Source organism: Triturus cristatus, chromosome 3_2 (genome assembly GCF_964204655.1).
Source record: "Triturus cristatus chromosome 3_2, aTriCri1.1, whole genome shotgun sequence".
In the NCBI taxonomy this organism is placed as follows: domain Eukaryota; kingdom Metazoa; phylum Chordata; class Amphibia; order Caudata; family Salamandridae; genus Triturus; species Triturus cristatus.
Window position 1 is genome coordinate 318,864,765 of NC_140584.1, and position 144,179 is coordinate 319,008,943.

Sequence of the window (144,179 nt, forward strand, 5' to 3'; positions counted from 1 at the left end):
TACATAAGACAGAGGCCTACAAGGAGTAGGAGTCACATTTCATCCATACTTGTAGGCAGTGTAGTTTAAGAGTACTTGGTCTAGAAAAGCACACATTCAGAATTTAAAATGTAACACCATTGTTAGGGTTTTTTGTTTAATAATAAAAATTGATTTCTAATATATAGCTCTAATATTTTCATTGCAGATTGCATGCAGCCCTTTGGTGGCAGTTAATAGTTCACTGCTCTATATTAGGATTTTAACTTTTAAACTGCAAGTAACAAAAGGATCTCTGACAAAAGCGGTAACCCATTGACCTATTTATATTAGATGCAAGTTGTGATGTAAATGGGACACTTTCTTTGTAGCAAGCAAATTAACCCTCTGTGCTATGATGAGTCAAAACTTTCACTTGACAAAGCTCCGGTATCTCTCCAGGAAGAACATTAATCACACGAGTTGTCATTTTTATTGATGCCTGAAAATTTCTGGGACAATGTACGCGGCATCAGGTGCTTTTAAAAGGATGAACGTGGCGCCCCCACCCCAAGTCAGCACCCGGTGCGGTGGCACCGATCGCACCGCCCTAGAGCCGGCCCTGCCTTTGTGCCTAGCTCTTCTAGAGCGGGCCTCCTGTGGCAATGGCACACTCCCTGACCCTGCCATAGCTGCGAAGGCGTGATGGTTAACAATAAACAACCCAAAAACAGACAGGGGGAGAAAAATAAAAATAAAAGCACAGTGGCATGGAAAGGAGACAAAAAAGTGACAGTAGGGAGGAGGAGCCTAGCGCGCAACCAAGATGGCCGCGTAGGTGCGAGGCTCCCGAGGACCTCCGCAACCTCCTACGTTTATCCTGTCTTCATCCTGCATCGGTTGAGGGGACTGTGTCGGTGAGCCTGAGCCGAGGTGGTACATGTTTCCCGTTTTCGAATCGGACCTCGGGTGCCGGAGTGAGCACCGATTGAAGTTTGCGGCCTACTTCTCTCCTGACCCCGGACTTGCGCTGGGGGGCGACCCAGTGGCAAAGTGAACAACAACGGCGGGCTGGGCCTGGCGGGTCGCGTACCCCGCACTTTCACTTTCACTTTCGCACCCCCTTGCCGTCTCTGCAAGTGAGATCGCGGAACTCTTTGTGTCGGGGTGACCTCGCTGGGAGACCCTGCCTGTCTGCTTGCTGTGGCCTGCTCCGCCGTCCTGGGGTGGCCCCCCGGAGCTTGTGGCCTTGATTGCTTGCTTTTTACGGCGTGGCTTGTGCGGGTGTGAGACCCGCGACGATGGCCACGAAACAAGATGGAGATCGGTCGAAGGCCAAGTCAACCCGGCGTGGCGCCGTACATCAGGCCAACATCATGGACCGCTACACCCTCCAGAAGGGATCTCCCGGCGGACCGCACAAGTCCTCTGAGTGCCCCCCGGATGCCCCGGACTTGCCCACGGATCTAACTCTGCAAGACGTCATGGGCGCCATTGCTGAGATGAAGGCCTCTGTGGGCCAGCGGTTCGACACCTTGGCGCATAAGATCGACGCGGTCCTCGTTGATGTTAGCCTGGTGAGGGCTGATCTCTCCAAGACCAACGACCGGGTCGACTCTTTGGCCCACACCGCGTCGAGCCTCACGATTGAGGTGGCGGCCCTCCAAACGGAGGTGCACCGACTTCGTCAGGCGAGTGCGCTCACGGATCGGCGCCTGGAGGACTCCGAGAGTCGGGCCCGGAGGAATAACATCCGCATCATTGGAGTGCCCGAGGGACAGGAGGAGGCGGCGGCGGATCTCTTTGTGGAGGACCTGATCAATACCCATCTCCAGCCTCGGGGACTGAGTAAATTCTTTGCCGTGGAGAGGGCTCATAGAGTTCCCGGGGGAAGGTCGAAGGTCGGAGCCCCTCCGCGGCCTCTCATTGCCCGTATTTTTAATTTTCGGGACAGGGACGTGATTCTGCAAGCCTCTAGACTGCAAGGGCCGATTAAACTGGATAACATGGAGGTGAACTTTTATCCGGACTTCACCCAAGCGGTCCAGAAGCAGAGACTGAGTTTCCTGGGCGTCAAGCGGCGGCTTCGGGACATGAACTTAAAATACGCCATGCTCTTCCCGGCCAGGCTGCGGATAGAGGTGGATGGTCGCACGCACTTTTTTGATCGTCCTGAAGCGGCCGGGGACTGGCTTGACACTCTGTCTGGGGGTCGTGATCGGGATGGCGGGGGGGGGGCGGCGGGAGGAGACGGCCCACTGGACCGGGACTGAGGTGTTGACACTGGGCCTCACTCTGGACGGATATGGTGCCACTTTCGGCCAGGCTTAGGGTCTTTCGTTCTGCTGTATTCGTTTTTTCCCTCCTTTGGAGGTGGTGCGGGGTCTAGAAGGGGTACTCTTTCCTCCTCTAGGGGGTCTAGTTAGTTTCACTATCTAGGGGCGACAGGCACACTGCAAGTTGGGGGGGCTGTCTGGGCTCATGCAGGGGTGCAGGGAGGGGGGAGTTTTGTTGGGATGGGGTGGGGTGTTGTTTGTTTACTTCACAAGGCAAAACCATCGTTGTGCTGTTTCTAAAGTGCTCTCTGGGGGACGAATGATTGCTTTTGTTTATGATGGGGGGTAGGGGACTGAGTCTTTTGTCCTGGAATGTTAATGGACTGGGGACAGGATAAAACGAGGTGTGGTCCTGCAGTTCCTGAAACGAATTTCACCCGATATAGTTTTTCTGCAGGAGACACACCTCATTGGCAACTCCTTTTGTGCTATGAATCGACGGGGCTACCGCCTTGTGGCCCACTCGGGCTTCACGTCTGGTTCAAGGGGTGTGGGCATCATGGTCAAGAACTCGCTCCCGTTAGAAATTGATGAGGTGCTCCATGATGACAGGGGACGTTACACGGTTTTGGTGGGTAGAATGGAGGGCAGAGTGGTCGTTTTTGTGTCTGTCTATGTCCCGCCAGGGTTGCAGACGACCACCTTTGCGGATCTGGGGTGCCTCCTCCTTGGCCTTCCGGAGGGGATTCTGGTGGTTGGGGGGGATTTTAACGCTGTGGTTTCCGGAACTGAGGATCGTCACCCCCCTAGGGATCTCCCCCGTGCCCAGGCGTGGTTGTCTGGCCTCTTTGATACCTTGGGGCTGGTGGATTGTTGGCGTTTGAAACATCCCACGCAGCAACAGTACACCTTTCATTCTGGGGCCCATGGTAGTCTTTCAAGGCTAGATTATGTCCTGGTGCCGGCGGCGCATGCGGGGAGGATAGGGGAGGTGCGCCATTTGGCGCGAGGTATTTCAGACCACTCCCCGCTCTTGTTGCACTTTGATATTCTCCCGAGGGGAGAGGGTAGGGTGGTCCCGATTAATCCCTGGTACCTGCGTGACCCCACCATTCGCGCAGAATTGGTTAAATCCCTTAAGCGATACTTTGACGATAATGTGGGGTCTGTGTCATCGGCGCTTTCTCTGTGGGAGGCGTTCAAGACGGTACTCCGGGGGGAGGCCCTGTCCCTTATTTCCCATTCCCGGAGGCGCGTGCGGGAGGAGGTGACCCGTGTTGAAACTGAGATAACCGAGTTGGAGAGTGATCTAGAATGTAGGGTGACGGATGACAAATTACATGTTCTCCGACTCAAGCAAGCGGCCTATAAGGCCCTCGTCACGGAGGCGGCCAGGGGCCTCAGTAGAGAGCAACAGGGGAGACTGTATGATGTGGGTGATAAGGCTGGTAAATTGATTGCGTGGCTGGACAAAAAGGAGAGAGCGAGTCGAGTTGTCCCAACGATTGAGAAACAGGATGGTGTGTGTGTCACTGAGCCGGAAGAAATTGTTGACTGCTTTGCAGAATATTTCCGTGGGGTGTATTCCCCGGTGTCTTTCCGCTCGGAAGAAGATTCCCATGCCCTGCTCAGGGACATCGCGCTGCCTTCCCTCTCGGAGGAGGACAGAGTGTCGTTGGATGCCGCCCCTACATCTGAGGAAATTGCCCTCGCCATACGTTCGGTCACTTCCGGCAAGGCCATGGGTCCTAATGGTCTTCCCATTGAGTTGTACAAGCTGCGACCGGATACGCTGGCGCCGCATCTCCGTGCTATGTTTCTCGAGGCCCACTCGGCGGGTTCCCTCCCGCCTGACCAGCGTCTGGCCACTATCGTGGTTATTCATAAGGAGGGGAGACCACGGGACCGGGTCACATCCTATCGGCCAATTTCGCTGTTGAATGCGGAGCACAAAATTCTTGCCAAGGTGTTGGCTAATCGGCTGGTTGGCGTGGTGTGCGACTTGATTCACCAGGATCAGTCCGGCTTTATCCCTCATCGCAATACTGCGCTTAACCTGCGGCGTCTGCATGGGGTGCTCGCACGTGTCCCGTTCATACGGGAGCCGGCCATTTTGGCGTCCTTGGACGCCACTATGGCGTTTGATACACTTGAGTGGCCATATATTTGGGCGACACTCGCGAAGTTTGGGTTTGGCCCAGGATTCATCGGTTGGGTAAAATTGTTATATTCTGGACCGCTGGCGCAGGTGGTTGTGAACGGTAGAGTGTCGGCTCCGTTCGAGCTGGGCAGGGGCACGCGGCAGGGCTGCCCGTTATTGCCGCTCCTTTTTGCGCTTGCTTTGGAGCCCCTGGCGGAGTGGCTGCGGTGGCATCCTTCTATCCGTGGTCTCCGCTGGACCCCTGAGTATGAGGACCGCGTATCTCTATACGCTGACGACATTCTTTTGTACCTGGCTTCCCCACGTAAATCATTGATAGTACTGGTCGATGTGTTGCACTCATTTGGCCTCAACTCCGGCCTTGTCATCAACTGGGCTAAATCGTGTGTGTATGTTCTCTCTGGGGAGGATCCTATCCTTCCGCGGGGTTGTCCTATCCAGATCGCCCCGCGGGGCTTTAGGTACCTGGGTGTCTTCATTACTCTGGACGCGGAGGCCCGCTATAGTCAGAATTTGCTTCCCCCCCTCCATCGCCTGAAGGAGGACGTCGCGCGTTGGATGCGTTTGCCGCTCTCGCCGCTCGGCCGGGCGGCATTGTTTAAGATGATGTCGCTGCCACGTTTCCTGTACGCTTTACAGAACACAATGGACGTCGTCCCGGCGCGCTACTTTCGCGAGGTGGAGAGTCTGCAGCGCCGACTGTTTTGGGAGGGTAGACCGCGTATCGCCCTTGCGGAGCTGACGCTCCCTTGGTACGATGGGGGGGTTGCCATCCCGGATATCAAGCGATATTATTGGGCCTCCCAGCTGGCTGCGATCAATCACGGCCTGTACGGGCCCGCTCTAAACCCTGCCTTTGAAATGGATAAAATGTTACTGCCGGGTGGTGATTATAATCGGGCGCTTTACTCTAACTCGCTCGACGCGCGTCTGACGGGCCCCACGCGGGTCATGGTACGAGTGTGGCACGCGGCTAATGCGGCGATGGGGTGGAGGGACCGCTTGACCCGGGCGACGCCACTATACGCATCTGAGCGGCTGGGCTCCCTGTGGACCTCGAAGGTTTTTGAGAAGTGGGACATGATAGGCATTAGCCGGGTGGGTGATCTCTGGACGAGGGGGGGATTCAAGACGTTCGATGTGCTGCAGACAGAATTCCAGCTGCATGATAGGGAGTATTTTCGATATCTGCAGATTCGTCACGCGTTGTGCTCCGTCTTCCCGGACGTCGCCTCCATCCCGGAGTACTCCCCTCTGGAAGATAGAGTGCTGGATGGGCACGTACCGGACGGCACGATCTCGTTAATTTATAAAAAACTTATTAATGACCGTTCGGGACTGCTGACTGGCCTTCGGGAGGCATGGGTTGCTGATGGATTGGAGCTGGATGACGAGGACTGGGTGTCTGCGGTGGCCTCCCCGAAAGAGGTGGCCATACCGGCCCGCCTTCGCTTCGTCCAGCTCAAGATACTCCATCGGGTCTATGTTACGGGGCCGAGGCTGATGCGTATGGGCTATGCTGTGGATGGGTTGTGTAAGCGTGGGTGTGGTTCTTTGGGGACCTTTCTCCATATTTTGTGGGAATGCCCGGAGGTGGCGCGATTCTGGCGTGGTGTGCATGAGGTCTTGCGGGTAGTCACGCGTGTGCCGCTGCTGCCCGAGGCGAGGAGATGTCTTCTGAATGTGTGGGAGCCAACCGACTATTCGGTGCCGCAGACGTGGTGGGTGACTCTGGGATATATGGGGGCCAAACGTGACGTTGCTCAACTGTGGGGTTCACAGAGGTCGCCGACTGTCTCGGCGTGGAAGGATAACATGGATTGGTGCATGTTTCGGGAAAAGGTGGTGTATGTTGCGAGAGGTAAGCCTGGTACGTGGGTGAAAGTATGGGGCCCCTGGAACGCCCACCGTGGGGGAATCTGTACCCCGCCGTTATTGCCCAACCCGTCACCGGCCCCGTCTCCTTAGCCAGTTTGTCCTCCCGGTTCTGGGCAATGAGTCTAATTAGTCCCCGTCCTGACCTTTTCCCCCCCTCGCTACTCCTATGGATTTGTGGGGTCCCCCTCTTAGGGGAGCACGTGCTGCTGTTTTCGATTGTGGGTTGCCTTGTGGATTTGTTTTTGTTGTTATTTATATTAAAAAGAAACCGTTATGTGGGGTCCGGATGGTGTGGCTGCCAACGCTTCTTCCAACTCCTGTGAATTTCCTTCTGCCGCAGCATGCATGCTATTGTTTGTATCACATGCTCCTTCTGCTTGCTAGCGGCCGGCCTGAAGGTTGTAGGCCCATCTTTGTATATTTTTTGGATTCTGTAATAAACGGTTTCACAAAAAAAAAAAAAAGTGACAGTATAGTTGAAAATGGGTAAGATGGGCCAAAGTGAGCTAGATTAAGGAATACAGCTAAGGAAGAACAATAGCAGGATAGAGTTGGTGAAACTTCCTGTTCAAAATGGCTGTGCATAATTCCGTTTTGAGCTTTTCTGTAATACAAAATGCACCTTTGTGTTATTTTTGTGCGTGAGATGTACTTATGTGCAATTTCTCATAATTCATTTGAAATGTCATGTTATTACGCTACCGTAAATTATGTACATTTTGCACATCCCTAGAGAATATAAGATGATTGTTTATCTGCCTGTTTACCTTTTACAAAGCTTTTCTATTCACAATGACAAATGTTTGCAGATTGCTTTCTTTGCATGTTTATCATTCGCAGAGATTTTATGTGCACAATATTATTTTACAAATATAAACATTGCAAATTGTGGGGACTGAAAACAGACCAAAGTGTGGGAATAAACTGAGGAACTGTACTGAAACAGCAATTCCACTGACTATGCCCCATTTCTCATAGAACTCCGAATGGCTATGTAGTTCTGAATTTCCATGGTACCAGTATTTTCAGGGATGAAAATATCAATATGCTTACCTTGTGAGTGTTTGGCCTTGATTACAAGTTGTGTGGAATAGGGCGGCATATTTGCTACACCCGGTAAAAACAAGTACCCTAGGTTGAGGTACTCTTTGGGTGAGGCATGCAGCTACAGCGCCAGTGTAGAATGAGCCAAAGCACTGTGGGCAAAGACATCTTCAAATCAGCCCTAAGACAATATCACTAACAGATCTGGAACACCAAGCTTATAGCATTCGCAGAGTGTATCAACACCAGCACTAACAACAGCAAAGACATCTTCTCGATCATCAAAGACTTCTCAATGCCCACAACCACCTCCAGCAGCATCACCCCTCACCCCCTGTACAACAAGCTCTCGGAATACTTCTGCAACAAGATCAGCTCCATATACTGTAACTTTGAACCTCAACCGGACCTCATCCTCCTTTGCACTTGACTTCCCATCTCCTCTGAAGAATGGACCCTGGCCAAATGGCTCATAGTCACCACCACTGAGACCGTCTCCACCATGAGATCAATCCCCTTCAGGGCCCCATCATACCCATGGCCCCACCAAAGTATTCCTTCTAATCAGCAAAGCTCTCAAACCCATCTTCAACACCTCCATTGACTCAGCCATCTTCCAGAACACCTGGAAATGCTGCAGAATCAAGCCACTGCTCACAAAAAGTGAACCTACCAACGCCGGCCAACTACAGACCAATCTTCCTCATACATTACCTGGTGAAGGTCTTTAGAGAAGCTCATAAGCAAATGCCTCACTAATCACCTCATTAACCACCAGCTCCTTAGTGCTATGTCGTGCGGTATCAGGCCCAACCACAGAGACACGGTGGCCCTATTCTTTTTGGACCTCTGCAGTTTCTGACATGGTCTCACACCCTCTCCCCATAAAATGCCTTGAAAAGATTGGTATCTGTTGGATCTGCTCCTTTTTAATTCAAAGAACATGATCTGTCAGCCTGGCAATCACACCACATCTCAGGGAGCTCCACTGGCTCCCAGGACACAAACGCGCTCAGTCCAAGCTGTTCACACATTCAAGGCACTGCACATCATAGGTCACGCCAACCTAAACAATTGCACCTCCTTCCACCAACCACACAAATACCTCTGCTCTACTGGACTGTTACTCACACATGTCCCACACATACACAGACACAGATCCGGAGGCCAAGCATTCTTGTACACTGCGCACAAAGCATGGACCGGCCTATCACTGCACATCAGAGCCTCCTTCACTCTTCCTAAATTCTGCAAGAAACTGAAGAACAGTTTTTCCAAATAAATCCTGTGCTATGATAGGCTCGGCACACACACCTACCTCTGTCAGGGTACAGAATAGTGCCTTTACAAATATAGAAGCAAAAACATAGTATAAACTCTTAATCCAAGTTCCCTATTTTGATATGAGTTATAACATGCAGAATCTGTATTAAACACACCAAATTCCATTTGTGCCTTTTTCCTGGGCCTTTTCCACCCATTTTGACAAGGTTCATTCTAAAGAATCAATCAGGGAATACTGCAAGTGTGTGACAATTATAACATTTCATTAAGCTTATTTTCGGTTAAAAACCATAAAAGCATTCCAGCAAAATGACACTTGTTTTAAACCAAAATCAATATAATTCGAGGGAAGAGGTGTGGCGCCGCTGCCAGGGTGACTGACTCCGGAATCTGGGGATCACGGTTCGATCCCCGGTGCTGGCGGCAGATTAGCCCAGCACCATGTGACTCTGGGCAATAGCTTGCTTAATCTTCCCAACGGCCCCCAGCGCCTAGAGACCCTTACGGGTGATTGTTCGCGCTTTACAAATGTGGATTATTATTATTATAAATACATAACCTAACCAATTAAAAGCAAGCTAGATGTATCATAATCATCTTACTCTCCTCAATAGGCATCGACGTATACAAACCAGGTTATGCAAATCTATAGTCAAAAGCAAATAAAACTAATGAACATTTGTTTTAAAACAAGTCATAGATAAATGGAAGATATTCGGTGCCAGTATTCATTATTTGACTTAATCTAAAATATATCAATAATTCAATACATAATTACTACGTTAAAATAGTTGGGTTCTTCCCCTTCCACATGATTAACACTATAAACAATATATGAGGGCAGATGCTAGGTTACTACATTTGAATAGTTAGGTTGTACGCCTTCCACATGATAAACACTACAGGCAATTATGCCTAGGCAATTGGCTGAGCTGTATAATGTGTGGTAGTTGTAACATTAACTTATGCTTGTGCTTATACATATCTATATTGGGCTGTTCGCAGGTTTTGGGTTTCAATTATTATGAAGTGCCTTTGCCCTCAATAACCACATCCAGCCCAAATGCTTAGCCACTAGTACAGCAATGGTTAGACAAGAGTCAGATCTTTAAATTCTAAGTGCATTAGTACTGCTTCTGGTTCCCACATTTGCACACATTGGCTTAAGCCATTTTAGCTGGGGAGACTCATAGCAGGGGCAGGCAAACAGGACAGGGGCAACTGTTCCTGATTGAGCCTGAGAGGCGAGACACTGGGCGCACCCACCAACAGCCCAAGAACTTGTAAAAGCTCTCAGGGGCAAAGTACCAACCCTTAATTGAAAGTACAACTTCCTGTCTAGAGGTACCGTGATGGTATCCCAGTATGGTTCCAGGAGGCTGTAACATCTAAAATCAGTAAACCTGTCCGTCAAAGACATACTGTGTACCACACGTGCCTCACTTCTGAAAATTCATGACCTATAATTTGACTTGATTTCGTCTGGTGATGGTATAGGTCTAGCAGCTTGAATACTGGATTATCCCAAAGCCCCATCAAATCTATATCAGTTAGCAATGCTTTCACCTGGCATAACCATGTTATCTTATGGAACTGGTCTACCACTAGACCGTCTCTCAATGCCACAGCATAGTGCTCTAATTCAGGGGAAGACAAAACCGTCTCCAATATAGATGTGGGTGCATTCTTACTTTGGGTGTAATTTCACTTCTGCCCAGGTCTAATTTATTAACGGCAGCTTTAGCAGGGTACTAATGGGCAGACTAGTTATGGTTCTTAAAAACTTGTTCTCCGGGATGATTAGTGCTGTAATATTGGAAACGCCCCATAGTTCTGAGCTATACATGGCAGAGCCTAAGGCCTTTGCATCATATATTTGTAAAACTGGGCCTATTGCATGAGTGACAAAGCTACTATTTTCCTTCAGAATTGTGATAAATATTAGGCCGGGGCAACATTTAAATTCCACTGCCATAAATTGTGTAATTTCAGGAGTTTTGCATTATGCTTGCTATGCAAAATGTCCAAAATTATTCCATTATGCCACTTTGTGTAATTATCTATCATTCACAATAAATATTTACAGGATATTCAGAGTAAAAAGCAGTGGAACAGAAAACGAGTGGATGTTGTTCATGGTGCTATTGTTTAAATGCATCCTCACTCCCAAAATTGATGTAACGACACATTTCGGGCTTTATTGTAGAGCGAAATGATGGATTTGCATTTCACGTAATTCCGTGCAACAAATTTTGCGTATTTATGCAAAAGTAAATTCTGTTCACCCCTAATAATTATCAGACAACTTGTAAATCCAGTCCCTGTGCAAACTCTCCTGTTTACACATTGGGTTACTACCTAGCCAGTTGTTGCCTGTGTGGCCTATTTTTTTAAGTGGTTGGTAAAATTATTGGGGAAAGCAGTGAACTTTGGTATTTTGCTTCCTTTCTGAAACATAAACCTAATACTGCCAACTCATAAAGAAATGTTTTACAAAAGTATTTGAGCACTATCTAAATTTATTCAGAATTCATACCAGAGCAAAAAGAGGGATAATTGTCACGATAAAAAATAATTCTGACAATTTAACACAGATTCTTTTTCATCTACCAGCACTTGGCTGTTCTAGAATAACACAACACAAAAAATTACCAGTATTTCTTTCTAAGAAAAGTGGCAACTCTATTTGTAAAGGGATCCACATTTTGCCATGAACTTGTAATCAAGGCCTAGGAATGAGGGCATAGTTACAGAAAAGTATATCTTATGAAGATTTTGTTATATTAAATAAGCAAATGTACAACATATATTTTTGCAAAAATCACACATTTTATACAGACATGGCAAAGCAAGAAAATGTCACAACCTTTGTGGATTTGTGAGGCGCTTCTAAACCTTCACGAAAAAATTAAAAACAAAAAAGATTTAAAAGAAACACGCCGCCATGGAGTGGCACAGCTACGACCACATGACGAAAACTACAAATTGGATGTGACAGAGTCGGGTGCGGTCAGCCTGGAGGTTTCATTCACACTGAGGCCTGAGCGGGTTTAAAGGGATTGAAATGAGTGTCTCGGCTTTAGCTGCAGGTCACAGCTGCTCTGAGGCGTGCGGGAGCCGGCGAGGGTCGATGACGGGATTAAGGGGGCCTTCCCCGGGATTCCCTCACTTTCTTCAATCTCTGCTTCTCAGGTGTCAGGCAGCGTGAGCCACCGGGACTAGAAATACAGGCTCCGTGCCCAGGGGCGGTAGGAAAGAGGTGAATCCGGCCCCAGCTTGCAGGCCAGGCACACTCCTCGAGCGAATCAAGGTTAGTTACCAGCGGGAGCTCGCGGCACTCGGGGGCGCGTGAAGGAGGGTTTAAGCAGTGTTGCTCAGGGGGTAGTCAGGGCTGGAGAAGGTGGGCCGGTGATACCACTCCGTTTGCAGCGGATGTCCAGGGAGGGGTCGGAGGGGAGTGCGGAGGGGTGTGCAGTGTGTGCCCAGAGTATATTGCGAGGTTGCAGGCGCTCCAGAGAGATGTCAGGGGCTGTCGATGGAAGGTAGCGGGTGTGCATGAGATGCACGGACTATATTGCGAAGATGCAAGGGGTGTGGAAAAGGTGCAGGGACTGGAATAGACAGGAAGGGAGCTCTCCTCCCCACGGACAGGCACTGGTCCAAACTATGTCAAATACATTAATCCGTATCATAATCAGAAGAGATGAAAGGAGGTTGAGAGGATATTAAAATCCATCTGGAAAGCCACACGGGCCTGTGACAGCTGCCCTGTGTTCAAGTTCAGTTCAAGTGTATTGGTATGGTTTCATTCAAAACTATAATAAATATGTATAAACTAAACTACTATGCTACACTTAAAAATTCAACGTTAACAGTCCATTTTGATTGCGGCAGGACAAGTTATTTATAAGCATTTGCAATGCAATAGGTCTTGCATCTGCAAGAGTTTGAGCTATTGGCATTGACAATGCCTTTTATGTGTTTTGAAAACCTGCAAGTGGTGCATAAACATGCACTTTGTACTTGTAGTCCTTGCTTACGAAAAGCAAGGCTGGCAGTAAAAGAGGCGGAGTGACTGCCAGCCTTGCTTGGATGGCAGGATGCTTAAAAAATACAGTAGAACGTGGTGGTCCGGACCCAAGCCTGAACCTCCTATCCCGGGTGCTACTGCGTCTGCCCATGGGGGTGGGGGTGGTCCAGTGCTTAATTTGTAAAAAATAAAGTCCAGGTGCTCAAATGTTTGTCGGAGGCCACATCTACTTTCCCCGGCTCCACCCACTTCTTCCACTGGCTCCACCCACTTACTCTCTTGGTTCCACCCACATCCTCAACTGGCACTGCAAAAAGTCATATGTAACAGCCTACGCCTACTCATAACTGTAAGGTAAGTTAGAGCTAAAACTATTGATTTGTTTGGATAGCATTGCATTAATTCTCAGCCATATAAATTGGAAAATCTGCAACAAGCTAGCCTTTTCCCTCCTCCTTCATCACTTTGGATCTGCATCCCCTGGTCCATGCCCTGGCCACAGTCACTATAATCTTTTACGAAAGCATGGCCACCAGAAGGCTCAGCCATTTCCGCACCTTCGTGGCATAAGAAGTGTCAGTAATTTTTCACATCCTGTTTCCTGCCTAACTATGCCTACAACTTCCCAGATTGTGCCAGTGTGTAATTTCCAAAGAGACCCACTTCATGTGGATAAAATAATAATTAAAACATGTGAAAAACAAATATCTGGAAGTGGGGTTTTGAGCCTTAATGAAAATGCTAAGTTATCTATTTACCACATTACCAAACTAGTTACTGTTTTCACGAATTGGCTTTATGTCCTTTCAGGATATTGATATTGCATCCCTTGCTGGACAATGTGCACATCGACAACTCTTGTGTGCCCCCAGGTCCCACAGCACCGCAAACAAAGTATTTGGACACCACAGTACTACCACTATCTGCTAACTCTGCACAGGCTATGAACCTGATCAAATATCGTCTCGAGTTACATGTGTATGAAGTGAACTTTAGACACTTCAAACACAAGAAAGGCCTTTGATGTGGGTTGATGTAGTATCTTGCACTTGTCATGGTGTCAGACAGTACCTTTGAGCAGGGCCGGACTGGGAACAGAAATCGGCCCTGGCAAACTGCTCAGCCGGCCCCCCCTGGGGTGAGGGGGAGTGCAGGCGAGCAGTTTGCGAGGGCCGGTTTCCGCCGAATTTTGTTACCGGGGGCTTATATTGCCGACCCCCGGTAACAAAAATACGGCCCCCCAGGGGCCCAAAACCGGCCTCCCACCCTAGCAGCCTACCGGGGAAACGCCCGGTGCCCACTATGGCCAGTCCGCCCCTGCCTTTGAGCTGCAGTGACTTGCACCAGTGGATGTAACACAGAGTACAAACATGTAGAGGTCTAGGGTTGTATGGCCTTTGATGTGGGTCGAGGTAGTAGTGCCTTGGACTTGTCATGGTGCCAGGCTGTGCACGTGTGAGGTTCAGTGACATGCCCCAGTGGGATATAAGACAGAGCACACACAGAGGACAGGGGTGAAGGGAACCCTGGATTTGAGGCTTGGAGTACCTCAGGCTGCCTTTCATATGGCTAAAAAGAGGGATCCTTCCGAACAACCCCTTAACGAAAACATGAGAGTGCAAGGTAATCAAATTTAAACCGGAAAAGTGAAATCTCCTGCCTGAAGCATTCGTGCTACATCCTCTAAGAGATGCTTCTTTGATTATCTCCGAGTAGCAGAGAACTGAGAAGCAGCTTCCAGGCAGGCTGTGACTTCCTGGACAAGAGCCAGCCTTGCCCAGTTGGGCAGAGGTGAGTGAGTGCGGAGAGAGTGCTGGCAGGTCAGACACACACCTACTTCTGGTAAGGCAGGGCAGCCAGAGTGTTGCAAACCATTTCACTTTCTCAGGTGCTAGGAATGGTAAGCTTCCTATTGGGTTGTCAATCGAGAGCGGGCACCTCTCCGGTCTGCATGTGCATGTTGAGCTTCTAAAGAGAGCTGTCTCACGGGGGGAGTCGGGAGGGGGGAAGCTCTCCAGTCCACAGGCCTGAACTCTGCTTGTGTACGCCAGGCTTCGAAAGAGGGCTGTTTCACGAGAGGGGACAGTGTTGGCTCTCGGGGAAGGATGGTGTCGGCACCCACCTACAGTGGTGTGTAATTCTGGGAGGGAGCGGGTGTCTTCCTTTTCCTTGTCAGGTTGAGGGGTCTCTCTTCCCTCTGGTAGTGTGGATTAATGGGGGGGTCTCCATTTCCCTTGGCTAGTGTTTAGTCCTGCAAGGAGCCAGCTCTCCCGGCCCGTTGTTAAGTGGGTTCCTGCTGGAAGGACTGGCTCCCTTCCTCTTGGCTATTACAGGGCGGGGATGGAGTGCAGTGTCTGCAGTCCAGAACCCCTCTTTAAAACTGCCACAAGCATTTCTCTTGGACTCTCAGCAGAGATTTTCGGAGCCGAATGATGTCCTGTCAAAGTTCCCCCTCAGCCCCCCTCCCCCCGGGCGTGGTGAGCTTCTGGGTGGCGGATCCCTCAGGGACACTCCACACAGAGGTGAGCAGAGTCCGTTTCGGGGACGGAGAACCACAGATTCCTGCATACAGACTGAGACTGATGGAACCATGAGTGAGGGTCCAAATACGAGACATATGTGAACGTGGAGTAAGCCTGGAGGAAGGGGAGCCTCGAGGCGCTACGCTTCACACTGCTTCCTGCTGGAGGGTGCGCTGTGGGGCCGGGTGGCTGGAGCAGATGACTGCCGGGGTGTAAAGCCTGGTCTTCAATAAATAACAGGGAGACACCTGTTATTTGCATACCTGCGTTTTCTTAATTTAGTAATACAACTCTTAAGGGGACTATTTGTCAATGTCACAAGGCTGCTACGTAAATGTAGCCACGGCTCTGTGTGCGTGGGGTTATAATGCCATGTAAAGTTGGTGAAAGTTCCACATGTTGTGGTGAGTCCACACGACCACGATTAGCAGCAAGCAGTTTAAAGGTAGAGGCTAACCTTTCTCTGGCCTTACTCCACCGTCAGCAAAATGTGGACAAGGCTGAGCGCTTCGATGACATGCAGGTGCGAACAGTGCGCTCTATGAATCTTATGGCATTCATTGTACTTAATTGCAGCCTTGCACATGGTGCCCAGCGCCGGAGGAGGCATGATTGCTCAGCCTCATGGCAGGCCTGAGGCCTCGGACTCGTCACTCGGTCGGTCTATTTACTCATAAAGCTGTTATTATAGCCAGCCACCACAGTGACCCGCCGTCACAATGGCACGCTCGAGGAGAAAGCATCGTTTTGATTGGGCTACTTACAGTTACTGGTGGTGGTGGGCACTGGGCGGCACTGCCTTGATTAGTAGGCCTGCCGCTGCCTGCCCCAAACTCGATGATGTTCATCATGTCCAACTGCTGGTGATTACTCGTGGGGTACGGGTGTGCCGGGGCGTGGCATTTTGAAAACAAATCTACGTAGTACGCACGCTGCCGCAGCACAGCCCCTACCCCCACAGAACCAAATTCAGCCCAATCCGTGACCCACCCACCAGCAACACTGAAATAAGGGCCGCAGCTGCCTAAGGCAAGTTCGGATATATGTTGGATTCTGGAATGAATTACTGATATTTTCTTTTTATTATTGGCTCTCACAGTCAATCTTCACGACTGCCGGGGACTCGGGAGACAAACAGCACTGTCTGCAACGGTGAGTCAGTGAGTAAGGTAATTATATCACTGACTTTGCCACAATGCCATATGACGTGCAGACGCATGGTGTAGACCCGGCCCCAATAAATAAGTGCCGGTGCTAAGCACCGGAAAGCACCGGCACAAATTAAGCACTGGGGTGGTCCCCTTGGACATACAAACGGAGCGCCAGTTTTGGAACAGAGTAGCTAGGCGAGTGCAGGTGCGGACCCCATATGCGCCTGAGATCGCGTTGATTGTTTGTGAGGCACTGCCCCATGGAGGGGACTGAAACAGGTTGCGGTTATGGAATGAGGCCGGTATCTCCACTGTAGGGGATTTATTCGAAGACAATACCTATCTCTCTTTTAATGATCTTCGGGAGCGGTACGACCTCCCCAGAGGTGATTTCCTCTTACATGCCGATCTGACGGCAGCTATCCGAAAACATTGGCGAGATGGGCTGGTGGAACCTCAGACCTTCCTGGCCTGTTAATATATGGTGATGGAGGCTGGTACTATCAAGGTGGTCACATACCTCTACAGGCGTATCACACAGGGAATGCATCAACTCCTAACAGCTCTGCACCTCAAATGGGAAGAGGACCTGGTTGAGGCCATCAATGAGAAACCATGGGGGGAAATTGTGGGAAGGGCCTGGAAGAGCTCTAGGAATGCCCGCTTCCAGTTGATTCACTTCCATGTTCTGCACAGGGCGTACCTTACCCCAAGCAAGATTAATGAATACTTCGGGGCCCGGACTGCGTGCCCGAGATGTAATTTAGAGGGTGCGGGGTTCCTCCTCATGTTCTGGGATTGTCCACATCTGGGAGAGTTCTAGAGGACGGTGACAACTGGGCTGGCAGCCGTGACGGAGAGAGACATAGCATTGACGCCAGGTTGTTGTTTGCTTCACTGGTTCCCCCACAATGCTAGGAATAAAGTTACTAGTAAGTTCATAGATCTGGGGTTGGTGTTGGCTAAAAGGGAACTCACTAGTCATTGGTAAACGGAAAACGGCCCAAGTGTGACATGCTGGACTCGGGAGATGGTGAAGTGGACGGATTGCGAGGGGACCTTCTGACTGCAGATGGCCAACTGCACTGGTAATGAGAGAACGCTGGAGATGGCACGGGCATGGGTGGCATTGGTAGACCTGTTGAAACACCCGACTGACGACAATGTCGACGACCCAGGGAAGGTGGACCTTTTAGCAGAGGAATGATCCCGGGATTACCTTGTTGCCCTGCGGCTCTCCATGCCACTGGAATCAAGCTATCCCGAAACCGGTCCTAGGATGCTTTTTTCCGGTCCAGGGAGGACCTGGCTTGGCAATTCAGGCTGGACTGTTCCCATGAGGCACAGGGTCAAGACTGATTTGCATATGGCCAGGTCTAAACTGGGGTGGCATGATGAGCAAAAAAACGATGGATTTAGGCCCAGATCTCTGTACTGGGGTGAATGTATGACATTGTTCTGCATTCTGTCCATCAACTGTTGTTTTTGCATTTGTCACCCCGACTGGGATGGGTATGCTCAGACGTGAGTCCCGTGCTCTCCATGCCACTGGAATCAAGGTATCCTGGCTGAAGAGGGGTGAAACCCCGAAACCGGTCGTAGGATGCTTGTTTCTGCTCCAGGGAGGACCTGGCTTGGCAATTCCGGCTGGACTGTTCCCATGAGGCACAGGGTCAAGACTGATTTGCATATGGCCAGGTCTAAACTGGGGTGGCATGGTGAGCAAAAAAACGATGGATTTAGGCCCAGATCTCTGTACTGGGGTGAATGTATGACATTGTTCTGCATTCTGTCCATCAACTGTTGTCTTTGCATTTGTCACCCCGAGTGGGACGGGTATGCTCAGACGTGAGTCCCGTGCTCTCCATGCCACTGGAATCAAGCTATCCTGGCTGAAGAGGGGTGAAACCCCGAAACCGGTCCTAGGATGCTTGTTTCCGGTCCAGGGAGGACCTGGCTTGGCAATTCAGGCTGGACTGTTCCCATGAGGCACAGGGTCAAGACTGATTTGCATATGGCCAGGTCTAAACTGGGGTGGCATGGTGAGTAAAAAAACGATGGATTTAGGACCAGATCTCTGTGCTGGGGTGAATGTATGACATTGTTCTGCATTCTGTCCATCAACTGTTGTGTTTGCATTTGTTGCCCTGCGAGCGTCTCTGGGCCAGGCTGACATGCTAACCATCCCATCTAATGGTGCCACTAACCTGAGACATGGGACGTAGCACCCCAACACATGACTGAATTGACCAATGTCTGAGTACAGATGTTTTGACGTATTGGCAACATGCCTAGAGGGTGGGGAGGGAGTTTGAAGGGAGTTGGGAGGGCGGGAGAAGGGTTACAGAGTGCACTAACAAGCACTACAGGATCCCGAGCAGCAGGCGGGCATTGGCCTCAGATGTGCATTCCCATACTTCCCCAACAGGTAAACTGATAATCGATCCTGAAGGATTATTTCGCACTTTTGTATCCCACTGTGTTGAATCTTGAAATGGAAGTCATGCCTTCCGCAACGCCCTGTGGGCTGTTTTCATTGTTTTATTGCAAATCAATAAAATTTGTTTACAAAAAAAAAATCATTTACAATCAGCCGCTGCCCGTGCAGGTATCAGCGGTGGGGCGGGGAGCTGGGTGGGGGGATTCCGACAGACGATGCCGAGGGAAAATGTATTATTTATTTAATTTTCCCTCTGCATCGTCCCTCGAAATCCCCCCTCCCACCCCACCGCTGTTACCTGCACAGACAGCGGCTGTTTACAATATCAGTAGGTCAAACTCTCGCAAATGCGAAACCTATTGCATTGCTAATGCTTGTTGAGCTGCTTGTTGAGCTCTGAGACAGAGGAGGCAGCAGCCATAGCAAGGCAGGGACCGTGACGCCAGGCCGTGCACTTCAAAAGCAGGAGGGAGGAGGAGCTGTAGCCAAAACAGACCTCTGTCTTTGAATGCACAGTAAATGTGGTAAGATATGAGCAAGATTTACAGCCTTGTTTACAACAGAGCTCTGTAAACCACGAGCACTGGTCTCCAGTGGGAAACATTGTTTAGAACGCGGGGATTACATCGCGATGCCATTACATCGCGCTTTTTACAACGCAAGTCGTTACAACGACTTGCGCTAGATGGCGCTCTAGGACAAGGAACAGTATAATTTATTATCCAACACCTTCCCTACTGTACGTAGACTGGAGTTGGAATAGTAAATTATACTACTCCTAAGTCTAGCACCCTCCAACGCAAGTCGTTGTAACGACTTGCGTTGTCAAAACCGTGATGTAATGTACCGCGATGTAAATGTATGCGTTGTAACGTCATACATCCGTCTCCAGTGCTCCAGCTTAAAGAAAGAAATAGTGCTCACAAGCTCTGAGTAACAACAGATGCAACAGGGGTAGTCCTTGAAAATGGGCAGAGATTTTTAAAGCTCTTTTTCTGAATACAGCATTGCAGAAACAGCGCAAGCGCAGCCAGGGCGAGACCTAAAACAAAATGTTGAATATGGGGACTGTGGCTCAAAAAATAGTAATTTAAAGTGGTCACAGAGTCCCTAACTTCATTCTACCTTTTAATTAAACCAACGTTTCATAGTAGGTCAAACAAAGTTCAAGCCCCCCTCTCTCATTCCATATTAACACACACATTTATCTCCGGAGGTAAGTGGAGCTCTCACAAAACATGTTCTTAGAACTGCAATCATCCCAGGCTGAAGTGAAAGTGCCTCCGTGGATGTAGCTACACTTGCACAGACATGATTATCTGTGGTTTGAAAGTATCCTCATATATGGTGGCTGCAAACCGACAGAAAATTGAGTGCAACCATACGCGCAACTCATTAACACTCCTAATAGTGGCCTCACGACGGATGTTCTCCTCTATTTATTTCACCCAAATATCGCCTCTTAATTCACCGTTAAGGCGAGCAGAGTACACTTCTTTATTTGCTCAATTTAAAGTTGCATATCCCAATCTAACACCATTTAATTTTCTCATTGAAATCTATAGATTTTAAAAAGTTGAGCTTTCCTTGGGCAATTTTGGTGCAATCTCAGGGTATTGGCTCTTCTAGACAGATGTTAAAAATTTACAACAAATAGGTCATGCCCTCTAACTACGATAAACGTGTAAAACCCACTTCTAGTCGGAGCAAATTTTACAAAATCCAATAACTCAAGATAAACGCTTAAAAAAATACAACTACACGGAACAATATACATTAATTGCGCCCCAAATAGCTATGTGGAATAACCTCATTCTGTGCAGTCGGATGAAGGTTGGCTTTAATTAATTTTAAAAAATGGACAGCAGTCAGACTAGGAAGGCCCCTATATAGCATTTGTTAGCTTTAGTTTAAACATATCGCCTCCAGGTTATACTTCAAACCCAAAGATAGTTCTAACATGCTACCTGCTCGACGTTATCTAGGACTTATTTTGGGGTTTCAAAGGCACACAAGGTCGACTTGCACAATACTGTCAATTGGGTCCTTGGTCCACTGATGTCGCGGGGCCTGTCCTAGTGTTGGACCAATAACTGAGCACCAAGTACACCACTTTAACAGCTGATTCGTAGGGGTAGTGAAGTGGAGTGCTCCAAGCATTACTCAAGGAGTTGCTGTGGGGTAAGAAACTCAGAATTCAGTGTAGTGCTAATATCGTAATAAATCAGTGTTCAACCACTGAGTTGTCTTCAAAAGAGAAAGTACTTTATTCTACTAACTGAACAATACTATGCATTCTATATCACAGTAAGGTATCTGCACAATTCGCTTAGAGTAATCAGAGAGAAGTCTGTGGCTGGTAGTAGTGTTTGATTCCAGTGTTATCTAACGTCCCTGGCTTGGTTCTCCAGACGCACTGCCACGGTATGTTCTAACTCATATGCAGAGCGACCCCTGTTGCATTCTATGACTTCTAATACAATTCATTTTCCATGGTGGTTGGAGCTCAACTGTACTTACGACCACCTTTGAAGGTTAGACTTCTCCTGTGTGCTTTTAGTTCTTGAGTATCGAGTGTCTGACGGTTAACAGACTTTTGAGTGTTTTACTAAGTATGTTGGCCTGTGCGTATCTGGGCAAGCTTATATGGCAGCTGACTTCGCTGCAAGCTTGTGCATGTGTGCAAACTTTGACCTTTCCACTGAGGTCCTTGCTGGGGAGCAGAAGCTGTCGGGTTGTTGCTGTGGCTGGGGACAAATGCTGGTTGGCCCATAGCCCTCACAAGGTGCTGGCATCAGTGTCAATCCCTGGTAGGTGCAAACAGGTGTATTTAACACCCTCACCCAAATGGAAATCAGTGATCCCAACCATTTTAGGTTGGAAGTGAAGTCCCTGACAGGTATGTTTCATGGAGTATGAGGGGGGCTTCTGATGGCATTTGGTGCCCGTACACCAGAGTACTCGAGCAGGTCTGATGAGGCAAAGATTTTTATACCACTTCTAGGTCTTAGCACAGGTTTATATTGGCAATGTTGCCATTCACTTTCAGACCCCAAGGTCATGATACTAAGCAAAGTTCATCTCACGGGAATCAGTAGCGCCTACACCTGAACTTGTTCAGTGGCAATCTATTCTCCAGTCTCAAATTACCCAGAAATAGTCCTCAAGCCTACCAAGGGACATGGCTGGACAAGGCAGTCAGACACCCATCAGCTATCCACATCCCTGAGCAATATAGTAATTTCCCCTACCCCTTGCTCAATTCCTTGCACTTCTGGATTCTGTCTTTCACTCTGTATGTATACCTCTAGTGTCCCGTTCTCTTGGGTGACAGCTCCTTCCTTCAAGCCTCCCTCCATAGCGCTTGTTGCAAAATGGTAATGAAGCAGCAGGTCTAGCCCTTACCTCAGAGAAGGATGATGTCCTTAGACTCACTCCCTGGAGCTCGAAGATATTCTTCAGTTCAGTTTTGTGGGCTATTGGATACCTGTCAGCAAGATACCCACAAACGCGGATCTCTGGTTACCACCCTATTTTCTTAAAAAGCTAGTAGTCTGGAAATGAGTTTCCCCAGTCTGATCTTTTATCTGAGTCTGGTTTCAAGGAAGTGGGTTCCTTCTCACACCGACCTATCTAGCCACAAGTCCTTGTTCTGTAATGATGCAGGTAGGAGGGTAGAGCCTGGTATTCCCTGCTCGAGATTTGCAACATAAATAGAAGCAGGAAAGCCGGGCTTCTCTTACCAGACTGAAGCATAACACCTGTCTTTGCACACTACTGTGGAAGAATGGTACAGGAAAGGAGCAGATATTGGTCTTACATTTAAAAGAATTTCCAGTTTACCTCCTTTTTGCCAGCAGAGCCTGGTCCACTACAGATGCAGTCAGGAATTTGTTCTAGGGAATACCTTCACCCAGCACCCTCTTTCTGGCAGGCCCTCTTCATCCTTCATTTTGTGAACCACTTTTATGCTGGAAGGATTTGCATTAAGGAACTGGCAGAATCCTTCTTCTATCAGAGCCAATAGGTCATTCTCTAGGAGTAGGCAAGAGAAAAAAAACATCTACACCCTTTAATAGAATCATCTGCTGCCACCACTGTCAGTATTTTCCAGTCCCTTAAGAGGACAGGAAGGGAGGCCCAGAGTAGGTCTCGCATCGTATCATAGGCCTTCCACATACACACATGATTCTTGTGTGTGCTGAGGCAGAGAAAAGTGTACAACACACAGAGACTTGCAAAGGGGAAGTCGGAAAAGGATTTCATGCGAATCTGAGCAAAGCAGAAGACAGTTCCATCCAAACAGACCCACAAAAGCAAATGAAAAGCTTTCATGCACTTTCTAAGGATCATCATTTTTTGGTCTGTTTGACTTATGATGAAATCATGTTTGGCATTTCAAGCTCTTAGATCTTATAGCAGGTGGGCAGGATCCATTTTTGTATGATACAACGTAACAACGTCATCACTGCACATGATTGCTTTTATCAGGCAGGTTCAGGAGAAACATTGTTATGCTATCCATTGCTTCAGATAAATGGGTGATATAAAGATTAAACATCAAGCATGCTAAAGTGTCCATGTTATAACTTGTTAGTGGTGATCTCTGCTGACAAATTCGTACTGTTACCTACTTTTAATTGAACCCAGGTTCCTGAGTATAGTGATATGATTGTCTTTATGAACCCTTTGTTGATGACCAACTTAGGGAGTTTAAACCATAACCCATTACAATTCACATGATCGAAAGCTGATATTTGATTGATTACGCAAACAGGTAGTGGGAGTTGTTGAACTTGAGAGACATATAAAGTCGTTGACCAACTCTGCCGAAAGCCAGCAAGTGTGCCACGGAGCAGACCTGCCGTCTTGGCATAGATCTTGCCCTAGACATCAAGTAATGCAATCAATCAGCAATTCCCCGGTGTAAGTCTCTCTCCTTTTTTCTACATAAGGCATAACTTAGATCCTCACTAAGAACTGGCAGTTATAATACTGGATATTGCCCATTTGAATGAACGGGTCTGAAAGTGACCCCAAAAAGATGGATTAGATTTTAAGATGTTTATCAGAATCTCATTTGGGCATGGGGATCTGAATGCCTTTTACCTCTAATCTCGTTTTCGATCACCATCTTTTGAGGAGAACCTCAGCTGATTCACTGGCCAGGAGATCACACATCCCCCGTCAATAGATTGTAGTTAGCGATCGTAGGATGTTTTATATTTCCTACCCATTAATAATTACCCTTAACTTCTTAGTATTGTTTTTCTTAGATGTCTCATAAATATCTATGCATCTTGTGTTTTTTTTTATAAGCATCATTTGTTTCCCAAATCAGTTTAGCATTGGCTATTTTCATTGCAATAATTTTCCAACTGATTTCTTGAGTTTGAGGAGACCTGTTCATCAGTCATATTCACGTTATTCATTTTATTCTCCTTTTCCACTATTTCACTACTTCTGTTGTATCTGTATTTACTTGGTAATTGCTTACCCATATCCTGTTATCTATGTCTGGCCCCCAGGTTGAGTAGCTCACATAGCCACAGGAAATACGTAGCCCTGCTACCCCGCAGATAGAGAGACGGTTAGGCAGATTGTGCTGGGATGGGATGTCCATGTGCCAACACCGTAGCAGGCAGTCTCTGCTGATAGGGGCAGAAGAGTACTGTCAGCCCCTGTTAGAAGGGCACAACATACTTTTTCAGAGGAACCCTTAGCACATGGTCTTTGTACATCTGTCAGGTTGCCCAAGACCATGAAGCGGTGTCTTTTATTAGAATTTCTAAACTGGTGATGGACCAGAACACCTGCTTTGAAGAACCAGCACAGACAAAGTCAGCACTTACATTGAGCTGGTGGTTGGAGGTGAGGCCCACTGTCACTCATTTTTGGGGACCAGCGCTCATTTATTCTCATCAGGCTTTGGCCGAGTGCAAGAGAGAGAAAAACACAAAAGGGAGAGAGGAGGAGGAGGAGGAAGAGACGGAAGGAAATAGTGAAAAATTGAGAAAGCAGAGCCGAAAAAGTAGCTTAAGGAGTGAGCTAAGTAAGCAGGGAGTGAATGGTTGTGGATGAAAGGGCACAAGATGGAATCCAAACTACCCAGTTTTGGAATTTTCAACACTTGACATTCGGTAGAGCTGGCTGTTAATTTACGAGCAAAATGTTGGGCTCCGGCACTTACTATTTTGCAAATGAAGCACTGGGCATAGAGTATTATAAAGGCCACAAGTTTGTCACAGACACACAGACAATCTCTCCCTCAGATTATACACTTACAGGTTCCAGGTTAAGACAGGACAATTTGTTAGGCTACACTGTTCGTATAGAAGCAACCATTGATAGGAGAGCTATGTCTGAGGTTAAACGGATCTGATAGACACATGCCTTAGACATCAGCCATATCCGTCTTGCTAATAAAATCTGATAGTGACCGATAGTGTTAGATAGCAGTGCAACAGTTAGCCTAAAATACCTCTTAGTCTATGGCTATATAGAAATCAATTCCCAATATAGATATACGTACAGGCAGCTCTGCTGTACCTCAGCCTTGACACATATCCTGTTTTCAGACCTCCGAAAGCAGAGCTATCCCTTGGCCCATTCAACTCTTGTATGCTCTTGCCTTGGGCATCAGCCGGGTCGGACTGGCTCATAGGGCAATCAGGCAGTTCCTGATGGGTTGGTCTAACCGATCTGTGTAGGGGACTTTTAGAAGGATGTGGGCCTGTTTTATAGCCAGGTGGGCAGGTTTTAACTATTGATTTCCCTGATATCATAAGCATTGCCTGTTGCGAACACAAATTCATGCAGTCTTCCATACCTTGCAAAACAGCTATTCAGTGTTCCTTTTGCAAGTTCACAACAAGCCTGATTTACAAATGTGGGCCACTTTTTTAGCTATCTGGTTCACTAATGGGGGACACTTTTATTTTGTTGCCTGGGCCTATTTTTTGTCCCATACATCAGACCTATCCCTCAGGGTAAGAAGATCTTGAGATAGCTGATCCAGACAACTGTGCTACCATTCATGTTAAATTCTTTGCAGCCTCCTCTAGTTTTAGATAGCACAATTAACCTGCAAGGTATATACATCTTACATGCTAAAGACTCTGGCAGTTCAGTGATCCTCCAATCTACGCATATCTCACATGCTCAGGTTACAGACAACAGAGCTGTACTTTCAGTTCTCACCTCCTGCTGTAGGCTTATAACTTGAAATCAGACCTATCCCTCAGTGAATGTGATTCCAAGATTGCTGCTTTAGAGAACAGTGCCTCTACTTGGGTGAAAGAGACATAGACTATAGCTTTACATAGCACAACTACTGATCAGATTACAAATGTCCTACACAAGCAAGCCTCAGGTAGCTCAGGTAATCCAATCTCTACCCACTCTGGCCAGATCTACCATAGAGCTTAAAAGCTCAGGCCTTAGAGCAGAGGATTTCAAACTGTGGGGCATGCCCCCCTGGTTGGCCATGGCTGTATTCCCAGTGTGGTGCAAATGCCTCAGTAGGATCGTGTAAATGAAAATGGCCTGGAAGCACAAGTCTTGTTTATTCACCACATTTCTAGGCTGTCTTCATTTACATGCAGCCGCTGAAGTGCATGGCAGGGTCAAAGACATGATTAAAAAATATATATATATTCTGTAAATATTTTGTTCAATTTTTCACCTTCAGGTTAACTGCAGATAAAATAACGCACCCATAAAATGAAAATGTATTTCAAGCCAATACTTATGAAACCTAAGTTGGTTAACACAATCACTGCAGATGTCCGCGTGTGAGACCAAAGAGTCACAGAACGGAATCCTTTAGGGCGCTGTGTTGAAAAGCGGCGTATGTAAGTATAGTGCTATGAGGTCCTGGCCTGTAGCAGAAAAAGCATGGTGAATGTGTAAATTATTATTTTAAAACTGTAGTACACACAGTATAAGATAGGCTGCTGCAGAAGGGTTTAGTCAGGGACACTGGAATTATGCGACAGGGAAGCGGCAACCTATGCCGCAGAGTTAACGAAATTATGGAAAAAAAGGCAAATTATACAGCATAACACGGCACATTTTTTGATAAAATTACTTTTTTTTAAATCGTTTTACACATGGTAATACTGTTTTGGCAAACATTTCACCTTATTAGTACCAGTTTAACAGCCAAATACAGAAATAAGCAAATGAAAGGTGACCAGTTAACATTTGTGATGGGCCTTCCACTGTGTGTGAACACATTTTAGTAACATTTGATCCATTTGAGCTAGAAACATTTTTTTCCTAAAATCTGCAGTTTATGCACCCGATGATGGATTATGTGGCAGATCCATAATTATGCAAAAAAAGCCATAGAATCACATATTTCCAGTGGCTCTGGGTTTAGTGTTAAAGATAAAAACAAGTGCTTTCAATGCATATATTTAGTAATAGGTAATCAGACTGTACCTAGTGCAAGCATTTTTATAAGTATCCATTAAAAGAACACTTTTCAGAACTCAACACCCATATGTCACTTGTCATCATGAAACTTCAAGTGACTCCATCAATTAAGCCTTATACTGGGTCCCAAGCAGCCCTTAACTTTAGTGAATAACCAAATGCACACATTTACCTTTCTTTCAGGTAGCAGGCACCTTTGGTGAGAAGGCCTATTTGTTCTTTAATTCTCTGTCAAAACACATGAGAGCCCCATCCCCTCCCCTTTTCCTTCCACCCAGGCACTGCAAGGTCTACATTAACAGTTGAGGGAAGAGTGTTCCTTTTATGTTTAACAAAAAGAATTGGAACTGCTTTTGTGAAATTAAAACATAGGCACATTGGTACCCACAGATCCTGCCCACTTTGACATGCTGATGTCCTTTCAGGTAGTTGAAGGGCAGCCAGCAGGGTGGCATTCAGAAGCAGAACCCTGATCATCTGGACCGCTGGGGCTTCAGAGTAACGTCTTAAGAAAAAGAGGAAAATAGCAAGATCCATGGATAATGGAAAAGAAGCGGCCCGGGGGTGCTATCTGGGGGCTAAATTTTCAGTCTACAAATAGACAGACACAGCTCTTTCTTAGAGAGATGTCCTGGGAAAGGAGGCAACCTATAGGGGATGTTCGTTTAATAAAAAGGACAGCACTACCAATAATGTAGCAGGTGCAGTGGCACAGGGACCAAGGGTGAGAGGTGGCCATTGCACCCCAAATATGACTGTCTTGCTAGCAAAAAATTGAAGTGGAGGCCAATTTTCCTTGCTAGCATTAGGGCCCAGATCCCCCTTGTTGCACACGGAATAGGGCCCCAGCACTGGGGAAACGGGGTGAGTTCTGGAGCTTTGTTCCCCTTTTTATTACATAAAGGGGCAGACAGCTTACTTTGAGCCTCTGGCTTAGGAGTAATAGCTCAGTGTAGTGGGCAAAGGATGAAGCCTGTTTTGTAGGGCTGAGGGTATCATTGGCATGGCAGGTGCAGTGGCACTGAGGCCCTGTCGTGTGAGGGGCCAACTAAACCCCAATTATGGCTTTTGTACTATAATTCCTTGTTTGCATTAGAACCCAGTGCACTCTTGCTGCACAAGTGTTGCATTTGGCCTCATACCAAGGGCCAAAGGGAGGTGAATATTGAAGTAGAGGAAACAGCTTAGCTTGGGCCTTAGAGCGATGACAGAAGGGGTATGTTGCAAGATCAGAGCCCATGTTTTTAACAAAGAGCAGAGGAGATTGCCTGTTTTGCAAGAAAGTGGCTATCATTAGTGAAGGAAGTAAAATGGCGCTAGATCCCACAGGGCTGAAGGGTCCTCTGCATCAGAATCATGACTGTCTTACATTCCAAAAGAGGCATAAGGGCTTGCTAGGATTAGAGCTGAGGAAACCATTGCTGCACAGTGGGTTCAACAGGTGGGATATTAGTCAAGACAAAGAGTCTATTGCAGGAGTGCAGTGATGACCAGGCATGGTGGTTAAGGCTGAGGCAGAGAGGCCGTCTGCTACTCAGGGATGCAGCTGTTATTAGTACAGCTTGTGCAGTCGCATTGGAGCCCAGGAGTGTGAGCTCACAGCACCCTAAATATATGGGGTAGAGTTTTTTGCACAATTTTTATTTTTGTGTGACGTATTTGCTCTTTTATAATCAGACCTGCCATCTAATGAAACATTTCAACGTGTGGAGGGGGCATGGCCATGAAAGTGGCGGTTCCTCATGCTGAGGACTGCTTCTGTGAGAAGTGCTTCTGACCCATCACCATCGATTATGCCTACTCCAAAAAACAGACAAAAAAAGACAAAAAGCTTGCAGAGGCTACTGCCTGGGGTGTTTCACACTCCGTAATTGATATTGGTTACTCAGAGCCTCCAAAAACAGCTGAAAAAACACTATTCTATTGCACAGTGGTTTCAAGCTGTTTCCCCCTCCCATTGTGTGATATCAGCTACTCACCAGGTGATTGTGTGACATGAGCCAATATCGTGTGACCCACGGTGGCACCGTGTAAGTTGGCAGGTGTGTTTAATGCTCACATTTAATGCAGATGCTACAGAAAAGTGCCCCTGAAATTATCTCCTACTCCCAGCCTCCTGTGTTCAGCCTTACTACTCCCGCTCCCCCAAGACTTGCCATAAAGTTTTGGAAGGAGGCCCAACTAACACATTTTCTTTGGGGGCTCTGAGCCAAAAAATGTGAAGACTTATGCCTTAGTGGGTTAGACTGGTCACCAAATGCCTATTTGAGTAAGGTGCTCTGAAGACTTGGAGCACGTACTGAGAAAGTGTGGCTCAGGATTTTTGTACTCTGCAGAAAGGAATACTCAAGATGTGAATCTGACTGGCGGCATGGTCTGTGCAAAGTCTGTAGCATCCAGAAATAATAAGGGCTTCATTTGAAATGCCTACAAAACTAAAGCACATCCACCCCATTCTGTGGCTTTGTGTCACAAAACGGTGGCCTTGTCCCAACCTTAGCTGGCACCCTGTTTTTAAAGAATTGATGGCTTGCTTCACTCTTTCTCCTCCTCTTTTCTGTTGCCGTGTGCGTGGCGGGTGTCCGTCCTAGCAATGTACAAAAAACACACACTCGAGCAGGGCTTAGTTTTCATGCAGTTTAAAAAAATGTTATCGCAAAAGTGCCAAAGGTATTCTTGTTAAACTTCTGAGGGAATTCCATCCTTTCACATTTATATGTATTGCAAATCCTGGATACTGCTTGCTGTGAAACAAACATCAGAACAGGGGACGAGAAAGATGCAGAGTGAGTGTGAGATGCAGGGTGCTTTTTATCTTTCTTTTGTACTGGAAGTATTTTTCTGGGGCTAGGATAGAGTGATGTTTTGTTTTGTTGGCTGGGGTCTATTGTGATGTGATCTGAGAGTACGGGAGAGCTTCTGAATTGAAAAGTGGGCAAGTACATTTACGAATGGAGGAATAAACTGTGAAGCGTTGTTGCCACTTTTTTTTTTTTTAAATCATATTACCCATATACCTTTATCACAATCCTGTCTGTACCAGCGCTCTGATCACCATGGTGCTATTGGGCAGCACCAATTGCATTCAGGGAAAATAAAATGCAGAAAGCTATAATAAATAGAAGACATCCTGTATCTAGAGCGTACTGGAGATCACTACCATTAGTTCTAGAGTAGAAGGAAGTAGGGGTAGATTGGGTTGAGTGGTGTTTGGACTGCATTAGGTTCCTCACCAAATTCATGACATAATAATGGATTGCCTCCATAGACTATTGGAAGCCCCTCTCTTCCCTCTAGAAGTCCTTCTTTTATTTTCCTACTTGTTGATGCTGGCTCTCCTGCTCCTTTCTGCCATAAATGGTAGCCAATCCATAATTATATCTTGCTGATACCATGAAACATGCATAACCTCCCCAGGCAGAGAGAAGGAAGGCACTCATCTGGCAAGGAATCCAAGACTAGGCCTAATGAGGATTACAGAATGTAATCCAACTATGTTATGTTATGTTAGATATTTTTGTATAGCACATGGCTGCCCCAACACCGGGGCATCCCAGCACTGGCGGACGGAAGGCCAGGGAAGGTGACGCTAGACAGATGGAAAGACGACCAGGTATAATCAGTTTCTGAATGCTCAAGGGACATGTGCACACCATGTGCGCACACCGTGGAGCTAGATGGACAAAAATATCCAAGTTTTGATTTGTTTTCTAAATGCCTAATGATCTTGTGTGCTACGAGCGGCGAGAGGAATGGAGTTCCATAGGGCAGGGGCCAAGGCCCTAAATGAGCGCCCCCCAGCTCTGCTCCTACGCACCCAAGGAGTGCAGGCCAGGTACAGATATACTGGAATGTCTTAACTTTCATCACTATGCTCATGGTATATTGAGGATATACCCAAGAAAACAATTCTACGGTTGTGGATTAACAAACATCGATAAAAAATAAACATCTAACAAGATTAAAAAACATATGTGAAAGTTTAATGTAGCAACATAGTAAAAAAAAAAACTTTGCATAGAAGGCACAGAATCAGACAGTATGGCTGACCAACTGCTGGTGAATCTGATTCAACCACTTGTAAGCGGTCAATATGTTACAAAAGTGGATGGGGTGGCCAAGTTGCAGCACTACACACATCTAGGACAGGAATATATTTGAAGCTCAAAAAGCTACAGCCCCCATGTAGAACAACCCTACATCATGGGAGGTAAAACAACACCCTTCAATTCATAGGCCTTGAAAATTAAAGTATTGACTTAACAGCTCATAGTTGTAGCGGCCAGGCCCTTCCAAGCTTGATGCAGATTTTCTGTAAATTCCTCTGCCAGATGCACAAATCCTTTAAGGAGTGAAACACACAAATGTAGTGATCTAGTCTTGTATTCCTCCTGCTCCTTGGAAGATACAAGGTCAGGGAGAGATTCACTCTTCCACCCTATCATCTGTCATCAGGAGCATAGTGACTTCAGACCTCTTATAGTGCGGTTTCAGGTGGTTAACATAGAGTACACTTAAGGGGTTCCTGGGGGTCCTGAGGTCTACCAGGTAGGGTGACCTTTCTCTTTCTCTCCTTTACTTCATAAGACTCAGATAAGCAGTCTTGTAGGGCCCCGGGCTCCACTGGCTCTATCATCCACACTTTTTGGCCAAGTCTGAAATTCGACCAGAGCGGCCTTCTGGCTTGCCTCCAGGATCTCAGAAGCCTTCTTCCAGAAACAGTACATCCAGGGGAAGAGCTTTTTGGGAGCTTGCTCCCACCCATCCTCCACCAGAATGAGAGGTGCCATAGCAGGGTGGCCAAACTGGAGCTCCATGGGGCTGAATCCAAATCCCTTTTGTGGCACCTCCCTATAAGTCTGGGTGTGATAGGATTGGAGAATTGGTAAGTTATTGCACACACATCACACATTGACTTCATGTAAGCAGACATGTAGTGTTTGCCCCTGTCAGTCACTACTTTTTGGGGGAACCCCACCTGGGAAAAAATCCCCATCAAAGGCCTAGCCACTGCAAGTGCAATTACAGTCCTCCGAGGTCTGACCTCTAGTTATCTAGTGGCATGGTCCTCCAAGATCAGGATACACATGTTGGCTAAGGCAGTCTTGGGAGACCAATAATGTTGATGTCCACACTGTCCAAGGGTGTGCCAATGGCAGGTAAGAGAACCAGGAGAGCCTTTATCTTTTTTACCTGACTTCCCACTGGCCTGGCAAGTGGGACATGACTTGTCGAATGCATGTGAGGCTGCCTTTATCCAGGGGCAATAAAAGTGGGTGACAAGCCTTGCAAAGGTCTTGTCCTGCCCTAGATGTCTTTCCAGGTGTATGTATGAGCCAGACATAGGAGAAAGCCTCTGTAACACTGGTGGACCACAAACTCACAAGTTGCCTCAGGCTCAGGAACCTTAGGCTCACTATATAGGAGGTAATTCTCCTAATAGGTTAGGTGATCTTCAGAGGTGCCACCAGTTGCCTGGGTCTCAGCTTGCTGTCTGAAGCCCTCAACACTGGGGCACTCCTTTGGAGCTCTGTAGAACTTCTCCCTGGTTGGCCCACTTCTGCTTGCCATCCAACCAGCTTAGGCAGGTTTCCCAGGTCAGCAATGTCTTCCACTTTAGGTTCAGGGTCTTTGCTCTTAGGCTCAACCTCCTTCCAGACCTTGGGAGTGTTAGGGGTTTTTCCCCACACCCCTTGCACTTCTGGTTTTTTTGGCAGCTACCTGCACCATTTTGCAAGGCTCCATGTCTCCTAGACTACCCACTCAGACTGCTATAAACTTTGTGGTCAGGCGCACCCACTTAGGCACCCTAACATATCCAAGTGAAATTGGTGCGCTCCCTTCTTCCAGATTGTGAGCTCCAAGTTATTCCCCAAAAAGATAATCTACAGGCCTGGCACGACTACCAGCTACTTTTAGGGAATGTGAGCACCCCCCATTCAAAGGGAACCAGAAACGCAAGGTAGTGACTCTTACAGTTGTCTGCTACTGCAACCTGGTGGAAGGTATTGGGGATTATCTGCTCTTAGGACACCAGATGACTCTTTTCAGTAGTCATATTGGCTCCTGTGTCCCTTAGAGCTCCACCCCCTACCCATTGATGGTGACCCTCTGCCTGTACTTAGAAGTATTTGTAGGCACGTAGGCTATGGGCACCATCTCTTTGTCACCGGGTACACAAATCTCCTGCCCAAGTGCTACACTGGCCAACCCTGGTGTCAGCCCGCCAGTGGAGGCTGTGCCCTCTTGGAATACTTACCATTCCCCTTCACGCGCCATGCCTATTGCACTCCTAGAAATTGGGGACAAGCTTCCCTTACTTCTTATCAATAAATCCCTTCTTTTTCTGGTAATGACATAACATACTTAAAATAACGTTTATTTGTAACTTCACCCAGTAGGGTATCTTGGTGCTGAATAACAGATGTTTATTGTTAGCCAACTCAATGGTACTCTTTTTATCAGCCACAGAAAGATGAACGGCTGAGTGGACCTGCCGGGATTTGAACTTGTGACCATGAGGTCGAACACAGGTCCCTACAGCGGATGCATTTCTCCACTAAGCCTCCAGACTAGACATGGTCAGGATGGGCTGGTTATCCTTCCCCTCCTCCCTAACAAATATAGAGTAGCGTGAAGCTGCCTAAGCACCACAAGCGCAGATCAAGAGGGTAGGCCCTGCCCAGCCTCGGTCTGATGTGGACGGGCGCAGAAGGCCCCGCCCTTGGGCCAGGCCCAGCCGCGCATGCCCCACGTTGCAGGAGAGCAGAGACGTCTTTGTAGTGCCGGGAGGGCTGGCTCTGCCTCCCACGCCAAAGAGATAATGCTGGATGACCGAGTCCCCACACAGCTGACTGGAGCAAGGAGTGGTGGTGCACGGGCCTCTGATGTCCCTTCAGTTTGGTCCTGCGCTGCGGGACAGTAGAGATGCCTTTGTGGTGCCGGGAGGGATGGCTCCGCCTCCCGTCTTGAACAGAAAATGCTGGGGGACTGAGTCCCACCCCAGCCGGCTTCAGCAAGGATTGGTGGTGCACGGACCTCGGACGGCCCTTCTGTTTGTTCCCACGCTGCGGGAGAGTGGAGATGCCTTTGTGGCACCGGGAGGGCTGGCTCCGCCACTCGCGCCGAGGAGAAGTGCTGGGGGACCAAGTCCCACCCCAGCCGACTGCAGCAAGGATTGGTGGTGCACGGGCCTCGGGCGGCCCTTCTGTCTGTTTTGGCTTCGAGCTTGTCCTAGACATCAAATAAGGCAATCAATCAGCAATTCTCTGGTGTATGTCTGTCCCCTTTTTCCTACATAAGGCATAAGTTAGATCCTCACTACTTAGAAGTATTTGCTGGCATGTAGGGTTTGGGCACCAACTCTTTGTCACTGGGTACACAAATCTCCTCCCCAAGTGCTACACTGGCCAACCCTGGTGTCAGCCCAGCAGTGGAAGCCGTGCCCTCTTGGAATACTTACCATCCCCCTTCACGTGCCATGCCTATTGCACTCCTAGAAATTGGGGACAAGCTTCCCTGACTTCTTATCAATAAATCCCTTCTTTTTCTGGTAATGACAAAACATACTTAAAAAAATGTAGGGTATCTTGGTGCTGAATAACAGATGTTTATTGTTACCCAACTCAATGGTACTCTTTTTATCAGCCTCAGAAAGATGAACAGCTGAGTGGACCTGCCGGGATTTGAACTTGTGACCATGAGGTCAAACAAAGGTCCCTATAGCGGATGCATTACTCCACTAAGCCTCCAGACTAGACCTGGTCAGAATGGCTGGTTATCCTTCCCCTGTAAACTGTTTTTGGGGCCTTTGGTGAACTCTATACCTTTGTTTTGGTCTCCCCCTCTTTCTTCTGTTGGGGACCCTGACCACCCTTTTGGGGACCCCCCAAATACCTTTATGGACACCCTGGTGCTGACCCAGAAGTCCACCTGCTTTGCAAGCTCCCTGTGGTCAGTAAGCTTACTATCAATTTAGTGTTGGCGCAACTTTGCAAAGCAAGTACTAAACATGTGCTTGCTCAGAATGAGGTCCTACAGCACATTAAAATCACTTTCTTTACTGCCCCCTACCCAACCACTCAATGCATTTTTGGAGAAGTCTCAGAAATCCACCCAAGACTGGGTTGGCGTCTTCTGTCTATCTCTGAACCTTATACTATATTTCTCTGGGGTGAGCCCAACCTTCATGAGTAGTATGACTATCATAAGAGCATTCCTTAGTTGGTCCCCTACCACTAGTGAAAGAAGAGTGTCCCTACCAACTGTAGGCATGTTTTTCCAAAACCTCCCCTCCTCCCTCAACAAGTCCTCCACTGGGACCCTATGCATCCTCAGTGCTATCTCATAGGCAGAAAACCATTTATCAATATCATCCACCACCACATAACTTCTCTCAGAACAGTCTGTGGAAAGACAGTCAAAAAAGCAGAATGTGATTGAGGTCCTATATCCAATTATGGGGAAAAAGCAAGGGGTAGTCAGGATCAACGAGAAAGAAAATAGAAGAAGAGCTTCTGGTCTGTGAAAGAAACACATTTCTCACTATGTCATGAATCTAGCAAGGAAAGTGAAGATGTGGTAGAAAGGTCTGACACAGTGTTAGAAGAACAGATAGGAAATTATATTTTAAGAAAAATTAGTGAAAGCATACATGACTTTGAAAGCGAACTCTTCCTATTCACATTGTGATGTGTGATCATAGAAAGAGATAAATATCAAACCAAAAGCAGCGGTAGTGAAAGGTGGAGTACTATATCTATGGGGAGCTGATCCAACCACCCATGAAGTAGGTGGTAGGAATACACAGAAGACATTTTGCTTGCAGGAGATTTAACTTGAATGGCGACTTAACGCACCATTGAGGAGAAAACATGTCTTCATGTGGTGGATATCATTAAAGAATGACACTTTCAGAAACAATTGTACATTATCTGTGCACCAGTGGATAAAGGTGCATGTGGCCATCAGGGGAGCAGAATTTAATAAAATATCTACTTGTCTATGGGACAGGTTGCTTCATAAATCTACTTGTCTTTTTCAAAATCCACTTTTCCCTTTGGTGCCAAGTAGTGTGACGACAAATTATGGCAGCAATCTCATTATATAACAGCTCTGATGATAGCCTCTCTGATTATGCTAGAGCTTATACCATAGTAGTGTTTGAATAGTAGCAATTCTCTTATTTTACCACTTTTCCACAGATGTAAATACTGATGGAGGTAGCTGTAAGCAATAGTTCCCCATGGTTGGAATGACCTTCTAAGTCTATGCAAACCTACAAACTTGCATATTTTATGGGCTTGCATCAGCTCTTCTGTAATATTTTTCCATACAGTGAAAGGTTGGAAATTTCCTCCTGACAAGGGAAGAAGTAAACTTCATCCAAGGTTGGGGAAAATAAGTGGTTACTGGAAAAGTGAACTTAAACAGATTTTTGCATGGGTAAATTTATACATGAATATTTGCTCGTGCTAAAATTTAGTTCACAGATATTTTTTAGGAGTATGATTTCCTAACCTATTTCTGTAAATTCTTGTGAATTCATGAAAGCTGTAAATCTGCACTAATGCAAGGCTATACTATGGGTGCACTTTTGTGACTTTCTTTAAGAATTAGGCCCCTATTTAGGTCTCATGTTAACCAAGACCTTTTGTTTTTATTAAAATTCTATCCCTCTCTATCAACTGTCTGACTTCGCTGCGAGTGGCAACATTCTGCTCTTTCAGAAGGGGCATATTGTCACTCAAAGCAGTTTTGTTCAGTGCCGGGAACTACTGTGGCAATGTGTGGTTTTTGAGACCAAAAATATTTTTGCTTTTGCGAATGTTTGTTCTAATGATGAGGGCCTGACAGCTCCCACAAAAATAAGGTTTTACAAAAACCATGTCAAAACAAGACACGCATTAACAAAACCATAAGGCTGACCACCAATATCAGACCTATTAGCTTTGCTGATGCTTGTTTATTTTCATGTTAGCCATATAATTATGTTGAAACTGGTTTCACTCATTTACCATTATGAATATTTTAGGAAAATACTAGCATGCATCAACACATTTTACTAAATGATGTTTAAAGAAATGGCACCTAAAACTTCACTGTAGTTAAGCAAACCTTTTTTTTGTAATAAACATTTTATTTTGAAAGCAAAGAATCATCAATCTTGCTTTCAAGCTTTTGCATATATCTGCGTCTAATCTGAGGACATCCGGGAAGCATTATATGAAGCATTATACTGTGGTAAATAATTTTCCTTTACCGGGACTGAATTTGATACAGGAACATAATAAAATAGCTCAGTAAAATGAGAGGCAGAATCCGTGGTATTAGAGGTTCGGAATGGGCTTTATTCCAATACTCGATTATAATCGGTTGCTCCAATGTTCCGTCACCACGAAGGTTCAGGAAGTGAAGCACACACATTATTGATATGAAATGACTTTTATAATACATACATTACAATGAAGCGAATGCAATAGGCGTAACAATTGATAAGGAAAATGACGAATTGTCTGCGTAACCGAAAATGGGTGGAACAAGGAGTAAAAAGGAACATAATTGGTTGTGATGTCACCTATAGGTGGATCTATAAGATAATACTTGGCATAGATGCGCGCGCAGCAGCATGACGTGTAATTGACGTGTAACTAGGGGGTGAAGGGGACATGACATTTAGCTCTACATGTGGAGACAAGAAGTCTGAGGGGTCAAGTCAACCTAATCCCAAATCATATCTAACATCCTATGTTTAAAGAACTATGTTATCCACAAAGGAAGGACTCTCGGACAGAATCTATTCTATACTGACTGTGCGTGCGTGTACAAGCGTCTAAGTGTCTACACTAAATGCGAGGGCAGGAATCTTCCATAGTAACAGGACTATGAATTACTTGCATGAGGGCAGAGAAGCCGGGCCCTTTGCTTGGTAACTGGAAGAATGTTTACTTAAACTACTAGGCAGGAATGCATCGGCTGAGGGGGAAGCAGATAACTCGAAGGTGAAATACAGTTCTTGGCAGAGAATAGGCTGATGTCAGGCTTCGTGAGCCGCGCAGAGAATGAGACAAAGTTCATGGTCACAGATGCAGGCTCAGACTGGAGCTTTCAGAGGCAGAAGGCAAGAGGAGTTTTGATGACAGAATCAGGGCCTACTTGCCTGGACTGTAAAATGGCATAAGTGAGCCATATAAAGCCGGTGGCCTTTTGTACTTAGGAATGGAATATCCGGCCTATTCATGGCGGATCTGACAGAGGACATGTTGACGGTGGACGCACATGTATTTGCGTCTTCATAACTGGAACTGGAGGGAACATACATGTACTTGTGACATGCACATAGAACCGTTGGGGTCCAAGATAGGGGACATAACTGACCAGAAAAATCCATATTTCCACATTCCCTCCTTGTCCCCTACTTGCCCTTCAAGAGATATCAATCTTCATTAATCCATTGATCTGTTCATATAGCATCATTTGTTCTTCTTTCTTCTTCCGGGATCTTGAATGAAATCTTGGTGGTGGAATACACGATGTGGCACACAGACCACAAATCGCTGGTCCACATTGTAGACATAGACAGCAACTGAATAGTATGAGAAGGCCAATACCTAGGAAGGATAGAACTCTCCATCCCCAGGCTGATATCACACTCCAAAACCAACTGGACCAAGTCCAGGTGCCTGGATTCTGGTGTATCTGGCTTACAATCTTGTGAAGGCGAGTTATAGCTTTATATACAGATGGCGAATTCTCTGGTATGAATACGCAGCAGCTTGATCCGATGACCCTACAAGCTCCGCCTCTATCAGCCAAGATAGTTAATCTACGTATCAGCTTACTATTGGTAACTGTACCTATATAGGGAAAGATGCCTTTATTGAAATCCACATACTTGTCCCATGCCGTCTCAGTATAATCGACAATTGGGAGATCTCTCCGCTCTCTATTGTGTACTAAATGAATATTTCTATAATAATCAGGAGGAGCTAGGAAAACAGGTGGCAAAAGGAATGCAATGTAGCAGGTACCATCCCAGTCTAGAGGTAGACGCATATATGCAGTCTGACCACATATAAAGTAGGAGTGGCGATAAGCTCTGAATGAAGATTTGCCTTGATCACTGAATTCTACTGTAGTAGTGCACTTACTATGGCCCATATGTATGGAACCAACCTTTCTTACACACAATTCACCTTTTGCTGGGAATACTGACATGGTGGGTAAGACTAGTTCAACTTCGGATACGACATTTAGAATCATGAGATTAGGTGTAAAGTTACCTAATTCATATACTTCATTTTCTAGATCAGTTCCTGTTCTTTTGGGGCGTCCCTCCTTGTCAGGATAGCAGACCTTGAGTAAAACTAGGTTCAGGTTTCCCCATACCCACTGATCTTGGTAAACTGCTGTGTCTGAGTCTATGGAATTGATTAAACTAAACCATGCTCCACAGGAGCCATTATGTGTAAATGGGTGTGGAAAGAAAGGCAAGACTCCTTCATAATTCTGATAGGGAGGGAGCCGGCCACACACCCAACAATTAGTGGCATTACTAGTCTGATGGGAATGATGTAACATACTAATGAAAGTGTTATTGCGCAGCGCAAGTCTATAAGACAATTCATGCGGAGGTAAGTCACTAAAAGAATGTTCTGCAATAACATTGTGAACATTTCTGGCAATAGGGTAATATATGTGCAACAACATACTTGTAATAATTATTAAAAGACTTAAGGAAAACAAAATTAATAATGTCACTATACAATGGCTACGCAGTGATTTACAATACGCCTGTCGTTTCATCATTTTTCGCGACTGTCCATGATTCAGGTCTAGAGGATACATGTCAGAGACAGATTCAACCGCTTCACCTAGGAGAGGACTTAAACAATCAAACCGTCTGACGTTCTAGGCCTCAACTTAACTTTGTAGAGTTCGCTTTCAGTTTTTTCCACCAAAGGAAGTTTTGAATCAGTCTGTGAGGGAGTGCAGGGCACAATGTCTATATCCGAGGATTGTCCATGAAATTTCTTGATATGACGTGAATGAATCCAACCCTTGCGGCCCTCGATCTTCACGGCTGTTCTTGTGGTCAGCAGAACCAACTTGGGTGTCTTCCACCTGGGCTCCAGCTGAGTCTTTCGGTCGAAATTTTTCACAAATACAATATCACCCGGAACTACGTCATGGGGTTTCACCTCAGTGTTGTCGGGAAATGCTGCAGCAACCTGTGAACGACAAGATTGTAGTGCAGACATCAAGGAAGCCAAGTAATCTGTCAGCATATTACAGTCAATATCAGTTATTTTGCGTGGTATAGGCGTCCCCCACATATTTGGTGGTCTGCCGAAGATCACCTCATACGGGGATAGCCCTGTTCTAGAGTGTGCTACCATTCTCATGTAAAAAAGTGCAACTGGTAATGCTACTATCCAGTCGACCCCTTTCTCTCTGCATATTTTGGACAGTCTGATTTTCAGTATCTGATTATGTCTTTCTACGAGACCTGCTGCCTCGGGGTGTCGAACACAGTGGAATTTCCACTGATATCCTAGCAGAAGTGAAACATGTTTCATTAATTCGGATGAGAACGGCTGGCCGTTATCTGAGTAGACAACACGTGGTAAACCGTATCGTGGGAAGAATTCTCGAACTAACTGTTTGGCAGTAGTCGGGGCAGTGTAATCTGAAACTGGGTATGCCTCCGTCCAACGGGACAGAGCGCAGACAACTACGAGAACATATTTGAATCCTCGACATCGTTCCATCTGGATATAATCCATCTGGAGGACTTCAAAAGGGTGATCAGGAGGATGAAATCCACCCTGTTCTACGGGAACACCTTTTCCTGGGTTGAACTGGCAACAGATCATACAGGTACGGACTTTTTGTTTGGCTGCTGCTCGTAAATGTTTATTGAACCAAATGTGTTGAATGCTGTCTAGCATAGCTTTTTCTCCTAGATGTGCTGGACTATGTATAGTGTTAATAATAACTTGGACCATTGAATCAGGAAGGAACCATACAGACTTTTCTTTCATCATCCATCCTTGGTCCGTTTGGATCCCTCCTAATTCAGTCCATTTCTTTATTTCGTCTGGTGTAGCATGTGTCTGTATGTCAATTACGTCAAGAGTAGGATCTTTAACTGTCATACAATGTGTCGGCATCTGGACTATTGTCTTTGTCATGTCGGATGTTTGAGTTTGAGCAGTCTGTTTAGCTGTTCTGTTGGCTAAATCATTGCCTTGAGAAATGATATCAGTAACTTTCGTATGAGCTTTACATTTCATAATTGATATTGCAGTAGGTAGATGTATTGCATCTAATAAGGCATGAATGAGGGGTCCGTGCTGAATGTGGGCACCGTGGGAAGTTAAATAACCTCTCTCTCGCCAAAATAAGCACATGGTTTGTGTGCTCCTGCTTGTTCCTGTGTGAGTACTGACAAAGCAGTACCTCCGCGTTCTGTAACAAAGAGTGTAAACTGTTTTCTGTAACATGGCGTTGCTAAAACAGGTGCTTGACATAAAGCTTTCTTTAAGCTTTCAAAAGCTTGTGTATGTTCCTGAATCCAAGGGAGAACAGTCGATGTGGCTGTCTCCTGGGTTGTCAACTGAATGAGTGGTTTTGCTAGAAATGCATATTGCGGGATCCACTGTCTACAGTATGAAGTGAGGCCTATGAAAGCCCGCACCTCCTTTTGTGTCTTGGGTATTGGCATGTTAGCTATTAACTGAATGCGGTCTGGTGTAAGCTGCCTTCCCTCCTTGGACAGCGAGTGTCCAAGATAACAACTCGCTGGACACAGAATTGCAGCTTAGAAGGGGACACCTTGTGTCCCTTTTCGGCTAGAAATTTTAAAACTGTCAGTGATGCTTTTTCACATTCTGGTTCGCTTCTTGCGGTGATCAGCAAATCATCGACGTATTGGAGCAGAGCAGTGTTAACTGGCATGTGGATACTATCTAGTTCTCGTTTCAGTGCTTGGCTATAGATGCTGGGGCTTTCTGTAAATCCTTGAGGTGCGCGTGAGAATTTAAAGCTACGTCCATTTAAACTAAATCCGAATAAATATTGGCTTTCCGGATCTATTGGGATGCTGAAAAAGGCATTCTTGAGATCGATTACAGTAAAGAATGTCGCTTCGGAATCAATAGCTGTCAGTAATGACGAGATATCTGGGACCACAGGGAATTGTGGCACAATGCATTTGTTTAACTCGCGCAGATCAATAACCAATCGATAGACTGGCGGGGCCTTTGGATCTGTTCGTTTAAGAATCAGGATTATTGGTGAATTACATACATTGGAGTCTGTTTCTACAACTACTCCCTGGGCAATGAGCTCGTCAATGATTTGCAGTAAAGCCACTACAGCATCTGGTGGTAACTTGTATTGTCGCATTCGTGGTAGTACCACTCCTGCCTTTAATGTGACTCGATATGGTGTAATATTCATGCGTCCAACATCAGTAGGGCCTTGTGCCCATAGATGTGTAGGTAATGTCTGTAATCGGGGATCCATGTCTCTAGATACATAGTGACCTTTAAAATCACGTAAAAACAATCTTACTCCTTCCGGAGAACAACATATTATAGCTCCTAGAGCTTTTAACGTTTTTATTCCTAATAGATTTTCTGGACATGATTTAGTAAGCAATAAATCTGTAGTTCGGGTCAGAGGTCCTATCGTAAGTGGCAGAGGTTGTGACACTTCATTAACAATAGGTTTTCCTGAAAAACCAAGGGAAATATTTTGTGAGCCTGAGAGGGGTGCCCCTGGAACTTCACTACGTTTTATAGTTGTTCGACTTGCCCCTGTATCGAGTAAAAATTTTCTATCTTGACCTAATAATTCACTATGTACATAAGGTCCTTCTTGATCTACAGGTATCTCGATAAGGGGTAAGTCAACTTCCCTCTCTAGGCTAGTTCATGCGTAACGCTGATACTCAGGGTATTCATACTGTGCGGTCTGATACATTTGTCGTGTTGTTGTTTGTGTGGCAGCAACAGGCAACGGTGGTGCAGCTGGCACAAACTGTATTGGCTGTTGTGCGGCTGGCATGGCCTGGGCATGCTGCAAAGCTCCTTGTTCATTCTGATCTTGTCTGAGTGGCCGTGATCTTTCTTGTGTTTTACCTATGCTGATATTATGTTTTAAAACTGGACAATCGTGTACGTAATGACCTGGCTTTTTACAATAATTACATGTCCCTTTTATAGGTCCTGCTGAATCGGAATGTGTCATACCCCTTTTATGTCCTTCAGCTGGAACTGTCTGGGAAACTAACATTTTCATTTTCGTGTCTTTCATGCGTCTGTGTTCATGTTCTTGTTCCTCTCTAATTCTATTGTGATGGTACTGTAACATTTGTAACATTTGTGATGGAGTGTTACCTTGCCAGGTACTCTCGAATTTTAATACTCTATTCTTTACTGGGGGCAGGGCATTTTCTACTAATTTTGTTACAAACAGATGTGGGTATGATTCGCTACTTGCTTTTATGCCACTATTTATACCAAAACATTTTTCAAATCGGGCATAGTAATCACTAGTGTCTTCATCTTGCTTCTGTTTACAGGCTGAAATTGTACCCCAATCTTCCTTTTTCGTAGTTAATAAACGTGGCAGTACCTGTACTAGTAATCCTGGTAATGCCTTAGTTTTGTCCCCAAGCCCTGCTCCTGCAGTTCGGGCCTTTTCTTCTGCTTCTAGTACTGACCATTCTATCTTTTGGTCTCCTACCTCCCACTCTTTTTCCTTGAGTTTCTCATAAATGCCAGCAGGCATCAATACCTTTAATATTGTCATAATGTCGGGATAGGTGTACTCTCCCATGAGTAACATGTCTTTAATTTCTCGGTGAAAACCCGCTGGGTCTTTGTCATGACTGGGTACCACTTTCTTCATTTGTAACAATTCTATTTTCGATATGGGCGTATATACAAATACGCGTTTAAACTGATTGTCCTCGCCCTTTATTGGGTGAACTTCTCGTAAGGGATTCTGTCTATCTATGTGATACGTAGTTCTTTCCTTGACGGGCAATGGAACATGTTCTGAACATACAAAAAGAATATACTGCTTTCTTGATTCTAGAATTTCTTTAATTAATTTAGTACCTGGACCTCTCCATCTATTCGTGAGTAATTCAGTCAATATGTCGGGTAAGGGACCAGGGTCCGAATGCTGACTTTGATATAGTATAATGAGTTGTTGAATCATATAAATCCCAGCTAACCTCTGTTCATCTGGGGTAAGATTCAAAAATGTGCGTACTACTGTATCATCACTATATTTTCCGGGACTGTCCACCCAATGGACAGCTGCCCTGGCTAAATCTTGTTCATCCATAGAATCGAGAAAATGATAACCCCTTCGTTCTCGGAGTAATTTGTCAGCTGTTTGGAACGAATGCTCGTTAGACCTTATATTAATTATAGGTATTTGGAAATTCCTGTTATTGTCTGGACATATCGGGCGTATCGGGTCATTAAGACATCTCGTACTATTACAAGATCTTCTTTTACCTACATAGGCTATAGTTTCTGACTGTCCTGTGGGCGGTCCTGACCCTTCTTCCTCGCTTTGTTCGAACTCGTCTACCTCTAATCTTTCTTCGTGTAGGCGTTCTATTTCTTTACGGATCTTTCGGCACATGGCTATTATACAATTTTGTTTATCATGTCTCCCTTCTGATATATTCTGGCTCCATCTAGTAAGAATTTTCATTGCTTCCGGGTCTACCCCCGGTCGGTCTTGATTTCTGATCACGCAGTTTATGAGGAAACGTAACAGTTCCCCCTGTATCTCTACTTTCTGGTATTCCATAGCTCTGTTAATACATTCTGGATCTCGCCCTGTTTGGACAAAATGGTATATATTATCTAGATGCGCAGTCATTCCTGGTAACTTCCCTAAATACACTGCGGCTCGTCTGATACGTAATGATGCTAGGGTCATCTCGTCCTCTTTACCGGGCACCGGATCATATCTGCAATCTATAAGAAGTTCCTTAAGCGCACGGGCACTAATGAGTTTGGGTGTACGTGAATGTGCTGACTCTTGAAAAGTAAGTTTATTTATTCTGGGTGGCGTAGAAAAGATATTGGTAGCACCTCCCGTGGCCCCATCTGGGGTGTCGGGTGTGAAAGGATTCGTTGAACGTGACACAGCAACTACAGGTGTGGACACAGCCATAGAAGTAGCTGTAGGAGCGGATACAGAAACAGATGTGCTTGCCAGAACTTGTGACTCGATTTGTTGCTGTAGGGATACGGGTGCTGGATCTGGGCGTTGGACCTCCCTGGTATGCGGTCTATGCGGGGCGGAATTAGCATATTCGGGAGCTGCGTCATCTAAATATGAGGAAAGAAAAACGTCTTCTGCTGTTCTAGGATGCCCCTTAGGATGTACCTTTATTGGGAACAATGGGGGTGGCAAGTCTTTCGGTATTTCTGGGGTAGCCTTAGGTAATCCTTCGGCCAGAAGGGGATACATACCATTCATAAGGGCATTTCTTTGTCTGTCTACTTGTTCTGATTTCACTCGGATACCTTCCTCAATTAATAGATTTTCTCGAACTTTATTGGAATTCTCTTTACTCTTCTCTTCCTGTCTACGTGCTTTTTCTGTTCGTCTATGTGATTCTTTACGCCATAATTCAATGGCATCTTTCTGTGACTGTCTGACTTTCCTTTTCCATAACTCTTCTTCTACTTTCATGATGCACTCTGCATCCCAGGTTCCCGCTGTGGGCCACCTCTGACTTTCTGGTAATCCCTTGGTGTAGTCTACCCATAAATCAAGAAATAATATAGCGTCTAGGCCATGTTTATGATACATAAAGTGCCCTGGAGTGTCCCTAGGAGGAATAGGAACGGCTTCTTCGAGAACCCCTTTTCTGGTAGTGATCTGTCTTAATTTCGAAAAGAGCGGCATATTGAGAACTGACCGTATACTTGATTTTGACCAACTGACCTGATACTTGATTTTGAACAGACTTAATACAATAAACACGATAATGAACAGTCATTCATACCACAATATACAGAACGTATTTAAACATATTAAACATTAAACATTAAACCTTTAACTGAAACAACAATGATGATCGTCTGCATAACTAATCACCAAGCTTAATTCTCGACAATAACTAGACAACAACTAGACACTTCGGAATACTTCGGAATACTTGATATACTGCTAAACAGTACAGATACACTGCTAAAACAGTGCAGACCGGATTTGTGTACCCAAACCCGTCTTGACCGGCACAACCTATGTGCACGTCAGAAATGCCTCCCCAGCAATGGTACTCACCGGGTAGCTTCGGAAACGGAAGGCCTCAGTAACTTGAACTTGAACCGGACTGGACTCGACTCGACTCGTCGGACACTGGGCTTGACTTCGGACTGGTGGGTCTCTGTATACCTCGGATCTTGCTCTCTCAGCTAGGCTCTGGTCGGGATACTTCGCACTTCTCACCGCCTCGTCTGGGTGTTGATCGCAGTCTCAGTCGCCCCAGCTTGACCGGAGGGAGATACAGGAAATCCTGCTGGTACGCGTTATTGTCCGTCCAGCTGTGGCAGGAGACCGGGCCTGCAACTCACCGCCGGCGCGTGAGATGAGAAAGTGTCCCTGTTCGGGCGCCATTCATGTGGTAAATAATTTTCCTTTACCGGGACTGAATTTGATACAGGAACATAATAAAATAGCTCAGTAAAATGAGAGGCAGAATCCGTGGTATTAGAGGTTCGGAATGGGCTTTATTCCAATACTCGATTATAATCGGTTGCTCCAATGTTCCGTCACCACGAAGGTTCAGGAAGTGAAGCACACACATTATTGATATGAAATGACTTTTATAATACATACATTACAATGAAGCGAATGCAATAGGCGTAACAATTGATAAGGAAAATGACGAATTGTCTGCGTAACCGAAAATGGGTGGAACAAGGAGTAAAAAGGAACATAATTGGTTGTGATGTCACCTATAGGTGGATCTATAAGATAATACTTGGCATAGATGCGCGCGCAGCAGCATGACGTGTAATTGACGTGTAACTAGGGGGTGAAGGGGACATGACATTTAGCTCTACATGTGGAGACAAGAAGTCTGAGGGGTCAAGTCAACCTAATCCCAAATCATATCTAACATCCTATGTTTAAAGAACTATGTTATCCACAAAGGAAGGACTCTCGGACAGAATCTATTCTATACTGACTGTGCGTGCGTGTACAAGCGTCTAAGTGTCTACACTAAATGCGAGGGCAGGAATCTTCCATAGTAACAGGACTATGAATTACTTGCATGAGGGCAGAGAAGCCGGGCCCTTTGCTTGGTAACTGGAAGAATGGTTACTTAAACTACTAGGCAGGAATGCATCGGCTGAGGGGGAAGCAGATAACTCGAAGGTGAAATACAGTTCTTGGCAGAGAATAGGCTGATGTCAGGCTTCGTGAGCCGCGCAGAGAATGAGACAAAGTTCATGGTCACAGATGCAGGCTCAGACTGGAGCTTTCAGAGGCAGAAGGCAAGAGGAGTTTTGATGACAGAATCAGGGCCTACTTGCCTGGACTGTAAAATGGCATAAGTGAGCCATATAAAGCCGGTGGCCTTTTGTACTTAGGAATGGAATATCCGGCCTATTCATGGCGGATCTGACAGAGGACATGTTGACGGTGGACGCACATGTATTTGCGTCTTCATAACTGGAACTGGAGGGAACATACATGTACTTGTGACATGCACATAGAACCGTTGGGGTCCAAGATAGGGGACATAACTGACCAGAAAAATCCATATTTCCACATTACTGTTAAACTTTGAAAACGTGTCAACACATGTTTATACTGTAACCATTGTTGGTAGGTCAGTCTGAAATTACATTTCCATAGAGCACACACCCTAATAAAGGCTTTTTTATTTATGAACCATAAATACAAGTTCGAACAGCATTAATACATGGGCACAAATATTACCATAATTGCAGACAATGTCCTTCCGTGGTCCATAATGCGATACTGTACCCTGGCAGCCAAGGGTTTGTGCTGCAGGGGGTCGGGCCTGCTTGTCCCAAGGACAAAATAAACATGAGAACGTGTTGCCCTTGACCCAAAACAATAAGTCCTGGGTGTTGGACTACAGGAATTCCACACCCTGGGCCGTGGTCTCCACCTGCAACTCTATGCACACAGATCCAGTCAAGGGGAAGAGAGGGACCTGCCATTGTACAAACAAATAGGCATAAACTCTTACTTCGTAGAAGTTTTAGCAAAAACACTAGTAATTAATCAAGCTCAAAGAGTAGTCTAACCTTAACCTGGAAAGCCATCTTGTATTTGACTTTAACAATTTTCTGTCCGTTTTTATCACTGAATGTAACTTTTTTCTAGAAGAGTGAAAATGAGGTTCGCCAATCAAAGGATCAGTGCCTTCATGCCAATGATGTTATGAGGGAATAAGTAGAACTCATTGATACAGGAAATAAAATAATATTGTAAAAAAAAGAGTCATGCATATAATGGTATTTGGTGGTGTGGGATGGTCGGGCTGCTTTATTTATGCCCAAAAGACTAAGTGCAGACTCGGTTGTGTTAATGTAAATTATGGAAGCTTTGAGTGCAAGTGTGCTGGAGTATGTTTTAGCAAACACAACAACAAGATGATGGATGGAATTATGATTCTTTTCAACCACTCACCCCCAGTCAAGAGATTTAGGTTTAATCCATCGTTCTTTTGCTCACTATTCCACCCCCGTTTGGACCCAGCCATAGGCAAATCAGTCTTGACCCTGTTCCTCATGGGAACAGTACAGACCGAACGGTCAGGTCAGGGCCTCTCTGGACCGGAAACAAGCATCCAGGGACCGGTTTCGGGGTTTCACCCCTCATCAGCCAGGCTAGCTTGAATCCAGTGGCACAGCGAAGACAAGTCTTGACATGGAAAATTATTTGGCATGTAAAAAAACTAAAATATGTGAAATTTCCACATTTACCTTATGCTGTGTATTTGTATTTTCCACAATGTGGACAATGTGCGTCTTAGGGATGGGTTTTTCAAACCTCCTCATGGAAGTTTACAAAAAAGATAATTCTACGTAAGATACACTTTGTGCATTTGCGAGTCATAAAACATTTGATCTATGTGAGTATAAGTCTACTCAAAAGAGATTTATAGCCACAACCACTGGGACATTGCACGTCAATGGCTGTATATTTTAACAAAATCCCTTTTGTTTCTAGTTCCAACGTATTGACATTTCTAAAAAATAATATTTTTTTCGGGAAAAATGATGGCAAAATTATTAAACAGCAGAGGGAATTTGATGAAAGTTAAGAGACAGAATTTGTATTATTTTAAATTAGCATATTGGTGAAGCTTTTACGTTTTAAAAAAGAGAAAGAGGTCTCTCATTTCTTAAGTATTTTCAAGGAATTTTGTTAAAAGCTCAGGAGAATTAAACTAAAATTAAAGAAATGTTTGGAATGATCATATAGCAGCTATTGTTAGGAAGAAAATAACGCACTTGTGGAGCTTAATAGGAAATGCCATTGGTAAAACCAATGATAAAACCCTACCCTGTTTTACTGAAGCTGAATGTGTAATATGCATAGCATTTGTGTATAAATTAAATAGAATAAGGGTAGAAATACTTCTCCCATGTGTGACAGCATATGAGGAGAAGAGAAGTTAGATTAAAAGCTGATTTGGTTGTATGAGGTACAGGTGCATGTGCCCTCTCTCAAAAAATTAACTTGAAGCCCTCATTAGTAAACTTTTTAAGCTTTGCAGGGCTCAAGGCCCGGTCGGTATTCCTGTATATACTGTGACAGCAAGCTGAACTTTTGCCCATATTCATGGAACCGCTAATGGTCACAGTCGCTGAATATTGCACTATCCCTGACTCATGTAGAGGTTGAATTACACTGTGCAGAAATGGAAGGTAAGTCTATGCTTGCAACCTTTAAAATGATTACCTTTATTGCTATTCCGGGGAAATTGTTTACTAATCATCTGCTAGTTAGTGTAGAAGTATGGGTTACGCAAACTGGTAACTTTCTTAAAGTGCAAGCGGATTTTAGAAAGAATCCTTCAATAATCGATGAATGACTACTTTGGAAATTGCTGGTGGAAAAATATGCATTGCAAAATTGAAATGCCTATGTATGTAGTTTCTTTCTACGGTATTTGGTTTGGTAGATGGAGATGTAAAATGATGAAGTGAGGCATCCCTGTACTTATGTTATTCTTATCAATAGTACTTTATAAAGGATCATTGACAAGGGTCAGATAGAGGGGAAATGGACCCCTATTGCAGAACATTATGACACAAATGCTTAATGGCACGGATGAATTCTAGCACCTCTGTTATTTGCAGTTTTGATATCAGGTGCTTCAAATACACCCAGACCAGCCCTCTGTGTTCCTAAATTAAATGTGCATGTTATACAGAGCCTTTTTATGCAGGTGATGCTATTTTATTTGATTTGACAATGATAGGCAAACAGCATGCATTTGATATGTTTAGTTCATGCTGTAAGGAAAGTTTCTAAAGATTAATACTGCTAGAACTAAAGTGATAATTTTTAGATGAAAATTATCAGAAAGTAATTTTACTTGGAAGATGCATGGTTTACTATAGAGACTGTTTCTTAACACCATTATCTAGGTCTGACATTTATACACAATACCCTTTTCAAAGCCTATGCTCATTTGACCATAACATGAGAAAGAATGACTGCAGGTGTACTGTCAAAAGTAGACATGGCCTCAGATTTTTGTTCAATCAAAATGTCAATCAAAACAGGTAATTTATTAGCATATTGTTGCATGGCTGTGAGCTACAAGGCTCCACCTTAATGGGAAAACCTCCAAAAGGTATAGAGGGATATGTGAAAAAATAACTATTTAACTCTTAAGAGTCTCCTTGTTCTGCTTTAAGACCTGAACATTGTTTAAATACTATGCTAGGGGTATTGTCACACATGCATCCTGTTTGTTTTGCAGAAAAGGTTTCTTCAATATTTCTGATTAAGGAGCACCTGGATAAGTATACAGTCGTCTGTGGATTAGGATTTTTTTTAAATGAAACATTTATTAGACATTCCAATAAATAAAAAATACAATAACAAATGTATAGAAAAATACAAGAAGTAAAAGACAGTACAGTAAATTCCAATTAGCATCTTTGAGTCCGTCATAAGAGAATAAGTATTTATACAACTCAGGCAATATGAACTACAGTACAGTGTAGGTCAGTGAGAGGTATTATTGATTCGGTTGAGATATTTGGAATATTGTCTTCAACAGTCCGATGATCAGGAAGGGCTTTACTACTCGTTGAAGAAAACAATATAAGAAAAAGAGAGGACTGAAGAGAGGGGGGCAAAGAGACCGAAGAAGAGGTTAGTGAATCTGAAAAGGAGGGCGCGGGAAAGGGGATATCCCAATATTCAGAAGAAGTGGTTAGTTATCGAGGGGTTCTTCCTTGTCTAAAAGAGATCAAAGTAGTCGCGACTTATCATGATCAAAATTGTGGTTAAGGATGATATTGTCTGCACTCTCAAGGAAGCATAGCCAGGTCCACCAAGTATGGTAAGATATAGATCTGAAATCTTTCCAGCCACAAAGAATCATTTTGATACCCAGTGTGAGCAGCAAGTCAAATAATGGTAGTTCAGTTGTGTTGAGTGGTGGGGGGTTTGGGGAGAGCCATGGACCTAGGGAGATTAACACTAGGTCCAGGAATACCTTGCAGTGAAAGATATCATTAATAGTTTTGTTGATGTCTTCCCAAAATTAACAAAGGAAGGGACAATAAAAGATCATGTGGTCAAGGTCACTCACGTCTGAGGAGCAGCTCAGGGATTTGTTTGAGTTAAGAAGGCCTAGTTTGCAGAGCTTTGCTGGGGTCCTAAACGTTCTGTATAGTAACCAGTATTTGCATTGGTGTTTAATCTGGGATATCTTGAGCTTGGTTGCATGTTTCCAAATCAGTGACAAATTATTATCAGTTTAGTGGGAATAGGTTTCCTTAACGCAGGAGTAGGACCATTTACTTTGATATTTATGGATGGGTATAGATACTGATTCTTGGGTAATCTTGTAACTTTTATGAGCTTGGGTAGAGAGTAAGGTAAATTTCTTAAGGATACGTGGGTATTGAGGGTTTCGGAAGTGTTGGTTGTAATTGACCGCTACTTTGAGTTTTAAGAAGTTGTAGAATTCTTTGTTGGGAACACCTGAGGAGGCTTGAAGTAAGGGGGATGGGATCGGGTTGTCTCTGTTAATCATATCTTTGATGTATAGATATTGCGGGTTGGACACAAGTGCCAATGAAGGGTTGTACCGTCAATTTTTATTAGTGGTTTTTGCCAGTTAGATAGGAATGTTTGATTTGGATAGAGCAGTTCTTGCCCAGCTGTTTTACAGCATGTATTGTATCTCTAAGAATATTTGTGGAATGTTGTGGTTTAAAGTGGTCCATTGCGATAGTTGCAAGAGGCATAAATGGTCGGAAGAGGTCTTTCTTAATTTCTGTCCAGATGTGATGTGGGAGTAGGGGGATTGGACTGAACAAGTGTATGGACTGCTTAAATAGGAAAGCCATTTGCATCTTAGTGAAGTTGGGTAGACCCACTCCTTTCTCTTCATTTAGTAACAGGATCTGGGAAGCACTTCTAGTTTTTTAAGTCTCGCGCCTAGCGTTGCAGTGCGCATCACTGCTCACGCAGCACGAGACCTCTTGTACGGGGTTCTGTATGCTGACCACACGCTTGTGCGTGTGATCAGGCTTTCACCCGCTGCTATTGGCTTGAGCGTGGTTTTTTTACAGAAATAAGGCATGCAATTGGGCAAAGGCGGGCGCATGTCCCGCCTTTACTCCGCCCATTCCCGTCCGTGTCTAGTACACACAGCAGTGCGCAGCAGCACGCATTCACCTCACTGCCGCTGCCGCGCTCCCTCGCCCCCGCTCCTCTGTGGTGCGCGCGCACCACTAGTTTCGATTCCCGGCCCAGCTCCTCTGTGTTCGGCGGAGCCAGGAGGGATGCCGCAGGCAGTGTCACGTTAATGGGTGAGTGGGTGAGCGGGCACAACAGTGTATGTGTTCGTCAGGCTTTGATGGCTGAAAAGATGGTGCTGTTTGCCAGTACGTGACTTTTCTTAATCCCCCCCACCCCGCTAGAAGTTGCTGCATGCATGTGGCTGTGCTTGGAGTGGATCAGAGGCACATGTGTGGCGTGTGGGTCTGGCACCAGCGGCTCCTCTGTAATAAGTAGCCATGGCGGGAAATAATTAAATGCGGGTGATAATTACGCCGCTTCTGGTCAGACCATTTTAATTAGAGGGAGTCTGCAGTGCGGTGTCTCCGACTCCATGGATTGTCTCGCAGCTCGTCACAGTTGTGAGGTGGAGGTGTGGGAGCCAGGAATCCGCTTGCTGGACACACCTATGTCCGCACACGCTTCCAGCCTGAATCTGTTCCTTTTGTGGGCAGGCTGCTCTCGCTCGTAATACTGGTCTGAGCGCAATCTGCAGCTTGCTCCCTTGTCCTAATAAATGTGTATTACACAAATTAAGGCTGTTCGATATCAATTGCACAACTACATTTTTATGACACAAAGTTTGGTTCTAATTTTCAAAATAGTGTCCCTACAAATGTGTTCTTCCTTACCGATTTTGTGAAATTCTGTGCTGTAGTGACCCTCTCTCAAAACTTTCCAGTAGCAAACAAGCAAATCATAGTACTGCCACATGGCGTGTAGCCTCTGAAATAAGTGGGGTTTTCTTTAACTGGAATGCCAGGAGCTGCAGCACTGCAAGGTTCTCTTAACCACTTATGAGTTCTCATACTGGACGACTTTAAAAGTGGGTACGGAATATAAACAAACATTGACAAAGCCAATAGGTTTCCCCTTTTTGAGGGGCAACTGCACTCTCTCCTAACGCTTTTTAAAAATTGTATAGCACGGGTGCTGTCATTTGCAATGCAATAGGTCTCGCATTTGCAAGAGTTTATTCTATTGGCATTGTATATGACAACACCATTTATCTGTTTTAAAAACAAAATATAAATAAAAGGCATTGTCAATTACAATGCCAATAGCTCAAACTCTTGTAAATGCGAGACCTATTGCATTGCAAATGCTTGTTTTATTATGTCAGTTGAATTGGGTGGTGGACTTATTCAAAGTTTTGAAGAAGGAATCGAATAATTAAAGGGGGAACATATTAATGATAAAGTTCACTTTTGGAGCAATTAGCATTATGGTGAATTCTAATGTGCCACACCACGTCATGTGCTTAGGAAACCATGTTTCGATTAGGTACTGAATTGTTTTCAGTAGGATGTTTTCAGTATGCGTGCGAGATTCAGACAGGGATGTGCCTAGATGTCGGCCCAAATATATAAAGTGGAGGTGTTGCCATCTGAGGTCTGTGTAACTGATAATTATGGGAGTGCAGATGGGGTTGAGAGTAGGCTTGGAATGAAGATGACTGAGTCAACAAAAACAAACTTGCCTCCAGATTGACATTTGTACACCTGCCACTCTACTCTAAAAGCTGGATATGTGCAACCACATTTCTCCATATTAGATTATGTAATGCTGTTTTAACATATGAAAAGTAATGGATGGATTTCTTTATTTAATCCATGGCACTGGAAAATAATAAAAGCTGCTTTCCTGTCCATTGTTTTTTGGCCAGTATGCCACTCCAAACAGAGATTACCCATATGCAAATCAGGCTTAGTCCACCTTATGTAGAAACAGTCCAGCCTATACTGTCACACTAAGTCCTCTCCAAGTGGGAACACCAGACTAGTGTTGGCTATCAGGTTGTTCCTCCACAGTGAGGTGCAGCGTGAGTGCTGTGGCCCAGTGAGCCAAAGATCTAAGTCTGGACATAAGCGTTGCCTTCATGGGGTCTCAATTCAAAGAACAAAAAGGGAATTCTGCAATGCTTCAATTTAGCTTAGCGACTAGTAATTACTTATCTTACAGACAAGCGAAAAAACAATGGTGTGGAATGTGCCCAAAGTAATGAACAGTGGTGTAACGCAGACATTCCCATCCATCGCTGTTTTGATTTGGTGAGTAACCCCATGTAATGTGGATATGCCAAAACTGTCATCTCCATCCAACATCTTTATTTCGGCATGTCATCCATAAAAGAGCAGAGAAATAAAATATACAACACAGTGCCAATAAAAACGTGATATAATTGCATGTTAGGTACGTAATAAAACAAGCTATTGAAACAGTCGATTGGGATAGAATAAAGGTGTTTAAAATTAATTGTACAAGCATAGGCAAGTGCTGATTTATCCCTGTTATCAAAAAGAGCACCTTTTGTCTCGATAAGCATAAAGTGAAATTATTTCCCTGTGTGCAAAATTTGCGGAAAAATGGTGGGGGGGGGAGGGGGGAGTTGGGAAAGAGAAAAAATAAAAGGGGCAGTGTTTTCGACACGGAATGTAATAACGGTTGGGTCCGCAATTTCCTACCTCCATTACTGCCTCTCCCTCGCCTAAATTAGCTGACCGGGAGGAGTGTTTATGCCTGATTCGCCACATGCTGTGCAGAAACCTAGAGACTGCAAATACTATATACTGTCATGTGTCTGCGGACCTAAAAATGATGTGAGGCAAACACAAGGCAGACAATGCACAGCAACCATCATCTACCTTGGTACACAAGTACACAAGTGGTGCTTGCTTCCTTTTTCCACCGACTTCCTCTTTATAAACGTGGATTGCCATCTTTTTGCTACATACTGCCCCGGCCAACTTGAGTGAAGGTCTACTCCCCCCTTAATGCTCAATCTCCAAAATTGCAGCAACCTGGATAGGGCAACAGAAACAGGACTGGGCATAGAAATAGAAAAGGACCTTCACCTATTAGTTGAGACTAAAACACCAAGATGGCAGCCATCTTGGAATGACTAAGTATAATTCCAATAATTTCAAATGGGGTTGTGAAATATCATAGAATAATACATTCTCCTTACGCCCTAACCTATTCCAGAGAAGGATAATTTCCAAACGATCACAATTTAAGGCACGACCCAGGGGGCAAGAGGATACATCAAATTGGGACACAAGGAAACAAAGGAGAGGAAATACATCTACCTACAGGAACGACAATAGACCTGCAAACAACGAGAAACAAGTAATGACATCATAGTGAGGCCACCACTGCAGGTACACACAGAAGAAGTATTTAACATTACTCAGTAAATATGGCCAGAACCAATTTAAATTTAAATTTAGCAGGCATAAACTCCTATGTCATAAAGTACCCAACTAACCTACCTAAGAATGCAGCCAAAAAATTCAAACACAACCTAATTAGAAAATACACAGACACGCTGATCTCCGACCCCTACTTCAATCTAAACAAAGGCATAAATGTTAATGACTTGATATTTTACACCAGAAAAATGGCTAAATGGCGCATGGCCATTACGAAGATGAATGTTCAACATAACAAATATAAGTAACCTCCCACATGGTACAAAACTTATGATCGCCCCATCACCAAGATTAAGATTAAGAGCGGAGCTATGCATAACTATCTACAAGAACGGAATTGTACTTATACAAGCAACTAACGACGAGCTAGAAAAGTTTGACAACCTGTTTTCAACGTTAATAGAGTGTGTAGATAACTCAACGTTATCTAATCAACACCAGACCACACAAATAACCACCCAATTCACCACCGACACTACCACGACAGAGTTCACAACACTTAGAGACCCTCTAGAACCTCAACCGACAATGATACCAGGAGACACAACGTTAACAGGAGACACATTGGACGGAAGTGATACAGAGACAGGAGATACTTCTATACCATATGCCATTTCCGCCCCAACGCCACTACAGCGAGAAGACTCAGCGCCTTTACCTCAGGATGGGACCTCTCCAACACGCAGGCCAGTCTCAGGACATAGGGAGCGCATCCCACTCCACAAATAGAGGAGGCACAAACACCCGAGCTAATGACAAGAATAGGATCAATGAAGACATCGAAGTTCTAAAGCAACAGGACTGAAACAAAACTCTAAATAGGCAGATGCGTACTCCTAAGACATCACTTCAGACTCAGAGAGAAATCGAAGCTCTCCAAACACAAGTGAGAAATATGTCACAGGACATTTTAAACGCACTACAAACTATGGAGAAAAAAAACCTAGAAATCACGATAAGCACCCACTCCAAAAATTAATGCATAATATTCAAGAAAAGAGTAGAGAGACAACCATGACATTATTAAACAGGCAAAATCGACCAGACAGAAATCTTAAATACTTATCAGACGATGAAACCCTAACCATATTACAGTCGTATGAGACTACAGTTAGCAGCAGAGGTGAGGAAATTAAATCAGTCCTGATCGATGCAAATCGAACATGCTGGCCTAAGAACAGGAAACCCACCTTAACAACCTACAACAAGTCCAGCTGACCGCCAATAATTAAGAGATGAACTCTAGTAGCTTAGGGAAACCGCTACTATGCCTACTGCTCAACTGTCGATCCGCAGCAAAACATGCCTCTGACATAGTTGCCCTCATTGTAAACCAGGAAATAGGCATAACAATCCTAACAGAAACATGGCTCACAGAATCCTCTTCCCCTCTCATGGATCTACTGGTGCCCCCTCGTTATAACATTGTGAGATTAGACAGACAAAAAAGGACAGGTGGCGGGATAGCCTGCATACATCGATCGGATGTAGAGGTCAACCAAATACAATCAGACCCTCTTGAATCCTGTGAATACCTAGGTCTCAATATAAGAACTGCAGACAATCAAAAGTGCAACCTGCATGCGCTTTACCATCCACCAGGCAATAATGCTACTTTCATAGATCAGTTAATGGAGAGCATCACGACTAACTCTAACACTCACACCAATAACATATTCCTAGGCGACTTCAATTTACACTGGGACGACAATAATGACAAACAGGTTAACGCACTAAAAGACTTTTTAACAGAGCTAAACCTTACTCAAGCCTGCACACAGCCAACTCACTCGAAAGGGGCAACCTTAGATTGGGTAATTTCGAGGAGTAAAGATATTACAGTCCACTCAATTGTTCCTTGCGACTGGTCAGATCACCATGCCATAACCTTCCTGATACCCACCATCAAAAAGAGAAAGACCGCGGAGCCTGTCAAACCTAAAAAGTAGATTCAGGACACCAAAGACCCTAATATTCAACTACTAGTAGAAAGATGTGAGAAGGAACTACATGCGCCTAACAACTTGCTGAACGTTAACAAACTCACTGAGCACTACACTATGTCAATGACGGATATAGTCAACGCCACCATACCACTAAAACTGAAAAGAATATAAGAGAAAGAAAAAAATCCATGGTTCAATGAAACACTGAATGAAGATAGGCGGAAACTGAGACTTGCAGAAAGAAAATGGAGACAGCACCCATCATCCCCCCAGCTTAAAACTCTCAGAAAAATCAGAAACCAGTAAAACAAAAGGGTACTCAACTCCAAAAAAGAATGTTTTAGATCAGAACTAGACAACGCTAAAAACAGACCGCGGAAACTATTCGAGATGTTAAAGCAACAATCAAATAAGTTGGCCAAATCTGCCCAAGAAACGACTAAAACCCAACTGAGCTGCGAAGAATTCTCTACATTCTTTACTGACAAGGCTTACTCGCTAGAAAAAGAGCTCAGGATGGCAGCCGACAAGCTTACCAGCCAACTACCACCACAGAACATTGATACCATGACAAACGATCACGATAGATTGAAAAACAATGCACAATGGGCAACCTTCAAGTTATATGATCAGAATACCATTGACAAAACTATATCGGATATAAAACCTAATAATCACTACAATGACCCCCTCCCTTCTAAATGCCTAAAAAGAATCAATCACATCGTCGTCCCAATATGGACAGCAATAATAAATGCCTCACTATCTCAAGGGATCCTACCAAGTCCTCCCCATCATCAAAAAACCTACAGCGGACCCGGCAGAGCCAAATAACTTTCTCCCAGTAACCAATATTCCATTACTTGCCAAACTAATTGAGAAATGTGTACAAAATCAGCTGAGCAATCACATCACCAATTTCAAGCTGCTGGCCGACTGCAAATCCGGATTCAGACCAGGCCACAGTACGGAAACAGCAATCTTACATATAGTGGACGATGCGCTAAAGGCCCTAGATCACAATCAAACATGCCTACTTGTCCTTCTTGACCTGTCATCTGCGTGTGACACGGTAAATCACAAACAATTGCAAGCCAGGCTTCAAGACAGGATGGGACTATCTGGAATTGTTCTGAAATGGTATGAATCCTTCCTTCAGAACAGAACACAAAGATTCCTGGTCAACCAGACGCTATCACCATCATGCCCAAATTCGATTGGAGTCCCTCAAGGATCAACACTATCACCGTCACTTTTCAACCTTTATGTCGAACCCCTTACAGAAATTCTCCGAAACGCAAACATAGCTTATCACATGTACACGGATGACACTCAGATCTACATCAAGATCGCGTCACTGGAAGACATCAAGATAATGAATGAGGCCTTAAAAGTGTCATTACACTGGTTAACTAGCAATCACCTGAAACTAAATGCACAAAAAATGGAATTCCTATTATTATCACCACCTAAGAACCCCACAGAAGCGAAGGAGTGGACCAAACTGATCACAGCGCTAAACTGCACCCCTACTCTAGTTGAATCTACAAAATCACTGGGAATCATGCTTGATAAAAACCTAGACATGAAAGCCCACATCAAATCATTGGCAAAAAGTGCCCGGTTTCACCTGAACTATATTAGAAAAGTGAAACCACTCATTTCTACGGCGGACCTCAAAATGGCAGTCCAGTCCTTAGTTATTTCAAGGATTGAATATGGATGTACTACTCTAGCAGGTCTATCAAAAATTTCCACAGCACCACTAAAAGCATGTCTAAATGCGGCCGCAAGACTCATTACGGGATCAAGAAAATACGACCATATCTCCCCTCACCTGAAAGCATTAAACTGGTTACCTTATGAAGCCAGAATTCAACTAAAACTGGCATGTACTACCCATAAAGCACTCCACTACAAAACACCAAGGTACCTAGCTAAGAAAATTGAGCTATCAGGAGGAAGCAGACTAGCTAGGAGTGCCAGAGAGCTGTTGCTGAAACCTCCCATCTTTCGGAAGAAGAAAACGTATGACAGAGCCTTCTCCGGAGCAGCCCCCAGAATCTGGAACTCACTCCCTCCAAACATTAGAAAAATTCCAAACACAGCAACATTCAAGAAGGAAGCGAAGCTCTTCCTAATGAGCAAATTCCTTCCTTAGGCTAGACTGTTCATCATCAGCATCGTGATTAATACCTAAACGTCGATCGTGAACTGTGTATGATGTAGAACCCACGGAAAGCACATCAGAACAACTTGTACAGAAATACTGTTACACCTTGTTCCTTATGAAGTTCCTAGAATTTTTTTTTATTTTTGCCGAAACTGCTAGGAGAATTATGTACCGGATTTTTATATATATTAATGCTGCTATACCCGTTATGGTCCAAATGTACCTCATTGTACATTGTATATAGTATATAATTGTTTTGCCGAAACTGCTAGGAGAATTATGTACAAGATTATTATATATATTAATGCTGCTATACCCGCTATATTCCAAATGTACCTCAGTATACATTGTATATAACTGTATATAGCTATACCCGCTATATTCCAAATGTAACCCATGTAACTGTGAAGCGCTCTGATACCCAAGGGTCACGTTCGCGCTATATAAAACGCCATAAATAAATAAATGTGTCAGATTGCAAGATTCTATAGGCATCCAGAGACCACCTGACTCCTATATTGTGGCAAACTAGGATCAGCCATTTAAGCTTAGCCTTTTTATATGTTTAAATGTCTTTTATTGATTTCAAAAACATGAGGAAACATACATGCCCAGCAGAAGCTATGCATATAGCCTAGCCTTTTTATAAGGTGGGCAAAAGAAGAGAATGTGTGTCACAGATTCAGTAGTCGTGCCCCAGGGCAAGCAATCCCTCTCGCCAGTGTGTGTGGTGCCAGCCCATCTGGCAGTGAAAGAGTGCAGCAGCAGGGTCCCCAGCATAAACTGAATGAAATAGCTTCTTTGCCAGTTGGGGTTGTATCTCGTCAAGAAACTGCTCAGCTTTGTAATCGCCCTTCAGCTGAAGGAAGGAGGCAGTCGGGTAGTCCAACGAGTTAGTTGATAGTAGGGTGCTCAGTCTAATCTGTACATAATTTCTCTTTAAATTTGCTTTAGAGAAGAGGTCAAATGCCCCCCTTGTATCCTCCCACAGTCTTCCGTTCCCCATTTTCCTTGAAAGTTTCTCCAATTTACTTAATCCAGGAGAGGTTTCTGGACACTGATCTGCTGAGTATTTCTTCTAACCCTTGTCTGTAGGAGTGCAATTCAGGAGTGGACCAGATCCTTCTCCAATATAGGACTGGTCTAATGCCAGCCCCATCCGAGATTGGTGTGAGCCCCACATACAACTTAAAGGGAAGAGGAGGGTTACTAATCGGAAGACCCAACAGCTGCCTCAGAACACTGTTCTACGTTAACACACAGGTATTCACGTCCTTGTGCCACCACAACTTAGCTTTTTAAAGAGCAGCCCCCCCAGCTTGATGTTTGTACATTTAGATTACCAGGGAGATAGGTCTTGAGAGAGAACACCTTTGCTCTTTCGACAGCCCCCGATATATAATGCTCCAGTTTAAGTCTGCGCCTGGAAATATGGGTGGCCCACTCCAACTGCTATGTAAGGTTGATTCCAAGGCATTTAATTGTTTGCACCCCTTCAAGAGTAATCCCGTTCAGAGAAGGATTAGATCTAGCTGTTGGGCAGGGACTGAACACCATGTATTTGGTCTTTGCTACATTGATATTCAGGCCCCTCTGCCTGCAGAAGCTCCTAATCTATCCAAAGTGAGCTGTAATCTAATGGGGGATTTGGATAGCAAAAGTGTATCATCCGCAAACATTAGGGCAGGGACCTTCATGTGAGCTAATTCTGCGGCTTCACTCTCACCAGTGTTTAATGGGCTATTAGGTCATTACGTGCAAGGTAAAGAGGGTTGGGGCAAGGACGCAGCATTTTCTCACTCCTTTCAGGACAGGAAATGGCTCTGTTACTATGCCCAGCCTAACACATCTGACCTGGGAAAAGTTGTCCTAGTTCAACCTGATAATCATCATGAGGAGAAAATTAGGGAATCCCCATCCTGTTAGAAATGATCTTTTTAATTGCTGAGCACACTTCCTAATTTGAGATAACTGGGTGCTCAGCACTAGCGCTCATCACTTCAGTCCCTATTTCAGGGGTCAATCACTTCTATTGCAGGGGTACAATCTCGTTATGCCAAAACATGTCACTGTGCCATAGGATCTCAATCTCGGGCTCACTGAGAAGCATAATCTTGGCTGAAAGTGGACTGAGGTTGCTTGTGTTCCCTTCCAGAGGGGACATGGCCTGGCAACTTGGGTTTGACTTTTCATAGTGAAGTAGGACCAAGCTTGATTTGCATATTGTTCACCTCCTTCACTAATAGCTGAGATGAGCTCAAATCAATGGCAAGGAGTGCACACAGTGTATTTACCATTAGATGAGATTAATTCAAGTATTTCCATTTGTTACTTTTTGCTGTTCTTTTAACCCCTTCCATGCGGGGCGGATTCCCCCGCGGTGCTGACTGCTGCTTGCGCGGGCGTGGTCATGACGGAACGGTTCCGTCATGAGCACAGCTCAACCGACGCTCATGACGGAACCGTTCCGTCATGAGCGTCGAAGGGGTTAAAGCGCAAAGTGAGTTAACAGGTTTCAATGGCTCATCACCTCAGTTCAGTAATTGTAAGCCTGGTGAGAGAAGGTCCTAAACCATGTTCATGGGGTAGATTAGGACTCCCAGCCCTTGGCCTCACTCTGTGTTTTTGTGTGCTGAACAGAGCTGGGGTGAGGTTTCATATCACCTTCAGATAAATGATTAGGCGTAACCCAGGTTAGGCTGATAGGGTGAACCCATGTAGTGCCGAAGGGGTGACCCAGGTTGGGATGATGGTGTCCCCTTTCTAATTTGCAGGTGTTGTCATTCTCAATGATTGATCCCCTTTATTTTCAGCCCTTTTTTTAAATAAGTTTACACATGTGACATGATGAATGTAGTGGCAGACGCAGCGGGTATACAACTTCTTGAGGAACACACGATTTTTAAGTACAAAATCCCCAACAAAGTAATGGGGGGTTGCCTGGCTCAGAAAGAGCCACCCTGTGCTTATTATGTATATGATCTATTGGGCACGAAGACACATCCAGAAAGCACACGAGTCCCAACTAGGTGCAAAAGGCCACTTTAATGAAACAGGTGCATAAATCAGCTACACATTTCCTTGGCTCTTGCCATACAGACTAAAAGACTGGCCTCACTAAATGTTTCCTAACATGGCCATCACCCTCAACCTAAACAAACCCTCAAACATTCCCATGTACACACTCTCCTCACTCCAAAGTTGCATCCATCAGTAACCCCAGTGTATATCCCAAAATTGGTATCTCACTCTTGACTTTCAGCTCCCCCTCACCTTGTGCCACTCATAGTGATGATCAAAATAGGCAAAGCTTTGTTCAAGTACTGAAACTTCCTCTCCACAACCGCCACCAAAAATAACTTACCACATGGGTTTTCTACCTCCCCTCCTAACAATATCGCACTTGCTCTGCAAATACAAAAATAAATAATTTTTATTGCACAATTACTTTAAATCATTGCATTTCTTAAAAAAGGATGTTAAAAACTATTTCCGTTCACTGTTAAAAAAGAGTTTGTGTCTGACATGGCTAAAATTCATAGCAATCATCTACAGGAAAAATAGATTTGATTTCAGACATGAATTTTACAAAACGGGCGGCCATCTGAGCAAAGTAACCCTTCATACACTCCTCCAAGGCTTCTTGGCATGTCCGCACATTGAGGAAGCGCCAGATTGGAAGCAGCCCAAAAAATTCGCAAGGGGCGCAGGGTCTTGCAAATACATAAAACATGGGTTAAAGTTTCTTCCCCAATGCCACAGAAACAGCATTGAGAGGGCGTATCTTCCTTATACCTCTGGCCATACCTATACGCCATCAGGGGGATTAGGCCAAAACGTAGTCTCATTAAGTGATGTTTCACTAATGGCTTCATGGGGGATGATAAATAGTGTGATAGGGTTTTACGATCATAGAGTTTTGATGCCCAGCTACCATGGGAGAGATTTTTCATGGCAAGTACATCATGTTACGCTGACAAGACCTTTGCTTGTTTGGTTAACACTTTTGCAGCTCTAGCTATGGGTAACGAGCAAGCCCATATCTTGTGTGCTTCCAGTGGATCCAACAGTGAGTTAAACATTGACTCCAAGTGGTTCTAGGGTAATTAAGCAGGGACCAGATGTGACTCATTAATGTGAGGATGTGGGCCTTTCTGGTTTTTAAACAGTAGGCAATAAATCTTACTTGCATGTTCCAATGTTGAGATGGCAAGCTAAACTCCATGCGGATTTGGGCATGAGATGTCGAATTGGGTAGATGGAACACTCTGCGGAAGCAGGCTGATTGGGCTCTGTCAAGCCAAGTGAACATGTTGTCCTTAAAAGTTGGTGCGCCAAAGGCTAAAATCGGTGTACGTTTGCCACCTATCACACAGATTAGTGGCAAGAAACCTGGAGAGTGGAGGGCTTTCTTGGTCCTTAAGAAGGCCCCCTCCAAGCAGCAAGCCACTCCTTGCATTACAGCAATATACGGAGCCTATCTTCCTCTATGGTCTATCCAGACTCCCAAGTACTTATATATGTGGCCACTACCTCTACTTATATGCAGGCACTAACCTCTATTTTCCTCCGATATACCAGAAGTGCTTTCTTGCTCGTTGACGGGATACCATCATCACCTGTATTTTGGCAATGCTGATCTCTGAAGCATTTGTTTTGCAGTACGAGGCCACTTAGTCAAAGAGCGTCTGCAGGTCCAACTGGATTTGATCGAGCAGAATCGTGTCATGTGCATATTGCATTGATTGAATTTTGGTGGATGCGATTTTGGGAAGAAATGCTCAAGAGAGAGAGACAGCCACCTGGGGCAAGTCTGCTAGGTACAGATTGAAGAGTAGTGGGGTCAAAATGCATACTTGCTTTAGGCCTCTGTTGGTCATGATTTCATTGATTGACCATCCAGAAGAAACTCTAATTTTTACCCAAGTGTCAGTTTGCAGAGCAATGAGAGCGTTCAATAGGGATTGGGAAATGCCCCCGTTTTTTTTATTTTTCCCACAATCGGGGACGAACAACACTGTCAAAAGCTGTTCGGTAGTCGATGAGCCCCAGATATAGCGACTTTCCTTTTGTAGTGAGCGTGCCCTCCATCATGTGAGTTAGACAGATCAAATTGTCTTCAATGTGGCAGCCCTTTTGGAAGTCGGTTTGGGTGTAGGGTATCAGTTTGCGGTCTTCCACCCAAGTTGTCAGTTCTTGAAGTAGAGTGCTTGCATAGGCCTTCCCTTGGACGTCAAAGAGGGCGATCATCCGGTAGTTATCGGGGCTAGACGGGGAACCTTTTTTGTTGATAGGGACAAAAAGAGAGCCTTGCCAGGAGTCAGGAATAGGCCTGCCCATTCTGCTAGCCTTGAATAGGGTGGCCAAAAGTGCAGCCCACTTGTGCGGCGAGGCTTTGTACATCTTTGTTGGTATGCTGTTTGGGCCGGGCGCCCCTCCTGGGCGCATTTTTCTAATGATAAATGCGACTTGAGTTGGTGTGATCTTAATGGTGGGCTCCGGTCCTAGTTGAGGGTTGATGTGGCTAGAGCTGTGGTGGCCAAGCCGATTGTTGCTAATGGGCTCTACATAGAGTGTTTCAATGTGAGCCTCCCATTCAGCTGGAGCAATATTTGATACAGCTGATGGTTGGGCGGATCTGGCACTCTTTTTTACCCGGCTCCAAAATCTTCTTTGGTCCTTTGATTTTATTATTTCGTGAGCTGTTGCACAAAGGTGATCTTCTTTCGTCTTCAGGTAAGTGAATCTTGCTTTCCTGTATTCCTTGCGAGTGATCGAAATCTTCTTGCGAATAAATATGTGTTCAGTGTCATCATAGGCACGCCTGTGCAATAAGTTGTTTAATTTGCATTTAATTTTCATTAATGATGTTACAGTCAGTTGATCGTTGGACTCTTGATTCAATTTATCTAGGAAATGGTCCACCCTCTCTTCAATTATGTCCTGATGGTCCAAGGTCCACCGAACCTTTCTTACAGGTTCCAAGTTGTCTTCTTTCCCAATCAGCTGGGTTACTGGCCGGAGGCACTGCGGGGATGACACTTTGCACGTGAGAATGGCATGATCACTTTCCAGTGAGGGAGTTACCACGAAATACTGCACTAGATGGAAGTTAGCAACCAAAATCCAAATATAGTCCAGATTGGCCATTCTGAAGAAGGATATGTGCATATAAGCAGCATGAAATCTGATTCAAGTCTTCTGTTTAAAATATGAAGGCCGAGTTGGTTTAGGTAGGCTGCTACCTTTGTGCGTTACAACAAACAAATGATGGACGGAATGCTGACAATGCAGACATTCTCCCCCAGTCAAGAGATCTGGGTTAAATCCATCGTTCTTTTGCCCACTACGCCACCCCAGTTTAGACATGGCCATATGCAAATCAGTCTTGACCCTGTGCCTCATGGGAACAGTCCAGCCCGAACTGCCAAGCCATGTCTTCCCTGGACCGGAATCAAGCATCCTAGGACCGGTTTCTGGCTATCAGCCGTCATCAGCCAGGATAGCTTGACTCCAGTGGCGTAGTGAGCACGGGTCCCACGTCTGGGAATACCCATCCCACTTAGGGCGAAAAGCGTTACAACAAACAAATGATGGACGGAATGCTGACAATTCAGACATTCTTCCCCAGTCAAGAGATCTGGGTTAAATCCATTGTTCTTTTGCCCACTACGCCACCCCAGTTTAGACATGGCCATATGCAAATCAGTCTTGACCCTGTGCCTCATGGGTACAGTCCAGCCCGAACTGCCAAGCCATGTCTTCCCTGGACCGGAATCAAGCATCCTAGGACCGGTTTCTGGCTATCAGCCGTCATCAGCCAGGATAGCTTGACTCCAGTGGCGTAGTGAGCAAGGGTCCCACGTCTGGGAATACCCATCCCACTTAGGGCGAAAAGCGTTACAACAAACAAATGATGGACGGAATGCTGACAATGCAGACATTCTCCCCCAGTCAAGAGATCTGGGTTAAATCCATCGTTCTTTTGCCCACTACGCCACCCCAGTTTAGACATGGCCATATGCAAATCAGTCTTGACCCTGTGCCTCATGGGAACAGTCCAGCCCGAACTGCCAAGCCATGTCTTCCCTGGACCGGAATCAAGCATCCTAGGACCGGTTTCTAGCTATCAGCCGTCATCAGCCAGGATAGCTTGACTCCAGTGGCGTAGTGAGCACGGGTCCCACGTCTGGGAATACCCATCCCACTTAGGGCAAAAAGCGTTACAACAAACAAATGATGGACGGAATGCTGACAATGCAGACATTCTCCCCCAGTCAAGAGATCTGGGTTAAATCCATCGTTCTTTTGCCCACTACGCCACCCCAGTTTAGACATGGCCATATGCAAATCAGTCTTGACCCTGTGCCTCATGGGAACAGTCCAGCCCGAACTGCCTAGCCATGTCTTCCCTGGACCGGAATCAAGCATCCTAGTCTTGACCCTGTGCTTGGCAGTTCGGGCTGGACTGTTCCCATGAGGCACAGGGTCAAGACTGATTTGCATATGGCCATGTCTAAACTGGGGTGGTGTAGTGGGCAAAAGAACGATGGATTTAACCCAGATCTCTTGACTGGGGGAGAATGTATCCATTGTCAGCATTCCGTCCATCATTTGTTTGTTGTAACGCTTTTCGCCCTAAGTGGGATGGGTATTCCCAGACGTGGGACCCGTGCTCACTACGCCACTGGAGTCAAGCTATCCTGGCTGATGACGGCTGATAGCCAGAAACCGGTCCTAGGATGCTTGATTCCGGTCCAGGGAAGACATGGCTTGGCAGTTCGGGCTGGACTGTTCCCATGAGGCACAGGGTCAAGACTGATTTGCATATGGCCATGTCTAAACTGGGGTGGCGGAGTGGGCAAAAGAACGATGGATTTAACCCAGATCTCTTGACTGGGGGAGAATGTCTGCATTGTCAGCATTCCGTCCATCATTTGTTTGTTGTAACGCTTTTCGCCCTAAGTGGGATGGGTATTCCCAGACGTGGGACCCGTGCTCACTACGCCACTGGAGTCAAGCTATCCTGGCTGATGACGGCTGATAGCCAGAAACCGGTCCTAGGATGCTTGATTCCGGTCCAGGGAAGACATGGCTTGGCTGTTCGGGCTGGACTGTTCCCATGAGGCACAGAGTCAAGACTGATTTGCATATGGCCATGTCTAAACTGGGGTGGCGTAGTGGGCAAAAGAACGGTGGATTTAACCCAGATCTCTTGACTGGGGGAGAATGTCTGCATTGTCAGCATTCCGTCCATCATTTGTTTGTTGTAACGCTTTTCGCCCTAAGTGGGATGGGTATTCCCAGACGTGGGACCCGTGCTCACTACGCCACTGGAGTCAAGCTATCCTGGCTGATGACGGCTGATAGCCAGAAACCTGTCCTAGGATGCTTGATTCCGGTCCAGGGAAGACATGGCTTGGCAGTTCGGGCTGGACTGTTCCCATGAGGCACAGGGTCAAGACTGATTTGCATATGGCCATGTCTAAACTGGGGTGGCGTAGTGGGCAAAAGAACGATGGATTTAACCCAGATCTCTTGACTGGGGGAGAATGTCTGCATTGTCAGCATTCCGTCCATCATTTGTTTGTTGTAACGCTTTTCGCCCTAAGTGGGATGGGTATTCCCAGACGTGGGACCCGTGCTCACTACGCCACTGGAGTCAAGCTATCCTGGCTGATGACGGCTGATAGCCAGAAACCGGTCCTAGGATGCTTGATTCCGGTCCAGGGAAGACATGGCTTGGCTGTTCGGGCTGGACTGTTCCCATGAGGCACAGGGTCAAGACTGATTTGCATATGGCCATGTCTAAACTGGGGTGGCGTAGTGGGCAAAAGAACGATGGATTTAACCCAGATCTCTTGACTGGGGGAGAATGTCTGCATTGTCAGCATTCCGTCCATCATTTGTTTGTTGTAACGCTTTTCGCCCTAAGTGGGATGGGTATTCCCAGACGTGGGACCCGTGCTCACTACGCCACTGGAGTCAAGCTATCCTGGCTGATGATGGCTGATAGCCAGAAACCGGTCCTAGGATGCTTGATTCCGGTCCAGGGAAGACATGGCTTGGCAGTTCGGGCTGGACTGTTCCCATGAGGCACAGGGTCAAGACTGATTTGCATATGGCCATGTCTAAACTGGGGTGGCGTAGTGGGCAAAAGAACGATGGATTTAACCCAGATCTCTTGACTGGGGGAGAATGTCTGCATTGTCAGCATTCCGTCCATCATTTGTTTGTTGTAACGCTTTTCGCCCTAAGTGGGATGGGTATTCCCAGACGTGGGACCCGTGCTCACTACGCCACTGGAGTCAAGCTATCCTGGCTGATGACGGCTGATAGCCAGAAACCGGTCCTAGGATGCTTGATTCCGGTCCAGGGAAGACATGGCTTGGCAGTTCGGGCTGGACTGTTCCCATGAGGCACAGGGTCAAGACTGATTTGCATATGGCCATGTCTAAACTGGGGTGGCGGAGTGGGCAAAAGAACGATGGATTTAACCCAGATCTCTTGACTGGGGGAGAATGTCTGCATTGTCAGCATTCCGTCCATCATTTGTTTGTTGTAACGCTTTTCGCCCTAAGTGGGATGGGTATTCCCAGACGTGGGACCCGTGCTCACTACGCCACTGGAGTCAAGCTATCCTGGCTGATGACGGCTGATAGCCAGAAACCGGTCCTAGGATGCTTGATTCCGGTCCAGGGAAGACATGGCTTGGCTGTTCGGGCTGGACTGTTCCCATGAGGCACAGAGTCAAGACTGATTTGCATATGGCCATGTCTAAACTGGGGTGGCGTAGTGGGCAAAAGAACGGTGGATTTAACCCAGATCTCTTGACTGGGGGAGAATGTCTGCATTGTCAGCATTCCGTCCATCATTTGTTTGTTGTAACGCTTTTCGCCCTAAGTGGGATGGGTATTCCCAGACGTGGGACCCGTGCTCACTACGCCACTGGAGTCAAGCTATCCTGGCTGATGACGGCTGATAGCCAGAAACCTGTCCTAGGATGCTTGATTCCGGTCCAGGGAAGACATGGCTTGGCAGTTCGGGCTGGACTGTTCCCATGAGGCACAGGGTCAAGACTGATTTGCATATGGCCATGTCTAAACTGGGGTGGCGTAGTGGGCAAAAGAACGATGGATTTAACCCAGATCTCTTGACTGGGGGAGAATGTCTGCATTGTCAGCATTCCGTCCATCATTTGTTTGTTGTAACGCTTTTCGCCCTAAGTGGGATGGGTATTCCCAGACGTGGGACCCGTGCTCACTACGCCACTGGAGTCAAGCTATCCTGGCTGATGACGGCTGATAGCCAGAAACCGGTCCTAGGATGCTTGATTCCGGTCCAGGGAAGACATGGCTTGGCTGTTCGGGCTGGACTGTTCCCATGAGGCACAGGGTCAAGACTGATTTGCATATGGCCATGTCTAAACTGGGGTGGCGTAGTGGGCAAAAGAACGATGGATTTAACCCAGATCTCTTGACTGGGGGAGAATGTCTGCATTGTCAGCATTCCGTCCATCATTTGTTTGTTGTAACGCTTTTCGCCCTAAGTGGGATGGGTATTCCCAGACGTGGGACCCGTGCTCACTACGCCACTGGAGTCAAGCTATCCTGGCTGATGATGGCTGATAGCCAGAAACCGGTCCTAGGATGCTTGATTCCGGTCCAGGGAAGACATGGCTTGGCAGTTCGGGCTGGACTGTTCCCATGAGGCACAGGGTCAAGACTGATTTGCATATGGCCATGTCTAAACTGGGGTGGCGTAGTGGGCAAAAGAACGATGGATTTAACCCAGATCTCTTGACTGGGGGAGAATGTCTGCATTGTCAGCATTCCGTCCATCATTTGTTTGTTGTAACGCTTTTCGCCCTAAGTGGGATGGGTATTCCCAGACGTGGGACCCGTGCTCACTACGCCACTGGAGTCAAGCTATCCTGGCTGATGACGGCTGATAGCCAGAAACCGGTCCTAGGATGCTTGATTCCGGTCCAGGGAAGACATGGCTTGGCAGTTCGGGCTGGACTGTTCCCATGAGGCACAGGGTCAAGACTGATTTGCATATGGCCATGTCTAAACTGGGGTGGCGTAGTGGGCAAAAGAACGATGGATTTAACCCAGATCTCTTGACTGGGGGAGAATGTCTGCATTGTCAGCATTCCGTCCATCATTTGTTTGTTGTAACGCTTTTCGCCCTAAGTGGGCTGGGTATTCCCAGACGTGGGACCCGTGCTCACTACGCCACTGGAGTCAAGCTATCCTGGCTGATGACGGCTGATAGCCAGAAACCGGTCCTAGGATGCTTGATTCCGGTCCAGGGAAGACATGGCTTGGCAGTTCGGGCTGGACTGTTCCCATGAGGCACAGGGTCAAGACTGATTTGCATATGGCCATGTCTAAACTGGGGTGGCGTAGTGGGCAAAAGAACGATGGATTTAACCCAGATCTCTTGACTGGGGGAGAATGTCTGCATTGTCAGCATTCCGTCCATCATTTGTTTGTTGTAATGCTACCTTTGTGCTGCATCCATCCTTCCATTGGTACTCTTGCCTTATGCCCGGCATTGCCCACATTTGATCGTCCAGTGAAGTTAGGGAAATGGAGTCCACGCCTGTCTCCATTTGATTTGCATTGAAGTCTCCCATTATTAGCCACATGTCATTGGGAAAATGAGAGAAGAGGTCTCTCACGCCAGGGAGTATTTTGCTCAAGGTTGCCTCCCGCTTGGATTTAGAAGGATGTAAGTAAATGCAGCCAAGAATCATTGTCAGTTGTTTCGAGTTGCAATCTTCCGATTGAAGAGTCTGAGTTTTAAGGAAAATGTAGTCACTGTGCCCTTTACAGAGTAAGGAACCTGTAAGGCCAGGTTTTTCTTCACAGAGATTGACACCCCTCCTGATGCGTGGCCACCTGCTTGGGATGCTATTGCATAGCATTCATAGACGGTGAAGTCATCCCAGCTTGCAAGGACCAAGATTCTTGTAGAGTGATGATGTTGTACCTCTTCAAGGTTGTTGTCCTTTCAGCTTTTCCCTTGGTTAGTCCTCGAATGTTCCAGGAACAAATTTTAAGGTGGTAAGCAGCATCCTTATTAGCTTTATTTTCAGCCGAGGAGCTAGGTGCTTTGCAACTTCACTACCAACAACACGGCCAAGACACTCCACAACTGCAATAAATACAACTCCATGCCTATAACCGAAAGGTGGACCCTATCATTTCTAAAAATAAACTTTGAAATTTCAAACCTTATATCTGGGTGCTCCACCATGAAAGCACGGTCTTCTCTGCAAAACTTGCATATTTCTCTATTAACTTTCTGCCACGCCTCGTCAATCTCCCCAGGCTTCCTTGCTTCACCTCACTCACTTCTAGGAAACAACTTAGTCCATAACATAGGCGTTCCCTCCCACGCTTCTTTGAGCTCAATCAAATCCGCCTTCATAGATTTTAACAGTGCCAAACCTTCAAGCTTTACTAAATCATTTTCCCCTGGATGAATCAACAAAGCATCAGGGAACAACAATCCTTCAGACAAAGTGTCCAAATTTGGCCGTCACTGATGCCATCACATGCCCCCTTTGCCAAACCACCTAATTTGACATCTAGTGTTTTTATAGCTCAGCTCCTTCCAAATCTCCTTGTCTCAGCCTGGCTGCCACCCACTTAATAAAGGAATTGCCACAGATCGAAATCTCGATATGCTCTCTTCAGGTGGCCTGCCACACAACTAGTAACACAAACAACAACAAGATCATTAAAAGATTAAACTTAGTCCAGCCACAACATTGGGCTAACACACCTCTCATAATTGTTAAATTTCCACCTTCTCAAACGTTTAATTTCTTCCTGTGAATAACCTCTCAATCCACATATGTTGCTGTCCCTCTGTAGAAGGAATGGGTACCATATTCTGCTAAAGGTAGATGACACCCCCCCAAAGCTTGCGCAAGCCGCCAATAATTGTGATGCTGACACCTGTGACCTGTCCTCGTGCCTGAGATCCCCTGCGGCACTATGAATTCCTCCTTTACTGAATGTCTTGCACCACCCCAGAGGGCACACCCTCTCATCCGGGTAAGCTGACAAAGACACCAATCTACTCTGACCCATGTGATCCATTTTTGACCTCAACATTGTGATCCACACAAAATGCCCAACCACCGCTACATGATTCCCTTGCAATCCCTCAATAGTCCCCAAACCTAACAGCTCCACCAGCCTAAAGGCCCCAAAAATAATCAGACTATCAACAATAGAAAAGCTGTGGCCACCATAAGATCCTTACTTATGCCTTGAGGCACCCCCACCAGCCTTTTCAAAATCTGCAACGTAAAAGACCTACAAATTCTTCCCACAGCCCCTCTTTCCCATGCCCAGCCTTCCAAAATTATTCTACCCATCTCCTCTGCCGAAGGTTCGTAACCCAAGACAACTTACCACAAAAACCCAGGCTGGACAATTTATCGGCGATAGTCACTGGAGATCTCAAGAAAATGCTTTGTTTATGCATCCAACTTAATTTGAAGGATATTTGGATGCTATATAGCTCATCAGAAAGTTAAGTCACATTTTAAGTGTATCCCAATAAGAGTGTCTCAAAAATAGAATATCATTTAATAGATGGGGAACATGTATCATTGACTTAGGATGCAAAGAATGAGCGAATGCCACTGTTAGACCATGCTTGGATATCAGTGTCTAATAACCTACGTGCTCCTTCTGCTCATACTAGAATATAGTGAAGAGTTACTAATAAATTTGGAGTCACTTCAGAAGATGAGGGAGTCCATTAAACTTGTTTTTGTGGAAAATAAACAATCTTGGTTATCTGCACAGAATATCTGGGCTGCACTCAAAGCTCCCCTAAAATGGTTAATAATGAATATTATGGCACATTCTCAGTTTTCTATGCTCATCTATACTCAGAATATGAGGCTATTTAACTTTACAGTTGTGAGACTTATCTACGCAACGTGGAAATTTAGGAAATTGTTTATATCACAGAGGGGTAATGGAGCAGGTTCCAGAGTGAGCACCCTTGTGAATGAATATTCAGCCCCCAAAATGTGTACATGTCACCACAGAAGAGTAGGGTCTATTTTACATTTTGGGCCTTAGTATCAAAAGAGGGTGCCAATCCATGAAAGAAGTTGGAACAAGTTATACACTCTTGAACTCATACCCTTGTTCAGGAAAGATTTTAGTTCTGGGAAAATGTGGCCAGGGCGTCTAGCTTAGTATAACAAGGACTCATAGTGTCTCATTCTTTAAAGCTTTTCCATCTTTTTTCCTGGGAAGCCCTTGTTTATCTTGTTATAAGAATCAGTTATTCAGATCATCAGGGAGGTGAAGGAGCAGGGGCATACCTCTGAGTACATTTAGATGGTAGAATATTCCTGTGATATAGTTTAGTTCACCCGTGGAATCATTAACAGCTCTGTGCCAAAATAAGTTCCAGGTTGTGGAGATATTGAAAATGTCAACATCAGAACTGCTGTAACCCTTCTGTAATTAAAAAAGAAGCCAAAGACACCACTTTTTCTCCACCTTATCGGGTTCACCATCCATAAACATCCTGCTTCATTATAAACGATCCGGAATCGTAACTTAGGGCTCATGCCCTTGTTCAATGCTTTGTTAATCTCTAGCTAGGTTTGTGCTCTACCATTATCTAGATTACATACAGCCATACATACATTGAGAGGGCAGCAGACCAATGAAGAGAACCCAGTTAAATGGAAAAGAGTCAGGATAATTTGAAATTAGGAGAGGTATCACATTCTTAAAGACATTGAAACAGAGCCCTTTCCAGTGCATCCTTTTAGGTCAATTACAAGGTGGTGAATGACTTACAAACAATCTACAGGATGGTATGAGATTTTGATGTGTATTTGGGTGTCATCAGTGTACATATGGTACTCCATGTCGATTCTGATAAATCATCGCTCGTGATGGGTAATATAGAGATTTCCGCATTGGAGACAAAGCTGAACATTAAAGGACACTACAGATGGAGGAAGTGGGTGAAGAGGTGCCTAATTTTAATTGGTGAGTCCCAATGCGAAAAGGAAAATGTGAACCTTTGGAGGTTTGTTTCACTGAAGGCATGGCTGGTAGCAAGCCAGTTGTGCCACTTCACCAAAATCATAAGGGTAAAAGACGTGACATCACATGGTGTGGGTCCCACCTACCACTGTCATTACAGAAAGAGACATCACTTTAATCCTAACCTCGATGATGAAACTTTGGGGGTTTCGTAACATTGAAAACTCCAGATTACTGCATATTAATAAATAGTAAAGGGTGACCCTTAGACCACTGGTATTATGAGGCAAGGTAGGGCCAAAGAATGTGGCAGTGGCGCCCAAATTATGCAGCAACAAAATGCAAAATATGGAGCACAATGTGGCACATTCTTTGGACATATTTCACTACTTTGTCAATTTAACACTCACAGTAATACTTTAGGGGCACATGTTCCAGCTCATTACTACCAGTTTAAAAACTGATTAAAGCTATCAACAACTCGAAGGCGACCAATTAACATTTGCAAACTATCTACCACCGCTCAGCACCATGTGTGACACTCTTTTTAGTAACTTTTGATTCATTTAAGCTAGACTTTATTTTTTGTTGAAATCTGAAGATCATGCAGCAGATGGCGGACTATATATCTACTGAGATAAACCCATAAGTATGTGGCAAACGCTGCAGAACTGCATAATTCCAATGGCCTTGGGTAATGTACCCAAACGACAAGGTACTAAAACTAGCAAAGGCTTAAGGCTTAGTTACTTTATCGAGGTGTATGGTCTGATAGGTTATATCTAAGGCTTCCTGTTTTCTGTGTTTTACTGAATTTTACAGATAAATACAGACAGAAAAACATTTATTTCACTGTCTGTATTTATGTTTAAATGTGGATAAAAACAGAAATTGGGTTGTTTTTGAGTGATTGTAAATGCTGTCAGTCATGACTGCCGTGCCAATAGCTGTGCGGATTGACATGCAAGGGTATTAAAACAATAAAGGAATTTTAGTAAAGAGACTTAAACAGCAGTAGATTTGCACAACCCTGATACTAAAATGTGCATATTTTATCATCTGAGTGTGTATATATCATTGAAAAACCTGTCAGGCGTTCAGGCACGAGTGCACAATAACTGGTTAAGAAAAATACAGAAAGATACATGTCAGCTTCATTATGTCACAAAACCTAAAATAAATATGAATAAATACAGGTAAAATTAGCAAAAAATAAATATGGATAAATGCAGACGGAAATGACAAAAATATAAATACCATAAAACCGTGAGCCCTATAATCACACGAACAGCAAAACAGGCAAAGCCGCACACAGGTTCTGCAAGCAGCAAAATAGACGTATACATTGCAACTTCCGGCTACCTCTAAATGAAGCTCTGCTTTATTTTGTGAACTATGTCCCTAAGCCAAAGATATGAATCTTTCAAATAACATCACCAGTCACAATACAACAGCCCTGCTTAGATAACATTATTCTAATCATCTGTTGTCAGCTTTGGGGACAAAAAAAGATGGTGACCGTCAGTAAGACTCACTGCCCGTGCCCCATCACACAGATCTCCATGGCGGTGGGGTGTGGTGCTCGAACTGTCACGGGGAATGTCAACAAATGATAATGTGACTGCCTCCGGCCAGGGTGTACTTTGTCAGGAATCATATGCTTCAACAAACACGGTTTGCAGGCAGCAGAAAGAGCAGGAATTAAAAGCAACGTTATTTGGAGCGTGTAAATTGGGTGTTTAAATAGAGTCCAGATTCCGAAAGCGCCAAGGGAATCCAAAAGGCACTCTACAAAACATACATTCTAAAGATGCATCTGAGGGATGAGGCAAATTATAGTAATTTTAATACTTATAGGGACGAAATATGTGTCTCTTAGTGCTTCAGTAATGGGTGTTATTATTACCCAACTGAGTGTAATCATTTCATATATCACTGAAGGATGAAAGCTTGCTTCTTCCCGCTGGGATTTGAAGGTGTGAGCTGAAGGATACAGATAACAAACATTTCTGGTGAGAGGGAAGACACTACCGTGTGCTGAATTAATCCTTATGTGCGCTACTGTGAGCTAGAAACCCGCATTAAAATATAGAATATAGCTGTAAGCCAATGTCCCTCCCTTTAAGTGAGGATTTGCGAAGACAATAGCTCTTACCTTAGTGACCTATTGGCTTTGCCAATGTTTTTTAGCCTTGCTGTGGTGCATTCTCGATACTGTGCAGCATGGGTAAAGAAAAAAAGGCTATTACACAGCGGGCACATCATTTTGCAGGCACGCGTACACTACGCATGCAAACGCCTACAAAATGAATTTAGGGCTCCCGGTTTTATGGCAATTAATTTTTTTACATTTCCCTCTGTTTTGATCCATATTTATTTTTTGTCAACCTTATCTGTATTTATACATATTTATTATGGGTTTTGTGAAAAAATGAAACTGAAATTGGTATATTTCCACATTTATTTAAGCAATAAATATGCAGTCACGCTTGAATACCTGCCAGGTTTCAGTGATATGAACACCCACGGAAGATAAATGAAAGCACTTGTATGAAAATAAGCACATTTCGGTATCAGCCTTGCGCTTATATACTGCTGTTTAAGCCTCTTACCTAAAATTCCTTTCTTTTTTAACCCCCTTACCTATCAATCCACACTGTTATTGACCTCGCAGCCATGGCAAAGTGTATTTAGAAACACTCCAAAAGCACCCAATTTCCGTTTTTATCCACATTTAAAAATAAATACAGACAAGAAAATAAATGGTTTTCTGTCTGTATTTAGCTGTAAAAAAAACCCTGTAAAAACAGTAAACAGGGAGCCTTAAAAATGATGCAAACCCTTTTTTTATTTACAGAGATGGATCACGGTCAATAAAAAAAGAATTACCAACTAATAATTACTACAAAAGCTTCTTGTTGTTTTTGAAGCGTGGGTGGGGGAGCAACACAGATGGCACATGTGGGGAGAAGCATCACAAAGGATGCAGTGGGGGGAGCAACACGGAAGAAGCTGGGGGGAAACAACATGGAGGATGCAGACGTGAGAAGCAACATGAAGGGTGGGGGGACTGAAGCAACACATAGGTTGGGGTTAAGGGAAAGAAGCAATAGGTGAGAGAGACCAACACAGGGGGGGTGGGCGGAAGAGATGCACACAGTTGAGAAAGTAACACGGGGAGTACACAGAGCGAGCACAACATGAAAAGGGTAGGGGAGAAGCACGTAGCCAGCAGAAAACAACATGGAGTGTGGCAGGAAGTGAAGAAGTGGAAGAACAGAAGCAATGCGCCCATGCTTCAGAGGAGGAACAAACACAGGTAGAAGAAGGAAGGCCACACGAGAACGAATAAAAAGCAATTAAATTAGAGCGACAGTAAAGCTGACCAATAGCAAGCAATGGATGAGCTGCAAGTCCACTGAAATCTGACAACAGGTCTTTTCTAGTCCAACAGACACTTGCTCTCTCTGGTAGACTAGACCTACAGATTGTGGCGATGAGCTTGAAGCTAGACTCTACAGCATAATATGCTGCACTCTGCTCGCTCACAATAAAAGATGGTATATTATATAAAGGATACATTACTAGGTAACTGTGGGTTAGGGTCCAATAATGCCACCAGTGGGATTTTGTGGCATGGTAATAGACCACGAAGCCAGCTACTGTTTTAAACCAGGTTGTGTCTGCTGCTGACAACTGATTGTTGCAGTGTTCAGCTAAAGGGAATCCCTGGAATGTTGTGTTTGCTTTACACTGTGAGGGCTGAATGCTGATGAAATACAGTGAACTGCTTAAATTGGATATTGAGTATGAAAAGGAATTTTCATACTCGTACAATGGATATTAACTGAATGGTGAGAAGGACCTCAAACGACTAATTTTGTTAGCTTTCTATTGGTTAAAATCCACATTTCATAGGACTCATGTAATTCTCCTAAATAATGTACAAAATGTCACAGATACAGCATTACAATAGATTGTACACTCTTCTCTCCCCTAGATGGATGCCTTGAATTCCTCTCACGTAAGGCGGCCAACTGTCCCTCATGTTGCAGGTTTGTCCTGCAGGGGTGGCATCTGCCCCGTTGCCCACACAGTGGAGGAGGAGTGCACCTTGTCTTGCATTTTGGTTCCCTGACGAATTTAGCCCTCTCAAAGGACAATCAACTATCACTCTTTCAGCCCTTTATGAGCTGTGAAATAGGTACCTGTTGGTGGCTAGGAGGCCAGAGCAGCAGCACAGGAGGGGTCCTGCACTAGCAGCTTGAGGAACAAGGTCAGCTGTCGAGATGCAAATCCAGTGACCTGCCAATAAACAGCCCTGAATGGCTTATTGAAAACATTGCTATCCATCTGTCCTTGAAGTATGGCCTAGGTGTTCATTCCTTCCATGAAGCCTGTTTCGACGTGTTGACATATTGTGATATCAGTGGACAGATCACACAGAGAGTATGATTTCCCCAGGGTTAAACAGTTTGTTAAAGTAGTAGACATGAGAATGCAGCACACTGCCACTTGCTGTAAAAGCTATACATTTACCACTGAAACTGCATTTCCGTAAATATATTCCATGAGACTGGGAAATTCTCCACTCCCCGAGTGGAAACTTCCAGTCCATGTTTAACCACACACTAAATAGCAGCTTTTACATCGTTTCTAAATGCTCTCAATCGTGCCAAAAAAGGAACACATTCAAAAAGTAATTACTCAAGAGCACACAATTTGGCCATATTAGTGGCTGGAATTAAAAACAATGGGCCATATTTATGACCCGGTTTGCGTCGCTCTTGCACCACACAACTTGGTGCAAGAGCGAGGCAAACCGTAAGTCATATTTTTGAAGCCTTGCAAAGTCACTTCTGCGTGGCTTTGAATGGCTCCAAATGTATGGAGTAACGCGGGCAAATCGCTGCATTGCATTACTCGGCCCTGGGTAGGCGTTGCGTGGGTTTTCCAACCAGGGCAAGACTACCCCAATTCCACCCCCGGGAAAAATTGCTGGGGAAGCTTTGGGTTCCCAGTCCAGCCCTGGTGTTGATGCAACTCTTATGGTTTTTGACGCAATCCCAGATTTACAAGACCTTGAAAACCTGGGAATGTGCAGGCGTAACGAGGAGAAATATGTTTATTTCTCCTTGTGTTTTCCTCTTTCTATGTGTGCTGCATTTTGCAGCACACATAGAGGAAAAAGCGTCTCAGGATTGTTTTTGTGCAGGAAGGTGTCCCTTCCTGCACAAAAACAACCTTGCCTCAACACATGTACCCTTGTGCCATGGATAGGTGCTAGGCTGCCAAAACGGTGCCAGCAAAAGGGAAAAGGACAGGGATGCACTGTATTGGATATATACGGCGCATTCCTGCCCTTTCCCTGTGACCGCAGGGCAGCGCAGCAAGGTGACTTGCTGCGCTGCCCGGCGCCTCCATAGTTGTAAATATGGCCCAGGTTCACTAGGTTTCACATGTCTGTAACGTTACCTCATCTATGGCAACAATATACGTCATATATAGAGGGCGCACAACACCAGACTTGTCTCTTGGTTGACTTATGGCATCCCTGTTAGGGTGGGCAGGGATCGGTTTCTGAATGCCTCTCAGTTCATGTTCAGAAACGACCACTTCTGATAAATGAAACTCGATGCAGTAATTTAATCTATTTTACTAAAACTAGAGTTTAACGCTCCCTCACGTTACAGGAATACAGGTTTTACATTTTTGAAGAACCTTTATCATATTTTTGCAGGACATGTATGGCACAGTGTGCACACCACCTGTTTTGATGGCTCTGCTGGTGCTCGGCTCTTGGAGCCTTCACTCAGCTGTCCCCAGTAAAGACACCCCCCTCCCCCTCTCGTACACCCTCTGCCCTCTCTCGTTTACCCTCCCACTCTCCTCTGCTCCTACTTTGCACGCTCTCCTCCTTCCCATCTTTCTCCCTCAATCCTTCTCCCCACGCTTCCACTCACTATTCTCTCTTATGCCTCTCCACCCTCTCCCTCCCCCTCCATTCCCCTGTCTCTCATTTGCCATCCATCCTTCCTTTCTCTTGTGTTGTTTCTCCGGTCTCTCCGTCTCTCTCCAAAGGGTGTCCTCTTCCCCCCTAGCGTGCACTGCTCCCTCCGCCCTGTCTCGCGCTCCCTCCTCTCTCTCGTCCTCTGCCCCGTGCCCTCCAGCATTCTTCTGCTCTCGCACGGAAGGAGCACTTTGCACTGATCTCTTGTGACAGCTGCTCTCTGGGCTGGTTCACATCATCAGGAGGGTGGGGGCAGAGGGGTGGGGACAGTGAGGGGGTATTTTAAGACTATTTCCCGTGCAGCTGACAGGGCAGACGTCGCAGGGAGCATTCCGTGCAGGTGAGTGCCTTTAGACGTGGCCCCGGTTGGGTTGGAGTGAGTGTCCCCTGTTGCATTAATGTAGTAGAAGGGGGTCCTGATATAAAATTAAGAGAACAGAGTTTGGTCTTGCCTGAGAGTCGGAGAGTGCAGGAGTGCCCGAGATCAGGCAATAAAGATGTTCAGACGTCTACTGACCCTAACTTGTACAGTCTGACCTTCATTTTCACTACATATACTGACCAGAGCCCTGCTGTGACCTTCCAAAATATTTAAGCAGTCCAGTGCATTTGAATGGATCGTTCGAGTTGGACCAGCACTTCAGTGCCAGAGAAGCCCAAGGCGGCTGCGCTAGGTTGAGACCATTGGAGATTCACTACCGGGTGCGATAAGTCTGAGCCATGGACTTACATTTTGGCATGCTGACTTTGATAAACACACAGCAATTAGCGAAACATGCGGATTTTGGTGCAGTTAGCCTCATAGTATTCCTCAAAAAGTCGTATTATGTGATAAACATTGTACTCAATAAATTCTACACAACTAAGCATTAGATTTTATCGGGTGCGATAATTTAAGAAATGCTCATACACTGCATCCGATATAAGAATACAGCTGGAGGTGCCCTTCTGTTGCCTCCAATATAAGTTTACAGTTAGAGTTGATCGTTCATAGCATCAGATCTAGTGTTTCGGGGAGATGTGCTCATCTGTTAAAATTGTTTCAGAGGTACTTGTCTGTCCAGCTAAGATATAAGGATTCAGTGAAAGGTGTTGGTTCATCGACATCTTATATAAAACTCCAGTTGAAGGTGTTCATCAATCTCCCTTTATATGTAGGTACAGTGGGTGGTGCTTGTTCATTGATCTCTAATATAGGAGTTCAATGGGAGATGTATGTCCAGGTTCCATTAGACACCACCAGGCAATCCTTGTGCAGGTTCAACACTTCAAAATCCAATAAAAAGGTTGAGTCGTGGCTTCTTGTCCTTTGTCAAGCATTATAAAGGAGGTACTCCTTTATTGCCACAGATAGAACGCGTCAGAGATAAGTCTACATCCATCGACTCTAATGTAAGACTCTAACTGGTGGTGCTCATCGATCAGATATAAGGATTCAGTGAAAGGTGTTCGTTCATCGACATCTTATATAAAACTCCAGTTGAAGGTGTTCATCAATCTCCCTTTATATATAGGTACAGTGGGTGGTGCTTGTCCATTGATCACTAATATAGGAGTTCAATGGGAGATGTATGTCCAGGTTCCATTAGACACCACCAGGCAATCCTTGTGCAGGTTCAACACTTCAAAATCCAATAAAAAGGTTGAGTCGTGGCTTCTCGTCCTTTGTCAAGCAATATAAAGGAGGTTCTCCTTTATTGCCACAGATGGAACGCGTCAGAGATAAGTCTACATCCATTGACTCTAATGTAAGACTCTAACTGATGGAGCTCATCGATCAATCTTCATATAAGGCTACAGCGAGGGGTGCTCATCTGGGGACATCTGATATAAGACAACAACAGGCGTGGTTCATCACTCGGCTTCTGATACAGTTGGAGTTGAACCTTAGTCATCTCCGGTATAGAGCTCCGTTAAGCGTGCCCCTGAATTGCCTCATTTATAATGCTGCAATGAGAGGTCCTCATCTATTGTCACCAATGTAAAGCCCCTGAAGATGGGGATTGATCATCACCCTAATATGAGGTTCCATTAGCAGGTGCCCTCCCATTGCCAATGATTCATGGCTTTGAGATGAGTTTATCCTTCGCCTCTGATTTAATACTCTACCTCGAAGTGCTCATTCATTGCAACAGGTGCATTGCTTGATCGAGATGAACTTATGCTTTGTCTCTGAAATGACTCCATCCAGAGGTGCTCATCCATTGCCACTAGTATATGGCTTAATCGAGAAGTGCTTATTCTTTGCCTCTGATATAAGGCTCTGTTCAAAGGTGCTTAGCGATAGCAAGTGATGCAATGTTTTGACAAGAGGTGTATGACCATCATCCACAACAGAGGACCACCTTAAACGGTGCTCATCCATCACTCTAATTTAAGGCTTCAGGAAGGTGTGCTTGTCCACTGCCCTCATTTATAACCTATTGATATGAGGCTTCCGTTGAGGTGCATATCCATTGCCTCCAATACAAGGCTAGAGTATGAGGTGCTCTTTCATCACTTTGCGATATAATGAACAATAGGTGGTGAATCTCAATGGCTACAATGCCCGACTCCACTGGGGAGTGCCCCTCCATCGCCTCCAATATAAGGCTCTAGCCGGCCGTACTCATCCATTGCCTCAGATATAAAGCTGCAATAGGTGGTGTTTGTTCAGTACCAAGAAAACTACCAAAATAAAAGAGGGGTCCATCTATACAAAAGGGACAGGACACCAGATTGACAACAGGTCAAAATAACAATTTCCCTTTGGAATGTTTTGAAGCACACTATCAATAACTCATATCACATCCATACACAAACAAACTAGTATGACCAGATAGTGTCACAAAATCACCAAAGCTAATATACAAATATTTTATTGTATGAATCCCTTTCTTATTGTTGTACAAATTTAGAAAATTCATTAAAAAACAACTATTGTACCATACATCAATGGTCAATTTTCGCCATACTCATAAAATTCAATACGGGAGAATGTAATAGACATTAAAATTCTTTGTCATTTGGCGCACTAATCAAACAGTGATGTCATGATCAACACATCATTGTGCACAGTTCTTATTTTTCCGACCAAGACCAGTTCGATGTAGTGCTTTTAGGTGCAGCACGATGCGTTTTGGGGGTGTAAACTGATCCAACCACTTTCTTCAGGCATAAATACTTGGGGCCAGATTTACAATAACTGGCGCATCCCTGCATATTTGCAGGGATGCGCCAGTTATTTTGCGTGACCCAGAAAGCCCCTTTCGCCACCATGGATGCGCCGCATTTACAATGCAGCGCACCATGGCGCAAGGATAGACAGATGTGTGACGCATCTGTCGCCGTAAGGGTGACGCAGTCTGAGAGTTGTGTCGCAAGCGCGATGCAACTCCAGCACTGCTCAGGGGTGCCCTATATCTTAAATGCTGCGTCACTCCTTACGCCTGCTTCATGCAGGCGTTAGGATTTGATACAGCTGGGATGTAAAAGTGACTCAGTGAAATCTTGTAGATTTCACTGCGTCACTTTTATGGGGCTTCCTTGCGACGGAACGCCCACCCTGCATACATTATACCTGATGCAGGTATAATGTAGCGCAGGGCTTTACAACGTGATGCATCTCATGAGATGTGTCATGTTGTAAATATGTCGCATAGTGACGCATTGCTTACGCCGCTGCTGCGTCCCAAAAGTGATGCAACGGCGGCATAAAAGTGTCGCAAGGGGCTTGTAAATCTGCACCTTGGTGTCTCCCAGGACTTCATCTATTTTAAAAATATCATATAAAACCAAATTTTAGAATTCATCATTTCAAAACATATCATTTACATCAAACTGTATATTATTAGTTTATTATTGTGAACTGACAATAATGATTTTTCAAAGTAAACATTCTCACAGTCACACAGCTACCAATTTTAATGGTATAGCGTAAAATCCCCAAAATCAATTTCGTACTCATTCTAGATCAAGAGCTTATTCCAAGCAAATAAACTAAGCAATTTCATACAAGTGAAATTAAATGCATACCAATAAGTCACTCCAGATGTTACTTACCGGATCAGATCTGCTCTCCATTTAGCTTGATTCGCACTTGGGTCACTTTTCATATACGTTATTGGTTATTCAGGACACGTTTTCATATTTGGGTCATTCGTGGTTTAACGTCTTCCATAGTAGGGCTGTTCCAGATCTTGGGGGCATATCAACAACAGCCGGCGATAATTATCGCTCAGCGCTCTTAGCGTGAGGATAATTATCGCCGGCTAGCGTGAATTTTTATCGCTGAGATAGCGTGCTATTAGCAACGCTTATCTCAATAGCGATACAAATCTACACGCTAACAGGCTAACGTGAGATTATCGCTGGAAACCCAGCGATAATCACACGTTACCTTGTTGATAGGGACAGGCAAACTTAGCCATGATATCCTCCTTCCATAGGATATCATGGCTAAGTCTGAAAATTAGCAGACGTAAAAAAGCAGCGTTAACCGCGGTTAGCGCTGCTTTTTTTGTCTCTAACAGGGTTAGCGACATTCTTGATAATAGGAGAAATGTCGCTTAGCGACATTTCTCCTATTATTTTACTCTGGAACGCCCCCTTTGCATCTCATTAGAGATGCAAGGGGAAGCGTAGAGTAAAAGGGTGCTAACATGCAAATTTGCGTGTTAGCACCCTGTTGTTGATAGGGCGCTAGTTTTATCTCTGCTTTTTTGGCTTTTAAAGCCAAAAAAGCAGAGATAAAGCCCTTGTTGATATGCCCCTTGGTGAGTTTGCATGACTTCAGACTTGGGTTAGTTGTAGTTTGCAGCTCTCTAGATCTAGGTCACTTTGCATCTACGTCAAACCCGATTTTTTTTCCTGTGGGATCAGAGTCACAACGCAAGGTGGTTTCTTGGGTTACTCTTATATTTGTCACACCACATCGCAGTCGCCTTGTGGTTCAGTGCACAATTTATGTTCAGTATGCTCAAATGAAATACGGAAACCCTGCTCTGTTCTACGTCCTTTCTGCTACACCATGAAAGCTTCATATGCTCCTTTTGGTCTCTCCCCTGTTTAGCTGCTCTCTTCTTGTATTACCCTCTTGTTCTCATGTTCTTTCTCTTCATACAGTCATTTCCTCACTTTTCTCCTCCTTCTTCCCTCACACCATCACTTACTGTCTCTACCCTGCGTCCTTCTTAATATTCCGCCACTCCTACTCTGCCTAGTGCACTCCCTTTTCCATTCTCATCCACCTTCCTTGTAATTACCCTCGCTTCAAATCACCTTCTCCCCTCTTGCCTTCCTCTCATGCTTCTCCCCAGGCCGTCAGTCCCTGTTCTCGCCTTCAGTGTTGCACCTGCTTACACTTCATTCCTTTTTGGCTGTTTAACCAAGTCACTTTTGCTTTGTGTTCCTCATGTTTTGTTTTCCTCACTCTCTCCAGGTCTGTTGCAGAAGAGCACAGCTTCACGATTGTCTCTCACAGACCAGAAGGAAGACTCCCACCTTCGAAGTATGGTCATCCGCCTGGGCCGCATGACTCCAGCTTACTTTCGCTTGCTACAGGTACGACAGCCTGCCCACACGTGCCTAGAGTCTATGTGCAATGAGCAATGCATGCAGATTTAAATCAATACCAGCAGAAAGGGCGTAGAACACCTCCTTAGGAGATACATTGTATGTCGGTCCCTATATGTGCCATTGTATACCTCTTTACAGCCCTAGGGCAGAGAGTAAGCCATCCATAAAACCTCCTTCTTAAACCCCCAAAGCCCTGGCAGTAGCCTCAAAAAGAAGGGTTTTGAAAGAACACACGCAACAGAAAGAGTCCTACAGAAGTTAGAGCTCTCTAAATCCCATTAGGTATCTTTTTCTATCGCTGGTCTGAGCCTTCCATCCTGAGATGATCTCTTGGGAGCCATGTTTGTCAGCATCCCCGTTTGCTGAGTCCGAGCTATCCATCCTTGCGTGTCCCAAAGAATGACAAAACCACCTTTTACTTTCTTGGTTATTCTGCTCCTCGTCTGTATGACAGAGTGTCTCAGTGGTCGCCATGAACTTATCTTGGTGTTAAATGCACTAAAAGCCGTTATTTCAGAAATAAATGTGAAAGACTGTAAAGGTCTGCAGAAGGGGAATAGCACGTTTCCGAGATCTAACAAAATTACCATTTGCACCCCATTGTCATTCTCTTTGGGTGACAGACCTAAAATGGCTAGATGACCCAAGTGCAATGTAGAAACTGAGAAAATGGTACCCCAGGGAGGTGAGGCAATAGGGATTCTTTCTAGCTTGTGACTGAGAGGTGGTGTTTGCCTCTCCCATTGACCACAGATTATCCAGAAAGAGAAATGGGACAGACCAGTTGGGAAGGACTTTGGCCACCTAAACTGCAAGAAAGATTCCAGCACCTGTCTCTGCACCAAGCGTGGTAACAATGCAGGAAAAACAATAACAGATGTTGACAAATTAAACACTCACAGGTGTTAACTCTGTTTTTCCACAAATAGCAGGGGACAAACCAAGGTCACGCATTTATATCTTGTGACATATGGCCTGCTGAGGTGGGAGAACAGTAGAGAGAGGCGTTTGGTGTTGGGCTTGTTGATAGTGTTAGATGCAGGACTCACAACTGGTGCTCAAGAGAATTAATTGAAAATGGAGAAGTGTGGGTGGGCGACAAGATGGAGTTGGTCACACCAAATCAGGTACAAGTCACATAATGTGTCTGGTGCAAGATGGTGTGGCAAAGCCAGCGGGCAGCTTTGATATTAGAGTAGCAAGAAAAACAGGTCAGAGCAATGATAGGGTGAAAAGTGGCAGGAGAATAGAAAAGCAGACTGAAGTCAAAATGAAACAGGAAGAAGAGGGCAGTTTTTCGGTATAATTCTAAGGTGAGGATTTTGAATATGGACATTCCAGAAGCATTTGGTGGATAGAGGTATAACTTAACAGTCCCTGGGCTGCTCAAACCTAGGTTGATAGACCTAAGTGGCTGTCACATTTTCCTCTCTTATTCACACGTGAAAAAGGAACTGTTGTTGCAGGGATTCTTCTCAGGAACAGAACTATGCTGGAACCATAGACATCTGCATGTAGGGACTTAGTCACCATACTACCTCAGTACCTATGAGCCCTATTCTGTCTAGCTATAGTGCCTCACTTGCCCTCCTAACCTTACCAAAGAAGCAAGTAACATGGCACCTCAGAAGAGAACCCTCTGAACCCTCTCAGGGATCGTGGTAACAGGACACACTCTTTTGCGCTCTCACTTGTACTTGTCCACAATAAAATAAACAAGAGACACGAAGGAAGTTTGGAATATTTATTCAAACTATTGTGTTCTAAAATGCAGTATTCATGCCACAATTAGAAAACAAATTCATACTAAAAATACGGTTAGCATGGTCAATAAACCATTTATCATAAACAGCCCTGTCAAATTAGAAGACAGAATATCCTAAACCCCCCTCCCTTCTACTGAGGCAAAATGGTTATATATCACAAATCTCTGAGGATTAGTGGCGGATGCTGTTCCATAGCATACACAGATGGACGTTCTACATCTCAGCTGATGTAGCGAACTTGTCTCAACACTCTCGCTCAATGTGTTAGGCTAACATAGAGCAAACTACAATGGCCCATGAAGGAAACACGTGACACGGTCAGTTTCTGAATTGCTTGTGCAAGTTACTCCTGTAGTCTTGGGGACGGAACATTTGTTACCGGCAAAGCTGCTTTCCCCTAATTTCCAAAAGGTAATTGTTATTCCATGTTCTCTTCCCTTTTTAGTCTAAATTTGGGATTTAGTGGGGTTGCTGGTGATGGCGTTGTTTCTGTGCCGCCATTAGCATCTGTTCTGTTTCACACTGGTCACCTGCTTCAAACACATGTAAACTGAGCCAGCTAATCATGGAAAAGAGAAAGCAATCTCTTGACACTTCAGTGTGCCAAACTGAAGGACTCTGCCTAGCTTCTTGGCATTCAAGTTAAAATAAGAGGATCCTCTCTAGTATCTGTCACTGAGGGTAGATAATCTATAAGTTAAAGACTGCCCCAGTGGGGATGGAATGTATTGTGTAGTGTCTGCAGTGGTGATAAAATGAGATGTCTTGAGAGCTCCAGTACTGTTGAGGGCACGCGATGCACTGGGAACCAAAGGAGTGATGGAATGTATTGTTTTGGGGCACTTACACACTCAGAGCATATAATGTATAGGGGTTACCATGAGATGATGAGACAGGTTGCATGGAAACCCACAGGTGTTAATGAAATGTAATGAATGGACAGCCACAGTTGAAGAGGGGATATGACATATAAGGATCTCCAATATTGTGTATTGAAATCAGCGGTGCTGATTTGATATAAAATGTGCATCATCCTATTGAATATGATGCTCATGGACCCCAGGGAGTGATGGGAGGGACTGTATGTAGGAGGAGCTTCCGAGCCAATGAGATATGATGTGGGTTGGCCACAGAGAGTGATGCAATAGGATGTGTGTAGGACCTGGGATGATAGGATATGATGCATGGGGAATAACGGTTTGTGAGTCATTGACTTGTTTGTTCTTGGTGCAGATGCAGGTGGCTGGGGAGCTGGAGTCAGAGCCCAAGGACCGGCTAGTGAATCACATGGCTATGCTGCTGGCCTTTATGGGTCTTGGCTTCTCCTATTACAGCGTTCGAAAGATGGTTCACCAAGCTGGCAGCCCTCCAGGACCATGAGCATCAGCTCGGAGGCACCCACGAACACCAGTCCAGGAGCCTTCAGGAGCATGAACCCAGCCCATCAGGCCCCGAGGAGAAGTGAAACCAATCCAGCAGCCCCATCACCATGGAGGCAGAGAAGACTTAGAGCAAAGGGGCTTAACACTGGGCTTCGATGACCCGAATTACACTCAAATAACAGATTTAAGGGGAAAAAACCTGAGGCAAACAGAAAGATACTCATGCAGCAGATCTGAGCATATCACTGTACTCTCCACACACTTCTGGGATATCCAAACATGGCTGGGCTAATCCCACTCGTTTTCACCAAGAGCAGACCCTTGGAATATTCATAGGTCCTATGGCACCCACAGACCAGACACATACACACCATACCTTACATTAAAGCACCATCCATGCCCGCCTATGCATAAATCTGTGCATAAACCTCTGATCGAAGCACAAAGCTCTGCCCTATGCAGCAAATCCTAGCATAGTGACTGATTTCCGAGGTAGCCACAGACATGCTAGCTGGTCACCCCCCTACCCAATTGACAAATGCTGGTACAGGACAATACCAATTATAGTTTACCAGGCATTTGCTTCTTCCCTAATTACAGCTTGCTATTTCTGAAGGCTTGAACTCAGGAAACTCTCCTACACTCAGGAAACTCATATAGTCCCATGTTTACAAGCTCTAGGGTTCAAGGGCTTCTCCTATCTTCTCAGCCGGATCTCTAGATCAAAAATGGTGGATTACCTTAATGCCCGCCGGCCTGCTTTTATATACTTAGTCTTAAGCAACCTAAAAAGTATAGGCCTTTGGCATCTTCCAACAAAGTTTGGAAAATTAGCTATATGAACACCAGACCAAGCAATGAACTGTAGTAAGTATGTTACATGTATCCCCATATGTGTATGGATAGATACACTTATGGAAAGACATCATCCAAGTCTTTATAACAGTTATCATTATGACTCGAGTTGTTTTTAAAATTCTAATAATGATGCAATTCTTTTATTGGTCTCAAATCGTATTGCGGTGGTGCCTATGAAATCTACCATACCTCACTTAAGAAACTAGACTTTTTTCCTGAGATGAAACAAGCTTTTGCTACTGTTTAGGAATGAGCTACACAATCTTTGTGATGATGAACTTCCACCACAGCCCAGCCATGAGGTAGACAGAACTACAAGGCACACATGTCCACAACTATCAGATCACACCACTTTTTAGAAAGACTACACAGCTAGCTAGACGGGTTTAGTTTAGAAACCCATATGGATGATTCTAGGACAGGAGGCACATTCAAAAAGTTAGTCAGAGAGAGCAGTACAGAAAAATTCATATTGGGCACAAACCCATCCTAACATATGGACATAACCGCATGTTTATGGAAGGTTTGTGTGGCGCTTACACCACGCAACAGGACGCAAGAGCGACGCAACTCTAAAGTTTGATTTATCAAGCCACCCAATGCCACCTTGCATGGCCTGATAAATCTTGAGTAATACAATGCAGTGCAAATCATTGCGATGCGTTAAGAGGTGTTCCATGGGTGAAGGGTGGGTGTTCCCATGCATCCATTATGGATTTTGGTGCATTCCCAGATTTACCATTACTGGTAGACCTGAAAATGCGTTGAAATGCTACCCTCCCCAGGTGAGGCGTAACAAGGAGAAATATCTTTATTTCTCGTCTTACTTCTTCTTTGTATGTGTGCTGCATCCTGCAGCACTCACTGAAAGTGGAAAAAGCCTCAGGGGATTGTTTTTGTGCAGGAAGGTGTCCCTTAATGCACAAAAACAATTCTGCTTACAATGCAGGCACCCTTGCACAATGATGCAAGGATGCCTGCGTTGGCGCTAGACAGCACATTGTTCACCAGCGGTGGGAAATGACAGGAATGCGCCTTATATTGTAAGTACGGCACAATCCAGCCCTTTCCCTATCACGCAGCGCAGCAAGGTGACTTGATGCGCTGTGTGAATATTTGTTAAATATGTTCCATAATTTTTAGAAATGTAATATATAAAAGTTTGTAACCCAAAATAAGATACACCAGAGCAATGTCTCTCTCACACCAGGCACACAGTCTCATGCAGCGTCATGGGGCTCCAGGGGTTCTCTTGCCCATCCTTCTCTTGTAAAACAATGCAGCGTAGGCTGACCTTCTCTTTCGAAGCCCACAACAACAGACATATAACACGGTACACCCATTTTAGCCCAATTTGGCATCTAAGTAATGAGTTGAGGCAGGGCCCATTGTGCTTCCATGGGAAATAGCAGATAGTAGAGAGAAAAGAAAGACGTACAGAGAACAGGCCGAAAAAAGTGATTATCAAATGTTTGACCCACCAATGGCGTCAAAAATCTAAAGATTTTTTTTTAAACTATCCATTCTGCTCTAGCTTAGAAGGGTGAAGGGCACACTGGGAAGTGATGTCCTAGCAGACGAAGTAATTTATTAATCCCCGTGTCTACATAACCCAGCGACTGTGAAATGTTGGTAGTGGCGCAGTAAGTAAACACCCCTCGTACGAGGGACCCAGCGACTGGCCTGCTTGTGCAGTGGGGCGGAAGAGATGTAGGCAGACTGGGACAATCCGCCCTGGCACAGGCGGCGGTGCGTGTGCTGCGCAGCACTGGCTGCCCGCTTCCCCTGGCATCCAGGGGCACAGCCCTAGCTACATTCGCTGATCTGCCTGTCATTCTAGCCCCCTGAGGGCAGGAATCTCGTGGGTCAGAGAGATGCGAAGCTTTTATCCGCCTCTAAACCTTATTATACAACAGGACGCCGCGTGGACAGGAACCAAAAACAATGATTAAAAAAAGCGGCTTTGAAAGATAATTCTGTGCTATTAACGCTTTCCATGCCGACGAGGACCGTCCCTTGGCCAGCGCTATGCGATAAAAAATAAAACAACGAAACAATTCGCTTCAAACCACCCTTATTTTCTGGAGCATGTTTAGTGTCGATTTTAGCTTAATTTAGTCAGTTTTTATGTTGCTAGATTTTGTCAAGTTGCCTTTTTGTTATTTTTCTTTACTGAACCTCTAGTACACCGATCTTCGAGATCCTCCCCAAAGGGATGCTGGCACATTCCACATATTGAAACTTCCCGATAGCCACACTTTGTAAGAGCATTTGGAAACCAGAGAAACAAAGAGAAGCTTCCATCAAGAATCGTAAACTCACTCTAGATAAAAAAATATCCACAATAATGGGGCCATCAGAGGGGTGCAGAAAACAGTCACCCCCATAGACACAGAAATAAAGTTGGTTCTATGTATGTAGGGCTTAAGTACCACATGGGCTGAGTGCTGGACTGGATGAGACAAGCAGAATTTGCACGTGCTCTTAAAAAGATATCTAATAAATAAAGTATATATAAAGAGTCTTAATGTTCTTAAATCTATTCACGATCATCCTGCTCCCCTTAATTTGTGTTCACCCAAGACTCGATTATCTCTTCTTGGTACGAAAATCAATGGTACTCTTTTCATCGACCTCAAAACATTGAAAGGCTGAGCCAGTCTTGTTTCACAGCATTCAAACGTGTGTTTTGCAGGGCATACAACAATCACTCAACCCACTGAGCTCTTTTACTGTCATCCTTTGTCTGGGGACCAGTGCTCAGTCAATTACTTTCCCTTAATCCCCTCTAAACTCCAGATTATATATCTCCTCTCGTATTGTGCGTTTCCCGCAATCCTTTTGTTCTCTCCATGTTGATGTCCGTCTGTTTCCGGGAGAGCTTTATTTGGTCTGTTGTTCTGTCATTCATATTTTTCTTCCGGCTCCTGCTGCATAAAGCATGGTGCAGTAGGAAAGCCCACTTCATCCATTGGCTAATTTAACTGTGATTGATGTCATTCTGCTCTTTTTCAAGGAGCACATTTGCTGACAACATAGCTCTCTTCACTATCAGAAACTACAATGTGAATGTGTTCTTTTTTAAGACAGAAACAAATATTTTTGTTTTTAGACTTTTTTTATATTGGCAGGGACCCCGCAGATTCCCAACAATACAGTTTTACAAAATAAATAAAAAAGACAAACAAAACAAGCATTGACAAAGCAACAAGGCTAGTAGCCAGGACCAGATTTATTAGCTTTACCAATGCTTGTTCAAAATGTATGCCGCCTCTTTCTTCACTTCTACATTCGACTTACGTTTGTCCTACCTGGTCTTTCAAAGTCAATTGTCAGTATTATGTCATCATGACAATTTGCTCAAAATAGCAGGTTGGAAAAATTAAAAGTTGTGCTGATTTCACAAATTCAGACAATAAACATTAGGACAAAATAGATTTTACATGCTCGTACAAAAACAGTACTGTTAAAGAATACAGAGATCTTACAGCTTTGGAAAGCAGACAAGTCACACCTATCTTAAATGCTCCAGCCCAAGTCTGGAGAAGTGAGGTTGACACCAGAAAGCAAGGTACATCAGAGAAAGGGTGCAGGGAACGGAGAATACACGAAGCTAACGGGTGGAAGCAAGGTTACTGAAGAGCTTCCTAAACTTCTTAGAACCATGACTAAATTTTTAGAACACCAGACTTTCATAGCCCACCTAGATTTAATGGACATGAGGTTGGGTGATTTTTTAAATATAATAGCAATTGATTGTAAATGTCACAACCTTGACCACACCCTTCGATATTGTACTGTGCGCAAGATATTGATCTACCCCAAAAGTGGCAGATGGTGAACTGCACTGGAGTCTGGCGCTGAAACAATTTTCAGAGTGGGATGCTCGCCTATGGTATTTATTTGCAAAAATGTCAAGGCCTCTAAAAAATATTGGGGTTGATACATGTATGAATGTATATATATATATATTCACTGAAAAAACCATAGGTTTCATGCACGGTATAGTTAGGAATTGGCATTTAAAAAACCTTTGAAATTCACTGAAAAAACCAAAGGTTTCAGGGGCGTTATAGTTAGGAATTGGCATTTAAAAAACCTTAGAAATTCACAGAAAAAAACATAGGTTTCAGGAGTGTTATAGTTAGCTGGACATTTCCCTCGTACAAAACCCTAGAAATTCCCCTGTTATAGTTAGTTCAGCTAACTATAACTCGCGCCCCCGCAATGCACTGCTGATGACGTCACATATTACATCACTCATGACATGGTCAGTGACATCACTGATGACATTACTGATGACATCTCAAATGACATCACTCATGACATCACTGATGACGTCATCCATGTGATAAATTAGTGCATCTTCTCACACCCTAATATAACCTTTGATACACCGACTCAAAATTTCAAACGGCCATTTTGACAACCATAGATACTCCAATACCAATAACTACACACCAACTCATTGACTTTTAGGTCTACATACATGTCCACTCACTCACCTGTACAGTCACTCATACTTACAGTCACTCTGTGCATTTATACACCTATATAGACACTCACACACCGCCAATCATCCATTGAGGTACTGACACATCTAGTCAGTCATGCAAATAATTAATCACAGTCCAATTTACTTACCTATACAGTTAAACACACTCAAGTTCACTTACTCATAAAAATACTAACAAATTCTGTGTCTTCCTGCAGAAAAACAAACAGTACATGACACAGATATCCTTGCACTATGGCGCATACAGCCACTCCCAAAATCACACACTCTCACATATAGATATAGTTATATACTCTTACACACATATACACTGCGTTTCACATATGTAGTTACTGACACATGTACAACTGAGATGTACATTCAATCACTAACACACCCATACATACACTTACTTAACCATACAGTCCATCAAAGATGCACTCTTAAAACCATGCACCCACTGAATCACCCACTCACACATCTAGTCACAGAGTCACACACACCCTACCCACACAAACACTCAGGCACCCATACAGATACTCAGACAACCAATCAATAACCCATATAGACACTCATATAGCTATTCACAAAACTATGCAGCCACTTATACACCAATACACAGACACATACAGACATTCACACAGTTTAGTCACTAGTCTGCAGTAAGATACATTTAATGACTCACTTATAGAGTCAGTTACGCACCTAGAAAATCATCCATTCACACACTTGTACACCCACTTATTTTTCAACAGGCCTTTCCCTATATATATTAAACATATTAAAACTGTTCAGAAACACATACTCAATGGATGATGTCATCAGTGATGTCATTTGAGATGTCATCAGTGATGTCATCAGTGATGTCACTGACCATGTCATGAGTGATGTAATATGTGACGTCATCAGCAGTGCATTGCGGGGGCGCGAGTTATAGTTAGCTGAACTAACTATAACAGGGGAATTTCTAGGGTTTTGTATGAGGGAAATGTCCAGCTAACTATAACACCCCTGAAACCTATGTTTTTTTCAGTGAATTTCTAAGGTTTTTTAAATGCCAATTCCTAACTATAACGCTTGAAACCTTTGGTTTTTTCAGTGAATTTCAAAGGTTTTTTAAATGCCAATTCCTAACTATAACGTGCATGAAAACTATGGTTTTTTCAGTGAATTTCAAAGGTTTTTTAAATGCTAATTCCTATCTATAACTTATCTCTAAAGATATCATGAAAAGCATTCTTTTTTAAAAGTAGGGTGCACATTAGTTTTGTGGAAAAGCATCTTTGTGATTGGTTAAGAAAAAGCAGTTTCAACGTGGAGTACATATCATAGGATAAAATTTGCTCAGCTCAACCACACCTGCTGGGGAACAGCCATTACAACGCGGTTTTTACCACGCGCAGCCATTACATCGCATGCGTTACAACGCATGCGATGTTACAACGCAATGCCATTACAACGCAAGTCTTTACATCGACTTGCGCTAGATGGCGTGCTAACATTACAAATAGTGTAGTTTACTACCCCAACACCTTCCCTACTGTTAAGTGGACTGGAGTTGGAATAGTAAATTGCACTTTTCTAATGTTAGCACGCCATCTAGCGCAAGTCGATGTAAAGACTTGCGTTGTAATGGCATAGCGTTGTAACATCGCATGCGTTGTAACGCATGCGATGTAACTGCACGCGTTGTAATGACACGCGTTGTAATGTCATACATCCCACCTGCTACTTGCATTTGGAAGGCACTGTTCGAACTTAAAACAATCGTCAACTTTTAACCTGCACATGTCGTTAAATGTTCAAGAAAATGTTACAAAAAAATATCGTAAAGTTTTAAAAAATTGATGAACTTTTAACCTGCACGTATTGTAGAATGTTCTAGAAAGTGTGTTGATAGAATACGTTGCACTTCTGACTTATATGTGTTGTTGAATATTAAAAAAAACGGTTCATATGGAAAATTAAAGAGAAACCAATAGAGAAGTTTTGAAACCTAAAAGATTCAAGGAACTATTCTAATTTATTCTTTACATGTATTTATGTGTGCAGCAACAAAATTATAGACACAACAGCACTAGGAAGAGGAAGAAGCAGGGAGTGGGGGGACGGGGGATATGGGCAGAATGGCACACATGCAAAATTAAGTACAGCACAAGTATAGACAAATAATGGCCAAAATGAAACACACTAACTAGGAGCACAAGTCACACAACCCGCCAACATCACACCACTGAACGAGCATAGAAGTGAAAACCACACTGTATTCATACAGGATGTGTACAAAGGCCAGTCGTTGGTGTTGTGGGATGTCTGCGACCGTGGTCATCATGGATGAGATGCCCAGCATGTGGCACATGGTCGAGTTCACTGTGTGTTATGCTGCCAAACGGCTGCTCCTCCCTCCCACGAGCCCCCACACTTTTGTACAGTGCGCTGTTGTATCTTGTGCATTCGTACGGCACACCATTGTAATGCCTATTTGCGCATGTCCTGCTACATTCCAACTACAACATCACAGTGAAGTTTGGAGGTGGTGCATGCCACTTTACAACATCGACTGCTGCGGCTCTTGAAACAGGCCACACCACAACACAGAGACACACTCACTTCCTGTACACGGACATGTCCGAGACACCCCGTTCCCCTTGCCGGAAAGGCACACCCCTCCACTGACCTGTGAACCCCAGACCAGCACACGCCAGTTGTGCATGCAGGAGGATGCGTGCGTAGCTACACATCCAGGCTCACTGCCAACGCTGAGGTGACAGCACACTGTGATGTTGCAGGGCTTGTGCCTATCATGCTAAGACAATGACCACAGGGACACACTTACTAAGATGTGGGTTTGGGGGGCATTGGCGGTCCTGGAGTTGTTGAGATAAGTCTTCTGGCCCTCATGGGTATCCCTGTATCATGCTCATTGACCCTATGGCACCTGTGGGTGTTCCGGTGTGGCTCTTGACTGTGTTCCCTTTAATGGTGCAGGTAGTTGTCCTGCTTAACACCAGCAGAAAGCAGGTGTAAAATCCCTGGTGCTAACATGTCTTATCGCCGGAATTTGTTTCGCATTGCAATTGGTGTGAAAGTTGTGATGTGATTTTTTTTCGTGTGCAGAACAATATACCAACTGAGCAGTGTATCTCGTCAAGATCCAGCACTTGACGCACTATTCCCAATCAATATAAATACAATGAGATTTCTTAATAGATTTTGTGTGTACACTGTAAGTGCAGCCAATACGTCAGTGCAATACAATACAGGATTTTAGTATTTAGAATAAATCGGAAAGGTGCATCTCGTGTCTTTTTGCACAGGAACGGCTACTCTCCATTTCATTATCAGCACTTTAACGGAAGTAAAGTTGACATAAATCTAACACACTATTCAGAAGTTGGTGCAAACTGCAGATATCACCAGTATTCCAGCGATAAGTGCCCCAAAATTTAACACCATGGTGGACTCCATCAAATAACAGTAATAAGAACAAGGAAGAGTCACACAGCAGTTAAGAGAACAACCAAAAACATCATAAATTTTTTTTTCAAACTTTATTTTTTATAATATTAAATATATAAACGATAAACTATTTTCAAACTTTTTTTTTATTAACATAAATATAAACAATAAACTAATAAACAAAATGTAACAACAATAATACAAAATAACAAGGCGGAACACTCCTGTGGGAACCACGGATGTCGACGACAGACCTGGAAAATCAGAAAGATTGTTAAAAAAAACAAACATGGTATTCTCAACAAAATACCACAAGAAACAAATCACAGATATATAAAATGCATACAGCTAACCAAATTTTATAAGTTTAACTTATAAAAACTGTAAATGTTGCAGCTTCAAAATATTTACCGAATCTGAGGAATTTCTTTTGCAGAAGGCACCACGCCCACAACGTTTTTCTTCAGTTGTGTGGAAATTTTTTACATTTCCAAGGGGCAAACAAAGACCAATGCCACCTTCGTCACTCGTAAGATTTGCCAAAGAGTTCTGTTACGAGGGGATCCTAACAAAAAATACTCGTGCAGCACAGCAAGTATGATGAAACACCTAAGGACCCTTCATCCAAACAATCTTGCACGAGAAGAGTGCAAACAGATGAGAAACACTCCTGTTCTGTATCTGTAAAAAAAAAATCACAAATAAATGTATATTAATAACTTTCAAATTTATACTATTCCATTACTGTACAAACACATTTTATATAAAAACTGACTAAGAAACTATAGCCCTGAACCACAAGTGTGAGGATCGTTAAAACACTACATGCATAGTGCATACTACTTTGAAGTAGTTCATGCCCTAAAGCCTACCTCACTTAAAGACTACATGCTAACTGACTAAATGATTACAGTACTATAAGGAGACACACTGGGAGAGTGACAGGGTGTTTGCTAGAAGAGTATGAATACTAACTAGGGAATTGAAGGCGTGAAACACAACTGTGTAGGTGATTAGAGGACTGCATCCATACTGCATAGGCATTTAAATCAGTCCATGTGCTAAGGCCTGGCCCACTGCATGACTACTTGGGTACTGACTGAATGATTAGAGTACAGCAAGGAGAGTGCCTAGGTGAATTTATAAGTGCTAGGCTTTTCGCACAGGGAATGGATTAGTACTTGGTACTGAACGGGTCACTAGAGGAGTGCAAAGGCAGTGACAAGTGCTGGACTGTATGGATACTGACTAGGAAATTGAAAGTGTGAAAGACAAGTGTCTAGGTGGTTAGAAGACTGCATGCATAGTGCATAGGGGTTTGAAGCAGTCCATGTTCTAAGGCCTGGCTCAGTGTATGAATACTTAGGCACTGACTGAATGATTAGAGTACTGCAAAGATAGTATCTTGGTGAATTTATAAGTGTTTGGGGTTTATCACAGTGAATGGATTAGTACATGGTGCTGAATGGGTCACTAGAGGACTGCAAAGGGAGTGACAGGGTATTTTGTGGAAGTGTATGGATACTGACTAGTGAATTGAAGGTGAGAAAGACAATTGTGTAGGTGGTTAGAGGACTGCATGCATAGTGGATAAGGGTTTGAAGCAGTCCATATACTAAGGCCTGGGTCACTGGATGAGTACTTGGGTACTGACTGAATGATTAGAGTACTGCAAGGAGAGTGCCTGGGTGAATTTATTAGGGTTTGGCGCAGTGAATGGATTAGTACATGATGTTGAATGGGTCACTAGAGGAGTGCAAGGGGAGTGACAGGGTGTTTGCTGGAAGTGAACGGATACTGACTGGGGAATTGAAGGTGTGAAAGACAAGTGTGTAGATGGTTAGAGGACTGCATGCATAGTGGATAGTGGTTTGAAGAAGTCCATGTGCTAAGACCTGGCTCAGTGCATGAATACTTAGGCAGTGACTGAATCATTAGAGTACTGGTAAGAGAGTGTCTTGGTGAATTTATAAGTGTTTGGCTTTTAGAACAGTGAATGGATTAGTACATGCTGTTGAATGGGTCTCTAGAGAACTGCAAAGGAAGTGACAGGATGTTTCCTGGAAGTGTATGGATACTGACTAGGGAATTGAAGGTGTAAAAAACAAGTGTATAGTATGTTAGAACACTACATGCATACTGCATAGACATTTAAAGCAGCATATTTGGTACTTAGAAACTGACTAAATAATCAGACTACTTCTAGGACAGTGCTTAGGTAAAACTTTTAAATTTTCAGTTCTGCCACGGTGAACAGAATAGTACATGGCACTGCACCTTAGTGTCAAACCCTGACTCATTTTATCAATGCATAAGCAAAGACTAGCTTCTAATGCTACTAAAACTTGACAACATGAGAGGTTTTAAATTAGTTATCTGTCAGCAAATACACGATGTTACCAAATGCTTCTCTCACAGTGGTTCTCAAATGCACACAGACTCACAGTGTGATTCTAGACAACAACCACTATACCTAGGAGTTTACCAAAAATCATTCACTACTGTGGAAGTGGTAAGGGAACTGCACACAATCTTCATATTTCAGGACTGCACTTTTATGTCAAAGCCTGACTCATATAATCAAAGCATAAGCAAAGACTGGCTTCTAATGCTACTAAAACTTCACAATATGACTGGTTTTAAAACAGATATCTGTCCGCAAATACACAATGTTACCAAATGTTTCTCTCACAATCCTTACCCAAATGCACACAGACTCACAGTGTGATTTTAAACAAGCAACACTATCCTAGGACTTTACCAAAACTCATTAACTAGTCTGGAAGAGTTAATGGTACTGCACACAATCTACATATTTAAGTACACCACATCAGTGTCAAAGCATGACTCATTTAATCAACGCATAAGCAAAGACTGGATTCTAATCCTACTAAAACTTCACAACATGACAGGTTTTAAAACAGTTATCTGTCAGCAAATACACGATGTTACCAAATGCTTCTCTCACAGTGATCCCAAATACACACTAACTCACAGTGTGATTCTAGACAAGCACCACTATCCCTATGAGTTTACCAAAACTCATTCACTACAGTGCAAGTGGTAAGGGAACTGCACACAATCTACATGTTTCACAACTGCAATTTACTGTCAATGCCTGACTCATATAATGAAAGCATAAGCCATTACAGTCTTCTAATGCTACTAAAACTTGACAACATGACATGTTTTACAACACTTATCTGTCAGCAAATACACACTGTTACCAAAACCTTCTCTCACAGTGGTTCCCAAATGCACACAGACTCACAGTGTGATTCTAGACAAACAACACTATCCCTAACAGTTTACCAAAACTCATTCACTACAGTGGAAGTGGTAAAGGAACTGCACACAATCTACATATTTCACGACTACACTTTAATGTCAATGCCTGACTAATTTAATCAACGCATAAGCAAAGACTGGCTTCTAATGCTACTAAAACGTGACAACATGACAGGTTTTAAAACAGTTATCTGTCAGTAAATACACGATGTTACCAAATGCTTCTCTCACAATCCTTACCCAAATGCACACAGACTCACAGTGTGATTTTAGACAATCAACACTATCCTAGGACTTTACCAAAACTCATTTACTACTGTGGAAGGGGTAAGGGGACTGCACACAATCTACATATTTAAGTACAGCACATCAGTGTCAAAGCATGACTCATTTAATCAACATATAAGCAAAGACTGGATTCTAATGCTACTAAAACTTCACAAGATGACAGGTTTTAAAACAGTTATCTGTCAGCAAATACATGATGTTACCAAATGATTCTCTCACACCGATCCCAAATACACACTAACTCACAGTGTGATTCTAGACAACCACCACTATCCCTATGAGTTTACCTAAACTCATTCACTACAGTGCAAGTGGTAAGGGAACTGCACACAATCTACATATTTCACGACTGCAATTTACTGTCAATGCCTGACTCATTTAATGAAAGCATAAGCCATAACTGTCTTCTAATGCTACTAAAACTTGACAACATGACTGGTTTTAAAACAGTTATCTGTCAGCAAATACACGATGTTACCAAATGCTTCTCTCACAATCCTTACCCAAATGCACACAGACTCACAGTGTGATTTTAGACAATCAACACTATCCTAGGAGTTTACCAAAACTCATTCACTAGTCTGGAAGAGTTAATGGTACTGAACACAATCTACATATTTAAGTACAGCACATCAGTGTCAAAGCATGACTCATTTAATCAACGCATAAGCAAAGACTGGATTCTAATGCTACTAAAACTTCACAACATGACAGGTTTTAAAAAAGTTATCTGTAAGCAAATACATGATATCACCAAATGATTCTCTCACACTGATCCCAAATACACACTAACTCACACTGTGATTCTAGACATGCACCACTATCCCTAGGAGTTTCCCAAAACTAATTCACTACAGTGCAACTGGTAAGGGAACTGCACACAATCTACATATTTCAGGACTGCACTTTTCTGTCAAAGCCTGACTCATTTAATCAAATCAAAGCCATAACTGTCTTCTAATGCTATTAAAACTTCACAACATGACAAGTTAAAACAGTTATCTGTCAGTAAATACACAATGTTACCAAATGCTTCTCTCACAGTGGTTCCCAAATGCACACAGACTCACTGTGTGATTCTAGACAAACAACACTATCCCTTGCACTATACCAAAACACATTTCTTCATCTAGAAGTAGTACTACATTTTAGTATAGAAACATAACATAACTCATTTCACAAATTCATAAACAACGACTGGTTTCTAATTCTACCAAAATATAAAAACAGCACAGTTATCTGTCTACAAACACATGAAAAACACAAATGCTTATCACAGAATGGTTTCTACATGCACACACATTGTAGAGAAAAAAAGTACTCCCTGCACTTTAGCAGGAAAAATACATTAGTCTGATTAAAATCAAAATAGTCTACATACATCCCCTCACAATTAAATAACTCATCTTGCAAGTTCTTCTGTAGATTAAGATGTATATCAATCACTCACCATATTTTCTTTTACAGAATCTCTGCACTGTGCACCTCTCAGCAAAAGCAAAGAATGGAAAAGTTTCCCTTTCATTTTCCACACATATACATGTAAACATCAAATCACAATCCTTCGCACATAAACTCAAAAGCAAACACACATTTCTATTGGTTAAACATTTCAACCCTTTCCAACTGAAATACATTTCAACCCTTCCCCCAATCTGCCTTCTGCCTGTTACCATAGAAACAGGTCATGGAACACTGCACTGAGCTCACAGGTCACAAGTTCAGCACACAATGTTCCTACACAAGACAGGAAGTGTGCTTGACTTTTCAACATATCAGCTTATCATATATAATGTTCCTTCCATTCTGTTTTTGTTAACCAATAACAATCATACCTTTAAAAAACAGAAATATACACCCTACCTTTCAGTGTAGAAAGTTGTCATATAACCAATGATTTCTTGTCGTTTTTCAAAAAACGTTGCCGTGGATCCGCGCACCCACCGCGAGAGAATCCGTGCATCCAACGCGATAGGATGCGCGCACCGTGCGCGCATTTCCCGGTTTAAAAAAAAGAAAAAGGGGGGGCCCCAGGGTGTCTTTCTGGAACCCCCTAAGCACCTCTAGAGGGTCAGAGTATTTCCACTCTGCCCCCTTTATATGTTTTACACACTTATTCCCCTTGCATCTTCAGCCTCTCTTCTACCGAGGCAGAAAATGGCCGCCAACAGTTCCTGGTTTCGAATGTAGAGAGACAATCGACAGCCAATTAGCATTCAGCGCGCGATCGTGAGGGTGCGCGCTCGGTTCGGGGAGGGTGCGCTTATGGTGCGGGTACGGTCCGCGGATCCTCTGCGGCCATAGATATCACTAACTTTTTACCCTAATTTTCTCAGGAACTACTGAACAGATTCACACCATATATGCAAAAGGCACGAGTCCGAACAGAGGACTACCTCTTTGCCAAATTTGGTGTCATTCCGTTCAGCGGTTCGGGCTGTAGCTGCGACAACAGATCCTATGGGAAATTGCATGGGGAAAATGCGTTTTGGGACCCCCCCTTTTTCTCGGCCCCCGCTTGACGGATCACCGCAAAGCTTTCAGGGTAGGAGCGGAGCGGAGCTGGCCAAAAGTTTGGAAAATTTCGCGAGGATTCGTCAACCTCTCTACATTCGAAACCAGGAACTGTTGGCGGCCATTTTCTGCCTCGGTAGAAGCGAGGCTGAAGATGCAAGGGGAATAAGTGTGTAAAACATATAAAGGGGGCAGATTGGAAATACTCTGACCCTCTAGAGGTGCTTAGGGGGTCCCAAAAGGACCCCCTGGGGCCCCCTTTTTAAAAAAAAAAAAAAAAGGGGAAATGCGCGCACGGTGCGCGCATCCTGTCGCATTGGATGCACGGATTCTCTCGGGGTGGGTGCGCGGATCCACGTCAACGTTTTTTGAAAAACGACAAGAAATCATTGGTTGTATGACAACTTTCTACACTGAAAGATAGGGTGTATATTTCTGTTTTTTAAAGGTATGATTGTTATTGGTTAACAAAAACAGATTGTAAGGAACATTATATTTGATAAGCTGATATGTTGAAAAGTCAAGCCTTTGGGTAAGGATTGTGAGAGAAGCATTTGGTAACATCGTGTATTTGCTGACAGATAACTGTTTTAAAACCAGTCAGGTTGTCAAGGTTTAGTAGCCTTAGAAGACAGTTATGGCTTATGCTTTCATTAAATGAGTCAGGCATTGACAGTAAATTGCAGTCGTGAAATATGTAGATTGTGTGCAGTTCCCTTACCACTTGCACTGTAGTGAATGAGTTTTGGTAAACTCATAGGGATAGTGGTGCTTGTCTAGAATCACACTGTGAGTTAGTGTGTATTTGGGATCAGTGTGAGAGAATCATTTGGTAACATCATATATTAGCTGACAGATAACTGTTTTAAAATCTGTCATGTTGTGAAGTTTTAGTAGCATTAGACCCCAGTCTTTGCTTATATGTTGATTAAATGAGTCATGCGTTGACACTGATGTGCTGCACTTAAATATGTAGATTGTGTGCAGTCCCCTTACCCCTTCCACAGTAGTGAATGAGTTTTGGTAAAGTCCTAGGATAGTGTTGATTGTCTAAAATCACACTGTGAGTCTGTGTGCATTTGGGTAAGGATTGTGAGAGAAGCATTTGGTAACATCGTGTATTTACTGACAGATAACTGTTTTAAAACCTGTCATGTTGTCAAGTTTTAGTAGCCTTAGAAGACAGTTATGGCTTATGCTTTCATTAAATGAGTCAGGCATTGACAGTAAATTGCAGTCGTGAAATATGTAGATTGTGTGCAGTTCCCTTACCACTTGCACTGTAGTGAATGAGTTTTGGTAAACTCATAGGGATAGTGGTGCTTGTCTAGAATCACACTGTGAGTTAGTGTGTATTTGGGATCAGTGTGAGAGAATCATTTGGTAACATCATATATTAGCTGACAGATAACTGTTTTAAAATCTGTCATGTTGTGAAGTTTTAGTAGCATTAGAACCCAGTCTTTGCTTATATGTTGATTAAATGAGTCATGCGTTGACACTGATGTGCTGCACTTAAATATGTAGATTGTGTGCAGTCCCCTTACCCCTTCCACAGTAGTGAATGAGTTTTGGTAAAGTCCTAGGATAGTGTTGTTTATCTAGAATCACACTGTGAGTCCGTTTCCATTTGGGAACCACTGTGAGAGAAGCGTTTGGTTACATCGTGTATTTGCTGACAGATAAGTGTTGTAAAACATGTCATGTTGTCAAGATTTAGTAGCATTAGAAGACAGTTATGGCTTATGCTTTCATTATATGAGTCAGGCATTGACAGTAAATTGCAGTCGTGAAATATGTAGATTGTGTACAGTTCCCTTACCACTTGCACTGTAGTGAATGAGTTTTGGTAAACTCATAGGGATAGTGGTGCTTGTCTAGAATCACACTGTGAGTTAGTGTGTATTTGGGATCACTGTGAGAGAAGCATTTGGTAACATCATGTATTTGCTGACAGATAACTGTTTTAAAACCTGTAATATTGTGAAGTTTTAGTAGGATTAGAATCCAGTCTTTGCGTATGCGTTGATTAAATGAGTCATGCTTTGACACTGATGTGGTGTACTTAAATATGTAGATTGTGTGCAGCATCATTAAATCTTCCAGAGTAGTGAATGAGTTTTGGTAAACTCCTAGGATAGTGTTGCTTGTCTAAAATCACACTGTGAGTCTGTGTGCATTTGGGTAAGGATTGTGAGAGAAGCATTTGGTATCATCGTGTATTTGCTGACATATACCTGTTTTAAAACCGGTCATGTTGTGAAGTTTTAGTAGCATTAGAAGCCAGTCTTTGCTTATGCTTTGATTATGTGAGTTAGGCTTTGACATAAAAGTGCAGTTCTGAAATATGAAGATTGTGTGCAGTTCGCTTAGCACTTCCACAGTAGTGAATGATGTTTGGTAAACTCCTAGGTATCGTGGTTGTTGTCTAGAATTACACTGTGAGTCTGTGTGCATTTGAGAACCACTGTGAGAGAAGCATGTGGTAACATCGTGTATTTGCTGACAGATAACTAATTTAAAACCTCTCATGTTGTCAAGTTTTAGTAGCATTAGAAGCTAGTCTTTGCTTATGCATTGATAAAATGAGTCAGGGTTTGACACTAAGGTGCAGTACCATGTATTATTCTGTTCACTGTGGCAGAAATGAAAATTTAAAAGTTTTACCTAAGCACTGTCCTAGAAGTAGTCTGATTATTTAGTCAGTTTCTAAGTACCAAATAGACTGCTTCAAATGTCTATGCAGTATGCATGTAGTGTTCTAACATACTATACACTTGTCTTTTACACCTTCAATTCCCTAGTCAGTATCCATACACATCCAGGAAATATCCTGTCACTTTCTTTGCAGTCCTCTAGTGACCCATTCAGCACCATGTACTAATCCATTTACTGTGCTAAAACCCAAACACTTATAAATTCACCAAGATACTATCTTTGCAGTACTCTAATCATTCAGTCAGTGCCTAAGTATTCATACACTGAGCCAGGCCTTAGCACATGGACTGCTTCAAACCCTTATGCACTATGCATGCAGTCTTCTAACCACCTAGACATTTGTCTTTCACACTTTCAATTTCCTAGTCAGTATCCATACAGTCCAGCACTTGTGACTGCCTTTGCACTCCTCTAGTGACCCATTCAGTACCAAGTACTAATCCATTCCCTGTGCGAAAAGCCTAGCACTTATAAATTCACCTAGGCACTCTCCTTGCTGTACTCTAATCATTCAGTCAGTACCCAAGTAGTCATGCAGTGAGCCAGGCCTTAGCACATGGACTGCTTTAAATACCTATGCAGTATAGATGCAGTCCTCTAATCACCTATACAGTTGTGTTTCACACCTTCAATTCCCTAGTTAGTATTCATACTCTTCTAGCAAACACCCTATCACTCATCCAGTGTGTCTCCTTATAGTACTGTAATCATTTAGTCAGTTAGCATGTAGTCTTTTAGTGAGGTAGGCTTTAGGGCATGAACTGCTTCAAAGTAGTATGCACTATGCATGTAGTGTTTTAACAATCGTCACACTTGTGGTTCAGGGCTATAGTTTCTTAGTCAGTTTTTATATAAAATGTGTTTGTACAGTAATGGAATAGTATAAATTTGAAAGTTATTAATATACATTTATTTGTGATTCTTTTTTACAGATACAGAACAAGAGTGTTTCTCATCTGTTTGCACTCTTCTCGTGCAAGATTGTTTGGATGAAGAGTCCTTAGGTGTTTCATCATACTTGCTGTGCCGCACGAGTATTTTTTGTTAGGATCCCCTCGTAACAGAACTCTTTGGCAAATATTGCGAATGAAGAAGGTGGCATTGGTCTTTGTTTGCCCCTTGGAAAAAGTTAGAAATTTCTTCACCGCTGATAAAAACGTTGTGGGCGTGGTGCCTTCTGCAAAAAAATTTCCTCAGATTCGGTAAATATTTTACAGCGGCAACATTTACAGTTTTTGTAAGTTAAACGTATACAATTTTGTTAGCTGTATACATTTTATATATCTGTGATTTGTTTCTTGTGGTATTTTGTTGAGAATACCATGTTTGTTTTTTTTAACAATCTTTCTGATTTTCCAGGTCTGTCGTCGACATCCGTGGTTCCCACAGTAGTGTTCCGCCTTGTTGTTTTGTATTATTGTTGTTACATTTTGTTTATTAGTTTATTGTTTATATTTATGTTAATAAAAAAATAAAGTTTGAAAATAGTTTATCGTTTATATATTTATTATTATAAAAAATAAAGTTTGAAAAAAAAAATAATAATGTTTTTGGTTGTTCTCTTAACTGCTGTGTGACTCTTTCTTGTTCTTATTACTGTTATTTGATGGAGTCCACCATGGTGTTAAATTTTGGGGCACTTATCGCTGGAATACTGGTGATATCTGCAGTTTGCACCAACTTCTGAATAGTGTGTTAGATTTATCTCAACTTTGCTTCCGTTAAAGTGCTGATAATGAAATGGAGCGTGCAAAAAGACACGAGGTGCACCTTTGCGATTTATTCTAAATACTAAAATCCTGTATTGTATTGCACTGAGGTATTGGCTGCACTTACAGTGTACACACAAAATCTATTAAGAAATCTCATTGTATTTATATTGATTGGGAATAGTGCATCAGGTGCTGGATCTTGACGAGATACACTGCTCAGTTCGTATATTGTTGTGCACACGAAAAAAATCACATCACAACTTTCACACCAATTGCAATGCGAACCAAATTCCGGCAATAAGACACATTAGCACCAGGGATTTTACACCTGCTTTCTGCTGGTGTTAAGCAGGACAACTACCTGCACCATGAAAGGGAACACAGCCAAGAGCCACACCAGAACACCCACAGGTGCCATAGAGTCAATGAGCATGATACAGGGATACCCATGAGGGCCAGAAGCCTCATCTCAACAACTCCAGGACCGCCAATGCCCCCCAAACCCACATCTTAGTAAGTGTGTCCCTGTGGTCATTGTCTTAGCATGATAGGCACGAGCCCTGCAACATCACAGTGTGCTGTCACCTCAGCGTTGGCAGTGAGCCTGGATGTGTAGCTACGTACGCATCCTCCTGCATGCACAACTGGCGTGAGCTGGTCTGTCGTTCACAGGTCAGTGCAGGGGTGTGCCTATCCGGCAAGGGGAACGGGGTGTCTCGGACATGTCCGTGTACAGGAAGTGCGGTAAGTGTGTCTCTGTGTTCTGGTGTGGCCTGTGACAAGAGCCGCAGCAGTCGATGATGTAAAGTGGCATGCACCACCTCCAAACGGCACTGTGATGTTGTAGTTGGAATGTAGCAGGACATGCGCAAATAGGCATTACAATGGCATGCCGTACGAGTGCACGAGATACAACAGCTCACCGTACAAAAGTGTGAGGGCTTGTGGGAGGGAGGAGCAGCCGTTTGGCAACATAACACACAGTGAACTAGACCATGTGCCACATGCTGGGCATCTCATCCATGATGACCACAGTCGCAGACATCCCACAACACCAACGACTGGCCTTTGTACACATCCTGTATGAATGCAGCGTGGTTTTCACTTCTATGCTCGTTCAGTGGTGTGATGTTGGCAGGTTGTGTGACTTGTGCTCCTTGTTGGTGTGTTTCATTTTGGCCATTGTTAGTCTATATGTGTGTTGTACTTAATTGTGCATGTGTGCCATTCTGCCCATCTCCCTCCCTCCCCCCACTCCCTGCTTCTTCCTCTTCCTAGTGCTGTTGTGTCTATAATTTTGTTGCTGCACACATAAATACATGTAAAGAATAAATTAGAATAGTTCCTTGATTCTTTTAGGTTTCAAAACTTCTCTATTGGTTTCTTTTTAATTTTCCATATGAACCGGTTTTTTTAATATTCAACAACACATAGAAGTCAGAAGTGCAACGTATTCTATCAATACACTTTCTAGAACATTCTACAATACGTGCAGGTTAAAAGTTCATCAATTTTTTAAAACTTTACGATATTTTTTGTAACATTTTCTTGAACATTTAATGACACGTGCAGGTTAAAATTTGACGATTGTTTTAAGTTCGAACAGTGCCTTCCAAATGCAAGTGTACTCCACGTTGAAACTGCTTTTTCTTAACCAATCACAAAGATGCTTTTCCACAAAACTAATGTGCACCCTACTTTTAAAAAAGAATACTTTTCATGATATCTTCAGAGATAAGTTATAGATAGGAATTAGCATTTAAAAAACCTTTGAAATTCACTGAAAAAACCATAGGTTTCATGCACGTTATAGTTAGGAATTGGCATTTAAAAAACCTTTGAAATTCACTGAAAAAACCAAAGGTTTCAGGGGCGCTATAGTTAGGAATTGGCATTTAGAAAACCTTAGAAATTCACTGAAAAAACCATAGGTTTCAGGGGTGTTATAGTTAGCTGGACATTTCCCTCGTACAAAACCCTAGAAATTCCCCTGTTATAGTTAGTTCAGCTAACTATAACTCGCGCCCCCGCAATGCACTGCTGATGACGTCACATATTACATCACTCATGACATGGTCAGTGACATCACTGATGACATCACTGATGACATCTCAAATAACATCACTGATGACATCACTGATGACGTCATCCATGTGATAAATTAGTGCATCTTCTCACACCCTAATATAACCTTTGATACACCGACTCAAAATTTCAAACGGCCATTTTGACAACCATAGATACTCCAATACCAATAACGACTCACCCTTTGACTTTTAGGTCTACATACATCTCCACTCACTCACCTGTACAGTCACTCATACTTACAGTCACTCTGTGCATTTATACACCTATATAGACACTCACACACCGCCAATCATCCATTGAGGTACTGACACATCTAGTCAGTCATGCAAATAATTAATCACAGTAAAATTTACTATCTGGCCACCATACTAGCAAGGTAATGTTTAAATTGAACCTTGCTAGTATGGCGGCCAGATAGTGAATATCGCTGTAGTCCTCCCTCAACCACCACTCAAAAAAAACGCCAATTAGGAGAGACTATTTTTTTGTTTAAAATGACACGCCGTGCAACTGACATTGACACTTTTATGGCACTGAAGAAAGCTGTTTGCTGAAACGCGTCTGCTTATATAAAGGTGTTTTTAGCAATCCCCGTGAGTGCCTACGTGTGCTGAATTATTGCATGCGCTGGAGCTGTTATATATATTGTAAAGTTTTCTGTTTTTTATGCAACCAATGACTATATTATGTTCTTTGCAATGTGTTATAGCCCATCCAGGGCAAAATATTCATGTTTATATGAACATAATGCATATTACGAACCCATTCCAAGATGGATGACACCTTCACTGAAGCAAGTGTAGGTGTCCCTTGTTGATGTCTCTTAATGTAAAGATATTTAAATCTGTGGAAAACTGGCGCCGGCCTCTATTGACAAAGGCGGCAAGCCGAAACGCGTCAAGGCGGCAAGCCGAAACGCGTCTAGTGTGTGTGTTAACCTTTCAAATAAATATCTGAAAGGAACGTTCTTGCGAGTGCTGGTGTTTTTGCCGCGAGCTGGGGATTCGGAATCCGCACGGTTTCTGTCACCGTGCATGAAAGCACCCGATCGCGAGTGCAGGGACCAAGACGGAGTGAGAGCATGATAAACAATTCCCTTCACCGCCGAGAACTGTAAGTTGCAACATTGTGTCATCGAGTCCGTAGAAGTTGTATCGGAAACGTAGCAGCTGGCGCTTCAAAGATGAAACTGATCCGAAGCGCGGGACAATATTAAATGAGTTTTGAGGACGCTCAGTGAACTTTCTCGGCAGATCGAAAGAACGCAACACACGTAAAAGCAAATACAAGCTTTATAATATGTTTGATGAAGAGGCCCGACGCGAGGCAGCCACAGAAATTTTCAAAAAACATAAAGACTCGCCAAGCAGCGAAGGGGATAGCGGAAATACACGCACAACAGCCGATGGCAGCAACCTCCTCAAAAACCAATTTTCCCAACTAGAGAAACTATACGAAAGGGAAACCCGTAAGTGGTGGGAGGCAACCTCACTTCAGAATTATATTGAAGTGGGGAGGATCCCGCGGGGGCTCAGAATCTACACGGTCCCCGCGTATGAAAATCCAAACCCGTTACTGTTGGAGGAATGGGCACAACATACGGCGGAATCATCAAAAGGGATGCTAATCATCCTCATTAAATTTGCTTGGAGTGACAGAGAGCAAATTCTGTTGGAGATCGAGGAATTGGAAAAACGCATTACTGAAAACACCGACACCAACAAACAAAATGAACTACGTGAGGATATGAAAAAGCGTCTAAAAGTCTACGAACAAAAGATTAAACAACGGAAACAGGACAAATTCGAAAGAGACGAGCGAGACTATTCACAAGGTCGCATCTTGACATTTGCAAAAAGATATGAGCAATCAAGAAAGCAGTTATTAACCGATAAGAGCAAACTTGCTGTTGAACATAGGGAGACCTCGGAGTCTGAAGTCACAGATCAGAGTGAGGACGAAGGATTGAGAGAACGCAGAACCTCAAAACCAACACACAGTGCTGGCCCCACATCGGCACCTTTTTTAGAGGAATTCCAGGTAATCAGGGAAACGTGGAACAAAGGAGGAAGAGGCAAGCCACCAGAGAAGTCGCAACAGAGACAAAGAAAAGCAAACGCAGGACGAGGAGAGGAGGGTGGCGCAAGCAGCAGCAACGCATCGCCGAGAGTAACTCGGAGCAGAAAACAATGGAACAAGAGATAAATACCGAAACTCTTACCGTTGTGAACCTCACATCAAGGAAACTGAGTAAAGCAGAAGAGGAAACGTTACAATTGGGTCTGAGTTTCTGCCCTATGAAAACGTCAGAATACACACAAACAAAAATTGATGTTTTTAAATTTTGCAGAAAAGTTAAACTGCTCAAGTTATTTAAAGGAAAGGAACGCACCACTCTGGACAGAAACGTAGGGGATATACGGAGAGAAGACAATCTGACAGCGAGTAATGTGGAAACCTTGGCAGTCCTGCAGGACCTGGCAGATGAAGGAAATCCGACAACATTGATTCCACCGTCCACAAGACGTGTAGGAGAAGAACAAATCAATCCCGGAAGTCCCTTCAAACCACAGTCAAAATTCTGCCCGTTAATGCCAGCTGACGCCATCGACGTCTTTACTGATGCGATTACAAAGGACCTCTTAAGGCTTCGCCACACAGATAAAAGAAACAGAAGTGGGAACAACATCAAGGAATCACAAATAAAAGCAATTATGGATTTGAAACAAGACAAAAACATTGTGTGCAAACCATCCGATAAAGGAGGGAATGTGGTCTTATTGACCAAAGACTACTACATTAAAGAAGCAATGACACAGTTGAATGATGGGACAAGCTACATTCGAGTGACAAGAAAAGTGTTCGAAGAAAGTGTGAACACATATAGATCATTACTAAACAGATGGTATCATAGAGGAATGCTCAACAAGGAGGAATTTGCCTATCTGGAGTGCAAACATCCCCGTGTACCAACTTTTTACCATCTTCCGAAACTACACAAGAATGCAACCTGCCCACCGGGTCGTCCCATTGTTTCATCGAAAGGAAGTTTGACGGAACACATGTCAAGGTTTGTGGACTTTTTTCTTTTTGATTTTGTTAAAGAACTGGCCTCGTACACAAGAGACACTAAGGACTTTTTAAAGCGAATTGATGAACTGATCTGGGATGAAAGCATGGTAATGATAACACTAGATATCTCGAGTCTGTATACGAGCATTGATCACCTCCAAGGACTAGAGGCAATCAAATGGTTTCTAGGAAGAAAATCTATGAACTTATTTGAACACAACTGTATGATTATTGAATTTGTTGAATTCTGTTTATGCAACAATATATTCCTCTTCCAAGACCAACTCTTCAAACAGATACGCGGTACTGCGATGGGCACCTGCTTCGCCCCCAGCTACGCGAACCTCTTCGTAGGCTGGTGGGAGGAGCAGGTGGCCTGGGCAGAACCGGTTAATGCAGAATGGAATACTAGAGTTGTGAGCTGGAGCAGGTACATAGATGACCTATTTATCATCTATAGAGGTACCGAACAATCAGCTAGGGACTACATTGATATATTAAACACCAATATATTAAACCTGAAATTCACAGGGGTGGTGAGTAAAGAAAGTGTAGAATTTTTGGATTTGAAGGTATTTCCTGAGGGGGGCAGACTGTGCACTGCGTTGCACAGGAAACCAACCGCGGGAAATTCCGTACTACACGCGAGTAGCTGTCACCCGGGGAAAACCATAACAAGTATCCCATACGGGGAATTGTTGAGAATCAAAAGAAACTGTACACGTCCATGTGACTATACAGTAGCAGCAAGGGAGAGCATGAACAGATTCAAAATGAGAGGGTACAGACAGGTGACTCTGGAAGAAGCCATGCTAAAAGTAGAAAAGAAATCCAGAAAAGACTTGCTAGATGAGAACAGTATGATCAAAGACAGGAAAAAACAAATGGAAGGAACTAAAAATACCTTGAGGATGATCACAGATCACTCTGGGGATGCGGGAGCAATTAGAAAAATTTTTGCTAAACATTGGCACATCCTGAGATCAGACCCAATAATAGGGGAGGATCTGCCAAAAGCTCCCTTACTCACTTTTAGACGAGCTAAATCCCTACGCAACATACTGGTCCAAAGCCACTGCGAGAGTGACAGTAAAGTTCAACATTTTGGCAAACTTGCAGGATTCTACCCATGTCTTAGATGTAGGGCATGCAAGAATAGTAAAAAAACACTGGAGTATAAGGTACCAGGAATGAGGGAACCTAAGAAAATCAAAACTCTAATGAACTGCAATACCACCCACACGGTATATTGTCTGATATGTCCGTGTGGGTTGAGATATATTGGCAGTACAATTCACCCGACAAAGATCAGAATTTTAGAACATCTCAGGGCCATACAAAACAGAGATCCCACCTATCCGGTGGCACGGCATTTTGAGATGTTCCATCAAAGTAACAGAGACCTTTTAAGCTTCTTTTGCATGGACCAAGTGCCCAATAATGTGAGAGGTGGTAACAGACTGTTGCAACTACGCAGACTGGAATCACGACACATTATTGATAACCAGACCAAAAGACCAGGCGGCCTCAACAGTGGGGAAGAAATGGCTGTACATTTATAATATTCTCTACTCTGTAAGGTCTTGTGTTTTTTTGTTTTTTTGTTCTAAAAATGAGAGATCATTGGGTTAATCATTATGAAAACATTTAATAGGATGAAAGCCCATCCAGGGCATAATTGTAAAGTTTTCTGTTTTTTATGCAACCAATGACTATATTATGTTCTTTGCAATGTGTTATAGCCCATCCAGGGCAAAATATTCATGTTTATATGAACATAATGCATATTACGAACCCATTCCAAGATGGATGACACCTTCACTGAAGCAAGTGTAGGTGTCCCTTGTTGATGTCTCTTAATGTAAAGATATTTAAATCTGTGGAAAACTGGCGCCGGCCTCTATTGACAAAGGCGGCAAGCCGAAACGCGTCAAGGCGGCAAGCCGAAACGCGTCTAGTGTGTGTGTTAACCTTTCAAATAAATATCTGAAAGGAACGTTCTTGCGAGTGCTGGTGTTTTTGCCGCGAGCTGGGGATTCGGAATCCGCACGGTTTCTGTCACCGTGCATGAAAGCACCCGATCGCGAGTGCAGGGACCAAGACGGAGTGAGAGCATGATCTATATATATATATATATATATATATATATATATATATATTCACTGAAAAAACCATAGGTTTCACACATGTTATAGTTAGCTGGACATTTTACTGATAAAAAACCAATGAAATTCCCCCGTTATAGTTAGTGCAGGCAACTATAACTCACGTGACCGCAATCCTCGGCTGATGACATATGTGTCTTTATGAAAAAAAAATATTTGTAATATATGTATAGCTAAAATTTAATGGAAGAAGACATGGGCAAATAAGTGTCTAAATACAGTATTAGCATCAGCAGAGGATTGCGGTCACGTGAGTTATAGTTGCCTGCACTAACTATAACGGGGAATTTCATTGGTTTTTTATCAGTAAAATGTCCAGCTAACTATAACATGTGTGAAACCTATGGTTTTTTCAGTGAATTTGCAAGGTTTTTTAAATGCTAATTCCTAACTATAACGTGTGTGAAACCTATGGTTTTTTCAGTGAATTTGTACGGTTTTTTAAATGCTAAGTTACTTTACGCCATTCGTGGCGTGCGCGCCCACTTAACGCAGTTCGTTCCGTGCGCGCACGGTGCGCTTTGCGCACCGTGCGCGCACAGTGAGCACGCGGTGCGCTTCGCGCACCGCGCGCCCACTTTACGCAGTTAGTGCCGTGCACGCAGGGTGGGCACGCGGTGTGCTACGCGCACCGCATGCCCACGTTACGCTGGATGGGCCATGTTCATGGAGGACATATTATGTGCTTCGTTGTGAAAGGTAATGTTTGATTTTTTGAAGTAACATGGTTGTTAGATATGACATGCACTAATGGTGCCCTTCGGGCACCATTTGCACACGGGGTGTGGAGAATATGGCTATTTTTTTATTTTTTTTATTTTTTACCGTACGCGTACGGTAAGCGTAATCGGCGATTTTTCGAAAAAAATTAACATTGAATTTTTGGCCTTGGGGGTTCTTTGAGGACACCTTCATCAAGGCTAGGTGGTTGGGAGCTGTCTAAACGGCCCCTTTATATGTTTTTGGTCTTTGTTTTTCTTCCAATCACTCAGAGTGCGAGATAGAAAATGGCGGACGCCGCTTCCTGGTTTCGACCGATTCGAATGTTTACTAAGATCTAACAGCCAATCAAAACCGCGCTCGCGCACGTCACCGTACGCGTACGGTAAGCGCACCGTAAGCGCACCGTAAGCTGGCTCAGATATATATATTGATTTAAAGGCTATTTTCTCAGAATCTACTGAACAGATTTACACCAAACCTACAAAAGGCACTTCCTTGACCTGTAGACTACCTCTCTGCCAAATTTCAAGGAACTCTGTTCAGCCGTTCGGGCTGTAGCTGTGTCTAAAGGTCCTATGGAAAAATGCATGGGAAAAACGCGTTTTGGGACCCCCCTTTTATCTCAGCCCCCGCTTGACGAATCCCCCTGAGACTTTCAGGGTAGGAGCGGAGCATAGCGCCCCACCTATTTTGACAATTTCGCGAGGATTCATCGACCGGCGCCAAAGTTATTCCAAATAGAATGTTGCGGATTTCCTATGGAAACGTGGTCCTAACTATAACTATCTACTGGCGACCGCCAGTAGATAATATATATATATATGTATATATATATATCAGCAAACAATCTCCTCATTCGAATAGTACAACACCAGCCGAGTAAAGGGAGCACGGACCACGGGATTCTTGTCAAATATCTGCTTTATTCACCGATTTCAGACAGACAAGACGGCCATATATATATATATATATTCACTGAAAAAAAAACAAAGGTTACAGGGATGATACAGTTAGGCTCGGACTTCACCCATACAAACCCATAGAAATTAAGCAGTTATAGTTAGTTGAGCTAACTATAACTTACACCCACACAATGACCTCACATATTGCATCACTCATGACATAGTCAGTGATATCACAGATGATATCTCAAATTACATCATCCCATAAGTGTTTTGTAAATGTTTCTGAGATAGAAAGATATATACTGTTACAGCATAAGTTCAATTATTCCTCTTTCTGTACTAGTAATTAGTATAACATATCTCATCTGATTGGCTATGTGACTGCCTGTATCAGTGTGTGAGTGGATGTCTGAATGGCTGTATGGGTGTGTGAGTGGCTGTATGGATGTGTTAGTGGGTATGTGAGTGCCTGTATGGGTGTGAGAGTCTCTGAGTAGGTCTGTGAGTCGGTACATGAATCTCTGAGTAGGTCTTTGAGTGGGTGTGAGAGGTATGAGTGGGTCTGTAAATGGATGCATGAGTGCCTGAGTGGGTCTATGAGTGGGTGTACATGTCTGAATGGGTCTGTGAGTGGTTGTGAGAGTGAGTGGTTCTGTGAGTGGATACATGAATGCCTGAGTGGGTTTGTGAGTGGGTGTGAGAGTGTCTGAGTATGTCTCCGAGTGGGTGCCTGAGTGGGTCTGTGTGTGCGTGTGAGAGTGTCTGAGGAGGTCTGTGAATGGGTGTGTGAGTGGGTGTGCAAGTGTCTGAGTGGGTCTATGATTGGGTGTCTCAGTGTTTGAGTGGGTCTGTCAGTGGGTGTGTGAGTGTCTGAGTGTGTGAATGGGTGTCTAAGTGTCTGTGTGGGTGTGTCAGTATCTGTGTCACTGGTTGGGCCACAACGCAACCTCACTTGCCCCTTTATCCAAAAGGTGTCCACAGTTTTGCACAAAATATCTACCCAAGTGGAGTACTTTCTACTGGTTAATTACCGAGTGCTACCTCTATGGGTAAATGTCCAGTGCGTATTCTTCACTACAGCTGCGTAATGGAGAACGAGGAAATGTCTCCAGTGACCTTGTGTGCATTTTGGCAATGTGATTGTTCCTCGTGCATCTTTATCCAGAAATTTGTGATAACAAGAATCTTCCTATAGAAAAGACGAAGAGTACAAAGAGGTACATTTCCTCCAAACAATAGTCCTTCCTCTTAACTATATGAAGTAAGTGCTTATTTTATTGGTGGAGATGTACTCGTATTCTTCGGCATCAAGAACTCCTCACCAAAACTGGCGGGAAATGCACTGGGGGGCTGCTTGTGAAGCTGTCAATCATCCTGGCAAAAGGCAGGAAGAACTTTGCATACTACTAAGGCGGGTGAGGTCAAATGGGAGAAGCTTCCAAGTGATTTACACATTTCCATACTCATTTAAACGGAGACCCATGCCCTCTGCTCTCACCAGGACAGGACAAGAAAGAACCCATTCGCCTCAGTCACATACAGATTGCCCTCCAATAGATCAACAATGCACTCACCTCCTTGAAGCATTTTAGATCGTTTTTCTAAATGGAATTGCTGAGAAAACACACTTGCTTTACCTTTGCTAAGCCCAGGAGTTAGGATCATATGTCCTTTACAGGAGTGGAGCTTCAGCTGGGGCACCAGCTATGATTATATGTGTAACTGCTTACTGGTGCAGTTTAATTTTTGTGAAATGAGCATCAGGGCCAGAACTGCCCCAGGGACCCCATCCTCCGGCCACGACTTAATGGGGAAGGGGGTGGGCGGCCCCCGTCCAGAGGCCGATTTCAGACCTGGGGACCCCATGGCCCGGGCTTAATATATGTATATTGAATGGGGGAGGGGTTCTGCAGGCAGGGAAAGAGATAAAACCTCCGCTTCCAGCAAGCAGGAGCACATTGACCGCTCCCACTTGCTGGAAGCGGGGTGTTTGCTTTTGCTTGGTGGGAGCTGCCAGCTGCCGCTAAGCAAAAGCAAACTGCTATGACGGTCCCCTGGGCCATTAATCGCTCCAGAAGGGGGGGCGTGCCCCCCCTTCTTTACAATGGACGAGCCGACCCCAGGAAGGTGGTGGTCCTTGGGGTTGTATGTGGCCCGGAAGGGGGGCCACCGGGCTCCCCCTCCCACATATATTTGAAATGCTGGCCCTGGGAGGTGGTGGGCCTGGGGTGTCCTGGTTGCCCCCACTAATTATTGGTGTTAAGCCCCGGGGATGTGGTGGTCCCCAGGGTTCTAAATAGCCCAAGGATGGGGGTCCGCGCAGTCCCCCCTCCATTATAATAATAAAGCCCCGGGGAGGTGGTGATTCCAAGCTTATGATTTCAGTTTAGATCTATTCATTATCACATTCTTCATGATCCACAAACGTACTATGTGGATAAGCAGGGGCAATGCCTTTATTACTACAAGCTCGTTGGATGATGCACATAATCAGTTTTATCAGCACATATAAGGGTATTATTATCAGAATGTTGGCAATCACAATTTCAAAAATCTTCATTACCCAGTTTCCAAATATCCCACACGAACAGATGCTTCTCAAATTGACATCTAAACCATATTGAAACAGGAGTAATTTCTTCTCAATATACTTAATATGGTCTATCTATTCATGTATACTATGTGAGGTGGAAGGGAGGTGTGTTCTCACTCACCTACACCCATTGACTCCCAAGAGATAATATAAATCCAGCCTATTCTTCAAGAGCATAGTCTCTGGTCATCTAACAGATCTGTTATGAGACCTAAAGAAATGGCCGCTGCATTGGCTACTTCTTCCAATATTGTGTTTGTTTCTCGGATGGCCTGCCCTACACCATTGTTGGGAAATGAAATCACCATTGTTGGGAAAGGAGATCTCGCAGTGCCCCCGCCATCTTTGGAGAAGGTGAACAGCAGAATGTCTGATAGCAGGTATGATGTAGAAAACCTCATTCCACTCCTGAGGTTGGCAAGTATAAGCTTTTGTTCCCCAGATCAAATTAACATATCTTTCCTGATGTCTATGTTTGTGAAATACCATACCAGTGGGAAGACAGTATATAAATGGGGTTGATTTGAAAGGTGTAATCTCTACAACAGTGTCACACTCACTCCAGCCCACAATGGCACTCCGGGTGCCTTCTTTGTTGTGCTTACAGTCCAACCCCAATTCTGACATTCCAAGACGAGTGATATCAGGTCTTAATGGGTAAGAGGATAATTATATTTTTCGAGGCCTTGGTAAATCTAGAGAATATGCCGGGACATTGAGGGAGTTTGTACCCAAGATAAAACTTACCAAGGCAAGTTTCGTTACTGCAGAGAACTCCGATCAAAGTCACTCTTCCCCGCTTGTCAATAGGCAAATGAGTGCAGGTCCAGCAAGACAAAAGATAATAATTGTTCAGTAATTCTAAAGAAACAGTTTGTGCAAGTTATTCATGTACAAGTAACAGTGGCTCTTCAAAAGGACTGGTTCAGTAAAGGTACAGTTCTTGATAACTCCTCATTCCACAACAGTGATGTATCCCTCCAAAAGTCAGAAACTGAGGGCAGCAGCAAACACAGCAGGCCAGACCCACAGAGGGACCCAGTATCCAGGAGATGGCTGCTTCCCTTAGGTGGAGTTGGTAACGATGAGGGGTCATGGAAGCAACATTGTGCAGCTGTGGAAATGCACGTGAGGAGGGTGGGCGCTGGAGGTCCTACCCACCCGCAGATGACAAGGCAGTAACAGTAACAGCTTTGGCAGAGGCCCCTTGTCTGGGACTTGATGCAGGTCCAGAAGCAAGCAACAATAAACAGTCGTCTCAGTGTGGTCCAATACACTTGCAGTGGGAGGTGCAGGACAGCTCAGTTGACTGATGAACAGGACGTGATTGAAACCATGTCAGCAAGACTGTAGAGCGGGTTTCCTCGGATACACCTTGGTTAACACCCAGTCGTTATGTTAAAGATAGTGTCAGTTGTCAGTTGAACTTTTGGGTAAGGCAGCTTGAATCTGAGAGCAGAAATTGTAAAGACTGCATATTAGCTTTTTGCAATATTGTAAAACTTGAACATCACTCAATTGCATGTCAAACTCAACTGCAGAGGGTTTGAGGGCAACTTCATCGGTCATCCCATAATCATCTTGAGCAGGTATTGCTTGGTTCTCTATGTCGGTACATCCCAAGTGAACCAGAAAACTCAAGGCGGAGCATCACACCATTTTAGTTGGGTCTCAGACATATATTGGCTAGTTTATTTTTTAGGGTACTTATTAGACCTGGCTTTCTCAGCAGGTTTATCCACAGACTTTTTGGACTGCTGTTTCTAACCCTGTTTTGGTTAGTTTTAGGACTCTGGGCACTTTACCACTGCTGATCAGTGCTAAAATGCATATGCTCTCTGTGTAAATTGTTTTTTTGGTATGGTGTTCCCATGATTGGCTTATTTGATTTACTACTAAGTCTCTTGTACAGTGCACTGTGTGTGCCCAGGGCATGTAAGTCAAATGCTGTTAGTGGGCCTGCAGCACTGATTGTTCCATCCACAAAAGCAGCCTTGCAAAGGGTTCTCAGGCCTGCCACTGCAGTGTCTGTGCACAGTCTGTTACTGCTGTGTCAACCTGACGAGTGCACTGACTTGCCAGGCCCTAACCTTCCTATTTCTTACATGTAAGTCACCCCAAGGTACCCCTGTGGGCAGGGTGCAGTGTATGTTAAAGGTAGGGCATGTAATGATGTGTGTAACATGTCCTGATGGGGAACTACAGCGAATTTCGTTTTTCACTATTAAAAAGCTATCTGTCCGATAGGATAGAATGGGAGTTTATTTATAACATCTTATAAATATAACTTCCCATTGGTACCTGATCGGAAGGTAAAGTTTAGTATGCCTGAACTCAGAATATAAAGATGCATCTTTTCGTAAAGATCATTTTTACATTTTGTGGGTATTTTCTTGCTTAACCATTCTGTGTGCCTCTAATGGGTTGTGTATTGACTGTCTGGCTTTGGAGTGACAGGGGCTGGGGATGTGCATTGACTGTCACCGAGCCGCTGCCTACACCGCGCCATAAGGGCACCGTACGCAGCACCGCTTCACTTTGCAATGCGACCGCGACGGTTGCCCCTATGGACTCGTACCAATGGGATCCGCCGCAATGAAAAGTTACTGTTTAAGAGTCTGCGAAAACCTCGACCGACGTGGTCGGATGGAACTGTTGGATTCTGTTGCTTTCAGCACCACGGTAGCACCGGGCGGAGCTACCAACTTCAAGGAGCTTTGTGTTTCAGATATTTCTGCAATTTTAAGGTTATCTTGCAAAGTGCCTATTTCTCTTAAGTACTGTATGTTGGATTTGTGTTGTTGTGGTCCCCAGATTCAGGGTGTTTAGGTGCAGTGGAAGTACTGCTCTATCCCTAAGGCTTTACACATTTTTCTGCACTACAGATTAAATGAGATACGTTCACTGGTCACTTGATAGGCGACTTGGGATTCCAAAATGTAGAATAAAGTCACCACGTAAGCACTTTGCACCCGTGATGGCATATGCTCTTGCGCAGGGTTTATCTTCCACACAACCCCAGATTATTACAAGTACATAAGAGTATGAAGTGCACCTCTACATTTGGATAAAATCCATCTTCAGGTGTACACAGAGGGGGTGAGCACCAGAGGTGGTCATGACTCTATTCCAGCCTTGATTCGTTTCCCAGCATTATGGGTCTGACAAATGACATCGGAGTGACAATGATTGTGGGCGATAAAAGAAAAGAAGGATGCATACCAGTGAGATGCAGGGCACGTAGCATGCCATCCCTACCTACATAGGCAGCTCCGTGATAGAATGGTGCATGGTTGGGGAGTAGAAAATTTGGTGCCTGAGCTGTGTCTCCACCCTCCTCTGGGGTCTTTTGTACACTTCTACTTCGTACCATACTGTTTCTCACTCTTCTAGGATCTTTCCTGCAACAGAGACAAATCTGTCAAGGAAGGTACAGGACACACATCAGTTTATACAACATACATAAAAGTATCAGCAGTACATGCCAGAGCAGCCTTTCTAGCGGTGATTTAGCAATGCACTTTCCTCTGGACACTTCTTCATGAGGATACTGGTGGGCAGTGCACTTGACCACTGCAACTTGTTGGGGTAACATCAAAGCCTTCAACAAGTTCTGTTCATATTGACCATTTTTATAGGTGTTACAGTAGATGTTATGAATATCCTTAGCAGCAAGAGGAGTAGGTGCCCTAGAAAGGCCACGCCCACTTACCTATGACTGGTACTCCTACCAGTCCTAGGCCCTTTCGAGTGTGTGCAATGAGTTCAGCAACCTGAGCTGATTTCACATTGGGCAAGCAACAGCTTTCAAAAATTTTAACATACAGTATGTGGAAATTAGCCTTTTCGAAAGCCCACTGGTGCAGGGGTTCACCCTTATCTGTCCACTGGTTCTTAAACCAACAAAGAAGAGATTGGCACAGAAGCTGTAATATCAAAGAAATAAGTTTATTAACCTCTCATGAGTGGGACTTTGTCAATACAGTACCCTCAGGCCACTGTAGGAGGTAGTTCATAGAATACAGAGGCCATGGGCCTTATATACTCATTTTACAGCAGAGTAAGCATTGAGACTCAAAGAGAAGGTACAGGCATATACAAGAATAGCTATTGACTAACATGGGCATACAAATATTGCTTGCTCATCAAAGTGGGAGGGGAGACATTTCTGCTTACATCAGTTAAAACAGCCTGACAGTTACAGTGTAAGACAGGTGCATTCTAGCAGCTACAGGCCTTTCTGAGCATGTGCAGTGCTCTGGCTCAGTACTGAAAGAGTTAACTATAGTTGATGACCCAAGCAGAATAGAAAAGCAGGCAACAGTAAAGACGGAAGAAGCACATGGCTAACTAAAATGGCTGCCACCACAAGTACATTGAGCATAACCTGCAACCAAAACACCTTTATCCTTTCTAAGGCATGAACCATCAACAAAATACATTAAATAATAGTTTGCTATAGGAATGCCAGTTAACTCAATAAGGGGCTTGTTGAAACATGCAGCTACAATCAGGCAATCATGTTGTTCTCCCTCTTTAAGGGAGGGCACCAGAGATGCCTGGTTCAAAGTGGGCCAGTGGACAAGAGTAATATGAGAATCAGACAGTAAAATAATGTATATGTAGGCTAGGCCCAGGCGGAGGATTCAAATCCACCTGAGAATCAGGAATTTTAGTAATTCCTGATTGATTGAAATACTGCTTCTCTGCTAGTGGAATTAAATTATACAGTGGTTTGAAAAGTTTAAAAACCACTGCATACCACTCAGCACCCTTACATACTCTGCAATGATTAACTTTTAATTACTCAGAGTATGTAAGGCGCGAGGTGATACATGCAGTGGTTTTTCGACTTTAAAACCACTTACTAACGCCCTTGCATACTCTGCAGTAATTAAAAGCTTCATTCACTGCACAGTGCACAGTGTAAGGAGCGGGTGCCGAGTGAAATGCTGTGGTTTCTGAAGTTTAGAAACCAAACACACTACATACCACTCAGCGCCCTTACATATTCTGGAGAGATTAAAGGTTTTAACCACTGCAGAGTATGCAAAGGCACCAAGTGGTATTTGGCTGTGCTATCTGCATAGCACAAAATGCACCCTTGCATTTATTTTTACACGTGGGGGTACATTTTGAGCTATGAAAATAGCACTGAAAGCCCACTCCGCCCTCTCATCGAATTTCGTGGAACCTGGTGGACTTTCAATGCAATTCCTCATGATTCTGCGGAATCAAACTCCACTAATTCTGCCCACTATTAATGTAGGCAATCTGGCAGTTTAAAAGTATATAGTTTTGGTAATGAGAAGAGCAACAACAGCATGCAGCACAACAACTATCAATATGGTGCTCAGTACAATCTTACAATCTACAAAGTAGAGTGATGTACCTTGCTGTGATCTAAAGCAGCATGTGCAAACACCATTTTGTCAACATACTGAATCAAAATAGTCCCCCGGGTGAAGATCAACATGTCCAGATCTTTCTTTAAAGCTTTGGAAAAGATTGACGGAGATGTCGTAAGTCCTTGAGGGAGCCTCCACCAAGAAAGTTGAGACCAACCGAATGAGAGCCCGAAGAGTAATTGACTCTGTTTGAGTATGGGGATGGAGAAGAAGGTAAAAGAAAGGCCCATCATGGTAAACCACACAGTATTTGCGGAGATACAAGAAAGGATGGGAACACAGGTTAGCAAGGGATAACCATATTATTGGTGACATGGAGATCTTGCAGATCTTGCAAAAGGCTGTATATGTTGGTCTTTCCCGCTTTCTTAATAGGGATGATTGGGGAATTGCATCTACTAACAGTTGGTACTATAACCCTGTGCTTAATGAGGTATGCAACTATAGGACAAATCCCTTCCTCAGCATCAGGTTTAAGGAGATAGTAAGGGATTCAAGGCTGCGTTTTTTATGTTTTGATCTTGATCTTCATGGGTTCCATTGAGGCTATAAATCACACATCATTGACCCCTGTGGATTGCAAGGAAGAAGGCACCTGGGAAAGCAGATCAGTTAACCCAGGAGGCAATTCATTGTTATTCACACCAGGTTGACAGTTTGTATTTTCTCAGAGTAAGGCAAGCACTTCGTTTTCACGATGCTGAAGTATATTGAGGCAGACACCAGAGGTGATACAGACCCTCATGCAAGTAAGCTTGTACAATATATCCCAACCCAATAGATTGGCAGTGATTGGGATTTAGTAGAAAAGCATGTTGATTGGTAATGGGTCAGAGGGAGATAGAGACAGGGTCGGAAATGTGATCGGAAACACGTTGGTTAGAAATACCAACTGCATCTATGGACAAGCCTGAGAGAGGTAATGATGGAAGGCAGAGCAGGTAGTGCCAGGGTCAATCAGGCATGTAGCGTGATCACCCCTGATCAAGCAACCAACATTGGGACAGTTCTGATTTAAAGGAAGTAGAGCATTCAAGGTACAGTTTGAACCTTTTGGGCTGTCCTAAAACTCAGAATAGGAGTTCTGCTAATATGGTTAAATTCAGGTGAATCAGCAAGACTGGGCACTTTGGGACCGTCTCTTTTACAATGACCCAATTGACAAAAAACAAAACACAATCCTACCTGGAGCTTCTCTTCTGTCCTTTCCTATGTTCCCCTTCCCACTCTCCTTCCCCCTGGGTCTTCCCTTGCCTCCCTCATTTGTACCCCCCTTGAGGGTCCCTCCACCCTTCCATTACACATTTTACTGCATGTTCTCTTTCCTGTGAAAACATGTGGCAGTTTGCGACAATCAGTTACTCCGATAATTCCTTAGTTGGCCATCCAATGCATAATCTCATCGACTGACTCCTCACATTCGGTAACATCCTTTGAACAGAAAAAGCACCTTCTGCCTCCCAAGCCATTTCCCGAGCCATCTCTGCACAATGCCTGAGTATTTCTCAATCACTTCTTTAAACCTGTCTTGATAATCTTGTGACAACTCCTCCTTATTCTGTTTTTGATTTCAAATCTTAGCCCAATCTGTTTTCACTAGCGCAGATCTTCAACCTCATTCAACAATGCATCTTTTATCACAGTGATACTCAAAGTGCTGCCCTCTTGACCTTTACATGCGGCCCCCCTGGTGAACAGTAGCACAAGCTGCTGTTTAGTTGCTGAACACTAATATTCAGCAACACCCATGCTGACTTTTCTACCAATCGATCTCTCTCATCACTTGGGACCACCAAACATAATCATTTATTCGCAGTCGCCGAATACGGACTATGCACTTTGACCACACTGCATTTTTTCATAGAAATGGGTTGGGTTTTTTCTAATATATAGGAAGTGTTTCCTAAAAGGCATTCAGTCAGAATGGGTGTAAGCACCTTAGACAGCAATTATATCCCTGACTGGACCATAGTGACCTCTTACATTCATCCTTTTAAGGTCTGTGCGTTGGGTCCTGGCACTCCTGCCTGTATTACCCGGCTCCGCATTATTTCTACAGCAACTCGCTTTATGCCGTGTATTTGCATACACTCAATCTTGGTCTGTAGACTCCTCTCATTTCTACCTACCCAAAAGTCCACTATCCAATTGTGTCCTAGCCAGATTACATTGTTTGTGCATATTTAAACCACTACAGACAAAGCAAGACAATACAAGAAATGCAATCAAGCAAGGCAGCAAAATGTGAGTTCAGCTATATTTCTTATATTAATCCTCTTTACTAATCATTCCCTAGTACAGTGCATTGTGTGAGCCCAGGGCCTGTAAATTAAATGTTACTAGTGGGACTGCAGCACTGATTGTGCCACCCACATGAGTAGCCCTTCAAACTGATCTCTGGCCTGCCACTGCAGGGCCTGTATGTGCAGTTTCAAACTACCATTTCGGCCTGGCAAGTTCACCTACTTGCCAGGCCCAAACACTCCCTTTTACTACATGCATGGCACCCCTAACGTAGACCTTAGGTAGCCCCATGGGCAGGGTGCAGTTTTAAAGGGTATTTAAAGGGTAGGACTTGTACTTTGGTGATTTACACGTCCTGGTAGGCAAAATAACAAGGCCTGTTTCTCCCACAGGTAAGCATTGGAGCTGCCCTGTAACATCTTCCAATTTGAAGCAGATAGAAAATTGGAGTTTGGTGTCTTTGCACTCACAATTTAAAAACACATCTTTTAGTAAAATTGGTTTTTAAATTGAAGGTCTGAAAATGCCACTTTTAGAAAGTTGGAATTTTCTTAATTTACCATTCTGTGCCACTGCCTCACCCTAGAATACACGTCTGGGTTAGATGACAGTTGGACTATGTGAATTGTAATTGCATTTATATAGTGCTTACAGTGGAAGGATAGAACAGGGGAGGGTCTAGAAAGAGTTTATTTGGAGATCATAGCAGTAGGAGGAGGTTTGAGATGAGTAAAGGAGAGATGGAGGAGGGAAGAGTCTCTAGAAGTGGGATAGGGAGAGAGATCAGGTATCTGATGAGTCAAGGAGGGATACATGAGCGCAGGGTTTAGAAATGCTTGTTGGGAGATCTGAATAGTAAAAGAGGTTTGAGATGATGCAAGGAGGAGTAGAGGATGGAAGAGTCTAGAAAGGGTTATTTTGGAGATCATAGTAGTAGAATGGGATTAGGGATGAGCCAGAGAGTGGATGTTGAAGATATATTGAGAGAGGTATAGGGTGAGAAATCGGGTAGTGCATTGGAGAGTGTAGTGGAATGAGGTTTGGGATGAGTCAGAGAGAGGCGGTAGAGGATATATTGAGAGAGGTATAGGGTGAGTAATAGGGTAGTGCATTGGAGATGCTGAATTAGGAGTAAAGTAATACATATAAAGATACAAAAGTACATGGAAGGTATATATGTATAAGGAAGGTACTATATCTAGATTTAATTAGCATTTAATAAACTCAAACTTTCATGCGTTGCTGTACTTTAAGCTTATTTGTTTAACAACAAAAGCAACAGGAGGGCAATAGGGGTATATAGGCTGTGCACGGCGATGCTACTATGTATTAGGGAACAGTAATATCAGCTTCATCTGTGATAGTGCTACAAGGAATTTGAGCAACGATTGCCCCTCATTGTTAACAGAGTGCAGACAAGTCCACACTCAAATAATAAAAACAGATAACAAATTCCTGAGCCACATTCACAGAAAAAACGTAATCAGTCCAAGTAGTAGTCGCTGCTTGAAACGTTAAGATATGGTTTGTTTATAATATTACTTTCATGCAGCATCACGATAGCTGTAATTTTTGGATTGGTCAATCTGTATGCCTGTGTCAGCTCACCATTGAATTCTAACTATTGTCTGAGGGGCACTTTTGAGTGTCGGGTCTTGTCAGATTTTAAATTGTAATAGGAGTGGAGTATATGATTGAAAGAATATTCTGTATCTTGCTGAATTAATTTGATATGAACTTACTCACTTGTGATGGTAATTTTCCGTTTCTTATTGCCTGGTGACAACTAGATTTATTTTTCTTTTAATATATAAATTGGTTATATATACAACAAACTCTTAATACACTCATTAACCTTAGATGGCACATTGAGTATTGTGTAGCCGAGTTAGTGCATTTAATAGTGGACTATTTTATCTAACGAGTTGTTAGTGTAGTTGCATACGATTTGATTTGGAAAAATATAGGACTACTTTAACACTATGTTTTATTCTTGGAGGAATCATTCTTACCTGTTTTTTGTTTATATTATGGCCGATTTTTGAAGTATCACCATAAAGAACCACTTTTTTTCAACTCCAATATGGCGCTTAAACTTGCTATACTCACTACCCCTTTTGCTTAGGTTTTTGAGTTTCTGGACACACAACATGACTCTCTCTTTTTTTTTCCATATTCACTTTCCCATGGACGTTAACTTCTTCTCTCTTCTTTCTTAGTCTTTACACACAACTCTTCACAATTGCATTACACTTTAGGATGTCTAAGGTTGTTGAGATCCTACTAGTTTCCTCATCATTACTCTGGTTAAGGTCTAACCTGTTTGGCTCTCACTATATTGGTGTTTGTGATGGATTTTTTCACGTGGTGTTCTTTCTCTCACGCATTTAGTTGGTGATGGTTTTGATTGTGGTACTTATATTCATTAGTAATTTGTGCATTTGTCTGTTGTAGCCCTGATGAAGTCTGAGGTTATGTGCCTGTAGACGAAACATGTGTTGGCTCAACTTGTGGCTACCTGTTATGTTGAATGAGTGAAGAACATTATATTTGGATATATATGAAAATTGAATAAACCACCATGAAAACGGATTAAGAAGACTACTACTTGGATGGATTATGTTTTTTCTGTGAATGTGGCTCAGGACTTTGTTATCTGTTGTAATTTATTTGTTTTATTGTTTTTTCCTTTTTTTCTCCTTTTAATAATCAAACGGTGAAGCAATTGTCGATAAATAGTTATGATAAAAATGTATTTATGCAGTGACCTATATACATGTTAAACAGAATAATATAAGCATAAGTACTATGTACATTTGGTACGCAGACATAATGAATATCTATTTATTTATAAACATAAATATTATACACATTTATACAAAGGAATAGACATATTTTGATACATACATATTATCCAAGTAAATGCATATATACACAGGGATTTTCTGTACATATATGTTGGAGTATGGTGGTTCTGTGGGGAAGAGCCAACTCTTGAGTAGTCTTCTGAAGATAAGATACTTATCCGTGGATCTTAAGTTTGGGGGTAAAGAGTCCATAGTTTGACTGCTTGAACAGAGAAGGATCTGCCACATATGTTTTTTTCTTGTATGGTGGGATTTTGAGATGAGGTGCCAATCTAGAGGGGAGGTTCCTTTGTTGAATGTATTTGGTGATTTTATTCCTGATGAAGAGAGACCCTGTTCCATGTATCGCTTTGTGGGTGATACAAAGCACCTTGAATGTGGATCGTCTGGCAACTGGTAATCAATGTAGGGCCTTCAAGGCAGGGGAGATGGGGGCTTGTAGCTTTACATGTAGGAGTAGTCTGGCAGCAGAATTCTGAATCCATTGTAGTATGTTCCTAGTTGTTAAAGACGATCGGTGGTAGAGGCTATTGGCGCAGTCGAGTTTAGATAGTACAAGAGAAATAGTAATCTGGTTCTTGTGTGGAAATCCTAGGTGGGGGAAGATGCATCACAGAGTTCGAAAGGAGGGCTCATAGGCCTGGTAAGGACAATATTAATGTTTCAGACTGGGGCCACTAGAACCCTCGGTGATATGACATTTTTAAGGTCCTCCATGAAAGCCTTGATGACAGGGATTCTGTAATGATCCACATATATGCAGCAATGGCATCAATGTGAAAGCGTATAAAAGTGTAGACTAGTCCAGATTTTTGTAAATAAAGGAGATAGCATATAATGTCTTGGACTGCAGGTTTAAGGGGGTCTAGGTGAGATGATATAGTGTACAAACTTTTTCCCCTGCTGGAAAAGTTGGCCCCCGGACTTCCTTTAGGATGTCCATGCATTTCTGAGTTAAACTGAAGTAACCAAATTCTAGAACGTCAGTAGCTAGATTGTTAGGTTGAGCTGCCTGGGGTATAGATGTATGACTCCGCCTTGGTTCTGTGTGAGAAGGTCTAGCCTGTTGAGGAGTTTCTAGTGGGGATTGACAGACATCTCCAGCAGGGTTGAGAACCATGCTGTCTGGCATAAGTGGGAGCCACTAGGATGTGAGTGAGTTGTTTGCTGAAGCTTACCGGTTACGTTCAGAAGTGGGAGGGAGGAAAACCATAGGCAAAGATCCCTGGCCAGTTCATTCATAGAGCATTGCCCAAGCTGGATGAATTTTGTGTTTTCACAAGTGGCAAATAAATCTATCTCCGGGACACCCAAATTACAGAAATACGAGAGGTGGTCTCAAGGGTAGACTTCTCACTGGTGGAATTTTTAATGCTTCCTGCTGAGTAGGCCTGCAAAGACATTGTCCACCCTTGGGAGGCACTCTATTAGGAGGTGTATCCAAAGGTGAAATGCCCAATGCCAAATCCGCTGCGCCAGAGTTGAAAGCTGTAGGGAATGTGTACCACCCTGTTTGTGTAGATAGTGCATGGTGGTCTTGCTGTTTGTTCTTATCAGGACTACCTTACCTGTCTTGAAAGTTCTGAAAGAACCCTTTCAGAGCTGGCTGAATGACTAGAAGTTCCAGCTGACTGATGTGGAGATCTTGTTGGTGAGGTGGCCAAAAAGTCCTGGATTTTCATGTTCTGGAAATGTGCTTCCCTCCCAAAGTATGAGTGATGGATATATGGTGATGGCCTCCTGTGAAAGTGAAGGCATTGGGGACTACTGCTATACGTTTTGGGTACCCTTTGGCAGTGAATATACTTAGACTGGACCCTAAAAAGGCTTAACAGAAGGTGTTAGAGCTGGGATTTGGTGGCAGTTATGGTAAATCCCAAGCTGTGGAGCAGAGAATAGCAGCTTGCGTGTGAGCTAGGCACTGCTGCCTGCCCTCATGATCAGCCAATTGAATCGGTGGGAGATCACATGAGTGCCCCTTCACTTCTGAGAGTGTGGCTACCGCAGGTAGCCATATTTCTTAAAACCTTTGGGGCTGTGGAGACCCTGAGGGGCACCACTTTACATTGGTTGTACTGACTGCTTACCATGAGCTGGGTAAATGGGTATATGAAAAGTGTAGTGTGGTCATGAAGTCACCTTGCTGCCACAGAGGATGATGTTGTTCTGTGTGATCCTACGGAAATGTTCAGAGAAGATGTATTTGCTCAGAGGCCTGAGTTTGAGGATAGGCCTGAGAAAGCCACACTTCTTGTGAATGAAAAAATAAAAGACGTAAATCCCTCTGCCCCAATATTGTGTGGCACTAGTTCTTTTCCGTGAATTTCAGCTTTTTTTTTAAATGCAAACCAAGATGCTATTACCACATCTAACTATAACATCACTCGAACCATTATATATATATATATATATATTTATTTATATTATACAAAACTCTCTTGACAAAAAGAGCAGAGGTGGGCACTCCAGGCAAGGTAATTATTCATAAATCCTTTGTTGTATCGTGTCCATGCTGAAGCGTTTCAGCTGATCCCAGCCTTTATCAAAGTTACATTCACTTTTGGCCCAAAGAGATTTAAAGGCACAGCAATTCATAAAAATAAAAGAAATACCTCCGTATTCTTTCTTTCTACCGCCATCTTTTTCCCATCAGTCAGAAAATGGATTCATAAGTTGGCATTTTCTTACAATACATTCTTTTAAAAATATATATATTTCACACTTTTGCTGTTTTTTAATATATTTTTTTCCTAAAGCTCATTCATAAAGACAACATTTTCTGCTTGTATCAGTATATGTATGGTACTTGGGCATGGGAACTCTGAGGTTAGCAGCATGGTATCTTAAGCCAGTGTCCAGATTCAATATTATCCAGTTTCATTAATCAAATGATAAAAAATCTTTTTAACATCTACTGTTAATCACGTAGTCATAATATCCTTTACCCCAAAACATTCAGACCTATAGAATATTATAAATTGATACTTATATATAAATAGATAAAAGTCCTTGGCAATACCAATATGGAAACATAAACAATCAATTATCCAATGGTGTATCCGATGTTTCCTAACTATCTATAGATACATACCTTCAATATACTATATAGTTATGAATTTCTTAACAAATATATCTAAAAAAATATCCATTATAACCATTGAATTGTGTCTAGAAGTATACATATACCATAAATATCCATAACATTTGCAATAAATAAGTCTGCTTTGTAAGGGGGAAAGTATATACAGGAGATGATTGAACAGCGAACCCAGAGCAGGCATTCAGCGTCCACTTTATATATTCATATTCCACAAAAAAAACTGTCATCATTAATCAACCCAGATGGACTTCCAGCTCCTAATACTTATCCAACCCAGTGGGGAATTTAATATGTAAATCTAGAATGTATCTGGATTCTAGAGGTCTCAGATTCATTACTCTGTCGCCCCTTCTTACATTTGGGGGACTCTATCTCCCCAAAATAGTTTAAGAATCCAGGATCACTTTCATGTTGATCATAAAAAAGTCTAGCCACTGTGTAGGTATAATCATGATTTCTGATGCCTCATTGATGTTCCAATATCCGCTTCTTCAGTGGAAAGATAGTACTCCCTACATACATTAGGTGACAAGGACAGGACAGCACATAGACACAATAATCGCCATTACAATTATAGAACCCATTCACCTTTCTTTTCTGTCCATCTGAGGACTGAAAGACTGAGACATTTTTGACCATTCTACAGGCTTTGCAGTGATTGCATTTTAAAAAAAACATGGTAGTAGATAACCAGGTATCAAGTTTGCGACTATTTGAAAAATAATTGTGTGTTAGGTTATCTTCTAAAGTGCTCCCTTTCCTGTATGTGATTGGAGGTACCAATGCTAGATCTTTTCCTATTATTGCATCACTCCTCACTTGCTGAAAATTCTTTCTCATTATTTGATACACTTTAGGGGACATCGAGTTAAAGCACGTGATAAATCCAGTTACTGCATTTTCCTTGTTTGGTCTGATGTTCAAATAGAGTAACTGATTTCAGATTAGCTGCATTTAATGTTCTGGGGCAATATCCTCTCCTACAAAACCTCCCATTAATTTTCTGCAATTGATCCTCAAACTCTTGTTCATGACTACAATTCCTTTTTAGTCTCAGTGTTTCCCCATAAGGGATGCTTTCTTTCAAATTTTTGGGATGCTTACTTTTAAAGTACAACTTACGATGAACTGTGGTACTGATTTTACCTTCTCTTACTTGCAATAAAATGTCCAAGAAGGTGATCTCACTAGAACTCATGTGTGAGGTAAAGTGCAGATTGAACGTATTTTCATTGAGAATTTTTATATATTCTTCATCCTTGGATTTGGGCCCATTCCATAATAAGAAAAGATCATCAATATAATTGGTCCAAATCAGAGTATTCTGTATATATTCGGACTTTTCATCAGCCCAGGCTACCTGCTTCTCCCACCAGCCCATCACCAAATTGGCAAAGCTGGGGGCAAAGCAGGTGCCCATGGCAGTCCCCATTTTTTGTCTGTATGTGGTCCCGTCATGCATGAAGATATTATCCTTCAAACATACACGAATCATATCACTAAACATACGATTATGCTCTAAAAAGCATGCTGGTCTTTTTTTCCAAAAATATTCACACGCAAGCACCCCAAATTCATGATCAATGGAAGTATATAGGGCGGTGACATCCAATGTGATCATAATATATGAGTCAGCCCAGACGAGATTATGGATTTTGGTTAGGAAGTCACCACTACCCTTACCATATGAGGGGAGTGTTTTCACAAAGGCAAATAGGAAGGAAATCATATATATAGCTGTATCTTCTAGGAAACTCTTGTTAGACGAAACAATAGGTCTTCCTGGGGAATTGTGCAGTTTTTTATGCACCTTCTGCAGCAGATAAAACGAGGGATTTCTCTGATGTTCAGATTTTAAAAAATTGAATTCATCTTGTTCTAAAATGGTTTCATCATACCAATCCTAAGCTGTGACTAAAATGTATTCACACAAGCCCTATATTCATCAATTTTGATCACCTCATAACACCTGACATCCCCAGTTGTCTCATAGCTTCCTGATTGTACTTATCTGAATCCATAATTACGACATCCCCTCTCTTGTCACTGTTTTTAATAACAATGGAGGTGTCATCCTTAAGGGATTGTAATGTCTTCCTAAGTTCCGGTGTGAGATAATCAGTGCACACCCCACTCTTCTTTCTCAACTTCACCAGGTCTTTGATCACCATTTCATGAAAAACATCCAAATTATCATGGGCAGTCAGGGGAATGGCACGGGACTTGGACTTAAAACCACTCCTACTTGCTGCTCTGATGCCAATCTCCAAATTCTGCATTAGATGTTCCAACTCAATATGGGGATCCCCTCCCTTACTTTCTCGATACAGCGTTTCCAAGGCAAGGAGTCCCTCTGCTTCCCCAATCTGTAAATCACATGATGGTGCAGTTTCAGCAATAATACACGATTGGCTTTTGGATTTATGTATTTTGTTCAATTTTAATTTTCTGATGAACAGAAAAAGGTCAATACTGACCTGTGCATAATCAAAACCAGAGGTGGGGCAAAATGAAAGTCCTAATTCATGAAATGTTGTTTCCTCTTTAGTGAGGTCCCGTTGAGATAAATTCAAGACAACCTTTCTTCTTTTCTCCTTCTGGCGTAAATTGTGCTTGCCCTGTGTTGATTCTCCTATTGCCTAGTCGGATCCTGCGTCTTTGTCAGCGTCATTTCCTCTTCCCCTCCCCTTTCCCCTTCCTTGAGGAGTTCTGCCCTTCTTTGGTCTTTCGGCTTGTCTCATTAGGTGATATTCGCTGTGAAAACCCGAGGCACATACTCTGCCTGCCAGGTTGTCACCATCATCATTCTCTGTGCTGACATCCGAGCTGGACCCAGAGGAAATCAGATGCTGTATTCTCTGTGAATCCTCTTGAAGCAATTCCTTCCTATAGATGTCATATTTTCTGGCGAACTTTAGGGTACATCCTTCCATATAATCTCTTTTGTCCCTTTGGAATTTCTGTTGCTTCTTGAGTTTTACCTCATTTTTATGTCACCGCAGACATTTCATCATTTTATCATGGAATTCTTTCACAAAATTATTATTTTCCATATTCTCAATTTCATTTTGTAAATTTCTTAACTCCTCTTGTATTTTGGCCAAATTCAATTCCGCATTTTTGGCCAAAATCTCAATTATGCCAGCACTTGATTTGGCTGTAAATTCTGCCCATTCTTCCAACAATCCTGCATGTAGGACTTCATAAGTTGGAACCGTAAAAATTCTCAAACCTCTCTGCACCCTTTTAACCTCTAGATATCTTCTCAGTGAGGTTAACTCCCACCATTTGCTAATTTCCTTCTTAGACAGGTTTTCAAACTTAAGCAGTTTTTCTTTTATTGTTAGAGTACCTGCATCGCCTGATATGGCCCCTCCAATAGTACTCACAGCGTTCTCCTCCGTATCATCAAATACTTGTTTAGCTGCCTCTAATTGTTCCTGTTCAAAGTCCCTCACGGACAACATTGACTGTTGAGATGTCATCATCATCCCTTGCCTCACGGTCTTCGGGGCGTCTCTCCCCCTCGAGACTTCGTCATTGCAATGCCGCATGATGTTTTCGTCCTCTATCCTTGATATGTTTTCTGTCAGGAAAATTGCATTCGATCAGCCCGTATATCCCACATCCAGTGCGGTCTCGTATACGGCTATATTGATAATCTCACCATGACTGCAGGGATTGCTTTAAACTGCAAAGCGGCTGTCCTTTTCCAAACTCCGTACTGCGATCTCATCCACCTATCAGCACAGCTGGAACAGCTCCAGCCTCCACATTATCCAAAACTCTCTTGACAAAAAGAGCAGAGTTCAGAACTCCTGGCAAGGTAATTATTCATAAAGTCTTTGTTGTATTGTGTCCATGCTGACGCGTTTCGGCTGATCCCAGCCTTTATCAAAGTTAAATTCACTTTTGGCCCAAGCAGATTTAAAGGCACAGAAATTAATAAAAGTAAAAGAAATACCAATGTATTCTTTCTTTCTACATCCATCTTTTCCCATCAGTCAGAAAATGGATGGATAAGTTGGCATTTCCTTACAACACTTTTTTTTTATTTTTTATATTTCACATTTTTGCTGTTTTTTTATATATATATTTTCCTACAACTCATTCATAAAGACAACATTTTCTGCTCATATTAATATATGTATGGTACTTGGACATGCGAAGTATGAGGTTATATATATATCTCACCAAGGAATACACCGCACTCCAGGAGAATCAGTTTTCTCAGATTTAATTTATTCTCACCACAACCACCACCAACGCGTTTGAACCAAAAATGGTCTTGCTCACGGTATCATGAGTCCATCGTCACTTTCTGTATTTATACTCCCAAACCATATTAGTCTCTTTATGAGCCAGTATGGGATTAAGTAGCTCTGCCTGAGAAATAACGTCTTTCTCTTCAATCATCAGGTATATGCCCAGATTTGTGGGACTGCCATGGGGGTTTCATTTTCTCCGAGCTATGCCAACCTCACCATGGATTGGTGGGAAAAGCTTATAGCTTGGAGTGAGGAAAATGAGAAATATACGTTTCAAATTAAACTTTGGCTTAGATTTATAGATGACTTATTCCTAATATGGAATGGGAGCATTGAAGAATTCAAGGAATATTTTGAGATCCTGAACAAGAATACTGTGGAATTAAAATGTACCTACAATATAAGTAGGAAGCAAATACAATTCCTTGATGTAGCAGTGCATATAGAAAATAACTAAATTCAGACAAAGATCTACAGAAAACCAACATCGGGCAATAGCATATTACATGGCTCAAGCTTTCGTTGTCAGAATGAGAAGACACTGCTCGGATGATACACTGGTGGAAAAAACGTTCCAGGAGACTGAAAAAAGATTCATGCAAAGAGGCTACAAGTACAGAGACGTCAAACAAGGACAAGAACAAGCAAGAGCCCTGTCACGTGCCAGTACTCATATCAATAAAGACAAGGAAGATAAGAAAAACAAGGAAGATGGTGCAGTAAGAATGATATTGACATACAGCAAAGAAAACTACAAAAGTGTGAATATTCTAAAGAATATTCACCTGCATCGCCTGATATGGCCCCTCCAATAGTACTCACAGCGTTCTCCTCCGTATCATCAAATACTTGTTTAGCTGCCTCTAATTGTTCCTGTTCAAAGTCCCTCACGGACAACATTGACTGTTGAGATGTCATCATCATCCCTTGCCTCACGGTCTTCGGGGCGTCTCTCCCCCTCGAGACTTCGTCGTTGCAATGCCGCATGATGTTTTCGTCCTCTATCCTTGATATGTTTTCTGTCAGGAAAATTGCATTCGATCAGCCCGTATATCCCACATCCAGTGCGGTCTCGTATACGGCTATATTGATAATCTCACCATGACTGCAGGGATTGCTTTAAACTGCAAAGCGGCTGTCCTTTTCCAAACTCCGTACTGCGATCTCATCCACCTATCAGCACAGCTGGAACAGCTCCAGCCTCCACATTATCCAAAACTCTCTTGACAAAAAGAGCAGAGTTCAGAACTCCTGGCAAGGTAATTATTCATAAAGTCTTTGTTGTATTGTGTCCATGCTGACGCGTTTCGGCTGATCCCAGCCTTTATCAAAGTTAAATTCACTTTTGGCCCAAGCAGATTTAAAGGCACAGAAATTAATAAAAGTAAAATAAATACCAATGTATTCTTTCTTTCTACATCCATCTTTTCCCATCAGTCAGAAAATGGATGGATAAGTTGGCATTTCCTTACAACACTTTTTTTTTATTTTTTATATTTCACATTTTTGCTGTTTTTTTATATATATATTTTCCTACAACTCATTCATAAAGACAACATTTTCTGCTCATATTAATATATGTATGGTACTTGGACATGCGAAGTATGAGGTTATATATATATCTCACCAAGGAATACACCGCACTCCAGGAGAATCAGTTTTCTCAGATTTAATTTATTCTCACCACAACCACCACCAACGCGTTTGAACCAAAAATGGTCTTGCTCACGGTATCATGAGTCCATCGTCACTTTCTGTATTTATACTCCCAAACCATATTAGTCTCTTTATGAGCCAGTATGGGATTAAGTAGCTCTGCCTGAGAAATAACGTCTTTCTCTTCAATCATCAGGTATATGCCCAGATTTGTGGGACTGCAATGGGGGTTTCATTTTCTCCGAGCTATGCCAACCTCACCATGGATTGGTGGGAAAAGCTTATAGCTTGGAGTGAGGAAAATGAGAAATATACGTTTCAAATTAAACTTTGGCTTAGATTTATAGATGACTTATTCCTAATATGGAATGGGAGCATTGAAGAATTCAAGGAATATTTTGAGATCCTGAACAAGAATACTGTGGAATTAAAATGTACCTACAATATAAGTAGGAAGCAAATACAATTCCTTGATGTAGCAGTGCATATAGAAAATAACTAAATTCAGACAAAGATCTACAGAAAACCAACATCGGGCAATAGCATATTACATGGCTCAAGCTTTCGTTGTCAGAATGAGAAGACACTGCTCGGATGATACACTGGTGGAAAAAACGTTCCAGGAGACTGAAAAAAGATTCATGCAAAGAGGCTACAAGTACAGAGACGTCAAACAAGGACAAGAACAAGCAAGAGCCCTGTCACGTGCCAGTACTCATATCAATAAAGACAAGGAAGATAAGAAAAACAAGGAAGATGGTGCAGTAAGAATGATATTGACATACAGCAAAGAAAACTACAAAAGTGTGAATATTCTAAAGAAATACTGGAACATCCTCATGAAAGATCCAGATATTGGCAATAAGATAGGGTCTAGACCAAAGGTAACCTATCGGAAAGTACCCTCGTTAAAGGATAACTTAGTGAGAAGTCACTTCACTACTAAACAGCAAACCAACTGGCTAATAAAACAACAGTTGGGCTTCGTCCACTGGATAAATGTAAAGTGTGTAGAATTGGCAAAAATATGAAGGATATCAAGGACTTCAAAGGAAGAACCTTCAAAATCAGCGAGAGAATCACATGTGAGTCCTCATATGTGGTATATATCATCGAGTGTATGTGTGGCCTAAGATACATAGGGAGCACCATTTGTCCCCTAAAGAAAAGAATCTTAGAACACCTAAGAGCAATCCAGAATGAGAAAATGAATTTTGCAATTGCCAAACATCTACACACACAACATAAGACAAACTGGCAGGATATCAGGTACTTTTGGATGGCAACGGTCCCCAAAAGCGAAAGAGGAGGTAACCAAACTGTGAAATTGAGAAGACTCGAATCGAGATTAATCATCAGGTTCAAAACGAAGATTCCGCATGGCTTAAATGGGGACAAAGAATTACATATCCATCTATAATCGAGCACATAGGGCACAACAATATTGGTTGTTTCAACACATAAGAATTAAGGCTGAATATGGACATTAGGGGGCCAAGGATGAGCACTGAGCAATGCAACGATTGATAGAACACAAGTTGGAAGTAGAATGGAAACAATCTGGTACTCACATGAACCTAACTGACACTGATTCATTGAATGAAGACAAACTCCTGACAAGCAGGTAAACACAGGACCTGGAATCAACATCAAATTGAGACCGAAAGAAAGAAGAAACCATAGCGCATCACAATAGAATTGAGCTAAATTGTGAAATACTTTTCAACTGACAGATGAAAAATAATCAGAACCCCCACATTCAAACAAGACAGAGAACCAGCAAAATCAAAGAAGGCACTGAGCCAGGAGATAAGAACGAACGCCAGAACGAACGAAAATGACACAAAGTCTAACAATAACAGAGACCGGACTACCAATAATGAAATATTAACTGATAAAATAAGAAAAAATCAAAGTGAGAAAGTGGCACAAAGCCCTAAAAGAAGGGGTTCTAAGAAGAGGTAAAGTAATAATAGCAAAGAGGCGACATCAAAATCGGATGAACTGTGCCCATATTGTGATACATTTAATAAATATATGCGAAGCTACCCCATTAGAAAAAGAACGATCAAAAACAATAAAGATAACTTTATGTGACTGCAAAGGAAACTAGTAATCCCATAATGCCTCATAAAGGGCTAATATGGTTTAAGAGTATAAATACAGAAATTGACGATGGACTCATGATACTGTGAGCAAGACCATTTTTGGTTGAAACGCATTGGTGGTGGTTGTGGTGATAATTAAGCTGTTAGAAAAAATACAATCTGAGAAAACAGATTCTCCTGGAGTGCGGTGTATTCCTTGGTGAGAGATACACGCGAGGTACAGTCCATCCTCGACATCGGCACCTGCTGTGCAAAGAGCGGACTGTTTGGTTTATATATATATATATATATATATATATATGCAGGGATGTGGAATTCCTATAGCCCGACACCCGGGACATATTGTTTGGGGGCAAGGGCAACAAGTTTTCATGTGTATTTTGTCCTTGGGACAAGTAGGCACGACCCCCTACAGCACAAACACTTTGGCTGCCAGTTTACAGTGCCACATTATGGATCAAGGAAGGGCATTGTCTGCAGTTAAGGTAACATGTGTGTCCATGTGTTAACACTGTTCAAACCTGTATTTATGGTTCAATAATGCAAAGCCTTTATTATTAGTGTGAGCACTAAAAGTAAATGTTGTAAGCTCGGCCTGCACTACTGACGGTGTTTCCCGTATAAACGTGTACACACGTTTTCAAAGTTTAGTAATATGAGGCTATGTGTAATGCTCCCAGAATGCTCTCTGATCATATGCAAATATTTGCAGAAGCTTGAAAGCAACAGTGATGATTCTTTGCTTTCAAAATAAAATGTTCACAAAAAAATTCAGGTAGGAAAACACATTTTGCTAAACTACTGTAAGATTTTAGGTACCATATCTTTGCAGCATCATTTAGTAAAATATTGTTGTATGCTTGTATTTCCCCAAAATATTCATAATGGAAAATCAGTGTAACCAGTTAAAATACGATTGTGGGAAACAAAAATAAACAAGCATTGGCAAAGCCAGTAGGTCTGAAGTTGGCGGACAGGCTTTTGTTTTTGTCAATGCGTGACTTGTTTTGGCATGGTTTTTATAAAACCTTATCGGTGTGGGAGCTGCAGGGCCCTCATCATTCTAACAAGCACTGGCAGAAGCAAAAATTGGTTTTGGTCTCAAAATGTACACATTGCCACAGCAGTTCCAAGAACTGAACAAAACTACTTTGTGTGCCAAAATGCTCCTTGTAAAAGAGCAGAATATTGTCACTCACAGTGTAGCCAGCTGATAGACCGAGAGAAGGAGAGAGAGAGTGAGAGACAATTTCATTAAACACAAAACGTCATGGTTAACGCCAGGCTTAATTAGAGGCCCAATTATTAAAGAAAGTCTCAAAA

At 43.6% G+C, this 144,179-nt stretch overlaps 1 protein-coding gene across 3 annotated transcripts; it reads left to right on the forward strand.

Annotated features, from left to right (window-relative positions):
* The first annotated feature begins 11,782 nt into the window (after positions 1 to 11,782).
* ZNF593OS (ZNF593 opposite strand) lies at positions 11,783 to 93,704 on the forward strand. 3 transcript variants are annotated; one of them, XR_014979884.1, is made up of 4 exons: positions 11,783 to 11,911; positions 87,043 to 87,164; positions 90,179 to 92,557; positions 92,626 to 93,704. XR_014979884.1 is itself a non-coding variant. In XM_085647777.1 (3 exons), exons 2-3 carry the CDS (start codon positions 87,114 to 87,116, stop codon positions 90,323 to 90,325), a joined length of 198 nt encoding a protein of 65 aa, XP_085503903.1. In that variant the 5' UTR covers positions 81,910 to 81,963; positions 87,043 to 87,113; the 3' UTR covers positions 90,326 to 93,704. The 3 variants fall into 3 exon arrangements, 1 of the variants encoding a protein (XP_085503903.1); XR_014979883.1 differs by lacking the exon at positions 11,783 to 11,911 and adding an exon at positions 81,910 to 81,963; XM_085647777.1 differs by lacking the exon at positions 11,783 to 11,911 and adding an exon at positions 81,910 to 81,963 and having other exon boundaries at positions 90,179 to 93,704.
* Positions 93,705 to 144,179: the final 50,475 nt, after the last annotated feature.

Excerpts from the sequence above, each read along its gene's own strand:
- ZNF593OS (XM_085647777.1), top strand. The coding sequence starts at position 87,114 with ATGGTCATCCGCCTGGGCCGCATGACTCCAGCTTACTTTCGCTTGCTA. Across the intron at positions 87,165-90,178 it reads CTTACTTTCGCTTGCTACAG|ATGCAGGTGGCTGGGGAGCT; the intron begins GTACGACAGCCT and ends TTCTTGGTGCAG.